The sequence below is a fragment of the Furipterus horrens genome, unplaced genomic scaffold (genome assembly GCF_987537825.1).
Source record: "Furipterus horrens unplaced genomic scaffold, mFurHor1.1.pri manual_scaffold_6, whole genome shotgun sequence".
Classification (NCBI taxonomy): domain Eukaryota; kingdom Metazoa; phylum Chordata; class Mammalia; order Chiroptera; family Furipteridae; genus Furipterus; species Furipterus horrens.
Genome location: NW_028327176.1, coordinates 181,364,686 through 181,508,864, shown reverse-complemented (window position 1 = coordinate 181,508,864; position 144,179 = coordinate 181,364,686). Strand labels below are relative to the sequence as shown.

General features: G+C 41.1%; 5 protein-coding genes and 1 long non-coding RNA gene across 6 annotated transcripts; all 6 read right to left on the bottom strand.

The window, feature by feature from the left end:
• Positions 1-2,121: 2,121 nt before the first annotated feature.
• LOC150007934 (nesprin-1-like) lies at positions 2,122-25,015 on the bottom strand. The gene is made up of 15 exons (XM_090280848.1): positions 24,862-25,015; positions 23,876-24,135; positions 22,151-22,316; positions 21,651-21,806; positions 20,242-20,394; positions 19,606-19,788; positions 18,207-18,344; positions 14,562-14,747; positions 14,242-14,364; positions 13,834-14,016; positions 12,650-12,793; positions 8,272-8,457; positions 7,084-7,224; positions 6,160-6,516; positions 2,122-2,262 (listed from the first exon to the last, which is right to left on the bottom strand). The coding sequence occupies exons 1-15, from the start codon at positions 24,964-24,966 to the stop codon at positions 2,122-2,124; spliced, it is 2,622 nt and encodes an 873-aa protein (XP_090136974.1). The 5' UTR covers positions 24,967-25,015.
• Positions 25,016-36,660: 11,645 nt separating this feature from the next.
• On the bottom strand, positions 36,661-37,596 carry LOC150007933 (uncharacterized). Its single transcript, XR_016511860.1, has 3 exons — positions 37,534-37,596; positions 37,139-37,316; positions 36,661-36,712 (listed from the first exon to the last, which is right to left on the bottom strand). It is a non-coding gene; the product is annotated as an uncharacterized LOC150007933 (long non-coding RNA).
• A 4,070-nt stretch (positions 37,597-41,666) lies between these two features.
• On the bottom strand, positions 41,667-48,834 carry LOC150007932 (nesprin-1-like). The gene is made up of 5 exons (XM_090280847.1): positions 48,700-48,834; positions 48,416-48,547; positions 48,054-48,209; positions 47,710-47,919; positions 41,667-41,924 (listed from the first exon to the last, which is right to left on the bottom strand). Exons 1-5 carry the CDS (start codon positions 48,832-48,834, stop codon positions 41,667-41,669), a joined length of 891 nt encoding a protein of 296 aa, XP_090136973.1.
• Positions 48,835-57,534: 8,700 nt separating this feature from the next.
• On the bottom strand, positions 57,535-94,406 carry LOC150007931 (nesprin-1-like). The gene is made up of 12 exons (XM_090280846.1): positions 94,224-94,406; positions 93,904-94,026; positions 93,496-93,678; positions 92,314-92,457; positions 87,953-88,138; positions 86,770-86,910; positions 79,205-79,372; positions 78,832-78,993; positions 70,858-71,052; positions 69,133-69,306; positions 66,193-66,384; positions 57,535-57,723 (listed from the first exon to the last, which is right to left on the bottom strand). Exons 1-12 carry the CDS (start codon positions 94,404-94,406, stop codon positions 57,535-57,537), a joined length of 2,040 nt encoding a protein of 679 aa, XP_090136972.1.
• Positions 94,407-97,833: 3,427 nt separating this feature from the next.
• Positions 97,834-130,695, bottom strand: LOC150007930 (nesprin-1-like). Its single transcript, XM_090280845.1, is given in 20 exon segments — positions 97,834-98,004; positions 99,266-99,448; positions 99,902-100,054; positions 101,313-101,468; positions 101,813-101,978; positions 103,538-103,798; positions 104,521-104,738; positions 111,003-111,147; positions 111,356-111,531; positions 112,097-112,252; positions 112,592-112,735; positions 116,169-116,351; positions 116,778-116,955; positions 117,173-117,309; positions 121,188-121,544; positions 124,809-124,973; positions 126,124-126,433; positions 129,166-129,338; positions 130,187-130,478; positions 130,586-130,695. Coding segments are annotated over 20 exon segments (3,834 nt in total).
• Positions 130,696-131,229: 534 nt separating this feature from the next.
• LOC150007929 (general transcription and DNA repair factor IIH helicase/translocase subunit XPB-like) lies at positions 131,230-143,931 on the bottom strand. Its single transcript, XM_090280844.1, has 7 exons — positions 143,807-143,931; positions 143,341-143,476; positions 143,021-143,185; positions 142,369-142,573; positions 140,869-141,183; positions 135,316-135,500; positions 131,230-131,304 (listed from the first exon to the last, which is right to left on the bottom strand). The coding sequence occupies exons 1-7, from the start codon at positions 143,929-143,931 to the stop codon at positions 131,230-131,232; spliced, it is 1,206 nt and encodes a 401-aa protein (XP_090136970.1).
• Positions 143,932-144,179: the final 248 nt, after the last annotated feature.

Sequence of the window (144,179 nt, the reverse complement as noted above, 5' to 3'; positions counted from 1 at the left end):
GCCTGAAACATAATAGGCAATATTATGTATGTTTAACTTAGAAGGAAGGAAGGAAGGAAGGAAGGAAGGAAGGAAGGAAGGAAGGAAGGAAGGAAGGAAGGGAGGGAGGGACGGAGGGACGGAGGGAGGGAGGGAGGGAGGGAGGGAGGGAGACATGGAAAGTACGAAGGCAGGCTATTCCTGACCTATCCATTTACTCAACTTCTGGACATCTCTTGAACTAGAAAATCTTGCTGTCAATACTAGATGTACTACCCTCAGTAGCAAATGCTTCAGAGCTCAGACCGCATTGCGTTAACAATCTGTGCGGAGTTAAGGATAAATTTCTAGGCACCCCACAATGATTATCACTCCCTATTAAATGGAGGGTGCCTATCATGAGAGAATCGCCACCACCACAAAGGAGAACTGCAGGGTCCTGGGTTAGGAAAGAACTGAGGAAATACACACTTTCTCTTTCTAGTATTGATTCTCTATTGTTATTTTTTCCCACGGTCATTATCAAATCAAGTATCTGTTTTGCCAAGAAGTGTTGTTTTAAAAGGAAAAAATATTCTCCATGTCTCTAAATTTTCCTGCAAGAGAAGAGCTGATACACGAAACAGATAGTTTCACAAGAAAAAAAAATTGCATTGTGGCAGTAATTATGTTATGATTAAAATAAATTCAACTTATGTTGTCTCTAGATAAAATGAAATTGTATAAACGTTGTCTGTCTGTATACTCAGTTCCTAAAATCTACTGCTCGATATTTGCATTATTTATTCTCATCCATAGCATTTTGTAGCCTCACAGAGATATTTCTGTTCATTCTCCTAGAAAGATTTCTAAAATTAAGGGATTTCAAGTGAAAGATTAAGTGATATGCTTAAAATGAAAACCAGTTGCTCCTTATCGTCTACGATAATAGTCCCTACTATGCAAGCTACTTAATTCCTCAGCGAGCTTCTCACTTCGAACATTGAGCTGTTTCTGGGCATTATCTGGTTATTTATCTATATTCAGAGAGGGATGACCAAAATCGTTGATAAGGGTACGTGGATCTATTGGCACTGTGGTTTAACTAATAACACCACCAACAAACAACGCAGAACGTGCCCACGTGGTTGTTTATACTATACCTCTAGGGCAGATTCCTTCTGGTGAAGATTTGAATGAAAATTTTTCCAATCTTCTTTTGCATTTGCCATTTTGGCCTGGATACCATTGGCTTTCTCTTTGGTCAAGAGAGTACTCAGAAGTTCCCCTTCCGATAGCATCACGTTTAGTTTGTATTGTCCATTTTCACTTTCCGAGGAAAACTCCTGTAAGGAAGAACGTAAGACTAGGCATCATAAGGCACTCTCTGCTTTAAAATACACTGGTTTTCCTACTTCTGTCTCAATAAAACCAGAGAGAAGGAATTAACTTTGTATTGTATATATCAGGTGACTCAGACTCTTACTGTATGTGATAAAAATTAAAGGAGAAACTGCTTAGAGCGCTCAGATACCGGGCCTGTCACACAGGAAGAGCTTTTATTATTTCCTAAATCCCTATTAGTGTATGTAAAATGTATTTATACACATGGACTAGTTTCTCTTCATGTATACAATCAATTGTTTCAAGCAGGGATTTCTTTGAAATTTGGGTTTCTTAAGCAACATTTTAACATGCTTCTAAAATGATCTAGAGGCCCCTCTTTAATTCATTTAGGCTCCATCCACAGAATTAATTAATAACACTCTTACCTGTATTTTCTGAAGACTTGTTGAAACTTCACCAATATTTTGAGGTATATCAAAACATTTGGCGGTAGTGATTTTTGCATTAACCAGCCACTGTTGGAAATCCTTGACGGCTCTTCGAAATCTTTGCTGTAAAATCTGTTCTTTATTCTGACAGCCCTTGGATGCTTGCAAACAAAGACTGAATCCAGGATTGGAAGCATTTAATGAGAGGGAGGAAATGATAAAGGAGATTAAAATGTTTGCTAGAATCAACAATTCTTAGAGTATGCATTCATGTCATTTAGTAATGTATTTAATGATTAATATTAATATTTAAATCACACCTTAGCATATACAAACCTCTAGCTTCTTATTTGTATGAAAAGATTTTCCATACCAATAAGGTTCATGCTCACCAATTATATTCTTTAATCAAGGCAGAAGCTTTTCCACTGTATGTACTCAGGTCTCTGGAAAATCGACAGAGTTCTTTCAGCTGAGACTTGAGATCCTCTGTCTTGGGCTCTGCTTTTTGCAGAGCATCCAGTATCTCCTATTCAGAAATAACAAGACAGAGGGGTAAGCATTTGAATTACACAATTTTCACAGCTTCATACTATAGATGCATAAATCATATTTTAAATTATTAGTGATGGAAGACCCAACACAGATTCGGTAAGGAAATGAGGCCTATTTTCAGGATTCCTCCATGGCAAGTAATACCACACAACTAATTTGTATCTTTTTCTAGCCACGGATAGGCACTCTAGCACAAAATGTTGTCAAAAGTCAAATGATCAAGTGGTCAAATAACTTAAAGTAGGATGAGAAAAAGAAGAGAAAGTAGCCTAAATTGTTTAAGACCAGTCTGACTAGACCTTTAGAAGATATGTATATTGTTTAAAAGGAAAGAGAAATCATTTCGAAGCAAAGCAACACTTTTTTTGCTACATATATTGTAGCAATTGATTTTAAAATCAATTTAAGAGCATATAAAGTTAACTTTCACATTAAAAAATTCTTATAATCCACAGGTTTGATTGAAGCAGTAATTCATCTATTTCATAGTTTCATTCATATAGTCACCAAATATTCGCTAAATGCCTGCCATGTGCCAACCATTTTGCTGAATTCTGGGACACGCCCCCAACATGAGTAAAGGTATGAAGCACGTGAATAATCACAGTTCTTTGAATAGCTAATCCAAAATAAAGTCTTGGGACTTGACAAGTACACCTCTGAAATTAAGGCCATGGTCCACAGTTACACAAAGGATTGTCACACAAGGAACAAATGACACGCTGGGTGTCAAATACTCACACCACTTCTGGCACATGGATTAGTGCCTTATGAGTAAAATTAGCAAGTAAACGACTCTCATAAATTTAAATGGGAGTGTGTGGATAATGTTATTACCAAGGTGAATAATACTAATAATAATAATAATTAAAGAGGAGGGGCAAGAAGACGAGTAACTACTCAGAGAGCTGTTGCCGTTACTATTTTGATTCTCAGAGATATTTATCATGAGATGGCCTAGATTTGTAGGAAAACCACGCCTCTCAACAAACCAGGTCTGTGTTTCACTCCTCATCCCAGTAAACGGCGCCACTATCTTCCACCTGATCGAAATCAGAATGCTAGGCATCACCTTGGCCTCACCTGTTTCCCTTCTCTCTCCATGCAAGAGCTAAGGAGGTCTGGACTGCCCTGAGTCTTAGAGAGCTCTTTTAGCCAGCTGCCTTTGCACCTTGACTCTCACAACCTCCATTTACTCCTTGGTCATTTCTTTCCAGAATGGCACAATAGCCTCTTCATTTGAATCCTGTTCTCTAATTTTCTGTCCTGAGTCTTCTTGTTCCTGAGTAATTTTGTACCCTGGTGCCATTCCTCATCTCACAGATCTGGTCAGTGTGTAACTATCCCTCAAGGCTCAGCTCACAGAACATCTCCCCTAAGGACGCCCTGCCCTCTTTCTCACCTCCTAGGACCCATTGAAGCCACACAGCCACCTCTGGGCTCTCATTGCTGTTGTGCTCCCACTGGTTTTGAACCTGTTGGCCGTTCCACCTTGACCGTGGCTCTGAGAGGGGGGACAGTGTTTTCTTAGCTTTAAACTTCTTTATTTAGCTGAGTGCCAGGCTAAAGGCATCTCAAATATTTTCATTTACAAAATTCACAAATAATACTGAGAAAGTTTCTCTCTGAAACGCCAACTGTTAAACTAGTAATTACTATTTTACATCATACTGTATATTTTATTTAAGGAAGAGCATTATAAGAACCAAAGAAATTTCCCAAAGAAGTAAATGAAAAACCCCAGAGATTCAAATGAGTCTCTTATCCATTAGGTGCTATCAAAAGTGAAAAGTTTTGACCAAAAGTTTACACTATTTTTTTTTAATTCATCATAAATTAAAGCATATTATTAGACTCTTCATCATATAAATATCAAGTTATATACGTCAGTTTCAGTTAAGTCCTGGAATGTATTTTTCTCCCTTAGAGGCTATGCAGGTTAAGAAAACTGCTAAAAGTGCAACATGAATTGCCCATGGATATTGAGAAATGAGTTTTGCAAACAAGAAATTTTTGTGACATGATTTATATAGTTTATAGGTAATAATCCATTTTTATTTTTTAAAAGGGTTCTTGAGTATCGGCATTTAAGTGCAGAAGAGAAAGTAAATGCCTGCAAAGGCTCATTATTATTAATTATGATTGCTAACAATGACAAGCCCTTCCTACCAGCAAAACAAGCCACACTAAGCAAATTCATTATTTTGTAAAACTTTCTTACGCATTCATTGTAATGGGAGTATTAGCTCCATTTTTTTAAAAATTAAAAAATTATTCTCAGCTTTATTGAGATATGATTGACATATAACATTGTATAAGGTGTAAAACTAATGGCTTTAGTACATTTATATATTGCAAATGATTACCACCATAGCATCATTAGCTAGCACCTTTATCCCATCACATAATTATAATTTCCTTCTTATTATCCCCATTTTTAGATAAAATGACATTATTCAAATAAGAAAATTTGAGTATTTAGAGATAATGTAGTATTGTCATCAAAAGCATGAGCTCCGGAGCCAAATCTGGAACTAGGTCTAAGCAGGGGCTGTGATCTTTGAATTGTTCGTACTGTTAAAAGCCTATATTTACTTTTGCATTATGTTTCTGTAGGCCTCACCTATTATCTTCACAAATAGTATCAGTATTTAAAAATAATGATAGCTAAGTATAGTAATAGAATGCTAATATAATTTAAACACCGCCCAATCTTTTAAAAGCATCACCCATATTAATAGTAGCAAAAGGAAGAGAAACAAAATAGAAGTAAAACATAACAGATTTTTTGATATCAGAGTGAAGAGTACTGACCACGTGAAATAACTACCAACTTTCTTGTCCCTGTTTTACGGAACAAACAGCCTTCTACACCTTATTCTGTCTGGTACTTAAGCCTAAAGGACAAGAAGGGCATCAGAAAAATATATATATATAACCTAGAAACATTATAAATAAATAGCATAAAAAGATGATTATAAAGTTTTCCTTTGTGGTGTGCGATATTTGTTTCAAATACTTGATGGAAAACAAGACAACGTTGGAAATACTACATGAGTTTTTTACTGGCTGGAGCTATTTTGAAATGGTTATAACATAAATAGACAAAGAAGTTTACTAAAACTTCCTTTTAAGGGTATCCATGATACAGAGCATTATTAAACAGCAAATATCGAAAAAAAGTCTTTCCAAATAGTATTTAACAGGGAAGAGAGAAAGAGGACCTCAAGCTTCTACCCATTCTTCACTCTCCCTTTTATGCTTCCCTTTCTCTCGCTCTGAAAGAGCTGCCATTAGTTAAAAAAAAAAAAAAAAAAAAATGTCCGGAAAGCAACCCATGAGCGTGACATAGGAGTTCTGAGAACGGGTTGATTCAAGCGCAGCTGTCAAAACTACACAGAAAAGCTAATCGGGGTGAAAAGTGTTAGTTGTGTTTTAGGAGATTATCGAATGTTTCTTTCAAAGCTGTACATTCAATCATTTAATTGTCAGAAATCATTCACTGGCAGGAGGACCGTTATGAGTCTCCGTGTGTGTACGCCTCCAGCCACAGGCCGTGTTTCAGACTGAATGGCGGAACGCAGTATTACAAACTCTTACACCATAAGAATGGAAGTAGAACGTTTCCACGAACAATAACTGTTCTCTATGGCACCTAATAGCTTCTCTCCTCTCTGTTTATTTTTGCAATACTTTGACTTATGAGAAAAGGAAACAGATCAGATTTGCAAATTTAATTAGAAACACTTATTCCTTTCAAGTCTGGCTGTTGTGTGGTTTTCGTTAGCAAGGATTTTTCTTTTGTAGCAACAATGAGAACCAAACCCAATTTTTAGCACAGCCACCAAGAGAAAACAGGAAGCTGACTTACTCGTCCTTTCTTCCAGCACTCCACTATCTCCTTGTCTGTGTTCTTGCTTTCCAGGGCAGCTAACTGCTGAGCCCACGATGTCAGGAGGGCGCTGAACTGCTCCAGGGCCTGCTCCAGGTCGGCCACTTGGCCCGAGAACTCCTGCTCCGACAGGGCCATCTGGCTGACCAGGCTCTCGAGGCTGGTCCGTGCGTGTAGCACACTGTCTTCCCACTGCTTCCAGTCGGCGCGCAGGGCCTGCATCTCCGAGTCCATGAGCTCACACCCTCCGGCCGTTGTATTCTGTTTCACTGCAGGAGCCAGTGTCTCCACTCTGCTGAGGCGGCTGGCCCCGGTCTCTCTGGAATCCATCAGCTCCTGGGATGGAATGTCACCATGGTAACCGAGGAGGCTGAGTCACAGCAAGTTTCCAAATATGTACAGAGGGGGACCCTGTCCTGCTGGGAAGTTTTAGCAAGTGTGCCACAGCGAACCAGAATCAATCCGCCCACCCACCCCTAAGTTATAATAGCAGAGAACTCTCATCCTGAGCTCCAAGGCTTGTGGCGAAAATAAACTGGAAATCCCAAACATCCTGAAACAGAACGAAACAGGCCCCCTGAAATCTGGCATTGTTTGAGTATGCGAAACTGTTTTGGCAGTGACTTAAATAGTTGTTCCTATAAATACGAAGATCCATACTTCTCCCTAAATCAACGGTTTTCAACCTTTTTTAAATCTCACGGCACACATAAACTAATTACTAAAATTCTGTGGCACACCAAAAGATATATTTCTAGAAAATATATTTCTATATTTTCTTCCTCTCTTTCTCCCTTTCTCCCCCTCTCTCTATAAATAAAGTAGATAAATCTAAAAAAAGAAAGAATGGCATCCTGCAACCATCCAGAGAGCCTAGCTTGGGGAATGCCAAGTGCGTGATACCTGGTTAACAGAAGCATCTGTATTAGCCACAGGTGAAGGGGAACGACAGGCAGGTGGAGAGGAAATCTCACTGTTGGTTCCTTCTTCCCCAGACTCTTCAGTGGCAGGTGACAGCAAAGTGTGACAGCGACCTGCAGTCATCTGTCACATAAAAGATAGCCCAGAGGACATAAAAATCAGTTAGCAAGGTAACAAAAGACCTGGTCAAGCCTAAGTCAGAACAGAGATAATTGTATGACAAAGGTTAGAATTACTGAGACCCATATTTACATTCAAATTTTGTGTCAGTATTTAAAAATTTGGTTCAAGTAAAGATGATGCTAGGAACCATTTATAAAACAAACAGGGATATCATATCATATGAAAAGTTTTGTTGTTGATTAAATATTCATCTAATTTATTTTCCTTTTCTTGATTGTATCCTTATAAATAACTTTAAAAAACAACAAATTGTACAAAGGTGGGGAGGGATTATGAAATAAAGCTTGAACTTTTAAAATACATCTCAAATTACAAATATGCTAGGGAGATAAGTGTATCCTAAGTGCTCTGTCACCCAAAGAGCCCAAGTATGGTTATGCACAATCCATGGACCAGCACGTTTGTGTGAAAAATACACAGCACTGGAAAACACCAAGTAATCAAAATAATTAATGCTGGGATGCAAAGCGATGGGGAAAGAACGTCGATAGAAATTAATGGAACTTCTTTATTATAATCCAAAACTGAACTTTGGATTTTCTATTTTCTCAATTTCTAGTAATAGCCTTCTCTTATATTTTCATAAACACTTATACAACTAAATACACACAATATATGTAGCACGATTCTCTCATCCCCCAGAAAACTAGAAAACTGTGCAGAGGATTTCATTTATTTTTTGATACTAAGAACCGCTCAGTATTCTTGCTAAATTATAAACAAATGCAAGGCTGGTCTTTGACATTATTAAGTAATTCAGTAGTCTCAAGCAAAGAGCTTTATTTCCACTGTCATTGTTTACAGTGTCAAATATTGGCTTCGGCCCAAACGTAGCAGAGAGTTAAGGAGACTGTTTCTCGGTTCTAATCTGCAACACCTACGGCTGATTTCTAAAATAAGCCAGAGAGGGAACCTGGAGACAGGAGCAGGGTCCAGGCAGAGGGGAGTGCTCCGCGCCCTGCGAAACTCGCCCTGACCCTTACTTACCATGACCACAGAGGGGTGGGCAGAGCTGGCCGGGAGGAGCTCCCCGTCCAAGTCCTCCGACAGCCCCTCCACCTCGGTCACCGTCAGCAGCATGGTGGCGTTCCTGGCTTTCATTGTCAGCATCTTGCACTTGGAGTTCAGCGAGGTGATCTGCTCCTGGTAGCCCTTGATTTTCTGAGCCAGCTCCTGAGGAAACATTTTCCCACCCCCCTGCGTGTCAGAGCGGCATCAGAAGGGAACACAGCGAGCAGCGCTCATCTTCCTCCGGGGCCGGCCAATGAAATCACAGAGCTGGGCCGGGCGGCTGCGGCGGGGCCCGGCAGGGAGGCAGGGAGGCGGGGAGGGAGGCAGGATGTGGACGGCGCCGAGCAGCGAGCCTGCCTGCAGCCGGGGCCAGACCTCCGCGCGGCTCGGCGGGCAGGGCGGGCGCGCTCGGGCCGGGCAGCCGGGGGTGCTGCGCGCGGAACCAGGACCTTATGTAACCTGGAGAACCTGGGACTTACTTAAAAATGTCTAAAGAATCTGCCACTGCCAGATGGTCCATGCCATGGAAATGAGGCCATGCGATGACTACAACTACAGAAAAATGCAGCGCTCAGCTCTTATCACACTGAATATCTCCAATAGCGGAGTCGGTTAGTTGTTCAGACAGGATCGCTACGTGGACTGCTTGTCATGGCCGTGTCCCTGGGAGCTGTTTTTGTAGATAAGCTAAATATTGCACGTGAAACCCTCATTTTTTTTTAATGCAGGTAACTCCCAAAATAAAATTGTGCCCATTAATCAAAATTTTCCTTACATTCTCCACCGTGCCGCAAACGCTTCTGATGCTTCAAACTAGAGCTTTGAACTTGTTCCGTTTAAACTGAATGGTTTTTAAATACATTTCGTGTTGGAAAAAAAATTGTTTTGAGAGATAGAAGTTTTAAAACATTTACCAAGAGCTTATTGAAAATGTATTCTGGACAGCACATAGCTCTTTAAAGTTCTAAAATATTAAAATTTTGAAGTAATAAATTAAAATAGTAATTCTAAAATATGAAATGTATACTTTCTTACTTAATAGATGCAGACATCTTATTAAAAATGAAGATATATATTCTAAAACCTTATCCTTAAAAGTACAACACCGTTACTTTTTCCTATTCCATTTACTTGGCTCCTTGGCCTAAAAAGTTGTCATTTAGTGTTTGTACGGAACACATTTTGTGACAAAGACATTAAATGTCAACGTCTTTAAAAATACGAGTGTGTGTATGCTCATATTTTTAAAAGTACTGACATTCAAACTAGAGCTTTGAAGTTCAGAAACAAACAAAATGACATATATGTGTATATGTCTGTGTATATGTATACATGTATGTGTCTGTATACACATGTACACACACACACACACACACACCCCATTTTGTTATTGTTGCCAGTTTGTTGCTCCCCTTCCAATCAAAACTGACTGAGTAGAAGAGAAAACAGTCCAGAAGAATTCAGTCAGCAGCCTGTTTTCTTGACTTCCAGAATATGTTTACAGGGACTTTTAAAGCGAGGATTTAAAAAATAGAAATAATCACTTCTTTGCCTATTAGGGCTCCTAGATATTTAACTAAACCTAACAGGGTTTTAAAAATAGTGATTAAGTAGCTATTCACTGTACCTCGTCTCCTGCCTGACACACGGCTACCCTATTAATACTTAGTTAACACGCACATATAGGGAGACATCTGCCAGCTCACTGAACTCCTTGCAGCCTCTGTTTCACAGGACAAATCACTGAGCACTCTTACAATGGTTTGCCCCACGCGGGCAGGCTGGAGGAATCTTCGTGAAGAACAACCAGCCTTCATCCTCCCACCCCTCACGTCCACATGGATGTTCACCCGCCCTTCTCCCGACGCCACTGACAGCGACCACCCCCTGCCGGAATAGTAGCTCTCAGCTTCATTGTGTGTGAAACTCATCCGGGCTGTTTGCTAAAACTGCAATTCTGGTCTCCAGCTCAAAGGATTTTGATTTACTAGGCTTAGGAGAATCTGCATTATATGGCTGTGCTGTGTGAGTGACGCCCTTGGAGAAACAGCTCTCTAGAACTTTCTTCTGTAAGAATAAACCTGCCTATCTCCTGTTAACTTTGTGGGTTGGTGGTCAAGTCTGCCATATTAAAACGGAGCACTAACGGGTTAACGTGTTCCCCATTCTCGGAAAGCATAGTTATGTTTAATTTTATTGGGCATTTCTGAAAAATGATTATAAAAGATGAGCATAAAAGTGGGGATTTCAGGTACCGCAGCTGCTCCGAGGAAAACTGCCCGCGGGCTGTCACCTGCACCCAGGAGCAAGCCTTCTACGTCAGGTGGAAGGCAAGAGGTCTGGGTACTTCTAAGATTTGAAAGGGGCAGGATAATTTTCTCGGATTAAATGCAACATGTGAAAAATACAGGGGGAAAAATGGGAATGCCTTAAAAATGAATCAATTATCAATTATTTTTGCGAGTTAAAGTTCCCCATAAGGAAATTAGACTCCCATCAAGATTGAAATGCTCTTAAAAGCAGATTGAAAATACAGGAAAAAGCAGTCTTTCAAATTTTTATGTTATCGTAGACCAGGCTTTCTCCACTCAGCACTTTCCTCCCTGTGTGTGTTTAATACGTACAATGAGCCTCACCCAGGGCTACGTCATGACTGATACTAAGATGTATTCTAAAGCCCGTGGCAAAACTAACAAAAGTCTACACTGATGTTTAGAACTTGGCGGAGAATGTGACAAAATGAACAGATCACGGAATAGGAGCCAGAAAAACAGTCTACAGCTCACTGTGCTGAGTGCTGGCTCTGCGACCTTGGGCAAGTCATTTATTTTCCAGGACCATCGTTCTTTTCTTTTGTGCAATGAGGTAGCCCAAAGAGTTTCCGCTGCAGTGAAAAACTAATCTGGAGTCAAAGACACTAGGTTAGGATCTGGCTCCTTTGAGTTACTGGATTTGGGAGTTCAGGATGTCATCTAAAAAATCAGTTTCTCTTTTCTTATCAGTAAAATGGAGATGATAAAAAAAAATCTTTACCTCACAGGGTTGTTATAAAAGATAATGTTAAAATCCTTGTAAGTTGTTTTAAAAAACAGAAAACTGTGGTAATAATAATTATTATTATTCCAGAGTAGATTTTTTTAAAAACATTTTCTGTGCTGTAATAGAAAAGTTGTTACAACAAAATTCTGGATCTTAGAAAATGGGATTAAAAATAGTTTCAAAATAAATTTATAATATATAGTCTAATGTATGAGTTATATAAACAGCAGTTTCAAATATTTGCATAGCATATTCATTTAACCAATAGCATAAGAAAAACAAATAGTTAACATAGATATATCTACTATATAGGAGTAAATGTAGGTAGGATATTTATTTACATTAATTTATAAATCATATATAAATGTAAGCAACTTATGTATTGGATGTGTTGAAAAATTGAAGAATTGCATTTGGAGAGGGAGGTGTTGAGATTTTCCATCCATAAAATGCAACAAATAAATCTGCTGAGACCCTCACTATGATACTTGGTTTGGAAAAATAGTTTGTTACTCTTATGACAACAAACTAGAGCATTTGGAAGGATAAACTAAATGTCCACTCTTGGCACAGAGAAATAAGACACCTCCCCACGCCCTTGTCACTTACCAAAATTCATGTTGCTATGAGCCAGCCCCCAAGGGAAAGTGTAACTGTGACCCATATAAGAATTGACAAGCCAGGAAAGGAAATTCACCGCCAAGTGTCAATGGGCTCAAACAATCAATGTCTATGATCTTTGAGACCAGGTCTGCACAAGGGGTGTTCAAGTGCTATAGTCATAATGATGCCAAAGGGGTAAGGAAAGGGCCACTTTGGAAAATGGGAAGATGCTAAATCTGGAAGTCAATGAAATAAAAAAATGTGGACCATTCTCTAATTTTGGTGAAAGGAGCTGAAATGGCCAATGTTTTAAAGCACATGATTTTTTTTCAAAAACATGAAATGTCTCTTCTTTTTAAAGAGGATGGTTAAAACAGCAAGACTTTGAGCACTGATGTTTCACGCAGGTTTTAAATATAGGGCTCAGCCTGTGTTTTGGTGCATTAACTGTGAGAATTCAGGGGCAGGAAACAGTCTCCGGCCCCGGTTGAGATATGCCATGAACAACATATAACCATGTTTTAGAACCAAGGGGAAGATTCATGCCACTGGGTCTTGGAAAGTATCAGAAAAAAACAGCCCTCAAAATGCAAAGACAGCCAAAGAGGCTACCTGAGAGCTAAATGCATTATGTTCCAGACAGGGAGAAACTTTCTCTTTCATTCACTAGAAACCAATCACGAATTCTAATCAAGCCAGCATCCTGCCTCACCTCGTGTCGAGAAATCTGGGCTTGCAGCTCCTGGATGTTACTGGTGGCCACAGGCTTATCCTCAATCTCTCGGTGAGCTCCTTCTATGAGCTGCTGGAGGTGCTGCATTTCTTGTTCATACTGTTCATACTGCATTACAGCCTCCTTTGGGGGGAAGAAAAAAGATCCCATAATTATCTTTCTGTATCAATAACTATGTTAAGTAATTCTGTGTTGCTCCCTGACAAACTACTGTGTTAACTCCTATTTACCTGTGCGTCTAAGAAATAAAGAAATGATGGGTAAAATTCCTAGGTCATTCAAATCCTCAGCTTTACTCAGATATTTCAAAACCTTTCCCCTAAATCATTTACCAGGATTGTTCATGAATTCATAGTTAAGTGGCTAGATACTCTGTCTTCCCCTTATTCATATAGTCCTGAAGATGGCAATGTCAAGGTCAAAACACGGGAAGAAGCAGTATGAAAAACACATGATTATTTCATTTTTCCACAAGAAATACTGATTATATATATAAGGGCCTTGGTAAGTCCAGAGTAGAGGATTTAAAAAATTAATTAAACATCACTTCTATCCCCAGGAATTTAGTGTCTAACAAAGTACAAGCTACCAGTAATATAAGGAGTAGGATAATTGCCCAAAAAGGCCATTAGCAATTTAATGAGAGGATACATATGCAATTGTTGGATAAAAATGATAAAATCTGAGTTGAAATGACATATGAGGTAAATAGTGTCATATCTTCAGAGCCAATGATTTTTCTCTTATTAAAGAAACTAAGTTATACTTGGGTGTACTTCCCAGACACAAAAATGCATTTAGTGCATCAATAAACTGAAACACGAAAAAAAAAAAATCTGTAATATATGCTACCAGTAAAGTCATATTACAAGGTTCTAGATGATGCTTAGATGAATAATGAGATAAAAATAAAACTGAATATAAAATTAACTTATATAAGTTGTTCTTATAAAAAAAAAATCACTAAAAGAGAGTTTTCACCAACGGATATCTTCTATAGAACTTTTCTCGAGGCTTTTGTGAGCGATCCAAATGGCAGCATTTCCTCTCCCGAGTTTACATAACCACAGCAGTCCGCCCCTTTTGCCAGCTGGGCCCGCGCTAGGACAAGGCACCAGTGGCCTATGGGATGCCCCTGCGCTGGGGCAGGGCCACGCACTTGCCTGCAGGACGTTGCACTGCTGGATGGCCACGTGCTGCAGCCGGCTGGCCTCCTCCTGCAGCTGGAGCGCCGCGCGGCACAGCGGCAGGCTGGCCACGACGTCCTCGGGGATCCGGAGCGCGCTCTGGCTGCTCTGCACGGCGCGGACCTTGGGTTTCAGCGACTCCACCTCGCACAGCAGGTGCTGGAAGTGCGAGGACATCGGTCAGCGTTTTATACGGAAGCGCTCCTTTCACGAGCAAGAGACACTTAAACTAGAGCGAGGTCCCAGACCATACACATCTTCCAAGAAACGTTACAAAAAAGCATGTCTATGCCGTTGAAACTATAACTGAGTGTAGACATCATTTTTCCTAACTTGCCTCTTTTAAAGATCTAGCAGCAGGTCCCCTGAGTCATTTTTGCTTACCTGCCGGTGAGAGAGTTGCTCCTTGAGACTAAGACGCCCAACTTCTGGAGAAGTCAGGGTTGTCTGGGCTTGCTCCAAAGCCACTTGTAAGTTTTTTAGCTCTGTTTCAAATTTTTTCATATCCTGCAGAGGAAAACAATATGAATGTCAATATTTAAGCACCTGAAGTCCACACTCACAGGTGAAAGATAACAAGACAGTCTAGAAGGCACATCGGAGATGAGCACTAGATCTCCACTATAAAGCCACCATTGTTCTTCTAATGACGGGCTTTTAAACTTAAACTTACTACTATTATTACTATTATTTTTTATTTTTACCTTGGCAGCATCTTGGAGATTCTGCAAACGCATCTTGATCACCTGCCGCAATTCCTCAGTCTTCCGTCCCAGTTCTGCCACTTGGTGACACATGTTTTCTATATAGTACACACTAGAAAGGCACTGTAACTTCTCAGTCATTGCTTCCAGATCGCTGTGAATTTCTTCAGATTCTTCTAGCATGGTCTACAGTGAATTATTAATATTCGTGACATTGACAGGTAGGCAGAGAAGTACAGGTACTTAACATGGTGTGATGTAGAGACCGTCAGACTAGGAAGGGAGTCACATCCCACGTGCACTGCGTAGGTAGGTTCTGTGTGCCCTCTCGTGGTTGAACCTTCACACCCCTGTGCCCACTCCCCATCTCCTGTTACCCCCATTTCACAGAAAAAGACATCAAAGTTATAAAGTGGTGGACCATAAGGCTCAGGCTCTGTCCGCCACCCAGGCTGATCCCTGCTGAGCGTCCGGATATGCTATTCCAGCTGGGGCAATGCTCCGCACATCGGGTAGCGTCCCCAGTCGCTGGGCCTCCAATCTTTGCTCATACATATTTAAACTAGAGAGATGCAGTTCAGCTCTCATATTTAATGCCTAAGATCTAAGTGTAGCTCACTCTAAGAAATGAAAATAAGACAAGAGCATTGCAAACAAACAAAACAGCTTTTATCACTTGCTGGAAGTGAGAGAAGGGCGTAGACACAACTTAGGATACCAAAAGGAATAAAACACCCCCTCGTCACTGAGCATAGCACCAGCTGCTGGGACTGATGCGAACAGAAATGGGTTGATAACCGTGTACTGTGCACTGCCTGAGGAGCGTGAAAAGAAGAAAGGGTTGGGGAAGACAGAGATGAGATGAAGTTTCAGCAAGACTGGAGAAGGCTTCCCAGAAGAGTCACAGCTGAGCTGAGCCAGAAGGAAGCTTGCGTTTTGACGGACGGGGGAGAAGAAGAAAGGTATTTTATGCTGACGGAGCAGCACAAGCAAAGGCACAGGGGTGAGTGCACACATAACGGGCAGGTGAGTGATGTAGAACGAGGACAAACAGGAGGTAGGACATTATTCTTTAAAAATATATTTTTTAATTTTTAAAAAATAGAACACCTTTTTTTCCTCACAATAAACATTCTATGTAAATAAAATATTCCATAATCGCATCCTGGGGCGAAAACTAAGTAAGCTATACCTGCTGTTATGTGTGGGTATATTTTTAGGTAACTGAAATCATAATGTACCTACAATTGTCCATCTTTCTTTTTCCCCTGACATTGGAAACACGCATTTTCCCTCTGTGCACTGTTTGGAGAAGCCCAGGCAGCTGTAAGGACTCCCTGAAACAGTGTGTGCAAGCTGAGCGCTCTCCTGAGCGTCGGTGTGAGGTAACCACCAACACCTGATCTGCCCACCTGCCCTCCACCCGCCCAACTGCCCCCCAACAAAATTCCTGGGAATCATTGCTGGCCCCTCCCTTTCTGCCACCCCCATCCACAGTCTCCAAGTCCGGAATTCCGGCTCTGTGATAGCCCTTGCTTTTGTCTTCTCTCGGCCTCCAACGAAAGGCCTTGTCATTTGCTTCTGGACTACTACCCCTCCGTTTTATGGTGTCTTCCCTTCATTAATCTGTTTTCCACAGCCATCCTTCTTAAAATACAAGTCTGTGCTTGTCGTTTGCCTACAGAATATCTGTCACAGGCTTCAGAGTGAGTTTAGGATAAAGTCCAAGTGCTTAACAGGCTTTCACGATCCGTCTCTTCTTGGCTCTCTATTCTGACCTCTGATACTTCTCTCCTCCAGCCCTCTTCCCTGGACGGCACCTTCCAGTGCCTCCAACAGAGCACCTCTCACTCCTCCCACTACAGAGTGGCATGGCAGTCTTCCAGGACTCAGCCCAGAATCTCCTTGTCCTGAGAAGGCTTCCTTAGCCTTCTTCTCAAACGCGCTGGGCCGTCTGGGTGGAGCACCCTCCTTGGGTTCCTTCAGCGCCTTGGTCCCTGCATGCCTGCATTGGTCGCACTGTGTCTAATTGTCTGGGTCTCTCTCTCTATCTCCATCCTCCCATTAATTACCAACTGCCTGGGGGCAGGGACAAAAAATATTATTTGTATTCCAAATGCCTACCAAAATTCCTAGCTTTGGAAAATACTTAACAAATGTTTGTGGAACAGATAAACGAGTACAGGAATTATTTTAAAAGAAAAGCCCTCAAGGCTGCTTTGAAGATTGCATTCTATTCCATTATATCCAAAAATGCACTCAGAAAAATGAGTTGACAGTTAAATTTCCTTTAAAATTCCATTCTAGTCATTAATACTACATAAAATATTTTCTGCATTTGGATCACAGAGTGGGAACATTTTGATGATCATGATCTATTTTGCCAAATGATTGTCAGAGAGATTTCACCATGTTCCTAGGAGTGTTTGAGAGCATTTAACTTCCTTTAATATGAACTTTAAAGAGTAGTGTTCACTTGATAGTTAAAATATTCTCTCTTAAGTTTGCATTTCTAGATTTCTAATGATGCTGAATATTTTCTTCATTGTTTACAACTAGTTCTAACTTAAGTCTTGTCTGTTGATATGTAAGCATGTCCTTAAGTAGAAGGTTGGAGTTGTAGAAAGAAGATTTCTTGAGAAGGGTGTGTGAGATTGATTAGAGAGGAAAGATTGTGGTACAGGGAAACCAATTAGAGGCCTGTTAAAGAATGACAAGGAGAAAATGAGGCTTTGATCTAGGACTTTGTCAACTGGAATGAAAAAGGGGATGGATTTAAAAGACCAGAATAAAAGACAGAGAAAATCTAAAGTACTTGAGAATATCCATGTAACTTAAAAAGCATTCTGTATTTTATTGCAAGATAACTGGGCTATTAGATACCTATACCTAATTCAAGCCTAAGTTATAAAAGGATGAAATAATTCCCTGGATGACATGACCCAGAGAAAACATCAGAGGAAATGAAGTCATGAGACCACCTTGAGATGTGGACTCATGGCTGGTTCCCAGCTGCTCCCTCCTTCCTGTGGAAGGGCAGGTGACTGAGGCCAGGCAGAGGGCTGAGAAGGAGGAGGCGTGAGAGTTCAACACCCATGTGCCAGATAATGTGCTTACTGTCTGTCTGCACAGGAGTTACACCATTTGGTCCTCGTGGTAATTCTGCAATATAAATCAGTTACATCTCCATCTTATTGATGAGAAGACCGGTTTCAGCGAGGGAAAGGAGTTTCCTTTGAATCGCACTCCCCTACATGGCAGAGCTTGGTTTCCCATCAGTCTGACGCTAGCTCACATAATATTTTTATACATCACTTTATCTCTTCAGTGGGAAGAATTTTCCACCATATCCCTGTATATAACTGTTTCAAAGAAGCTGCAAAAAAGGGACTATTTTTGGTCTTGGGAAAGGAAAGTCAAGGGGAGATAGAGGATATGCATTTCTTTGTATAGTTTTACAAAATTTCATGCATAGCTACTTTCTTGCAAACCACTGGACAAGCCATAGGGCTACCTGAGCTTCCTTTTTTTTTTATTGGGCACCTACAATAATTTAACATCATGGCCCTCTAAGTTCTCTGTCTGTCTAGCCAGTTAAATTAAGTGGCTCTCTTACTCTTTGAAAACCCTTTTTCCCAAAGTTACCTGATGGGCAATATATTGTTCCCGAAGTTGCCTTGCAGAATTCCACACAATCTTTCCATGGACCAAGACTTTAGCTTTGTCAATCCACTTCAAAATTAATTCAAGCATTTCATTGTATTCTTCTAAATGTGATGTTGCCTAAAAAATCAATGAACATTTAGATAACAAATGTAACCTCTGCTTTTTGAGCTAGAAATCAATCTTCTGTTTCTCTTTGGATACAACGGTCCTGGGGGTTGATCATTATATAATATCTGAGATATTTAAAGTGTCAATGTAAGAAATGTTCAAATCTGCAGAGAATTTTTACTAGTTTATTTGAGCCCAACTGATGACATATGCCAAGGAGGAAGATCTCAACTGTTGCAGAGAATAACAGTTTTGCATCTTCTTTTAAAAATTAAGGAGGGGACCTAAGGATGACTGGAGAAAGCAAGGTGGGGATTGGATTACAGCATAGTTAACAAGATTAACAAGATTATATGCTCTCTTGAGGGCGGTTATGCTTATTTCAAAGGCGTGTTACCCTAGATGCACAAGAACAACAAACAGGGCTGGTTTACAACCTTTCACTAAAGAAGTTATAGGTCTGGGCTGTGACTACCTACCATGACCTGCACAGTTAGGAATTCGTGATCAGCACCCTTGAGGTAACTTTTAAAAGAACCCCCCTTTTTAATCTACAAAAAGTATGTCCTTGTTGAAAATATTTCAGGAGCTTCCCAGTGACTTTAGGATAAAGTCCAAGTTCTTAATATGCTTGAATAATCTTTCTTAAAAAAAAAAACTCTATTCTCATCTTTTATTCATCTACCTAGCTCCCCTGTATGCCTCCCTCTTCCCAGACTCCACCCTCACTGAGTAAGGAGGTGACAGGTGGGGATTATGACATGCTGGGTTTCAATATTGTAATTCGTTGGTTGCCAAATCCTGGTTAACTTATCTCTGGTTAGACTCAATTAGCAAAAGTCCAGTCTATACTGAACAATCATGATGGATGTGTAACCTGAACGTATTAAGTAAATAATAGCTATTATATAATATCTATAAATCAACACACTTATGTTACTTTAAGACACTTGAATTCACACAAACTGCTTTGTAAAACATGTGAATGAATGAGTAGTCATTTTACAAAATACTTCCCTGGTTTACAAAATCTTCACATCAAAATTACATTTACATGACCGCCTTTGTCAATGAATTTATAATACGGTTTGATATAAAATAAAGGCAGGTTTATGTCTAATTCTTAAAAATACAAGTGTGGTATGAAATAAGCTACTCTTAAATTACTCTCATCATTGTCAGTATCACCTTTTTATTTATTTTTGAAAGAGGAAAACGGAACATAGAATTTCTGCCCTGGGGAATTTTGAACACTGGCCAGAACACATACCTGACTGAGCTTGGAGAGCCGATTCTCCGCCTGCCTTACGGTCTGCTGGTGAAGTTCAGTCATTTTTCCTATCTTCTTGGCCAGGGGCTTACCCAGCTGGCCATTCTGCTCCGAGAACTTCTGCACGGCTTCATCCAGCTCCATTAACTTTAAATTACAGGCATCTAATTTCTCTCCCAGCACCTAGATGGTTGTCAAAATGAAAGAACATGAGACTACAGGAAATGAATTTCTCCAGATTTTGCAAGATCAGAAGGATGGTATTTTACATGTTTTCATAGAAGCCAAATGCGATAAAGAATAATCCTACCTACCATGATCAGGTCATTTCTATTTCTTCAGTTGGAAAGGCAGCGCAGGAGGTTTTGCAAAGCTGCTGTTTACTTCCTATGAGGCTGAGAGACCTAACATTTTCCTTCTGCCCCACCCAAAAGGATTAGTCACTCAACTCACCAGCAGAGTGAGAACAGATTTAGCTCCTGAGAACATCCTTTATTTTGAAATGCACATTCTTGTATTCCTAACTCATCACTTAGTTCCCTGACATTATCCCTGCTTACCCACACATGCACGGACGTATATTGGGGATTGGATTTATTCAGTAGCCCCCATGTGTCCCCACTTCTCTTTCCTTACCTTTTGCTCAGCTGTAGCTTGAACTAAATTATCTGTCTTTGCTCTCAGCGTCGTTAGAATAGTTGTGAGATCTTTGGTTATCTTCTGAATTTGCCGGCTGAATTCCTGGCTCATGGCCTTGCTCTGTCCAACTTGCTTCACTTTGTCCTGGATCTACAGAATCAGTGAGAACACCAACACCAATTGTGGTTAAAATTGGGTAACAGATACGAAGAACCCCAACATAGAGGTGCTGAGGAGAGATTTCAGGTGGTCAGTGCTGCTTTGGTATTGATGAGCTTTGTCAAACCGGCCACATGCAATTATTGTGCAAACACTCACGGTTTTCCATGCAGCCTTACTCCCACGTCTTTATGCATTCACTGCACGTCTCTCTGCTGTTTCAGCAAAGGAACAAGCAATGCACGTACAGGGATGCGCTCGTCAAATGTTTACAGACCATCCATAGATGGCGGTGCCGATAGCTGAGTTTGAATCTCCATTTATTAACATTGTGACCTTGAGCCCAAGGACTCTCCTAAGCTTTTTTCTTCATAATATGCAAAACCCCACCAGATAATTGGAACACACAGATTTGTTTCCAAGCACCTTTTCATAAGTAGCTGTTAATGATCTGGTAACTCCTTTTCTAGCTTTGCAATTACACCCTTACAGTATGACAAAAAAGCATTCAGCACATCCAATGGTAGGAAGGTGAAAAGGAGCAGTTAACATTTACATGTCTCTAATGGCTTTGCCTTGATTTGATAACAAACTTTCATAATTTTGTTTATAACAAGATGACCAAGCAAAGATGGTTAAAAAAAAAAATCTCTTTTTATATAAATGAAAGGCTAGAATATATCTGGCAGAGTGCCTGGTAGCCTCGGAGCACTAAATAAATATTTGTTGAACACATTATATATATCTTATTTTTTGTTGTTTCTTTAAGTCTTTTTTTAGGGGGGGTGAGGGGGAGATAAGGAAAAGCAGATAAGTTAATTTTTTAAAAGTTTTATTTATTTTCAGAGAAAGGCAAAAAGAGGAAGAAAGAGAGGGAGAGAGACATCAACTGGTCGCCTCTCACACACTCTCAGCTGGGGACCTGGCCCACAACCCAGGCATGTGCTCTGATAGGGAATCAAACCAGCACCTGTATGGTTCACAGGCCAGCGCTCAATCTACTGAGCCACACCACCCAGGGCAAGTTATGTTTATTTATATGACATTATTGTTCATATCTGTGATCATCTGATGTGTTTTCTTTTTTTGCTTATGAATAAGACCTCTAATTTAGTATTATTGTTTTATGATGTTTTTTTACATCCCTGTTTCCATGAAGATATGACTGTGGAAATCGAGAACTCTCGTACAAGAGTATTAAGCCTATAAAAGGATGTAAAGTCACTCTTTCTTGGTCACGGGTTTACCTGGTCATGGATAGTTCCGAGGTCCAATGCCACTTCAGCTAACTGAAGAGAGAGTTCAGAAGGTAATATAGCAGAGAGACCCAGATACTTATTCTTCTGCTCCTCAGCCACTTTCTCAATGTTCTGTCGATGAGTGGTGGCTTCCTTTAGGAGAATCTGAAGAAAAGATCAAAACAAGAAATTTCTGGGAGCCTAATGAAATTTTCATGGGTACAGAGCAAGACTATAGAGTGTCCATCAATACATGATTAAGTGTGAAATTAGAGAAACACCTTGAGGAAAACCAAACTTCTCTTTAGCCTCTGAATAAGAAACATGTCCATTTTATATAGAACAAACAACAATTCCATGAAATAATACTAAAAGCCTTTTATGTAACACATTTCTGAAAATTTTAAATTCATTCAATATTTCATTGATTGTAAGTAAATGTACCTGATTAAAATCAGGGTGATTTTTTTTTTAAAGGGTGGGCATAGGGAATGAGGAGAGTTTTGTACCTGAAGTTCTTCAAGTTGAGCATCTATTTCTATTGTTGGATTCCCCAAATATTCCTTTGTTTCCTGAACCCAAGATTTCACAGAATTGATTTGAGTCTCCACCATTTCTCGGTCCTTCAGCTCCTGCTTCACCACCTTCCCATGATTCCTGACTGTCTCCTGCATGCTTCAGAAACATTAGAGGAAGAAAGGAGACGTGAACTGGAAATGAAAGGAACCCCCTAATACAGAGCATCATATTATCAAAAAAATTAGACATTTTTTAAAAAGTGAAATCGCCTATCTTTTTTGCAAGGAAATACACTTCTTCCACACTGTCAGATAATTGTAAGTAAGACTTAAGTTTAGTTCAGTGGTTCTCAACCTTCCTAATGCCGCGACCCTTAAATACAGTTTCTCATGTTGTGATGACTCCCAACCATTACTAAAGCACAGTGATTAATCATGAAAACAATACGTAATTATATATATGTTTTCTGATGGTCTTAGGCGACCCCTGTGAAAGGGTCATTTGACCCCCAAAGGGGTGGTGACCCACAGGTTGAGAACTGCTGGTTTAGTTCAAGTATAGCAGAAGAATATACATCACACAAATGAACGATTTATCCCCGGAAAACGGAGAGTTGACACATTCTCATGCCAGTACATTGTAATTAATTTTCCTATGTAGAGTAAACTGGGCATCGCTTGTTTATTTCCTCTCTGAGAATCTCCTCATGTGGCGCAGGGCCATCAGCCTTTAGAAGTAACGTGCAAAGTGTTACCGGAATATTTGTGGCTGTTAGAGACCAGTCTCGGAAGGAAGTCACGCTTTGGAAGTTTTACCGTTAATAATGTTCAACACCCAAACTATAAGTCTTTCCTTGAGTGGACATACATTTGGTTACAAAGTTTAAATAGATGGAGTTCAGTTATCCGGAACTCATCTATAACTAGAGAGGCAGATATAGGCTACACATGAATAGTATTAGTTAATATAGCAGTTAAATTATCTGCTGACATTTCTTCTTCTCTGGCCCAATGCGTGAACCAGGCGGGTTGGATATCATTGCGTTTAACTTCCTCTATCTTCTAAGTTCTAAATGGCTTATTTACCTGGACTTTGGTATCATCCTTGCTCCAGTCTCTCTGTTACCCGATTTAACTAATGAATCATTGAGCTTGTTCAAAACTAGGTTCTAAGTAGCTCTCAATTGTTGAGCTTTCAATCTGTGTCTCTCATGAATTGCTGTGTCGCCTAACAGGTCCCTGAAAGTGACATGTTTACTTCCAAGGTTTCTTCCATGCTTTTCCTGTTTGCAAAACTCTCCTCCCCTCACTGCCTCGGCCGGCCTGCTCTGTCTTCAGCTGAAACACCCTTCTGCAGGGGAAGCCCTCTTTGGCTGCCCTCCTAGGGTAGCTGCCTCTGCTTTGGGTTCCTGTCCCACCCTTTCAGGCTTTACCCAGACAGCTTTGGTAGTTGCCCATCTCTGCTGCATGACAGTCAACAGCATGAAGGTACACACTGACTCTCTTCATCCCTGTATTTCTAAATACTACTGGATATGTGTCTGTCCAATAAATAATGAAAGAGCAAAGAAAAATGAAAAGCAGAAAGCAGGGATGACAGAAACAGATCCCTCCGTTGCAAGGTGGCACGATGGAGCACCCGCAGACTGTAAAGCACACTTATCCCTTTGGGTCCTGGCCAAGGTCAGCAACAGAGCGTGAGGGGTAGATAATTACTTCAGGCACTGATCTTGCATGGTTGTGATTTCCTGCGTGGTGGGGGGCTCTTCCGCAGGGGACGGGGCGGCCCCATCCGGGAGCAAGCTCAGCGCTTGCTGCCTTAGCATGCCCAAGGCTGACTGCTGCTGCTCCAGCTCCAGGCTGAATGTGTCGTGGTGTTCCAGAAGAGTTAAGAGCTCCGCTTTGGAGGCCTTCTCTGCTGCACTTCCTGGTAATTTATCTTGCAGCTGATTAATCATTTCAGTGGCTTTTTTAACCTGATGAAAAATGTATATAATATAAAGCTCAAAAATAAACTGAAAAAGAAAAGGGGGGCAATTTCAAGAAATACCACATCTGACACTAATGCATCAACGTTTGTTAAAGATGATGGTGTAAACCTGAAATTTCAGGAAAGTAACAGCTGAACAAGCTCCTTAACATCAAAAGAAAGGCCATCTTTACAATTCTGGGCTTAAAGCTTTAAGCTCATAATAATATCAGGACAAGCAGAGACAGCATAACATAGAAAAGAACTTTTTAAAACTAAAAGACAAATGTTAAGTTACCACAAATGTGTTTCTTTGATTTATAAAGAAAGATGTGGCGTAAAGCACTGAATACCGCTTAAAAGACGAAAGAAATTAATATAACACTTGGGAAATGAGATAAATTCCTGCTCATTTCCATGGCTAAGAAAAAGTATTTGGTAATTTTTCAGGGCCAAGAAATAAAGTTTCATTAAGAATCTAGTAAATGGAGGAAAGTGTTCTTCTTTCAAAATCTAATTTCTTGGTTTTCTTATTAATATAATTAGATCCTGACTTGGAACTAAACTGCACATTGCATATTCTATGTTGCTTCATAATTTGGTTTTCATGTCATTAAAATAGAGATTTGAGAAAAGCGTTTTATTTTCCTAAAGCCAATTTCAAAAAAAAGAGCAAAATACAGGACCACCAGGGAGAAAACAATAATTCGAGCCCATCAATAAAGGAAATTACCTTATTGTTAAAATTCTTCCACTCATCCACGGCATCTTCCAGAACCTTCTCCTGGTCCTGGGCCACGGCGCGGAGCCGCGCCCAGCGCTGCCAGACCGTCGTCATGGACCTGCCTATGGTGGCTTTGCTTGAGTCATTCCCAGTGGTTTCCAGGTGTGAAGCTTTACCACCCAGGACCCCAATTTTCTCATGGAAAGAGTTAACCACTGCCACTAAAGCCTGAGGTGGGGGCGGAGAAGAGGTGTGGGGGGAAGAGATTTCTTTTCAAAAGTTCTGTGGATTTGGATAAAGCCCAAAGTTACCTGCAAAAGGAATTGTTGCAACATACATTGCCTCCTCCAATCCCCCCCTATAACTTACTTTTACATTGAATTCTTTTTTTTAATAATTTATTTATTTGTTTGTTTATTTATTTTATTTTTAGAGAGAGGGGAAAGGAGAAAGAGAGGGAGAGAAACATCACTGTGTGGTTGCCTCTCACTCGTGTCCCCAACTGGGGACCTGACGTGCAACCTAGTCATGTGCCCTGACTGGGAATCGAACCAGCGACACTTGGCTCGCAGGCCGATGCTCAATCCACTGAGCCACAGCAGCCAGGGCTTACATTGAATTCTTAATTGATTTAGGTTTGGATTGTTTTAAAGAGGTAAGGTAAATATTTATTTATTAAAAACAAAAGTTTGAGATGAAATTCTTCCATTTCAAAAAAACACAGCAAAAATGTAAGTCAACTGAATTTAGTATTTAAAGATGTTATATTCTACATTGTAGTGCTGTGATCAGCATTGTAATGCTGATGGACAAGTGAGGCTCCCATAATGTTCTAGATAGCCTTTTATTCTGAAACAGAATGTAGTGGTAATATTATTTCTTTGCCTTTGTTTCTCTTTCTTCTTATGACTGAAAAAAAATTACTAGTACTTTTCTCTTTATTACATAGAAAGCAATAAACACAGATGAGGAATCCATTGAATGGTTCAGTTAAGATTGTTTATTTGGCAAGTGTTTTCTGAGTGTCTGCTGCTTGTCAGAGACTGTACTAGACAGTGAAATGGCAACAAATCTTTGTCTTCATGGAGCTTAACATTAGCGGAAGAAACTTACACCACCCTTCCAAAAAATTATGTTAACTGATGTCACTTGGTGGTGAGTCCTGTGAAGAAAAATAAAGAGAATAAATGGTTATTTTATAGAGAAGTCTCTGAGAGTAGGTAATATTTGAGCAGAGACCTGAATGAAGTGAGCCCTGTTTTAAGACTGTGTATTTACTAAAATTAGGAAGAAAATTATGTGTAATCATTGTATGCTTCTCTATGTGCATTTGGCACAGGGTAGCAAAGAACACTTGGATTTATAATCATCTTGGCAGTTTTCATTTGGGAATGAAGCATCTTAGTACCAGTAAAAGAAGGTCTAGGAGGCAAATGCAGTGTTCTTTTCTGACAGGTGAAACCTATACATGACTTACTTCTTGTTCTAGGATGTACACTGGTAGTTCATGCAGTTCACTGTCATGTACAGGAGACAGAGCTGAGTGTAGCAACTAGTATGTTCCTTTCACTCTTTAAAAAGTACGAGATTGTTTCTATAATATCACTTACTAGCCACCATGTAAAAGAAAGGTATAGGCTTTTAATAGGAAGGCAAAGATGATTAGTAATAATACCACAGATTTTGGCTACCAGATTGTCTTAAAATATATCACTCAGTGTGACTTAATATTACTACTACTGGCAGAACAAATATAATGTCTCTTTAAAATTAGAAATTTGAACGCAGATAAAAGATTTAAATGGAAAACAGACAAATGTAGTAGGAGATAGTGGTTATGTCTGCGGGAGAAGCATGAGTGTGTGGCGCACTGGGCTTCATTGATGTTGGTAAATGATCCTCCTCAGGCAGCATGGGTAGGTATGTTGTGTTCTCTTTAAGTTCTTTACATATATATTACCCTACACATAATATTAACATACTCTTACATATATTATACTTTGCATATATATTAACATACTTCTTATACATGGAAAATACTCCTTATTTAATGATAAAATGTACCAAGAAAAAATCATGGGACAATTTTCCCCCAACTTATTTTCAAAATTCCCAAACCTACAAAAAAGTTGAAAGAAAATACAGGTAACTAATGCCCGTATACCCTTCATCTAGTCATCAGTTAACATTTTACCATATTTACTTTGTGTGTTCAGAGAAGGAAAACTCTGACTCCAAAAAACCTCCGCTGCCTTGCGGCATACCTCTTCAGGGGAAAGGCTAAGGGAGTAAACCCCGACAGAAAATCCGGAGCCGGAGTCCCTAAGGCGGTTTGACGTTGTAGTCAACACCGGCAACTCCTGCGGCGCACCTGAAGCCAAGCTGTATTGACTCCGTCTTTCCCTTGGACCCTTCAGCTGCGAAGAGAGGGGGGGGTCTGCTGCATGGGCAACAGCAGACCCTCCATATCACCCTGCCCAGGCTCTGTAGCTTCGGCGTCATCGCACTTGATTCAACACGGGAGGAGACAGATACCATGTCACTCCCGAGTCGGACTGCACAACCATTTTCGGCGGTGCAGATAGACTCTTAAGAAGCTACACCATCGTCTCTCGAGACGGACGGCTGCCGACGACGGTTAAGCTAGAAGCTAAAAGCAAAATGCCATGTCATGGAAAGATAAATACTATTTCTCTAACTGAACTGCTTCTGCCTTGGGGGTGGGGTCAGACGGGAACTAAATTATGACCCAGGGGAGGGGAGAGGTGGAGGCTCTCATTACACCTGAGAAGCTCTGTTCCAGGAAACAGGAATCCATAATAGTCCAAACATTTCCTTTTTTATTGAATTTATTGAGGTGACATTGGTTAATAAAATGACATAGGTTTCAGGTGTACAATTCTGTAACACATCATCTGTATATTTTACTCGCCACCCAAAATCAAGTCTCCTCTTATCACCATTTACCCCGCTTTATCCTCTCCGACCTTCTCCCAACCTTCCTTTCCCTCTGCTAATCACCATACTCTTGTCTGTGTCGGAACTGGTTTTCTTTTCTGCTTAATCCCTTCACCTTTTTCACCCAGCCTCCCTCCCCCATCCCCTCTGACAGCTGTCAGTCTATTCTCTGTATCTAAAAGACTTTTTATTTTGTTTTCTGTGCTCATTTGAGTCCACATATAAGTAAACTCATGTGGTATTTGTCTTCCTCTGACTGACTTATTTCACTTAGCATGATACCCTCCAGGTCCATTCATGCTGTCACAAAAGGTAAGATTTCTTCCTTTTTTACAGCTGAGTAGTATTCCATTGTATAAGTGTACCACAACTTTTCTATCCACTCCTCTACTGATGGGAGCTTGGGCTGCTACCAAATCTTGGCTATTGTTCTGGATTTCTTCTGATACACTCCCCAAAGTAGGAACACTGGGTCATAAGGCAGTTCCATGTTTAATTTTTTGAGAAAATTCCATACTATTTTCCACAGTGGCTGCACCAGTCTGCATTCTCACCAACAGTGCCAAAGGGTTCCCTTTTCTCTGTATCTTTGCCGACACTTGCTCTTTGTGGATTTATTGACGATAGCCATTCTGACCGGTGTGAGGTGGTATTTCATTATAGTTTTAATTTGCATTTCTCTGATGATGAGTGAGTGACCTTAAACATCTTTTCATATGTTTATTGGACACCTGTATGTTCTGTTTGGAGAAGTATCTATTCAGGTCCTTTGCCCATTTTTTAATTGGATTGCTTGATTGTGTGTGTGTGTGTGTGTGTTGAGTTCTTTGAGTTCTTTATATATTTTGGTTATTAACCCCTCATCAGATGTATTATTGGCAAATATGTTCTTTTATTCAGTGGGTTGGTTGGCTTTGATTTTGTTTTCTTTGTTGTGCAAAAACTTTTTAGCTCGATGTAGTTTCATTTTTAAACTTTTTCTTTTGTTTCCTTTCCCCGGAGAGATATATTGGGGAAAAATATTGCTATGAGGAATACCTGAGATTTTAATGTCTATGTTTCCTTCTAAGAGTTGTATGGTTTCTAGTCTTACATTTAAATCTTTAATCCAGTTTGAGTTTATTCTTGTGTGTAGTGAATACACAGAGGCAAACACAGAAAGGCAGACAAAATGGGAAGACAAAGAAACATGCTCCAAGTGAAAGAATGAGAGAGATTTCCAGAAAAATAATTAAATAAAATGGAAGCAACCAAGATAGCAGAGGCAGAGTTCAAAACAATAGTTCTAGGGATGTTCAAGGACCGTCGTGGAAGAGTGGATGATCTCAGTGAGAATTCAAGCAAAGAGGTAGTAAGCATTAAAAGGACACAGAAACCAAAAAAAGAAGCAGTCAGAAATAAAGAATACCATCTCTGAAATGAAGAATACACTAGAAGGAGTCAACAGGATGCAGAATGAAGCAGAGGATCACATCAGCAATTTAGAGGACAAGAGAAGAGGAACCACCCAATCAGAGCAACAAAAAGAAAAAAGATTTTTTTTTTTTAAATGAAGAAAGTCTAAGGGACCTCAAGACAACATCAAACATAACAACATCGCATCATAGGGTTACCAGAAGGAGAAGAGAGAGCAAGGGATTGAGAACCTGTTTGAAGAAACAATGGCTAAAAACTTCCCTAATCTGGTATACTTACTTTTTATTAAAAGGTCAATTCTTATCCATTTTAGACTTACTTTTATAACATTAGGGATTCCATTTTAGTACAATTCATTACACCCTTTAAAGTATAACTCAAAATTGATACTTATTCTTTTTATCAATTTCTATATGAATGCATAAAAATACTAAATTAGAATAGAACTTGGGTTTCAATGTGACTAGATACTTCCGTGAGCCCAAGAGAGCCCTTACCTACACCCGCGTCCCCCCCTTTTTTGAGATGCCCTATACCTAAGATTTGTTACAATTTAGTCGGGCTGGTTGGTTGGTTTCCGCCATTTTGGACCAGTCACGTGACTGCCCACTTCTCACGTGGCCGGGCCGTGTGCACGGGTTGCGGCTGGACGGCCACGGCTGGTACTGGTTTCCGGTGACAGTTGTGCAAACACGGGCCCTGCGCGTACGACGGGGGGGTTTCACTCGGCGGGGATGCCGGCGCGTGACCAGGTTGCCCCGACTCCCTGAGCTCACACGGGGGTGGGCGTGGGGGTCCTTTTGCCACCCGCTTCGTCAAGGAATGGTGGTGAAACCTGAGTTTGAATTTCACTGTCTGTTGAAAGAAATGGCACGTGAACCCTGTCACTCGGGCGTAAGTTAGAAAAGGACACCGACTAGAGAAGCCCTTCCGCGGTGGCTACGTGATCGCGCAGTTTGTAAGGGCCGGGGGCTTTCAGAAAAGGGGGGCCTCTCTGCACTCCCCTGGGGAGCGCCCTGCCTTGTGGATGCGGCCTCATCACAGAAGAAAGCTCATCCTGAGAATTGCAGCTGGGGGTGTTTTCAGTGGAGAGAATACTAACCTAACACGTTGATTCCTTCTTGTGTTAGAATTCTCACCGTTTAAAGGGACTGTTATTTCAGTTATTTCAGTTATTTCAGTTCTGAAATAACAGATTTTCCTTTTAGAAGCACTTCAGATTGACGTGTTCTAGTAGTATGCATAGACCCTGGCTGGTTTGGCTCAGTGGATTGAGCGTCGGCCTGCGAGCTAAGTGTCGCTGGTTCGATCTTCCAGTCAGGGCACATCAGAGAAGGAAAACTCTGACTCCAAAAAACCTCCGCTGCCTTGCGGCATACCTCTTCAGGGGAAAGGCTAAGGGAGTAAACCCCGACAGAAAATCCGGAGCCGGAGTCCCTAAGGCGGTTTGACGTTGTAGTCAACACCGGCAACTCCTGCGGCGTACCTGAAGCCAAGCTGTATTGACTCCGTCTTTCCCTTGGACCCTTCAGCTGCGAAGAGAGGGGGGGGTCTGCTGCATGGGCAACAGCAGACCCTCCATATCACCCTGCCCAGGCTCTGTAGCTTCAGCTTCACTGGAGAGGACACTCCAGCGTCATCGCAAGATGTCGATTCAACACGGGAGGAGACAGATACCGTGTCACTCCCGAGTCGGACTGCACAGCCATTCTCGGCGGTGCAGATAGACTCTTAAGAAGCTACACCATCGTCTCTCGAGACGGACGGGTGCCGACGACGAGTGCTGTGATATATGAGGGAGACGCAGCTACTAATTTTTAAATTGTATTTAAATGTATGTACTGAATGTACTGAAATACTGAAATTCACTGTGTCACACTTTAGCAGAAGCAATTGCTCTGAATGTCTTTTTAAACCCAGCTCTGCGTTTCCAACTGAAATCCTAAAAATGTGACAGCATTTAACTTAAAACTGTTATGAAGCAGGCGTAACGGATCCTTTTCATACTCAAGGAACGTAGGTGGAAATGATGTATTGACCTGCCTCTGCAACTATGGCATTACAGAGACCCACAACAAAGACAATGAAAACACATTGAAAACAGCAATAAAACTAACCTTGTTTTCTGACACTTTTTCTTCTGCTTCATGGCTGGAAGACGTCTTCAGTAAAGAAAATTCAGACAATTTCTTTTCCGCATCATTCATCAATTCGATAACCTCTTCCCTTGCTTTCTGGTAATCCTGCCACTGAGCTGCACATCTTGAAAAAAGTCCAACAAAAGTCAATAAGCAACATCAAACCACACATTTCTATGCAGAGCTCTGATGTCAAAATGTCTAGTGGTACTGAAGAGAGAAGAATGCATTTTCATGCAGATGTACACCATTAGTATATTCCTGCTTCCTGTGGGAAAATTCACTCTAAATCACATTATATTTTACTAGAATATGGGAAGCAATTCTACTACCTCTGCAAGAGATCTAATTGGGCGTGTGAGTCCTGGATTATCCTCTGGCTCTTCTCTTCCAGGGAAGCCATTTTCTGTGCGAGGTCCTCTTTTCCAGTTGGCCCCATACCATCTCTGTCACACCAGCTGAATGCTCTAAACGAGACCAAGTGGGATCCCACTGACTTTGTTATAAGCTGTTAGAAAAGAAATTGATCAGTTAAACAAATCATTGTCAGTCTGGAGCTCTGCTCTGTGGACTGAACTGAAAATCTTAATCAACACATCCTTGACCCCTATGGAATGACTATAAGGAATTTAGACAAATTTAGAAAAATGATCCCAAGCTCGTTTGACTCAGTTCATTAAAATTTAAACTGCTTTGAATTCATGTTTTTCCAAAGTAATTTAATCTGAGCTCCCTTAGGCCCCAAACTGAATTTTGCCTCCTGCTTATGCATTGAGTTTTCAAAACAAAAGCTCCAGAGAACGTGCCAATTCAGTATAAAAGGGAATGTTTTGTGCAATAACAGAGATGGGAAGTCCCTTCAGTCTTTAAACCCTCCCTCGCTCTGTCTGGACAACCGCAGGGAGGTGACGCAGCATGAATAATAGACTCAGATTGCAGGGCTGGGAACAGACTCACAAGCCAGCCTTATTCCAGGCCTGGGCCTGTCGGGCTGACACCCAGCCCCGCCCCACGGGGACTCCAGATCGGGGACAGCGGCACCACACTCACACACAGCACATGGCGGGCGTTACCTTTGTTAGATTGCTTAGCGCTAGATACTGAGCAGACAGCTGCGACACTCTGTGCAGAAAGCTCCTGCTGGCAGCTTGTCCTTCCCACAGCTGCTGAGCTTTCTCTTTTAGCCTGTGGAGCTGAGGCTGGTAGCAGCTTATTTCCTCAAGGACAGACTGAAAAGCACAAGCAAGTCACTATTAAGAAGCTGGGGAAAAGCACATCACCGACGAAGCTGTGGCCTGAAGAACGTGGCAGTCACACCTGCGCGTCACAGATGTGCCCTGAGGCTTTCTTATTTCCAAGCTACACACAGTACAGTACGGCCTATAGGACAAAAACAAATCGACCTCAAAGGGAAGCCAGAAAACATAAAATCTGACAGAAATAGGGGGAGGGTACACTCTATCTCATGACAGCATCATCTAATTCCAGGGCGCTCGGCAGCACCCAGACACACAGCGTACACAGGACGGGGATCAAGACATGGCCAGGCAGGCCCAGGGGCGCGTCACCTGCAGCTTCTGCTGTTCTCTCCTCTTTGCCGGCAGGTCATGCAGGCGGGTGCCACTCTCACGCACCACTTTCTCCGTTTTGCTCAGCCAGTCCTGGATAGGCTCAGCACACACTTCGAAGTCCTCCATTTGGATCTTCAGATTCTACAAGTGTCAGATAATATTAGGCGCACACACGAAACATTTCATAGCAAGTGTGAAGTCTTTCACGTGGCATTCAGTCTGCCCTGTAGACCCCCTCCCCTTCTCCTCGCCCTGTTCCCAATACCTGGGACATCCTGTCCTCCACCTTGGCAGCTGCATAACTTTTGAACACCCTTTAAGAACTTTTTATAGACCCACTTATTAAATAATATATTTTATTTTCAGAGAGAGCAGAAGGAAAGGAAAAAGAGAAGGAGAGAAACATTGATTGGTTGCCTCTCACACGTCCCCAACTGGGGACCTGGTCCACGACCCAGGCATGTGCCCTGACTGGAAATCAAACTGGCGACCTTTTCATTCACAGGCTGGCATTCAATCCACTGAGCCACACCAGCCAGGGCTGGACCTACTTTTTAAAAACAAAACTGTTCCCTAATTATCCAGTCCACTTCAGTCTTGGCTCCCACTTCTGTCACATTTGTTGTTTACCGTCACGCCCGCCACAGTCACCTCTGAGGGAGATGGGTAACTATGGGGATACTTTGGAAAATTAAAAGTACTTTAGGAATGTAAGATACCAAGAAAACTCCGGGAGTATTCTACTCAAGTTTAAGCTTCATGAGGGCAGGAGTTTTGTTCTGTTTCATTCTCTGCTATATCCTAGAACAGTCCTTAGCCAACGGAAGGTGCTCAAAAGATATCTGTTGAATAACTAAATCAATTAATAAATTCAAGGCATTTCTATCTCCTTGCTACTGGAGACGCATGGGGTCACCAAAGGGCAAACTAAGGACCATGATCGGGAATTTAATTCTGCAGAACCAAGGAGCAGAGCACAGGGGGTGTAGTCAGAAATACAATACAAAAACATTGGGTTCTTAGTCTAAGGAGGGAAGCCTCAGGGTCGGAGTGAGGGGCCTGGGAAACAGGAAGAAAGACAGCGTGATGCTAAGTCAGGCAACCCACTGTGTCCCTCATATCCTTCCTGTAATAAGCGTGTATAGGCCTCCCATTAAGTGTTCATTCTGCATGTTTTTCTAATTATTTCTCCCATGACTTCACGGACCACCCACAAACGCCTACGTTTATAGAATGTATTCATACAACACGTTAAGTCAGAATGCCTGGCTTTGAACCTTGTCTCTGTCACTTCCTAGCTGTGAGAACTTGACAGATTATTTAACCACCGTTTGCCTTAATTCCCTCTTCTTCTACAGAATGGAAATAAGAGGGTTCCCACCTCAGGGGGTGGCTATGAGGATTAAATGTGTTAATATATACTAAGTGCTTGCAACAGGGAACTGTTCACTATCGCTATTATCACAGCTCTACCCGCTCTTCTGAGCTCTGCACTCATCTGAACTGCTACATTCCTGGCCATTACTGCATGCATGTCTTGCAAACACATCATATTTAACATATATTAATTTGAATTAACTTTTGCTGTCCTCTCAGCTATATTCATGTCTCGATCAATGACATCACCATTTGTGCCATCTTCCAAACTACAAACAAAGGCCTCAAACGTAACTTTGTTTTCCTGGGCTCTTTATCAAATTAGTTACCAAATTCTGTTGTGTTTTGCCTCAGAGAGAAGTCTTCATCTATTATTGTTTCCTTAATTCGGGCCTTCATTTCTGTCATCTGGACCATTATGAAAGCTACTTATTGTTCCCCATTGTGGTCTACCATGTGGCCAGAGAGTTGGCACGTTTATCTCCAGCTAAAAGACCTATAAGTTCCTCACTTAACCTTTCACAACTAGGATTTGAGAGAGAATTAAGCCCTCATCTCCTAACGCATCCTTTATATGCAATGAGTTAACCTCTCCCTTATGTGTCTAGAACGATATGGGTTATGTCCCATCCTTGGGAAAACTGAGAAAATAAATGCTGTTCTAGGGTTCAGATAAGGGACCTTGGCCATGAGTCAAGGTCAATTTGCTCAGAATATATGACAGTTCACTCTTTGGCCCTAATCTCCACCGCCGGTCTTATCTTTGTTACTCTTCCCCCCAAACTCTCTGTGGATGTCAAACTTCTCAAAGTCCCCTCCGAGGTGGCACTCATAACTCCCTGGGCCTGCACATCCAAGGCCTTCTACTTGAAACGCACATCAGCCTCCACAAATTAAAAGAATGTTTAGCCTTCGAGGTTCAGTTAAAATGTCACCTCTCTGAAAATCTTTCTGGCTTTGAGCGACTATCATATGCTGAACACTCTTGTATTATATTGTAATCATCTCTTTATATACTTTTATTTTCCTCTAGAAAGTGAGTTCTCTGAAAAGAGGAGAAAAATAATAAACCTCTTGTATTCCTGACATAGTGCCTGAAACATAATAGGCAATATTATGTATGTTTAACTTAGAAGGAAGGAAGGAAGGAAGGAAGGAAGGAAGGAAGGAAGGAAGGAAGGAAGGAAGGAAGGGAGGGAGGGAGGGAGGGAGGGAGGGAGGGAGGGAGGGAGGGAGGGAGGGAGGGAGACATGGAAAGTACTAAGGCAGGCTATTCCTGACCTATCCATTTACTCAACTTCTGGACATCTCTTGAACTAGAAAATCTTGCTGTCAATACTAGATGTACTACCCTCAGTAGCAAATGCTTCAGAGCTCAGACCGCATTGCGTTAACAATCTGTGCAGAGTTAAGGATAAATTTCTAGGCACCCCACAATGATTATCACTCCCTATTAAATGGAGGGTGCCTATCATGAGAGAATCGCCACCACCACAAAGGAGAACTGCAGGGTCCTGGGTTAGGAAAGAACTGAGGAAATACACACTTTCTCTTTCTAGTATTGATTCTCTATTGTTATTTTTTCCCACGGTCATTATCAAATCAAGTATCTGTTTTGCCAAGAAGTGTTGTTTTAAAAGGAAAAAATATTCTCCGTGTCTCTAAATTTTCCTGCAAGAGAAGAGCTGATACACGAAACAGATAGTTTCACAAGAAAAAAAAATTGCATTGTGGCAGTAATTATGTTATGATTAAAATAAATTCAACTTATGTTGTCTCTAGATAAAATGAAATTGTATAAACGTTGTCTGTCTGTATACTCAGTTCCTAAAATCTACTGCTCGATATTTGCATTATTTATTCTCATCCATAGCATTTTGTAGCCTCACAGAGATATTTCTGTTCATTCTCCTAGAAAGATTTCTAAAATTAAGGGATTTCAAGTGAAAGATTAAGTGATATGCTTAAAATGAAAACCAGTTGCTCCTTATCGTCTACGATAATAGTCCCTACTATGCAAGCTACTTAATTCCTCAGCGAGCTTCTCACTTCGAACATTGAGCTGTTTCTGGGCATTATCTGGTTATTTATCTATATTCAGAGAGGGATGACCAAAATCGTTGATAAGGGTACGTGGATCTATTGGCACTGTGGTTTAACTAATAACACCACCAACAAACAACGCAGAACGTGCCCACGTGGTTGTTTATACTATACCTCTAGGGCAGATTCCTTCTGGTGAAGATTTGAATGAAAATTTTTCCAATCTTCTTTTGCATTTGCCATTTTGGCCTGGATACCATTGGCTTTCTCTTTGGTCAAGAGAGTACTCAGAAGTTCCCCTTCCGATAGCATCACGTTTAGTTTGTATTGTCCATTTTCACTTTCCGAGGAAAACTCCTGTAAGGAAGAACGTAAGACTAGGCATCATAAGGCACTCTCTGCTTTAAAATACACTGGTTTTCCTACTTCTGTCTCAATAAAACCAGAGAGAAGGAATTAACTTTGTATTGTATATATCAGGTGACTCAGACTCTTACTGTATGTGATAAAAATTAAAGGAGAAACTGCTTAGAGCGCTCAGATACCGGGCCTGTCACACAGGAAGAGCTTTTATTATTTCCTAAATCCCTATTAGTGTATGTAAAATGTATTTATACACATGGACTAGTTTCTCTTCATGTATACAATCAATTGTTTCAAGCAGGGATTTCTTTGAAATTTGGGTTTCTTAAGCAACATTTTAACATGCTTCTAAAATGATCTAGAGGCCCCTCTTTAATTCATTTAGGCTCCATCCACAGAATTAATTAATAACACTCTTACCTGTATTTTCTGAAGACTTGTTGAAACTTCACCAATATTTTGAGGTATATCAAAACATTTGGCGGTAGTGATTTTTGCATTAACCAGCCACTGTTGGAAATCCTTGACGGCTCTTCGAAATCTTTGCTGTAAAATCTGTTCTTTATTCTGACAGCCCTTGGATGCTTGCAAACAAAGACTGAATCCAGGATTGGAAGCATTTAATGAGAGGGAGGAAATGATAAAGGAGATTAAAATGTTTGCTAGAATCAACAATTCTTAGAGTATGCATTCATGTCATTTAGTAATGTATTTAATGATTAATATTAATATTTAAATCACACCTTAGCATATACAAACCTCTAGCTTCTTATTTGTATGAAAAGATTTTCCATACCAATAAGGTTCATGCTCACCAATTATATTCTTTAATCAAGGCAGAAACTTTTCCACTGTATGTACTCAGGTCTCTGGAAAATCGACAGAGTTCTTTCAGCTGAGACTTGAGATCCTCTGTCTTGGGCTCTGCTTTTTGCAGAGCATCCAGTATCTCCTATTCAGAAATAACAAGACAGAGGGGTAAGCATTTGAATTACACAATTTTCACAGCTTCATACTATAGATGCATAAATCATATTTTAAATTATTAGTGATGGAAGACCCAACACAGATTCGGTAAGGAAATGAGGCCTATTTTCAGGATTCCTCCATGGCAAGTAATACCACACAACTAATTTGTATCTTTTTCTAGCCACGGATAGGCACTCTAGCACAAAATGTTGTCAAAAGTCAAATGATCAAGTGGTCAAATAACTTAAAGTAGGATGAGAAAAAGAAGAGAAAGTAGCCTAAATTGTTTAAGACCAGTCTGACTAGACCTTTAGAAGATATGTATATTGTTTAAAAGGAAAGAGAAATCATTTCGAAGCAAAGCAACACTTTTTTTGCTACATATATTGTAGCAATTGATTTTAAAATCAATTTAAGAGCATATAAAGTTAACTTTCACATTAAAAAATTCTTATAATCCACAGGTTTGATTGAAGCAGTAATTCATCTATTTCATAGTTTCATTCATATAGTCACCAAATATTCGCTAAATGCCTGCCATGTGCCAACCATTTTGCTGAATTCTGGGACACGCCCCCAACATGAGTAAAGGTATGAAGCACGTGAATAATCACAGTTCTTTGAATAGCTAATCCAAAATAAAGTCTTGGGACTTGACAAGTACACCTCTGAAATTAAGGCCATGGTCCACAGTTACACAAAGGATTGTCACACAAGGAACAAATGACACGCTGGGTGTCAAATACTCACACCACTTCTGGCACATGGATTAGTGCCTTATGAGTAAAATTAGCAAGTAAACGACTCTCATAAATTTAAATGGGAGTGTGTGGATAATGTTATTACCAAGGTGAATAATACTAATAATAATAATAATTAAAGAGGAGGGGCAAGAAGACGAGTAACTACTCAGAGAGCTGTTGCCGTTACTATTTTGATTCTCAGAGATATTTATCATGAGATGGCCTAGATTTGTAGGAAAACCACGCCTCTCAACAAACCAGGTCTGTGTTTCACTCCTCATCCCAGTAAACGGCGCCACTATCTTCCACCTGATCGAAATCAGAATGCTAGGCATCACCTTGGCCTCACCTGTTTCCCTTCTCTCTCCATGCAAGAGCTAAGGAGGTCTGGACTGCCCTGAGTCTTAGAGAGCTCTTTTAGCCAGCTGCCTTTGCACCTTGACTCTCACAACCTCCATTTACTCCTTGGTCATTTCTTTCCAGAATGGCACAATAGCCTCTTCATTTGAATCCTGTTCTCTAATTTTCTGTCCTGAGTCTTCTTGTTCCTGAGTAATTTTGTACCCTGGTGCCATTCCTCATCTCACAGATCTGGTCAGTGTGTAACTATCCCTCAAGGCTCAGCTCACAGAACATCTCCCCTAAGGACGCCCTGCCCTCTTTCTCACCTCCTAGGACCCATTGAAGCCACACAGCCACCTCTGGGCTCTCATTGCTGTTGTGCTCCCACTGGTTTTGAACCTGTTGGCCGTTCCACCTTGACCGTGGCTCTGAGAGGGGGGACAGTGTTTTCTTAGCTTTAAACTTCTTTATTTAGCTGAGTGCCAGGCTAAAGGCATCTCAAATATTTTCATTTACAAAATTCACAAATAATACTGAGAAAGTTTCTCTCTGAAACGCCAACTGTTAAACTAGTAATTACTATTTTACATCATACTGTATATTTTATTTAAGGAAGAGCATTATAAGAACCAAAGAAATTTCCCAAAGAAGTAAATGAAAAACCCCAGAGATTCAAATGAGTCTCTTATCCATTAGGTGCTATCAAAAGTGAAAAGTTTTGACCAAAAGTTTACACTATTTTTTTTTAATTCATCATAAATTAAAGCATATTATTAGACTCTTCATCATATAAATATCAAGTTATATACGTCAGTTTCAGTTAAGTCCTGGAATGTATTTTTCTCCCTTAGAGGCTATGCAGGTTAAGAAAACTGCTAAAAGTGCAACATGAATTGCCCATGGATATTGAGAAATGAGTTTTGCAAACAAGAAATTTTTGTGACATGATTTATATAGTTTATAGGTAATAATCCATTTTTATTTTTTAAAAGGGTTCTTGAGTATCGGCATTTAAGTGCAGAAGAGAAAGTAAATGCCTGCAAAGGCTCATTATTATTAATTATGATTGCTAACAATGACAAGCCCTTCCTACCAGCAAAACAAGCCACACTAAGCAAATTCATTATTTTGTAAAACTTTCTTACGCATTCATTGTAATGGGAGTATTAGCTCCATTTTTTTAAAAATTAAAAAATTATTCTCAGCTTTATTGAGATATGATTGACATATAACATTGTATAAGGTGTAAAACTAATGGCTTTAGTACATTTATATATTGCAAATGATTACCACCATAGCATCATTAGCTAGCACCTTTATCCCATCACATAATTATAATTTCCTTCTTATTATCCCCATTTTTAGATAAAATGACATTATTCAAATAAGAAAATTTGAGTATTTAGAGATAATGTAGTATTGTCATCAAAAGCATGAGCTCCGGAGCCAAATCTGGAACTAGGTCTAAGCAGGGGCTGTGATCTTTGAATTGTTCGTACTGTTAAAAGCCTATATTTACTTTTGCATTATGTTTCTGTAGGCCTCACCTATTATCTTCACAAATAGTATCAGTATTTAAAAATAATGATAGCTAAGTATAGTAATAGAATGCTAATATAATTTAAACACCGCCCAATCTTTTAAAAGCATCACCCATATTAATAGTAGCAAAAGGAAGAGAAACAAAATAGAAGTAAAACATAACAGATTTTTTGATATCAGACTGAATAGTACTGACCACGTGAAATAACTACCAACTTTCTTGTCCCTGTTTTACGGAACAAACAGCCTTCTACACCTTATTCTGTCTGGTACTTAAGCCTAAAGGACAAGAAGGGCATCAGAAAAATATATATATATAACCTAGAAACATTATAAATAAATAGCATAAAAAGATGATTATAAAGTTTTCCTTTGTGGTGTGCGATATTTGTTTCAAATACTTGATGGAAAACAAGACAACGTTGGAAATACTACATGAGTTTTTTACTGGCTGGAGCTATTTTGAAATGGTTATAACATAAATAGACAAAGAAGTTTACTAAAACTTCCTTTTAAGGGTATCCATGATACAGAGCATTATTAAACAGCAAATATCGAAAAAAAGTCTTTCCAAATAGTATTTAACAGGGAAGAGAGAAAGAGGACCTCAAGCTTCTACCCATTCTTCACTCTCCCTTTTATGCTTCCCTTTCTCTCGCTCTGAAAGAGCTGCCATTAGTTAAAAAAAAAAAAAAAAAAAAATGTCCGGAAAGCAACCCATGAGCGTGACATAGGAGTTCTGAGAACGGGTTGATTCAAGCGCAGCTGTCAAAACTACACAGAAAAGCTAATCGGGGTGAAAAGTGTTAGTTGTGTTTTAGGAGATTATCGAATGTTTCTTTCAAAGCTGTACATTCAATCATTTAATTGTCAGAAATCATTCACTGGCAGGAGGACCGTTATGAGTCTCCGTGTGTGTACGCCTCCAGCCACAGGCCGTGTTTCAGACTGAATGGCGGAACGCAGTATTACAAACTCTTACACCATAAGAATGGAAGTAGAACGTTTCCACGAACAATAACTGTTCTCTATGGCACCTAATAGCTTCTCTCCTCTCTGTTTATTTTTGCAATACTTTGACTTATGAGAAAAGGAAACAGATCAGATTTGCAAATTTAATTAGAAACACTTATTCCTTTCAAGTCTGGCTGTTGTGTGGTTTTCGTTAGCAAGGATTTTTCTTTTGTAGCAACAATGAGAACCAAACCCAATTTTTAGCACAGCCACCAAGAGAAAACAGGAAGCTGACTTACTCGTCCTTTCTTCCAGCACTCCACTATCTCCTTGTCTGTGTTCTTGCCTTCCAGGGCAGCTAACTGCTGAGCCCACGATGTCAGGAGGGCGCTGAACTGCTACAGGGCCTGCTCCAGGTCGGCCACTTGGCCCGAGAACTCCTGCTCCGACAGGGCCATCTGGCTGACCAGGCTCTCGAGGCTGGTCCGTGCGTGTAGCACACTGTCTTCCCACTGCTTCCAGTCGGCGCGCAGGGCCTGCATCTCCGAGTCCATGAGCTCACACCCTCCGGCCGTTGTATTCTGTTTCACTGCAGGAGCCAGTGTCTCCACTCTGCTGAGGCGGCTGGCCCCGGTCTCTCTGGAATCCATCAGCTCCTGGGATGGAATGTCACCATGGTAACCGAGGAGGCTGAGTCACAGCAAGTTTCCAAATATGTACAGAGGGGGACCCTGTCCTGCTGGGAAGTTTTAGCAAGTGTGCCACAGCGAACCAGAATCAATCCGCCCACCCACCCCTAAGTTATAATAGCAGAGAATTCTCATCCTGAGCTCCAAGGCTTGTGGCGAAAATAAACTGGAAATCCCAAACATCCTGAAACAGAACGAAACAGGCCCCCTGAAATCTGGCATTGTTTGAGTATGCGAAACTGTTTTGGCAGTGACTTAAATAGTTGTTCCTATAAATACGAAGATCCATACTTCTCCCTAAATCAACGGTTTTCAACCTTTTTTAAATCTCACGGCACACATAAACTAATTACTAAAATTCTGTGGCACACCAAAAGATATATTTCTAGCTGATCTGACAAGAAAATACATATAATTTTGATTCATTCACACCAGATGGCTAATGTTGGGTTGGTTGTTGTCATTTTTTTAATTTGGCGATCTATGGGGGAAGAGGTCAGTGCCCCTGACTAAATAGTCAAGTGTTGCATGTTTAAAAAATTCTTGCGACATACGCACTGAAAATCGCTGCTCTCAATTGACGGGCAAGGGAACAAGGATTGCGGCAGGGCTGTGCTTTGCCCGGGGCCTCTATCCTATTTTCTGTCTAATATTAGATTTAAGTACTTACAGTTTGCTTTTATGAGCAGTTTACAATTTGGAATTCAGACAATATCAATTCTCAGCAGTAAGTTCCTCAATATACTCTCTCATGCATCATTCCAGTTTTCCTTGGCATTAAAATGGGGCATTTCAATATCTGCAATCACTAACTCCACTCATCCAGATTTTTTAAAAAAATTTAAATGATCATTTTAAAGTGTTTTGAAATGGCTTTCCCATGTATTCCCTTGTCTCGTATTTAAAGTCTTTAAAATATTATATGAACATACCCACGTATGCACACACACAGACCCTCACACAGACACGTTTGGCTTTGAAGTCACCTGTTCTCAGCGGTCACTCCCTGGGGTGGACGGTGATGACACCGAAGGACATAGGAGGTACTTAATGATTTCCTCCAGGGTTTCTCTTCACCCCCACACCAGCCTACATTCTGGCCTGACCTGAACTTACGAGAGGTTCGCTTTCCCCTTCCCAAATTCCAATTTTTTTCTATTAGCAATGTCTCCTACATTCCCTATTTTTTTTTTTTGAAGTATTTTATAAAAAAAAATTCTTTTTAAGCATTTGGCAGCCCAAGAAGCAACCTGGTAAAGGAATTGTCTTAATCTTCTTATATCAGCCTCTCAAACCTCTCTGCCATCTCTGATTCTACCCTACCATTCACTCCCAAAGCCACGTAATCGGTCTGTCCCCTCCCCTGGCTGTCGAAATACCTCTCAGTGGCTGCCAAATAGCCTAACTGCCAAGTCCAGAGGGCACTTTTGAGCCTCCTCTTAACAACTGCTTCTTGCTGCTTCTGTGATAGGGACCCCCTTCTCCACCAGGGGCTTTGATGGCACCACATCTTCCTGGTCCTCCTCTTACTATTTCTCTTTTTCTCTCTCTCCTTCACAAATGCTCTTCTGTGGCCCCTTAACTACAGATAGTTTGCCTTATGCATAGGTGTTGGTGTCACTCGCTCTGGTGGTTTCTGCTACAGATTATATGCTGACCATTCCAGTTCTCTGTCATTGATCCAGTCTCCTGACCTGAGAATCAGGCTTGAACGCTCACCTGTCTCCTAGACATCAGCACTCCATCTGTCCACCACTGGACTCCTCATTTCTCCCTCTGTACGCAACCCGTCTCCTCTGCCTGTTCTTGCCTTTCTCAGATGTACACAGCTTTCATGACTCTAGGTAATGTCTTGATCATCACTCTTGACTTTATGTGCATTACCACTCCGTTCAGAGCCGATTAAATCACCCATTTACCAAATTCATTGGATTTTCTCATTGAGGCATTCTATGTGTCCAGTGTGATGCAAAATGCTTGGTGTGCATGATCTAATTTAGTCCTCAAAACTACTTTATGAGGCCGGATACTATAGTTATTCTTATTTTACCAGTTAAGACCTTGAGGCTTGTGACACCACGTGACTTGCCCAAAGACACAGGGTAACAATCTGTAGAAGCAGGATACTGCCCTGGGTTTTTGACTCCAGGGCCTGAACTCTAAATGTATAGTGAGCTGTCATTACACTTACTGTACTATTTCACAAACATCAGTTTGCACATCATCATTCCCTACTACACTGGGAGTGCCCTGAGGGGTTCACAACACTGGCTGAACAGTGGATGGATGGATGAACACATTAAGGTATTACTGAGAAATTTGTCAAAGAACTACTTTAAAGGAGTGGTGTGTGCGGTAATTTTTTTAAAGCATCATACAGGAGAATCAGAAAGAGACATATGATCCTAAGAGGCAACAACTGTCATGAATCAAAACCCAAACCAATCTGCATGCCTCCTTGCAGACTAAATAGGAAAATGTAATAACAGGACTGGAAAAGTGGTGGCAGAAACAAGGGTTTTGCTTATGAGATACAGTAATGTTTGTATTACCCAACTGTGTGCAGGGTGAGACCACACGGGCCATTGGAGCCAGGACACAGCTACGTGTTTGCATGCATAGGAAAAGATGTTTTCTGTTCATCTGAGCAGATGCAGAAGAAATGAGCTGTTTATTATCTACTTATATTTAGGCTATTGGTTAAGTTAAATTAAATGAGTAACATGTAAATAACATAACATGGGTTAGAAATAAAGATGTGTGTATATTTCCTGTATATCATCTTTACATTTTAAGTGCATATTTTCTAGCTTAATTATATTCTACTCAAGGCAATGGGAAACAGAGTTCACATTTTTAAAAGCCACAGTACCAGAAGAGACTAGTCAAGACGACTCTGGGGTGCTGATAACCATATGGATGTTGACAGTTTCTTAAGAATGAAAACGTAAAGGCTTTAACCATTTCTTATTACTACACTGTCAAAGGGCAAGATAATTAAGGTACCTATATATTACACACATTAACAGACATTACAATTTTTTCTTATAGTCATTGGAATTACTTGCGAAGCCTAAAGAGGCAGGATTCCAGCTGTTTGCAAAAACAGGGCCACAGAAAGTTTCAAGTTTTAAAATCATTTGTGCTGCTTCCCTTATATAATAAATTATTCAATTTTTGTTTTTTTAAATAACTTAAATACTAACTCTAAAAATGCCCAGGGAATTTATTTGGGGCCACGTCTATGGGTACACGTTCTTTAAATACAGAAGAGCGGATGAATAACGGTATTCCTTGTAGGCATACACCTCTATCGCACACCCATGCACTCTCCCAGGCTGTCTGCTGGGCAAAGGGTATTGCGAGTGGTCTGGCAAAAGCTACTGCTCAGCTGTTAAGTGGAAAACGAAGGCACGCCACTGTGATAACTACTGAGCGCCGACAGCATACCATGCGCTCGGTGGGAAGTAAAACAAAATGGTTTGTGACATGATCTTTAATGACATTAACATGGGAACTCTTTCCATTAAATTGGAACAGAAACATTTTAGATATCAGTTTTTATTCACGAGCTGGCCACCAACAAGTAGAAACTTGTTGGCAAAAGGAAAACAGAGAACAAGACTTAATTAAAGAGAATTTCATGTTGAAGTGATCTCCTCTCGGTCCTCCGCACACAATTAGTTCCCGGGTATTCATGGCTTGGTTCACATTTTACTCTCACCAAATTTACCAATAAAAAGTTTAATGCACCAAAGACACTAGCATAGTAATGGCAATTTGAAAAGGGAAATATGCCCCTGGGTGATAAACACATTTGTACTTTTACTGACCTCATTCAAACTGATAGACTAGAATGCTGTTAAAGTTCAGTGCATTATTTTATGCAAGATAAATCTGAGAGTAATGAAACAAGTTTCCATAAATTGCACAACCATTTTGCTGGTTTTAGGCATACTGTGTATACATGTCTACATGTACATTTTGCATGAAAACAAAATACCTAAGTAATCAACCCCAACTTTTCTTGACTCGAAGTGAAATGCTCCTTCCTTTCTATGTGGTACACAACGTAACATGCGCAAATGCTACAGGTCATTCCTCTGGCCACAGGCTTGCATACTCAAATTGTCTACAATGACTGTTTGCCTGGTATATTAATTCTACCCTGTACCGTTGTCCAGGCCATAGTACCATGAGCAATTCAGTCTTGCCCATTGGTCAACGGCTATCTGCCACTCTTCTCTGTCAGCCAATGCCCCCCTCAAGTCAAAGTTCCTGAAATTCCTCAGCTGTCCCCTTTTTAATCATTCCCCATATCCAAACCATCAACAAGTGCTCTCTGAATGATTCTGCCTTCAAAAATATGTCTTGAATAATAGGTCTGCTATTCCTATCTCCCCTTCTATCAGCTAAGCAATACAAAATATAAAAATATTCTTTCAGTTATATCCTGGCTTTAGTTCTTGATGGTGAAATAACTTTGGAGAAGTAATTTAAACTTTCCATAGGTTTCATAGCCTAACCTGTTATAATAAACATTATTATTAATATCAATAACAAAACTCCCTGAGTAGTATGTTTCAGACACTGTTCAAAATATTTTACACATTTTAACCTCACAAAACCCTATGAGGCAATTAATATGGATGTGACTTAATAGTTGTGGACACTGAACAACAGCTGAGGTGATAGAGCAGTAGGTGACAAAGTCAGAATTTGGACCCAGGAGGGATGGCTTTGGAGACTGTTATTAATTTTTGCTCTTTTGACTTTGTAAAATGAATATTAGAACAATGTCTGGCTAATAGGGATGTTGTGAAGAGTAAAGACAATAGTAAATGTGAAAATATTTTGTGAATAAAATAGTGATACACAAATATTTGTGATACTTTTATTGTGTAGTTTTAAGAATGTTAAACCACTGAAAGGCAGCGATAATTTGTCCCTCTAGATATGTATCTAGAAAATTCCTTGTTTCTTGGCTAATGCTACATTTAACATTTTACAATATTTTTTGCATTTGGAAATAAAAATTTTTACATTAAACTCTTGGACCTAACCACGGGTATCCATTTTATTAAACTTCTATACTTGTTAAAAATAAAATTCAGTTAAAACTTAAATATTCCCAAAGGATACTATCTTTTTTTTTAAATTAGGAATGAAAATCAACACTAAAAATTTACCAGAAAACTTTTGCATTTGCCTTTATAGTCACAGGAAAAGGTTCATAAACACACAATTACTCAGTTGGCAACAGAACCCCAGTCTGGATCTAAAAGGCAGTCAGTCCTAGGAGTGAGGATTGGGAAGTAATGTAATATATTTTAACACAGGTGGAACTGATTAGGCCATAGTCAATCTCAATAGGCCTGGATATTGGAGTCCAGGGTTCATTGTTTATTATAGCCCTTCCTGCATGTTTCTTTGGTTATATGTTTTAAATTCCACTATTAACAACTGGAAATTACAATTATAATGTGCCAAAAATATGACTTTTATTGGTTGAGATTAAAGCCCCATTCAACTCTTAGATTTGTTGGCTGGCTTTCTCAACCTCCATTTCTGGGAGTATAAAACTCTTAGTTTTCCAATGAGTTCAGTCCCATAGTTTTTCTGTAATGATCTTGACCTGCATGTACATTTGAAAAAAAATAATAAGTCCAGGTATATCATACCTCGGTAAGACATCCTGTTTGTGACTGAATATGGCTGGAGAATGGACAAACATTTCTTGATAATGTCTTACCTGGAAATTAAGTATTTGCTGAAGTCTTTCCTTCATCTGATGACACCGTTGATTTACTACTGAGTCTAACAAGGATAACCTCCCCAAAAGGCAGCCCAAAGTGTCTTCAATAACATCACGGTTATCACCATTCTCTGGAAATGCTTGGGAAAACAAGTTCTTGTTCTTATCCATTTCTTCAGACATTTCCTTAATATCTTTGGCAAGCGCCTGGGGTTGATCAAAGAGAAGGCCATTGCAATGTTTAAATCCAGGAGTCCATATACAAATCAAGTCCTTACCTCACAGAAAGCAAATGCTTTATAATGTCCCATACACTCACAGACACACGCTGCCCAACGTACCTCTTGGTTAAAGAGGCACGTTTCCGTTTCTTCTGGTACAAGGGCTGTGGCAACAAACAGACGTTGCTCAACATCATCCAACCACGTAGAAGTAGCTGAAACTCCATCATATAACTTCTGTTCCAAGTGAACATTCGGCCTCTTTGCCCCTCTACCCTGGAAAAAAAGGGGGGAGAGGGGGGAGAATGAATTATTACAGTGTTTTGAGAAATCAAGAAAAAACACCAGGATGAGACTTGGAAGTCTAGCGGCCCTGCCTTTCAGGGCTATTCGCTAGGGCTGGGTCACCACAGTTCACGCCCAGGCGTGGAAGAACTTCATGAAGACCAAGGTCTATGAGCAAAGGAAGAGTGCAGCCCTACCTGGGAGGACACCTCCTCAAACGCCTGGTTCAACCCATCCAGCAAAGACGTCACCGCAGACTTGTCTTGGGTCTGCCCGTCCCCTTGGTACAGTGGCACTCCAGACAGGAGCCGATTTGGCTTTCTGTAAAGCTGCAGACAAACAGGGGCAGCTTAGTGGGGAGCCGATGCACTAAGCCCAGGTTTCTCATCTCAAATGGTACACATCAAGGCACAGGCTGGAAAATGGTGCTTGCTTCTGAAAAGCTGTCCCAGAGAAACAGGACCTCTACAACACGCCACACCCACTGAACATGGTGACCAGATTCAGCAGCAGCAATGTTTCTGCGGATGGTCTCTACAAAGAAAGTGGTGGCAGAAATGCCTGAAATCTTATAGCCTTCCTCTCGATGTGTTTTCTGGGCTTCAGCCCTACACATGGTGAAATAGTCCATTCTAAGTACTGGGTCTAGACTGACCCTTTTGCCATTATGATTCGCTTACCTCCTCTAAACTCTTTTAGGCATGTAGACTGTCTCCCCAGCGAGGACCACAACATAGCCAAGCACTCAAACTTGTTAATGTCGTTCCCGGTGTCAAACTAAGTTTTCTATACTTTTTAGGAACAGCTCATTGCCCCCTTCCCTTTCAGGCTGATAACTCAGTCTCCTCTCACATGGCAGTCTTATCCCTGCCCCCCCCCCCGCCCCCCCCGGAGCTGAAATGCCCACCCCACCCAGCATCGCTTTAAAATCCATCAGCTTAAATCCCACACCTGTAGTGCATGTGCTATAAGGGCTGGCCACTACTTTTTCTCCCCCCACTTCTGCTTTCTTTTCAATTCCCGCTTACAGAGCTTGCCGTGGCTGCCTGATTTTTGAGAAATGTATAAAATATTTCCTTGGTTTGGTTACAAGTTCCTAAGAACAGGAGCCATGTAGGGTGTTCTGCATGGAGACACTAAATATACTGGATGTGCACAGAGAAAAAAATGCTCTGGGAGATAGATGCCTTTTGACCTAGTGAACTTTAGGTCAAAAAAAAAAAAAAAGGAAAAGAAAAGAAAAAGTGCCTGTTTTTACCCTTAAGGGCAGTAAGCATATCCCGTGTACCAAACTGTCAGAACAGTGATCCCTCCCTTATCGCGGGTATTACGTTCTAGACCCCCCCCCCCGCGATAGGTGAGAATCCGCAGAGTAGGAACCTTACATTTATTTTAGTATTTATATGTATTTTAAGGCTTTATAAACCCTTCCCACACACTTACAAACTGTTTCCACTCCCTTATTAACCTTTTCCACACTTTTATAAACACTACTTATGTTCTTAAACATATTCTACACCCTTAAACCTACGTAAGTTTAGCAACATACATATACAGTACGGCAAAACCCCACGATATAGTGAAAAATCCGCGATAATTAAATATAATATTTTTAAAAATCCCACAATACAGCGAGGCCATGATAAGTGAACTGTGATAGAGAGAGGGACTCCTGTATGCTGGTATGAAGAAGGAGGGACTGGGAATTGGAGAGACCTGTGCCCACCCCCAGCTCTGCCTCTTCTTAGTCACAGGACCCTGAGAAATTGTCTAATCTCTTCAAGTCTTAGTTTGCAGACGAACAAAATAGAGATAATGACAACCTCCTCACAGCACTGTTAGAAATGTTAGCGCCTGGAACACGGATATGTTCACTGAACGATCACTCTCTTCCCTCCTGGAAACTCTCACAGCCCAACTGCTCCTTCCCTCCCTCCTCTCATCTCTTCCCACCGACGCTTAGGATGCACTTTGGGCAGGCGGCCAGTGATTCCTGAAAGAAAGCGCTCAACTGCAAAAACGTCCTAAAACGACATTCAGTGCTTCCGTTTCTCATTCCCCAGGGAAGAGAGATATGAACGTGCCCCTGAACTGTAACAGTCCAGGTGTCATGTGCGGGTGTCGGTGACAGCAGAACAGGGTTTCCCAGGAAGGTCCCAGGGAGGATGCCGGGGCACAGGCGTGGCAATGGCCGACCGCAGGAAAGAGTAGCTCTCCAGGCCAAGAACAGGTAAGGGGTCCAGGAGAGCAGCAGTCATGGAGGAATCACGCAGGTGCTTAAAGGTGAACGGACTGTAGGTGGAATCGAAGGCTTGGGCACTGAATGAGTGAATAGCATAAGAGGTTACTAGAAGTAGCCTGGGTTTACCTGACTTAGGATAGTCAGAAAGACTGCAGTCCCTGATTTAGGGCTGTGAATGTCCCTTACAGTCAAAGGAATGGGGAACTGTTTAATTTTTTTTTAAACTTTTTTAATTAATTAATTTTTTTGTTTGTTTATTTATTTTTAGACAGAGGGGAAAGGAGAAAGAGAGGGAGAGAAACATCATTGTGTGGTGCCCCCAACTGGGGACCTGACGTGCAACCTAGTCATGTGCCCTGACTGGGAATCGAATCAGCGATACTTGGTTCGCAGGGTGACACTCAATCCACTGAGCCACAGCAGCCAGGGACTGGAATGGGGAACTGTTACAACATGATGATGAGCCAGCAGGCAGGTCCCTAAGATCTGCATCAGAAATCAAGAATTCAGGCTATGAATCTGAGGAATGTTTGAATAGGGGTATGAGGAAGGAAGAATTCAAACCCAGGGGGGAGGTCCGTACAAAAGGTATAAGGCACAGAGTATGATTCTGGGACAACTGCCTCTGGGAATGGAGGGTTTTACATCCTCAAGGCCATAGCTGAGACCATTCCTATGGACAGTGTGGGGGGAAAAAGGATTTGTGGCCAGAGAAGGGCAGTGAGAAAGAGTGCATTTGTAAACTGAGACAGAAATGAATGCTCTGGAGAGACCCAGGCATGGTTCCCAACAGATAGGGTAACCTCCAGACCTTGAGAGCACCTGCTTTCAGGGAACCCTGGCAAATTGCATCTGCTCTTTGGTGCCCGTTCGGTCAGCTCCTGCCTTTCCCTGCCTCCGCAGTGGCGCCTCCCTTATGACTGACTTGACACCTCTCACTTTGGGGATCAGCCTCTCCCAGCGTCTAAGCGAGTCTTGGCCAGAGCAACGAGAACAGCAGCTTCCTACGATCCAAGGTCAAGGCCTAGAATTTATTCTGTTGACACCATGGTTACGGAAGGACCCAGAGGAGCACTACTAGCCCAGGACCCAGGACCGCTTTCCACCTTCAAAACCTGCCAGGACACAGCTGTGGTCGGCATCACAAGCTTGCCCCGGCTTGAGCCTCACTCGCCAGCTCTCCGAGGTGTCAGTTCCTCTGACTGTGTCTTGGGCTCAGAGAGAACTAACAGCTATTTACCAGGAACCTTCTGTTGCTATATTTAGTTCCACTGAATTTGGCTTGTTTAGGTAGAATTAAGTCCAGCATCACACAGCACCTACCCATCTTGCAAACCAGCCTGAATTTGGGTTATAGGAACAATTCTAGCTGACCACTGGCTTCCCCTTCCTTTTAGAAGCACCCAGGTCCCAGGAGTGTCTCATCAAGATTTTGTGCAACTATTAAATACTAGAAATAGCAATGAAAAATAAGATGACTTCCCAAATGAGGTCCAGATTTTTGGAATTTCTTTTGTTCTAGATGTATATATCCTTGGTTTACACCCATAATTTTCAAAGTGGTGAAAACAAGAAGGAACAGTTAAAATTCAACGGTGTACGCTAAAGAGTAAGCAGATATTAATTATCTCAGAGGGAACTAGTATCTAGAAATCAAAATTTCACATATACATACATAATTATTAGGAGAAACAATTAAAGAAAAGGGAGAAAGAATAATTTGTTTTACATCTTCTTTTGGGATCGATAATGAAAATATAGATGATCGCACAGTTCCATTGTCGTGGCAAAGCTGTATAATAGTTAATATATAAAAGTTATAATAGTTAATATATAAAAGTGAAACGTCTGATACCACTTGCTCTTGTTCCTGTTCCAAAGCATCCTGGAGGAGCTTCTGCTTGGTACTAAATTCTTGATGTAGACTTTCCCATTTCATCCTCATCTGGTCTTCAGCAGGTGACTTGTCCCCTTCCATCCCCAACTCCGGGGATGACACATCAGGTTTTTCACTATTAGAAGAAGAAACAATCTAAGTTTCCAGGGCGTGCACAAAGGTGATCAGTTTTAGATAAGATACTGTGTGTCCTAGACGTGGCCTCTCAAATGAGAACTAAATTATTTTAGTCATTCGATGACCCTTTAAATAAATAAATTCAAATAAAAAATTTGAGACTAACCATAAAACAAATATATTATAATGGAACCATGATCACAACAGTAATTTAAAAATACATGGAAAATAGCTCAGTATCAAAGATAAAAATAATTGTATCTTCTGGGATCAGAAGGTATGTGGAATTGTATCCTTTGACAAACAGACCACATTATTATTTCAAAACCATAAAAATGTGACTTAGTCTTTGAGAGTTTTTACCAAGTCCAAAGACCAGGTTTCAGGACATGGCAGGAAGGCACCTGCATCTCATCCTTAAAGATGAGCACAGAGCGCATCTGAGAATCACTGTGGCTTTTAGGGTGACACAGAGATGAGTGCTTAAATCCCTGCTTCTTACGCTGTACGCCTGAAAATAATATAATATTGAATGTCAACTGTAATAAAAAAAAAGGACTAAAAATAAATAAGTAAACCTCTGCTCTAGCATATTAGATTTGCAACTTTGAGTAATTTGTTTCACTTCTCTGAGTCACAGTTTTATCTTTAAAATAAAGATATCATCTATCATGCAGAATTATGGGAAATAAAGTAAGAGAACGCATAATGCCCATAATCTTATCTGGCAAAGAACAGCCACTCAATAAATGGGGCCCAATGATAATGACAATGGCAATGGTAAGAATTTGGGGACGCAAGTTTCAATCGATCCTAATTTATCTGGTGTTTTGAAGTCCTCACTAAAACCATAACATCTGAAAGGAGGCTAAAAGGCATGTAGACACTAGTTATTATTCTGACAAAAACTTTTTGCTCAAGTGGAAAAAAATGACAAGTTCATTGGCAGGATGGTACTCAACACGATCCCAAAGCCAATTCTTCTCAGAGTAGTAATTGACGAAACAGTTTCTTTAGGTAAGCTTGAGAGAGTTAAGCCTTAAAGATATTTATAAGCCTATGAGAGAGGAATTCTATTTCTAGCATATAACTTACAGAATCTATTCCACCTGTTCAGTTAGAAACATTAATAAAGTTTAAGTTCAACAATACCAGTAACAACAAAGAAAAGGCAACAATGTAAATGCCCATCAATTAGAAAATGGGTGAATAAATTATGTTCCCAGAATAAAAAACTGTTAAGCAATTGAAGTGAAAGAACTTGATCTATGTGTATCAACCTGGGTTGATCTAAAAAAGTAATATTGAGTGAAAAATGTCAAAATAAGATTGACTTCTTCCAAGTTTGTTGTTATATTAGTCTCTGAACTTTTCTGTGTATTTTTAGTAAATCTTCTTAAATAACAAATGAGTTTTAAAGTGAGTATTAAATTAAATTTTTTATTATGTTATCTTTTGTGATGGTGGACTGTAGTTTACCACTTTTTAATTTATGTATGCTGGCATAATAATTTAGTTTAAAACCAGGAGATATTTAATATCTATGTTCTTATATTAAATCACTGACACATATAAAATATCATCAGCAAATCAGTTTTACATTAGAACATAGCCTTTTATTTCTCATGGAAAATATTCTTCTTTCTCTTTGGTATTTGTATCAATTAATTTCCAGTTGAATTTCCTTCGCAATCATGGAAGGAACCCTCCCACCAACTACTGTATACATGGCACACATGGCATAGTACTTATTCTTTATGTATCACATTGGAACCCATGAAGCAAGTCATGCTCCTCCCACGGGGGTTTCCTCACATAAACCAGTTCACAACTGATAGTCTTAGAAAATCAGCTCATAAGTGAAAGAACGAATATAAAGCTCTTCTTTTAACCTAGCAATGTGGTATATATGCCCAATGGCTTAAAAAGCATAGCTGAACTATAATCAACGAGATTTAAAGGTGACTTTTCTAAAACATTTATATAAAAATTAAGTAATTTATAAGCAGTCTTGAAAGTGAATCTTGTATAGGAAGTCAGCACTGCACAGCTACTTTCTCTTTAAAATACTTTTTTATATTTGGAAGAGCGATTTATAGTTGCTTGCCCTTCCAAAGCGAAAGGCCAAGGAAACAAACAAAAAATCATGGCACGGTCCCCACTGTTCTTTCTGTGACTGCCTGTATAGCGAGGAGGCGATGTGTGCGTAACCGCTCGGTAAAAATAGTTTGGCAAAAATATTCATAAAACCGTGGGAGATGAATAAACATCTTAGAAGAATTGGAAAAAGAATATAAAATGCAAAGCGAAAGCAAGTTTGGACCTAAGAGTCAGTGTTGGAAGAAACAGTGTTTTTCATTTTGTATTTGTACAGACACACATATTTATGGCCTTCTCGGCATTTTTAAGCATGATGCCCAGTAGGGTATTTTAAAACCCTTTTATATTTTAACACCATTTTTAGCTATAGGGTTATTTTAAAGTAATTCTGACTACAGATGCCATAAGATTAGTCATTCCTATTTTTAATTGATATTTATTAACTGTATTATATTTTTGTTTCTTTGCTTTGTTTTTCTTTTTTAAAAATTTTCTTATTTTCTGTACATTTTGTCATGTCTACTGTAATTGCATTTTATTTTTGTTTCTATTATTTTGCCCTTGAAATTCTTAAATACAAGTGGATTTATAGCTGTATGTGCAACATAGTTTATTCTCATATTATTATTTATTAATTACTGCATTATTTTCCAGATGAACAACTGTAAACCTTCTTTTGCCCTATGCATATAGTTATATACATATATATGCACATGATCATATACATATATATGCACATGATCAACACTGATGCTATATGTCAACATTATGTCAGCACTAATTAAATTGGAAAAAAAAAAAGAACGAAAAGAAAAAGTTTTTAAATCATCCCTCCCCAGTTAGTTTTGATAATCTACATACTGGTAGGGCCCTTACCTACACATCTACTAGACATTCAACTTATATCCCATTTTACTATCACATATTTTCTGGTAGTTATAACTTTTTTACGTTTATATGTGCATAAAACTTTTCTTAAGCTTTTCTATTCTAGTGGGAATTTCTGCCTTTTTAAAATTTGATTATAAATAATATTTCAAAAATTATCTTCATCATATGTATTTCCTCCTTTAGGTTATTTCCTCCAAATACATGTTCGGAAATGAGAAAATTGAAGTCAAGGTAGCTAAAGCTCCTTATTGTATTGTGGTGGCCAGAGGACCCTATAGTACTGTCACAGCCCTTAGCAATACGTGAACACAGGTTTTACTAAAACTTCTTTTCAGTGCTTTGGATGTTAGAAAATGGTTTCCTATACGTCCTTTTAGCTGACATGCAAAACTTTCACGGCCCTTCTGGGGTGAAGGCAGCCCCTTATTTTTCTGATTCCACAGATGAGCAAACCGGGGTGCAGAGCTGAGCTACTTTTTCATTGTGACGGCTGCTGAACGAGAATAAAACCCAGACCTGACTCGAAATACGGGGATTCCTTCCTCCTCTTCCTTCCAACCTTTAAACCCAAATACTCAACTTGAAAAATGTCCAACTTTCTTAATATTTCTTTTAACCCTTTACTCTTCTGCAGGGAAGACTGTCAGTCTCCACTCTACCACAGGACTCAAAGCTCAATGACTTTGCATGTAGATATGATAAAAACAGGTCTTCAAGAAAAATCAAGATATTCAGTAGGCACATACATTTAATTTTCAGAATGATGTTGAGGGAAGATAAGTTCTTATAGGGAATATACTTTGCAGTTAGATATTCAGATAGAAACATCACAGATATATTTTCATAATGTATTCGTTATTGGATTTTTAAACAATAAACTCATAAGTATCTTCTCTGGACAGATATGGTGAGCAAACTGGAAAGCAGGCAAGTAAGTCAGCCAACACCATCGCTGGCTGTACTCATGCTGCACAACAAAATATTCAAAATGCAAGTGAGTGATAATATCATAAAGAGAAAACAAAATGATTAATTTTTTGTTTAAAACAAAAGTTTGATCGAGATGTTCACGTCTCTTTAGATGTCAGGAAAACAGGGCCCAGAAGAGGAGGAGGAATGTGTCTAAACGTACCCAGCCCCGCCAGAGGCCCCTGCAGCCGAGTGTTGGGTCAGAATCTCCTCTCCACGGCTGGCCACTGACCGGAGGAGGCTCTTCTGCTCTGCTAATTCCGGCTCCAGCTCCTGCTCAAGGAAGACAACAAACAGACGCGTCTTTGTTATTTCGTGAGCATCACCGATAATCAGTTTCTGTGTCTATAAAATCCTCAGAGGACGCTTCTAGTAAGTTTCCCATTTGCATTCTGCATAGAAAGTGTGCTTCAGGTAAAGGCTCAAGCATCTTTCCAAAGTATTCTACAGCTTTTGTGGCTTTGATAAAAGATATCTGAAAAATCTTGGGGGGGGGGGAGAAGTCCATGGGAAACATAAATTTTGCTGGGCAATGGCGCCCTCAAGTGGTAAAAAATGCATTTTCATTTTTCACATGTAATATGGCCTTGCAGAGGATACGGATCCTTGAGAGCTTTTTCATATTTTACGATAAATGTCTTTGCTTTTCGAAAAAATAAAAATTTTAATATTCCCCATACATAAAGTTAAGGTATCAGTGAGAACTCATTCATCAAAGCTCTCTCTCTATCTCTTTTTTTTTCCACGAGGCAATAATTTGCAATCTTATTTTGTGATGGTACCTACTTGGGAGTAAAAATAAATTGAATTTCTTTAAAGAACATGGAACTCAGACTTTCAGCAATTCTCAGAGGCCTTCCTGAGGTTTTCCTTACATAAAATAGTCTAAAATTGGGGCAAGTCTGAAAATAGAGTAGGTACTCTTGATAAGGTGGATTTTCATTGTTACACTGTTTGTAAAGCTTTTCTTAAAGAATAATAGACTCTCAAACGATCAGGCATTCCAGTGGTCACAAATAAGTATGCTGAGACACTTAGCCATATCTGTCTGCAAAGACAACAAAGGCACATCTGTATTTAGTACACAAGTGACATTTCCCTCAAGGGTTTGCTTGGCAGACCTGCAGGCCGGAGAAAGGTAGGAAGTGCTTTACTTTTTGTTGCTGGAGACTGCTCTGTCGCTGGTGGGCCCACGTGGAGCGAGCCTGGGCCAGCCATTCCTGGACTCCGGGCCTCTGGGTGGCAGTTAGGTCCCCGTGGCTCTCCTCCTTCTCTGGTGTTGTTCCCTGCTTTTCACGAGGAAGAAATCAAGAGTCACATGACCCACAGGAATACCCCAACCAAAGCAAAGTTACGACTATTTTAGTGTGGTTGGTTTAATATCAAAGTGGTTCCATTTGGATGTGAAACCGTGTTTTTTTAAAAATGGTAACACAAAACCCATAGAATTTATGGCATTTACAGGAGGGAGAATAATAAATGGATGATTATACTCAGACATATTTGAGGGGAAACTGCCTATTTAGAGGCTGGGCCTTTCAGCTGACTGATGTGGTTGCCAAATATTATTCTAGAATGCTTTCCACGAGAACATGGTAACTCTAGATCTCGATTTCTCTACTAACACCACCAGGACCAGACTCCACTGCCATCTGCTGCCCCTGCTGGCTTCGATAAAGGGAAAAAAACAAAGGTAATTATTATCTGTCAGGGATTTATCGTTTCTGCTTGATTATTTGGATGGAATTTGAAAGGCCCTGGAATACTGCATATCAGATGGAATTAGTTCTGGGAGAGAGAGTTTCTACTCACATAGGTGTGTATGTCAAAGGATAAAGTACACAGTTTGAATATAGTTTATTCACTAAGTATTTATGAAGTACCCACAGTGTGTCAGTTACTGTTCTAGGTACTGGGGCTAACTGGCAGAGAAGGAGCCGGACAGGAGCCCTGCTGGGGAGACAGACAATAAACAAACCAGGTAAGTGAAGGGGAAGGGTTTCTGGGGCCGCTCAGAGAAGGCATGGTCAGAGGGGACGATGGCACTGAGCACTGAATAATGTCAAAGACCCAGGCAGAGGGCGCACCAGGCCTTGGTAGCAACAGCTGGAGCGAAAACCTGGGGAGAAAGCAAGCTGGACTCACAGCAGTAGCAGGGAAGGACCAAGTGCGTAGCTGGAGCACTGGGGGAGGGGGAAGGGTGGAGAGAAAGGGGAAGGGGGTAGGGGACAGAGACGAGGCACATTTGGCAGGTTATTCTGATGAAGCAGTGGTCCTGCTGTCTAGGTCTGGAGCTGCCGCTCCTGTCCTTTGCTTCTCTGCCAAATCTGATTACAGGATGCGACCCAGCCTCTCCAGCTCATCCAGCTCATCCAGATATTCCTCTTATTTTCAGAAGTTTACACTAACTATTGTAAATGGAAATTTTAAAAAAAAGGTTCTATGGAAAGTAACCTCACAGGGTGTTCTGATCAAAAATTCCTAAATGGGCCATTCAGGGTGGGAAGTCATGCCCCAGGCGTATCTCTAACTTAAGCAAAGCCTCTGCCATTGTTTCTGAGCATTTAGGATAACACACCTTTGAAATAACCCACACCACCCTTCAGAGAGCACATAATCTTGGTAACTAGCCTGTAACCCAATCCCCTTGTGTTTTCCCACCTCCTTCTAATCTTTCTTACATTTGCTCCTTAATTTCAAAGGCATAAGAGAAACTGCCAATAGGTTATTCTCCAGAGCATCTGAGATCTTGCTCCCTGACATATGGTTCAAATAAACTCTTAGGAAAACTCTCTGAAGGTTTGGATGTTTCTTATATAGACACTATTACAGGAAAATAGGTGGGATCTGCTTATCCTTCTATTCATTAAAATCCCAGAATCAAATTGTAAAGCATCTGAGATAATGTTGAGATAATAAACTTTTCAAGGTTGGCATCAGTGCTTGAAGCAAAATGAACTGAAGAAAATGGTGAATGTTATACATAATCCTCTCCCAGATTCTGAGCCACCTTAACTCACAGGGACATTCTTCCCTTTAAGATAATCCAGCTTCCCAGCAAGAGAACACAGTGTAGATGGAACAATGTGGGTGCCACTGGTCTAAAATATGCTATTTGTATTTCTCAAGACCTTCATAATCGGCGATTAGTGACATCCAGTTCAGAATATTCCCCACTCCTCCAGGAAAGCCCCTCACAGAAAAACAGTGATTTTCCTGAAGGTAGAAGGTGTGGGGTGGGTATGCTCTTCCAGTAATGATGCCCATAAGTTTCTACATGAAACAGATTCTCTTCATCTAAGAATGTACCACCTACCCAGAATAATCTCTGAGAGACCCTGGACCTTCTGGCAAGGACGGTCCTACAGGTCAACAAGGACCTGTAGAGAATGATCCCAAAGAAGTCAGTGTATGAGGTTGAAAGCTGTCACCAATCAGAGCTGCTCTGGCTAATGCAACGGCAGTCATTCATGGCCATGACCTGCTGACTCTCTTGTGTGGGACCCAGTCACTCACTCCCTGCTTTGCTCTTGAAAAAGTTTGTTTTCGGAGCTGCAGACCCGTGGGGTAACTTCTCAGTTCACCAACTCACCCTTCTACACAGCTAACTACTGTCTGATTGAGAACCTTTATTTCAAATTTCTCACACCGAATTTGTGCTTAGGAAAAGGACAATCGCCATGTCAGGCCTTCAGGACAGCTTGACCACTTTACAGGCACATAGGCACGTTCAGATTCAGAGAAAAGCTTGTAGTCTCGAAAGGCAAGTCATCATTGGCTCACTGAATTCACAGCTTTAGAGAAAAGGGATTAGGCAATGTCAGAAGCAAATGTCTAGTATGTATTTTCTAGGTGGTTAGGTTGGTTTTTCAGTTAGTGAATTTTTCTCTGTCTGATTTAGTCATTTTGAATCATAACACTTAGACCACAAAAAGCAAAAAAAAAAAAAAAAAAAAAAAAATTAAGAATCCAGCTCACATTTCACTCCCTTTCCCTTTGGGATGAGAAGACACTAACAGGAGGAATAAAATATAAAATAATGATAATTACTTTCTCTGAGGTTTGGTAACAGCTTTCTCTCCTAACGAAGGTTCAGAAGTAAAGTGACTTCTGTCCCCAGAATCCTCCTTGGGTGGAGCTACCTAAGCTGTTTATTTTAGAAATACTAGAACAGTGACCTCTTTTGCCAGGGACATTCCTTGGAGATTAATGAGGACTGAAGAATGCTAAACATTAAATAAAACATTCCTTTATAAAGCATTTCATTATATATCTATAGGGCTGTCTGCTCCCTGGATGGACAATAATGTGTGAAATGACCTGAACTTCTTGCAAAGAAAAGGTAACTTGTAATTTGAGAGAAATTATTACACGCCAGTAGGTCTGTCTCTTCACAGAGAAGGAACCTACGGGAGAGGGGGAGCTAAAGGGGTTGGTTATGCATGGAGGTGAACAGAAGTCCAGCTAGTTTAGGAGAATGCCTGATCAGATACGATCACCTTAGAGACCAGCCGCTGTGAGAAAGGATGTGCTTACGGCCCCACTCAAGTTAGGAAGCATTCCCAGCCCTCCCGCCTCCCATCTCCTGCAGCTGAAGGGCACAACCTCACTAACGTCTGCATTCAATGGAAGATTCCCCCCCAACAACCATGAGTTAATTTCAGACCAACACTGCATTTTCTGCACGAAGGGAAGGGATCCCTTTCACGGCAATAACATACACAGCACTCTTAGTCCTACCCTTGGAAAACTAACCTCTTCAAAAAGGTAGAATTATTGTTATTTTTTAAATCAAAATTTTACATGCTGGAGACTCATTAGGGGAAAGACAGTGAAATGTATAACTTTTTTTGAAATGAAAAACGACTAATTTCAACGCGGTCAAACACGACCGCCTTTCCCCGTGGTTACAGTTTATACAACAATATCCTCAGGAAAGCTTAGACTTGCCGGCAGAATCAGGACTTGACTCAATCTGAAGGATCTCCTTGGCTTCGGGCGGCACCTGCCAGGTGTGAGCAGCGCAGGTGGGTGTCAGCACACCCAGCCCAGCCCCGGCTAGACTCAAGTCTGTCTCAAGTGCAGCCTGCAAGCACCCCAGGAGCCCTTGCCTCACAAAGAATGTGGTCTGCAGACTGTTAGCTGCTCTTAGGCATTATTACACTCACTGTGATTTGAGCACTTACTGCAATCGTTACTTGCATTAAAGTTCTCAGGATTTTTAAAAGTTCAATACAAGTATTATCCCCATGTCACAGAAGAGAAAACTGACCTGTAAGGAAGGGAAGTTCAGGAATCCTGCCCCGAGTCACTGGGGAACCCCAGCGCACAGCAGGCCCCACGTGATGGCCCGAGAAGCAGGTCTGGCTTCTGGATATGCTTAATTTGGCACACAGACTGTTTTTAAATTTTAGAATTAAGTGTTTTAGAATTGGAAGATTTTAGATATAAATGTAAATGGCTTTCCGCTGGACGATCTAGCGATGCTGACTACACAACTACACATTCCCGAATAACAACAGCTGGAGGTAGCAGCTGCTTCTCTGACTTGAGACCAGCTTGCCAAGGTTCTGCCTGAACCTGCTTCACTTTTTAAATCCCTTTCCCAGGCCCTGAGGCCTTGAGATGTGTGCCCCAGCCCTTTAACCCCTCCCTGTATGTGCCTGTGTGTCAGTCAGGCCGTCCCCCTCTCTCCCCCCCAATTCCTTCCTGCCTCCCATGGGAGGGCGCAACTGGACCTTTATAAGTAAGAGCTCTCCCCAAAATAAAACCATTGCTTCTAATACTTTTCTACTGATTAGGTTTGATGTTTCAGATCATATAATCATGCAATTAGCCAAGAACTGAAAACATGTGGTTTAGTCTGAAAAAATCATTACCCTGAGAAAATAGAAGCCATCACAGCGCACGTGCATTGATTGGCACCACGGTCCTTGTGCCCCGTCCCCCGCTGGCATCTGCACTCCTGACACTGGAGTTCTAGGACCACCCTCTCCCATTTGGTCCCATCTTCTCCCTCCCACACATGACTGTTCTCACAGTCTCTCTCCCTTTGCAATGTTGCCTCTGCTGCGTGATGTCCATCTCCATGGAAACAAGTCACTAGGTGAGAGAGAGGGAGAGGGGAAAGGAGAGGGAGAGAGGGAGAGAGAGAGCCGGAGCAGGCAAGACAGAACAAGACAGAACAAGACAGACGTGGGTCTGAGGCTATGCTGACGGGGCCGTTTCCCCAGCACAGGGTGGACCTGCTGGGGTTGGGATCAGAAAAAGTGACAGTGCCCGGGGCCTGGTGGTCACCCTGAAGCCCAGTCTCAGGAGTCCAGTTCTGCTCAGATTTCTGGCCCGGCTCTTCCCCACGGGATGAAAGACACGCTGGCACACTTGTTCTTTGAGGTGTGTGTGCATGTGTGGGCTTCTTCCCGCCTTGGTGTGCACTTTGGCTTGTGTTCTTCTTCTGACCTTCAAATGAAACAGATTTCCCTTGACTCCCTTTGCACAGCTCACTCCACGCCTTGTTCTCCTTTATAGAGAAACTCCTGAGTTACCTGCGCTTTGCCATGCCGGTGCCTCTCCTCCCATGGTCACTGTCATCTCAAGTGCCTCTGCCTCTGCTCCTCCTCCAAAGTTGCCGAGGTTGCAAGAGAGGTTGTTGAGGTCACAGGCGCCCGGCATGTTGCTAAACCCAGTGGTCACATCTCAATCCTCATCTTACTTCACATATTTTCAAGTGGTTTCCAGGAACCAAACTCCCAGTCTTTCTCTACACCAAGGGTCCCCAGCCCCTGGCCGCGGACCAGCACCGGCCCAGGGCCTCTTACAAAACTGCCGCACAGCAGGAGGGGAGCGGCGGGCGAGGGCTTGAAGCTCTGCTCACATTACTGCCTGAGCACGTCCTTCTTCCCCGACCCAACCCCATCTATGAAAAAATGTGCTTCCACAAAACTGGTCCCTGGTGCCAAAAACGTTGGGGACTGCTGCTCTACATCACTGGTTTCTCTTTTTCACTCTTTGTTTTTGTGGGCTCCTCCACATCTTCCAAACTCTTACCACTGGGATGTCCCAGGGCTTAGTCTGAGGACCTTGGCCATCTTTATCTCTTCTTACTCCCTTGGTGAGCTCATCAAACGTCATGCCTTTAAGGACCATCTAGAGCAGTGGTTCTCAACCTTCCTAATGCCGCGACCCTTTAATACAGTTCCTCATGTTGTGGGGACCCCCAAACCGTAAAATTATTTTCGTTGCTACTTCATAACTGTAATTTTGCTACTGTTATGAATCATAATGTAAATATCTGATATGCAGGATGTGTTTTCATTGTTACAAATTGAACATAATTAAAGCATAGTCGTCGGCAGCCGTCCGTCTCGAGAGACGATGGTGTAGCTTCTTAAGAGTCTATCTGCACCGCCGAGAATGACTGTGCAGTCCGACTCGGGAGTGACACGGTATCTGTCTCCTCCTGTGTTGAATCGACATCTTGCGATGACGCTGGAGTGTCCTCTCCAGTGAAGCTGAAGCTACAGAGCCTGGGCAGGGTGATATGGAGGGTCTGCTGTTGCCCATGCAGCAGACCCCCCCTCTCTTCGCAGCTGAAGGGCCCAAGGGAAAGACGGAGTCAATACAGCTTGGCTTCAGGTGCACCGCAGGAGTTGCCGGTGTTGACTACAAGGTCAAACCGCCTTAGGGACTCCGGCTCCGGATTTTCTGTCGGGGTTTACTCCCTTAGCCTTTCCCCTGAAGAGGTATGCCGCAAGGCAGCAGAGGTTTTTTGGAATCAGAGTTTTCCTTCTCTGATTAAAGCATAGTGATTAATCACAAAAACAATATGTAATTATATATGTGTTTTCCGATGGTCTTAGGTGACCCCTGTGAAAGGGTCATTCGACCCCCAAAGCGGTCGCGACCCAAAGGTTGAGAACCGCTGATCAAGAGGCTTATGACTCCGGTCTAGGTCTTCGCTCTGAATTCCCGCCAGTACTTGAAATGTAATAGGCTTCTCACACAGAACCTGTCCAGAATTAAACTACTGACCTTACTACTCTTTGTCCCTGCAAGCCTCTTCCTCAGATAGATTTCATCTTCTCAATTATCCAGAATCTGAGAAGTTCTCATCATCTCTACCTCTATGACGATGCCTCCGCACTGTGTCTCAGCTTCTGCCCTGGCCCCGTTACAGGGGTTAAAATCTGATCTCGTCATTTCTGGGTTCCCACATACTCCAAGTGGCTTCTCATTTCCCCCGGGAAAAGCCAAAATCCACAGAATGTCTACAGTGAGGCCTCTGCACTCCGGGCCCCCCGTTACCTGTCTGGTCGCCTTTGCTTGCCCACTCCATGCCAGTCACACTGGCTTCTGTGAACACAAGTACAAAGGGGAGCCTTTGCTTCTGCTTTCCCCTTTGCCTGGAACTCTTTTCCAAGTCCACGTGGTTCACTCCTGCAACCTGAGGGAGGCTTTTTTGGCCACCCTGTTTAACTGCAATTCTGCCTTGTTCCACCTTTCCTTATCTCTCTGCCTTAGGGTATTTCACCTGTAGGTCTTATCATCTTCTAACTTAGTAGTAATAACATCTTTCCGTTTCATTTATTATCTGTTCCCCCAAACCGTAATCTTTTGAAGACAGAATATAAAGACTTAGATATAAACACTGATATATAGAAACAGGTAGACAGTTGTCTTTGATGCCCCATTCTGTCATATAGAATACGAGCTGGCACATAGTAGATTCTCAATAAATATTGGCTTAATCTGTGTACAGGATACTACTCGTGAAATCTAATTTGTAGAGATTTGTAAAACAAAATAAAAATACTGAACAATAACAGTATGAAAGTTGCATGAGGGAAAAATTTGAGTGAAAGGTTCTTACATTGATCCGGAGAGAGATTAAGGTAGAAACTTAGAATTTATTCGAGGTGTGTGGTAAAAAGTAGAGGGTAAAAAACAAAACAAAACAAAGAAAAGCACTCTACCACTTAAAACAAAGGTTAAAGAGGAGAAAAATAATAAAAAGAGCTTTTGCACCGTGGGCCCCCTGTTACCTTACAAAAAGTAAGGTGATAAAAGTTCAAACATATCAGTAATTACAATAAATGTAACTGGACTAAATCTATCTTTCAAAAGTCAGAGATCTTATGATAGGTAAAATCTTTCAAACCAGCAAAATATAACTAGATGTTCTTTAAAAGAATCAAATCTAAAACAATAGAACACAGAAAAGGTGAAACCAAAGGGAAGTTAAAAGATATACTAGGCAAATAATATCCCTCAAAAGCTGTGGTAATATAGAACAAAATCACTCTAATGGAACGTGAAGGTCACTACATGATAGTAAAAAGGTTCAGTTCACCTGGAATATGTGACCACTCTTAAGTCGTGGGTCCTAAAATAAAAATCTGTCTAAAAAGTAGCATGTAGGAGAAATAAAAGAAAAAAAATGTAAACATGTTATAGATAGCTTAATTTATGAACTACGTTTAAATACTTTTTTAAATTGTGTATTTGACAGATTTCAGTATTTATTTTTAATTCTTTTCCTACACTGCAACCTGCAGGCCCATGAATTTAAACAGGCCTTACAACACCTATTTAAAAATGGATGCCAGAGTTGGTGTAAAGCAGGCATGTGCATAAGTACAAATCGTTCCCCACCTCGTCCTTTCTACGGGCGGGCGGGCTCCAAAAAGGCACGCCAGCCACGAACACGCCTTCCCCTGCCCAGGCAGCCCCGCCTGGCTGTCAGCCGCTGGGGCCCTCACCTGGATGTGCAGCTGCTTGTCATGCAGGGCCCTCTGTAGTTCCAGGAGGCTCCCCTTGAGGGTTCTCAGCTTCATGGCCAGCTGCTCCGCCTCGTCCTTTGTGTGGGCCTTGCCCTCCAGCAGCAGGTTTTCGTTGTGGGCTGAGAGCTCCGACAAGGCCGCCACCTTCTGCTCTATCTCCCTCAGCATGTTCTAGGAGGACAGAAATAAGGGTGACATTCACACGCCCTGCCCGCCTCTGCAAAGCCCGCTTCTCACAGGGAAGCACAACACTTCCTTTCGTCTTGCATCAGAAGAATGTCTTTTCATGTTTTCTTTTTTAGTCTTTCTACAGCCTTCAAGAGTAGTATAAAAACTTTTTTAAATGTCTTGAGCTTCTTGATTTTTCTTTTAAGATTAGATGTTATGTAATAAAAAATATATTGGAAAAACACATGGCAAGCCCATTTGATATCATCAACAGACGAGGAGAAAAGGCCAGGTCTTAGCGCTATCCCATTATTACAATTATGTTATTATTTTACTGTTAGACTGTGATGCTTATGGCTCCTAATAGTAAACAGTTCACAACTTTAAAAAGATTCTCTTTTAAAACATTGCTTCTTTGGGTCAATTTTGTTTTCCAGATTGCTATTCTTGTTTCTTGAGTTTTAAACTTATGTTTATTTCTTTCATGATGTATTTTTAACCTTATATTTCTGAAGGTTTTCTTCTGAAATGGAGGCTAATTCCAGAGAAGCAGCAAAATAGTCTCTCTTCTTCCAAGTTAAGATTTAAAACAAAACCAAAACAAACAAAAAAAATTAAGCAAAACTAATAGCACATATTTTATTTCCTACAGAAATTGTTCTATTTTTATATTCCTCAACTCTAAACTCTTTGAAAAGCACTTTCTAATTTATCCAGTAATTTTCAACCAAGTAATTTATTAATAAGAAAATATATTTTATTTCCTTGTACAAAATCAGAATTACTGCCATGAGCTTTTAAGAATATAGGTTTGACCCAAAATCTAGAACGAAATGAAAGAGTGAATTTTTTAATGAAATGGGGTTTAGAGGATGCTATCTCTGAGGATTATTTTTGAGAAATTAATATAATTCTGTGCCAGAATGACTTTTTCATTAGGCACAGATGGCAAAGTGCTGAGGGTCCATAATACTTTGGGGGGGGGCCCAAGAAAACAGTGTAATTGTAATTTCCTTTAAAATCTGAAGAAAAAAATTAGCCTTGGTCGGTGTAGCTCAGTGGATTGAGCACAGGCTTGCAAACTGAAAGGTTGCCAGTTCAATTCCTGGTCAGGGCACATGCCCGGTTGGGGGCGTGGGAGAGGTAACTGATCGATGTTTCTCTCTCACATCAATCTTTCTCTCCCTCTCTTTCTCCCTCCCCTCTCTCTAGAAATAAATAAATAATATCTTTAAAAAATAAGAAATAAAATCCAAAGAAAAGGATGAATCTACCTTGGATTATATTAGTCTTTGTACCAAAGCAGTTGTAAAACACAAATATAATTTTTTGTATTTTTTATAGAAGAAGGCACCCATGGAAGCAACATGCTTAGAGCCCCAAACATCATAATTTGGCCCTAATTCTGTGTAATAGCCACAGTTATAATTAAACAACTGGTTCAAATATTAGATTTGAGTTGACCAAAGAACTGTTTTTATATTTGTTTGATTCCATTTGCTCCTAGCTTCTAAAAATATTGCCAAGAGACCATCTTAGTACTTTGTAAAAGTCCTGAAATACATTATTTAAATTATGGACTTATGTATAATGATAAAAATAGAGGTATCCAAAGGGGAGAAGTGGGAGTACTGATAACATATTTTGAAATGCTAGCGCATGTGGTAGTTTCAAGTGCTAAAAGGAAATGCTAAAAATAGGTGTTTCTTTTCAGAAGGAAACTTTAGAAAATATGATCTAAAGACTATAAAACACACACTGGCCTGTGGCTTTCTACTGTCTAGGATCGACACAGAGAATAATAATGCCTTGAATACACATGGATAAGTTGCCCAAGGAATTTAAAAATTCAAACTGTAAGGATCAATGTTACAATAAATCTCAAATCATAAAAGAAATGACCAAAATGGATTACTACACATTAAGAAAAAAGATAATGGTCATTAATTAATGGTTTTTGTGTATTTCCTCTGATCCTAAATGGGATATATATGAAATCACGCTTACTGATATTTAACCCTGCAGATTAGGTAGGATTTTCTAGAGCCTTGTTGGTTAAATGAAAGAGCTTTTAGGACATGCATCACCCATGTATGAAGAATAATATGTTCATAATCTTTGAAATTCAATGATTGGCACATGGAGATCATTATAGATATTCTCTACACTTATACATGTGTTTGAAATTTTTCAAAACAAAGAAAAATAATAATATAACAATAAAACCTTTTTGTCATTATCCCTTATGTTAATTCCAAGAGACCACACATCACAGAAAGGAAATTCTCTGCTCCAAACAGACAACCCTTCTGTGTTCAGTCTACCTGCCTATAACTGACAGTTTTTCCAAGTTTTCCAAAAAATGTATCCGAATTAGAACCAAAATTTCAACAAAGCACCTAGGAACATCTCCTGCTGTGTATAGCCTCACTCTTATTCACTGACACGAATTCTCCTTATTGGCTTTGTATTTCTTATTTGCTCCACATATAGTCTTTCTAAAAATTTCCTTTAGGTAGTTGAAGATTTTCTAAAGATTAGGAACTACTGGTAAAATTTTTCAAAAGGCAAAGTTCAAGTGTGACTTTCATTTATGCTTTTATAAGATATTGCTTTTCTACTCTCTAAATATGTAAAGTATACAGGTTGTGAAAAATCATATGTCCATATTAAGCCTTTTTACCGTTACTTTTTCACATCGAAAAACGTGCTTTGTGGGGCCGACATATTTCTTTGAGATGATTTCTGTACCTGGCAGTCCACCAGCTGGGCCTCCATGTCCATGGGCTCCTGGGAGGCGCTCAGGGCAACATCCAGAGTGGCCTTCGTGCTTAAGAGCCAGTCGTCCAGCTTGTCGACTTCAGAGCGGTACCTCTGCAGGGCCTGCTCCTGTCTCTGTTCCTCCAGCTGATCATTTAACTTCTCCTAATGAATGAAGCAGAATGTCATACGGATCACCCTGAGGTAAAATCAGGAGGATTCAAAACAACAGAGCAATGGTTCTCAGCCCTGGCCGCACATCACAACGAACTGTGAAACTGCAAAAAGAAAGCTATTCTTGAGCCACATACCAGAGAAATAAATCAGAGGTTCTGGACGTGAGTCTCAAGATTTATATTTTTAAAAGGCCTCTCTGATGAGTCTAATGTGCACCTAGAGTTTAAATATTCCTAAATAATACACCTGCGGATCAGGCAGATAACGCGAATGATGAAAATTGACCAAGGATTAGAACAAAGCAATGGCATAAGATGGTTGGTAAATGGAAATAGGTACATGGTTTAATGGCTGGGGAGACTGTAGGGAGTGGTGAGGACTGTGACAAACTGAAGAACACTTGGTCCACCTAAAAAGGCAGCATCATGCAGTTGCAGGCAGTTGATTCCCTACAAGAAGAGGTGGCCCAGTATTACTAGTTTCTTGATTAAAAGCAGAAATTAATTTTGTTTTGGTTAGACTTCTGTTTTTTTTAAATGATGGGAAAAGATTCATATTTATTTATTTATTTTTTAATGTTTTTTATTGATTATATTGTTACAACAGTTCCAATTTTCTCCCCCTTGTTCCCCTCCACCCAAAAGATTCATATTTAAAAAAATCAAAACAAATCACTTTATTTTGAAACTCCACAAATGTTTCATAGAGTGACTGGGGACAATATTAATAAATTAAAAAGTTAATTCTTAAGAAAAGGTACTCTAAATACCTTACTGTAAAAATTATTTTATTAATAATTTATTATTATTTTAAATTAAATTTTAAAATAGTTTAAAATAAAGTTTAAATAGAGCAGACACATTGATTTTAAATTTCTTCCAAATAAGAAATATACAAATATATGATCTGACTAATCTTATAATAGGTAAAACTAGAAAGAGCCTACACACCCAACAATAGGACCATGGTTAATTTAATAATAGTATAGTCTGCAGCTAAATAAAATAGTAAGTTCATGTAATAAGATGTGTATTGAGAACTAATAATGTCCCAGAGGTATGAGGAGACAGACACTCTAAAGGTCTTTATAGAGTCTCGGTCTAATATTATATATGTTTAGGGCCAGCAATTACAAGAGGAAAAATAATAAATTGTCATGAATCATCATGCTTAAATTGGCTAACAGTGACTAAAGATTTATTCTTCACAGCATTAGTGAAGTGTTCTTACTTAAACATAGCAAACCATTCTGTAAGCCTTCTGCAAGGATTCTTCACAAGGCCCATGTCTCCCCAGTATTCGCTTTCTACATTCTTGATTTTTCTGCTGAAACGAGGCAGGGTTAGGGGGGTGAAGAGATGTATTCACAGCAACACACTGACTCAGGGCTCTGTTCACAAGACCCTCTCTGAGACACCAACCCAGCTTCCATTGAGTGAGGAACAATAAAACCACAGGACACTTAAGTTACCCAGACACAGACACTTGTTAACACAGCTCCAAGAGACAGACGTGAGGGCCTTCAGAGTTACTTGTTACCTCCAAAAGCTGTCGTTTCCCCGATGCTTTCATCTTGATGGTGGACATTCGCTCGGCTAGGACGGTAAGTGTGGACTGTAAGGCCAGCTGTTCCGCGGGGTCACGCTCTGGGGACCGGGACACCAGCTCGCCTGCGAGAGACGCCTGCAGCTCACTGATTTCATCTTGGAGCATGAGAATCTCATCCATCAGGGCCTGCAGGGAAGGCTGGGGTCACACTCATGTACGCATTTTGGGGGGACTGAGAAATCCTGTCATGGACTGAGTCTCACATCAGTTGAGATTAGTGGATATATTTCACAGTTAGTCATTTAACCAACAAAGAGGGGGCTACTAAGCCAAGTCTCAAAGTGAAAATACCAGACTAAATGTCAGAACATTTCTGATTTCAAAAGCGTTCCTGTCACTAATTTAAATCAATTTGAATAATTTAATAAATCTTTCTAGTTTCTAGTAGGCTCATCTATAATCTGAAAGAGGTATGCCCAATTACTGTTTGCATTCACAAGTCTATGTTGAAAATAAAACTCATCATTTTCTTCCTCAACATGAATTCTTCCACTCCAAGTTTCCCGAAGCCTGAGACAGCCACGCATTTTAATCCCCAACTCACCTTATACAAGAAAGGAGAAATCTGTCACCTGGTCCTGTGTCATGACCCTCTCCTCATTTTTCTCCTTTGTTTCCCAACTCTAAAATTTCCAGTATCACAGGACTCATTTCCAGCCCCCTTTTCTCTCTTCACAGCTCCTCCCAGGTGAAGTCCATTCCCAAGGCTTTAAATGGTTTCTAAGGCTGAAAGCTTCCAAAGGCACCTCCCTAACCCAGACATCTGTCCTCAGTGCCAGGCTTGTTTATTCAACACACACATGTCATGGGCGGTTCCATGCTATAGTGTGTCAAGACTGCTTCCTCTCCAGTCTTCCCCACCCCGGCAGAAGGTACCACCCTTCTTGGCATGGCTCTGCCTCCAGACGTAGGAGTCATTACTCACACTTTCTCAGTTCCCCGGCTAAGTCCCATCCCACACCAAATGCAGCTGCTTTTATCTCCCAACTACACCTTGTGTATCTGTGCACCTGCTCGGCCCCCACCTGAAGTCACAGCCAACTCTCCCACCTGAATTGCTCTCACAGTCTATCGCTGGAGCTCCCTGCTCACATTACTGCCTCTCCAGTCTGCTCTTCGTGAAGTCATTAGTGTGAGCTTTAAAAGGGTAAATCAGATCCTCTTACTCCCCTCCTTTAAAATACTCAGTGGCTTCTTGCGTGTAAGATAAAGTCCAAGCTCCTTCCCTTCCTTGGACAGTCTCACCCACCCAGCCCCCCCACCCCCGACCCTGCCTCTGTCCCTACACTCCCTTCTAGCTCATCCATTCCTGCCTTCCGGAATAGTTACTCCGGGACCCCAAGCAATTTATGTGCAGTAGCAAGGATCCTGTTTTCCTGATTCACATCTCTCAGTTATACACGCTTTTATTTTCCATTTTCCATGATTTAGGACTCGCTCTGTAGCTGTAGGCTTGGCAGGAAAAGTTCTTATTTGGGATTTAAATGGTGGGACAGGAACACAGGCCTTACTGCAGAGGGGGCTTTGGAGCTGCCGATCCTGCTCCTCTGCAGGACTGCCGGCTTCACTGTAGGCACAGTGCCTCCTCATCGCAGGCTCTCAATAACTATTTTTTTTTTAAACAACAACAAATAAACCTTCTCTTTCCCTAATAACATGTCATCATGTTAAACTAGTTTTTTATATAAACAGTTATATCCACATTATTAAACACGCTTAGGAAGTACAGACTTCATATGCAGCTCTATGAATTCTTACAAATCACGCATACCCACTTATGCTTCTACCACCCGATCAAGAAACAAGAATGTCCCCAGGACTCTACAAGCCCTGGGACCTTCTTCCTGTCACCACCTACCCCCTTCCCAAAGATCACCAAGGTGCTGGCTTGTAAGCGTCATGGACTAATTTTGTCTGGTTTTGAGCTCTGTGAAAATGGAATCTCACCTGATGTGCTGTTTTGTGTCTGGCTTCTTTCACTACATCATGACTGTGAAAGTGTCTCATGTTGTTGTATGGAGCAAGGGCTGATCACTGTCATCATGGTAACATGTGCCACAGTCACCTGGTTTGTGGCTCTTTTCCACTTAAGACTTTCTAGTGGGTGTATAGTCGTAATCACGTTGTACTTTTAACCTGCATTTCCCTGATGAGTAATGAGCACTTTTTCTTGTGCTTACTGGCCACCTGAATATCCTCTTTGATGACTACCTCTTAAAAACCCTTTGCTCATTTTCTATTGGAGTCCTTCCTTTTCTTGTTGATGTGTGGGGATGTTTGTGTACACTGGATAAGAGTGCCTGTTGCCCTGGCTGGTGTGGCTCAGTTGGTTAGAGCATCACCCCCATGAGCCAAGGTTGTGGGTCTGATCTCCCATCAGGGCACATACAAGAATCAACCAATGAATGCATCAATAAGTGGAACAACAAGTCAATCTCTGCCTCTCTCTCTTTCACTGTCTCTCTAAAATCAATAAATACATTTTTTTTTTTCTGGAGGGAAATGGTAATGGAAAAAAATACAGTAGTCCCTCTCTATATCGCAGTTCACTTATCATGGCCTCACTGTATTGCAGGATTTTTAAAAATATTATATTTAATTATTTATCGTGGATTTTTCGCTGTATCGCTGGATTTTGCGGTATTGTATACGTATGTTGTTAAAGTTGCGTAGGTTTAAACGTGTAGAATATGTTTAAGAACATAAGTAGTGTTTATAGAAGTGTGGAAGCCCTCGCTGCTGTGGCTCCGTGGATTGAGCATTGGCCTGCGAACCAAGTGTCGCTGGTTCGATTCCCAGTCAGGGCACATGACTAGGTTGCACAACAGGTCCCCAGTTGGGGGCATGTGAGAGGCAACCACACAGTGATGTTTCTCTCCCTCTCTTTCTCCTTTCCCCTCTCTCTGAAAAAATAAAATAAAATAAAATAAACAAACAAATTATTAAAAAAAAAAAAGAAGTGTGGAAAAAGTTAATAAGGGAGTGGGAATGGTTAATAAGGGACCGGGAACAGTTTATAAGTGTCTGGGAAGGGTTTATAAAGCCTTAAAATATATATAAATACTAAAATAAATGTAAGGTTCCTACTTCATGGATTTTCACCTATTGTGCGGGGGGCGGGGGCGGGGCGGGTGTCTAGAATGTAATACCTGCAATAAGTGAGGGAATACTGTACAATAAAGATTAAACTTAAAAACAAAGTGTCTGTGTTTCTTTTGGTTCTATGTACTGCAAACGTCTGTTTCCATTCTATGATGTGGGTGTCCCTTGATGGGAAAAGACTTGCTTGATGGTGCCTTTGCATAAACAGAGGTTCTGAATTTTATTGCAGCCCGATACACGTCAGTATTTTCTTCCACTGAAGAAGTTAAGGCTTTTGGTGTCTTATTTAAGAGATCTTTGCCTACCTCCAAATCATGAATACATTCTCACATGTTATCTTCTAGAATAATGTCTTTCAGAGTGTGGTCCAAGAAATGGTATTAGAGTCCAAAATGTTTGTCACCAGTTCATGGCGAGTTAAAGATACCGTGGGTAAGTGTCAGGAAACTTTTATAACAACTTAATGTTGACATAATATCCAAGCAGTATTTTATTTCATTTTACTAACATACTGGTCTGTGATGAGTTAGAAAGTTTAAAATAATTTTAAATTATTCACTACAGATAGTCTGAGAAGAACTGTTTTAAAACTTTTTCTTTTACCTTCACATTTAGATCTACAATCTACTTGAACTTAATCTTTGTGTCCAATGTAGGTAGGGGTCAAAATATTTTTATATGGATATGGATATTACCCTGCATTAGTTACTTAGAAATTATATATTTTTTATTCAGTATTTTGCAGTATAATTTTCAACATAAGCCAAGTGTCTCTGTAGATGTGAATGTGCTTCTGCTTCTAATTCTGTCCATTGATCTATGTGTCTGTCTGTGCCAATACCACACTTTCATAATCACTATAGCTTTATAAGTCTCACTCTCTCACAGGACACATCCTTCAACTTTCTTAAAGGTTGCCTTGGCTCTTCTCAACCCTTTCAAATGTCAATATATATCTTTTCATGCATTTGTGATATATTTTAGAATTACTTTTCAATGGTATGAAAGAACTTACTGGGATATTTTAATGGGATTGTAATGAATTACGGACTGATCTTACTTATTATACTCAAAATGCTTTCGTCCAGTACATTATTTTCTACTACTTTATAATAATTGCTTGGTGCTTGATTGCCGAAAGTACGAAATAATGCATATTTTTTGGTCTGTTTAAAGGCTGCTCCATAACTAGACTGACCCATTGTCTTTTTCTTCATTGATCTGTCGTACAAGCAAGAAGAGCCCCTGACTGCTTCACACCATGTTCACTCTCATTCACGCCTTTACTCACACATATGTTTATAGTGGCTACTACCTGGCGCTCCTGTTGCCATTCACAATTTAAAAAATCCGTATCTCCCAAAAGACCTGTAAGAGCTTCCTTTTATCTACTTCCCACCACTGTATCTCACAACCACATTTTTTTTTTATATATTGGCAATTCATTTGTCCCCAAAAGCAGACTTTTAATCATTTATTAGTGAGAAAGTTCATCTATTTTAGCTGTGCACATAGTAGGTGCTCAACAGATCTAACCGAATGAATTCTAATGCTTGATAGAGAAAACATGTATGTGAGTCATGAAAAAAAAAAGTCCCCTCATTTAATCTGAGTGGATTTGACCAATCAACTGTGCAATGAAGTCACCAGCTTCCGTTTCCTGCTCACAGGGTTCTAAAGCAGCTCTCTGAGTGTTCGGAAGTACGCAGTGGGAGAATCAGGAAATGAAAGATTCTAGAACTATGAATTTCATCCTGTTAGAGTCAAGCCTCGCTATGCATGCTTCTGTTTACTCTCAAGAGAGAGTGCATGTTTTTGGAAGACAGCTCTAGTTTTTGACTGCAAGACCCAGCAGTCACGCTTACTGGAGTGAAGTTTTCTCTTCGGGCGATGAAAACAAATTTGAAACCAGAGAGAGGGGGCAGTTATGTGACACTGTGAAAGTACTAAATGCCACAGAGTCATATGCTTTAAAATGGTTAATTTTATGTGATATGAATTTCACTTCACTTAAAAAAAACATAGGCCCAGCAGTCCTGTACGCCTTGACCCACAGCTCTGTCTCAGCTGGTGGCCAGCTGTTCGCCTACAACATCTGACTCAAAAAGAAGGAGAGGAAGACAAAAATGCAAGTCTGTGGTTCTCCGACTTGTGGTTAGAAGGGAGGCGTGTCCACGACACTTTCGTGGTTTCGAGAGCTACCTTGCGCTTCTCTAAAATGACTCACTGCCGAGAGAACATGGGGCTTGTGTTTGGTTCAACACCAAAGGCAAACATGAAGTTCACTGTGACTTTCGGAACTATTTACATCAGCATAGTTCATTTCAAACGTTAAGTTGTTGTAGATATGAAAACAAAACAAAAAGAACCCTAGAGCTCGGTCTACTTTCCCGCACTGAGCTTAGCGTGCCGACGACAACACATGCCTACGAAGCATTAGCTGCCCGGGACAATGGAGACGCCATCACGGAGGGCTTAACGCTCACAACAGCAGCCACGGGACAGCTTATGAACCACACGCGTGTCTCAGAATTAAATCTCTCAGACCATTTGGAGAGGATAGCAGGAAAGTCACAGTGTTCCACCCAAACTCGGTACATTTAGATAAGGGTTTAAAGTGTAGGGATTCAGTTAGCTCTTAGAAGAAACATGAATACTTTCAAGAGAGTGTTGGGAAAAAAAATCATAAGTGTAGTGTTTTTATTAATTTTTAGGAAATATAAAAAGCATACTGGACTTTCTTACCCATGTTCAGTTGGAATTTAGAAACAGTAATTCTACCGTGGAGCCTGGAATTTTTAAGTACCATTCCAGAAGCTAAAAACCAGTTTAGACATTGTGATCCCATTAGCTTCTCATGTCGGCAGCTCTGTCCCAGAATTTGTAGAGCTTTGGTGCTGATAGCAAAAGTATGTCAGATGGAAAATGCCAATTTTGTGACTACATGAGAAATTACACATTATTAATTTTTATTTCTATTTTTAATTAGGAACTCTAGAATGTCATCAGACAAATCACAGGGAAAATCACCAGGATCCTGTTTTCAGAGTTCCTAAATCTTGTGGGACCCAGTGAAAGCTTTTGGGGAGCTGCTGTCAGTCACCTGGGCTACAAGAATGACAGGCCTTGAACAAAGGCAGAGAGGACCAGAAAGCAGAGAGCTGAACTATGTCAATCCTCACCAGAAACACAGGCTTCTGCTAACCTAAGCCAATGACACTCAAATTCCCTCGGCTCCAGCCTCTGGATAATGTATGCCAAAGTCCTTCTGGAGGTTGAAAGGGAGCTGCGAGGGAATGGGGAGAAGTTTCCTGGCCCCTCCGGGGACAGGTGGGCATGCCTGATGGGGGGTGGAGGGCAGCATGATAGACAATACACCCCAGAGAATACAGTCTCCATGGAAACCCCCTTCTGAGGACAATGAGGTGGGCTTGACAGTTAGAAAACGGGGTATCACTTAAAGAGGACCGTGGTGCTCAGAGGAACACTGCATTGGAATAGTCACCAGCATCCCTGACTGTCCTCATGGTGGGTTTGGTCTGGGTAATGAAGGTTAATTTTAATGTGAGATAGTCATAACACCTTCCCCCAAACCAGACTGACTATGGGTGACTTTGGAAGAGCAACGTGACCCGCAGAAGGTAGTTTTACCAAAATAAGGCCTCAAATGGCTGATAGGGACTCTGATCTCTACCTTACAAAGTTACAAAAGTGTCAAAAACCTGAAATCATATTTCTAACTATGCTGTCTTTAGATAAAACATTTTTTATTTTTATATTATATGGCAAGGTCCTATTTTGTAAAAGCATGCGATTTTATCTTAGATTAACACACATGAACATACAATATATTTCAAGGTTATCCTGGGTTCTAAACCTATGTAACTGTAACTTGGGGGAAAGAGAAAGAGTTTCACTCTTAAAGCTGACAACCTTCCCAGTACTTGATACACATATCACATCATGCTTTTATAGCTCTTAATTTGCATCTAAAAATACCTTCCTTTTCTTCTGCTTTTTATAGGGTTGTCACATGCTTCTGAGTTCTGGCCGGGACAGGCAGCATTTCCCCATATCACGGTGACTGAACATTTAGGTGAATGCATACCTCCACAGCCCTGCGCCTCAGTTATACCTGACTGTGCATTAAAAGTACACCTAACAATAAGCTAAAGCATTAATCAGGTTTTAATATACATGCGTTCTTATCATGCATCTTCAATTGATGAATTTTTAACAACGGCTTTCTGAGTGAGGTTGATGTCACTGTCTCTGTTTCTCACATAAAGCATTGTTTTGCCTAGTTTACATCACCTTTTAAAAAGGGAGTCAAGTCAGGGACAATCACAAGATTATAATTAGAACCCCTTATTCTTCAACTGTTTCTCTGCCCATTGACATCTGAGTTACCGCTGGACACATACTGGCTAAATTGCTTAAAATAATACCCAGAGAAGGTAGATGAAGGTATGCATTATTCTTATAAGTTTTCAACAAAATAAAAATAAAGTGGCCACTAAAAGGAGATACACATTGCATTATAAAAGTAAAAAAGCAACATGGAGGCCTGTGATTTTAATTAGATTCAAGGTCTCAATTTCCTTTTTTCCCTCTTAGATCCCTCCCTGAAGCAGGAGTGGAAACTACCACTCTTTGGAATCTTGTTTACTCTGTAAGAACTGGTAGAGTAGAAAAAAAAAAAAAAAGTCAGTCTGCTCTCCCAAACACAAGTCTGGTTGGTGACCCGTCACAAGAGTGCACCTACTTAATCATGCAGGAAACTGAAGTCATTGCTATTTTTACCTGATGTTCGGCCATCTGGCTTTCTGGACTCCTGCCCGGCTCTGGATTCTCACTGAGCTTCATCTCGACAGCCTCCATTTTTGTGGAGATGGACTGCAGGGAGTCCTGGTACTTCTGCTGGCGTTCCAAAGCTTCGTAAAGTGTGCGCTGCTTTTCACTGATCTAAAGAAGAAGAGGGGTGTTACCAAACATCCCCAGCCCCTTATCATCTACATTAGGACACTTCTTTCCTCACCACTTTACCTCTGTGGCCTAACAGAGGGTATTCAACTGTGCACAGGATGTGTAAGCTCTAGGCATGTATTGCATAAGACACCTGCTAAGGCAACCGCTGTCTGGTGGGCCCAAGCAATTCCATGGTTCAGTGGCTCACCACGTTCTTTAAAGTTTCCCAAGAACGCTGAAGATCATCCAGCTTGGCAGTCGCAAATGGCTCCAGTCCTGGTTCGTGGAACTCCTGCGCTGGCAACATGCTGGGGTGAATCCTTGCGGCATCTGTCTGCAACCTCTCAGGAGACAGGGCTTGGTAATAAGCAATATCCTATGGGTGAAAAGCACAGCACCGGAGTCAAGGGGAAGACGGAGTTCAGGTTCACATGCTATCTGTGTTATCTGTCATGTGGAGGACAGGAGTAGGATTCCCATCTGTCCCAGGGGCTCCAAACTGTTAACGGGAGTATACTCTTGTGTCAAGAAGAATATAAAAATCATATCAAAGCCCATTCTAGTTGCTTTAGAATTTCATTTTATATTTTAAAAAATCAACAGACCAATAAAAGGTGCCAAAACTCCTTCTTAATTTGTATTTGGTAAAATGAAAATATAAAGGATCAAAGTTGTACACATATTTAAAGACTGATTTACTGCAATAGCAAAAAAAACAAACAAACAAACAAACAAAAAAAACCCCTAAGTGGTCTTCTCTAAACATTCCCTAAAATGTTGTTTAATAAATTAAGTGTTGAATAATTTTTTAAAATGCTTGCTTTAAATGAAATTAAATCTCTAATAAGTAATTTTTCAGGTATAGCCAGGTCCTCAATATTTGAGAGCTCAGTATTCATAGAAATTAATTTAAATGTTTTAATATCAAATAAGAGAAAAATATTGGGGAAGTTAAAACTACTCTAAGAAACAAATAATGAAAAAAGTTTTCCTCTAATCAATTCCTGGAAAGTACACAAAAAATTAATCAAAGTGAATTATGAAAAAAATAGGCTTTTGAATTATTTTTATTTCTTGGGTTATAAGTAATATTACATATTTTATTAGTATTGATGATGGAATCTATATCAAGACATAAAATTCATGTGTTTCCAATTGTTTCTATAATTATTTATTTATATACTAATAGAAATTGAATTGGTGAGTAATGTTTACATTCTGGAAATTGCTATTCTAAAGTTCACTATTGAAGAAAATCATGTTAATTTAAAATATCTGAGCCTTGTAGATAATAATGTCTTGGTAAAAAGTAGTGACAAAGGTCCCAGCCACCTGAGAAACCAAGGTTGTGGCAGGAAGGGGCCTGCTGGTTGGGGGTCTGGCTAAGGGCAGAAGCAGGGTCACGGCGTGGGATGCACTCAGACGGGAGCCTGACACCTGAGAAGTAAGGACACCTGAGATCCCAGCTGACATTCTCTTCCTACACAGCATATAATTGGAGCAAGTCGCTCACATATCATGCACTGGTTCCCTCCTCTGCACAACACTGGGTGTCTCTGAGGATTCGATGAAGTCACATGTGAAGGGCCACGAGACCTCCTAACTATGCTGTTGCTCTTGCTGCGGCTCCAGATAAGTCCCAAACACCTACTGATGACACAGGAACCTAGAGACGGACTCCTCTCCGTTCCTGACCCCTTGACCATCCTGGGTAGATTACTTGGGTATCTGTGGTCCTTTAATAAGCTCATATCCATTTACCTTCGTGCACCTCCAGCTCACTTCAGTCCTCCACAGCCCTGATAGCCTGTCATCACCGAATGGGTTCACCCCACATGGATTAGTTACATCGAAAGTTACTTAACCCTTTCTGTTGCCAACACCTTTGTTTCCTGTGTCCCTTTGACCTCCGCTTTATCCCCTGGGAAAAGCCCAGCCAGGACTTAACCTAACTTTACTTTCCAGAGCGCTCGGACAAACACATACACGTACACACAGACCCGCAACGGAAGCTTTCCAAGTCCTGAAGTTCTTCAATTTCCAAAAGCCTGTCTGCATTCACTCCCCTTTATCTGTCTTATGCTTGCTAGCTTCCTTGCTTTTTCAAGAGTCTGTGTCTATTAATATCTCTCCCTCTCTGCTGGCTTTCTCCTCAGCCTGGAGTCAAATCTTTCCCCTAGGAAACACCTACAAACACTCGTTCTTCCAGAACTATTTTCTTGCAGGATATCATCTATTAAAAATTTTCACAGATCACATGGTGATGGATCATCACACATGACTATACCAACACACGCATGCGTGATCACCATTTCTTCCTTTCCTCCATTTCACTTCATAATCCATCTTCTAAAAATGGTAGTTGACACTTGACGCATTCACTTTTTCTCCCTCAATCTACTTCCAAATTCATAATTGAGCGTCGGCCCCGATGACTCTATGGAAATTGTTCTTGCATCATCATCATTGATTCTTCTCTACGGAATAAAATGACTATTTTTTCAAACTTTCTCTTGCTTGACCTCTCAGGAGCCATCCTCTTGGGAAACACATTCATTTCACCTCTGTCTTCTCCACTCCGCCATCCCGCTTTTTTTTATCATTTGTAGTTTTTCTCCATGCGGTCTTCAACATGGGTATATTTATAAGCTCCCTACTCACATAGAACCCCTGGCTGGTTTGGCTCAGTGGATTGAGCGTCGGCCTGCGAGCTAAGTGTCGCTGGTTCGATCTTCCAGTCAGGGCACATCAGAGAAGGAAAACTCTGACTCCAAAAAACCTCCGCTGCCTTGCGGCATACCTCTTCAGGGGAAAGGCTAAGGGAGTAAACCCCGACAGAAAATCCGGGGCTGGAGTCCCTAAGGCGGTTTGACCTTGTAGTCAACACCGGCAACTCCTGCGGCGCACCTGAAGCCAAGCTGTATTGACTCCGTCTTTCCCTTGGATCCTTCAGCTGCAAAGAGAGGGGGGGTCTGCTGCATGGGCAACAGCAGACCCTCCATATCACCCTGCCCAGGCTCTGTAGCTTCAGCTTCACTGGAGAGGACACTCCAGCGTCATCGCAAGATGTCGATTCAACATGGGAGGAGACAGATACCGTGTCACTCCCGAGTCGGACTGCACAGCCATTCTCGGCGGTGCAGATAGACTCTTAAGAAGCTACACCATCGCCTCTCGAGACGGACGGCTGCCGACGACTCACATAGATAGTTGTGCATGTATATTCCATAGTCTCTTCCAACTCAACATTTAAAAAACAATCCAGAATGAGAAACCAACTTAGGACAAAATGAGAAAGTATTATCCATCTTTCACTTAAGCTATAAACGTGGGATTTATTCTCTATTCTTCTCTCCCTCGCTACCCTGTTTGTCAGGATGAAGCTGTATGGATGCACATAAACTCTTGCACATCACTGTTCAAATTCTCATTACAGCACCAACTTCTTCCTTTTTTTTAAAACTAAATTTGAATATTTTTTTAAATTTATTATTTTATTTATTCATTTATTATATTTTAGAGAAGGGAAGGGAGGGAGAAAGAGACGGAGAGAAACATCAATGTATGGTTGCCTCTCGCATGCCCCTAGCTGGAGACCTGGCTGGAGACCTGGCCCGCAACCCAGGCATGTGCCATGACTGGGAATCGAACCAGCGACCATTTGGTTCACAGGCCGCTGCTCAATCCACTGAGCCACACCAGCCAGGGCAGGACCAACTTCTTGATTCCCAGGTTGCAAATGGGCAGCCCACAGACTGCCTCTGGCCTGTATATGTGTTGCTTGGCTTATATAGTATTTTAAATTGTTTTAATTTCTTTACTGAGAAAAGGAGGATTTCATAAGAATCAAAATTTGTGACTTCTCTTGCAAATCAGAAGATAGAAAAGACTGGACTCTGTGTCCACGTGACTACAGGAATTGTAACAGAGAAGAGGCCGCCTCCTTTATGTGGGGGGCTGTTGTACAGGTGGCCCCGGTCCCCCTGCTGTTTCTCTTGGTTACATCACAGGTCTGGGCCTGGCATCAGACTGCAACTTCTGTCCCTAACCAGCTTCCCTGGCTCTGATTTTGTGCATCTCCATTCCACTGTCTATATTCCTCCAGGATGATCCGTTCTGAAACTGAATTCTCTGTACCTAGCTCCTACTCAAATTTCCTCAGTGTTGTTAAACTATTAGGTTCTGGGTCAAGTTCAAATTCTTTTGTGTGGCATCCAAGGTCCTTCAGGATGTGTTTCCTGCATCCCTCCCAGCTTCGTTTCTCTCCTTGCTTCTCCAAACCTGTGGCCTTGGGCCATTTTCCTTCCTGACACCACCCCTTCCTCATGTGGTTCCTTCTGCCTGAAAAATTCACCTCACCCTAGGACACTCCAGTCACCTAACCTGCAAGCTAACGGGCGCCATCCTTGATCAACATTGAAGTCCAGCCTCATTTTGCTGCTTCCTCTATGTGCCCCCTAAACACTGTTCCCTGTCATCATAGATGTGTCCCACGCTATTGTAAAATTGCGTGCCTGCCTCTCACAGACAATGAGCTCCATAAAGGAGAAATGCCTTTCGTCTTTGACCCTGAAGAAATAACAGCCAGACATACACATACATAATGAATGACACAAGAGTACTTCTTCAAATCTATGATTTTATATATATTTATACACTACTATTACTGTCTACAAGGGGAAGGTTGCTATAAATGTTGTAAACATTTTAAGTTAAGTGTTCTATTATAAATAAAGAAGGCCTTTCAAAGAGCTAGAATAAAATAAATTTGATACCAAAACATCTTTTCCCTGACTCTTGGTGTGTAATTTCAAGGGTGTGCGTGTATGGTTCAAGCCTGTTAGATGGGAATGACAATTCCTTTTCTTTTTAAAAAAAAAAAAGGATTTGAAAATATATCATCTTTTGTAGATGAATAACTTGGATCTGTTTGGGGACTACACAGAATCAGTAACAAAAATCTATCAGTCCTTTAACTTCTAGATAAAGGCAACATTTGTCATAGCGAGGAATCACACTTAGCAATATATATGTTGTTGCTTGTGTGCCTAAGTTATGAGACTTGTGATCCAGTAGATCCCTAAAAAAAAAAAATTTGGTACGTTTAACAACCAACATCACATTTAAATTTTTTTCACAATTCTGGGAATGAAGTAGCATTGCTTCCCATTACAAATGAGGGGACGGAGGGACTTCCCAACCAGGTTCAGCTTAGAGGAGGAAGAGCTGGAACCCGCTCTGAGCTTTAACTTGCAGCCCTGTGCACTGCGGCCCTTTCAAACCTCAGCTCTTCCCAGGAGCTGACGTCTTGGCTGGCTTCTAAAGGGATCCAGAAGCCTGCAGCCAATTCTGGGGCTGCTTCATTATTTCTATCCTCAAGCAAGCAGAACTGTTACGACATGACAGCTAACAGCTATTGTCAGAGACAGCACACACAGAAAGGGGGCGATCAGTCAGTTTTATAAGAGAGACCCACTTACAGAAGCAGCGAGCTTTTTCCCAAAACCTTTTTTTAACAGCTGCGATTTTATAAGGCAGTTATATTTGGCTGCCCCTTGAGACAGCTGTGCACATTCTGTACAGTGTTTTGAGTCTGAAAACTGGAACTTTTTGTGGATCCTGAATGTTATCCTCGGTGTCCAGACACAATTTTGTAAATCCGGTGCATCACTGACCATGTTGCATTCCTTTCTCTTCTCTGACTTAGATGACAGGAGGCCGTAAATGATGGGGTTGATTTGAGCAACACCAAGCATAAGACTCTTGCTTTTTAACAGCGTCCTCCTAGTAGAGCTGCCTAACATAAACTAAACTAACAATGCCTAAAGGAATTTGTAGTATCACATATGAGTATGCTAACAATGTGATTTATTTGATGGTTTCCTGGGGCAGGGCAGGGGTGACAAATGAGATTCAAATAAAGCATAGTCTCCCTCATAATTTGGGGATTTGACTGAACTTGACAGGTAAAGTAATCATTAAAAAAATGTCTGCACATTTTATCACTGACATGGTGCTTTCAAATTCATCGAGAGACACCTTTCATGTAGCGTTGAGACATAATTTTAGAAAAAGGGGTATTCTTCCTACTGTATTAATGTCAAAGTCAGTGTTCATTGTTCAATTTGGAAATTTTAAGAAAATTAACCATGCATTTTTTATTTTCTATTCAATAAACAGCTGACTACAGCTGTATCTCTCTGATCCTAATAATACCCATGACCACAGGGAAGAACACACTCAGGCAATGAGTAATATATATTTTAAAATCAGAATTTGGAGAACAGTTTCTCGAATCCTCCAGAGCACTCTGAACGTCTCCTTTTCTGTTGTTTTTTAATTTCCTCTCATCACTTTTGTTATTATTTGTCCTGTGGCCGTCTCTTCCTCTAGATTACAAGGGCCTTGAGGTCAGGGAACACAGCTGTCTTCTCCTTTGTTGGATCTCTGGGAACCTGCATAAGACTTTATGCCAAACATGCACTAGGAATGTATGAGACGAATGGATGAATTGATCACTGCACTAGAGCCATATAGACTCTTACTAAGAGAACTCTTTTATCTAAAGGTTTCATCAATTTTATTCTTTCTGGGAGAAGAAGGGATTTCTTTGTCACAGAAAGCCTATTTTGAAATGCTTCTGCTGTAAACTAAGAAAAAATATGATAAATTTGTAGTACAGTTTATAGAACCTTTCTTTGCTCTTGAACGTTTCCACCTTGATAATAAGCTCATCCTCTTTGAATTTTACAAAATTTCACAGTAACATAGTTAAAAACAATTTTTAGTTGTTTTGGCTGAATGAAAAGACAGTATTACTCACCATGCATTAAATTTTTTTGACTATTGTATGCCTTTTTTGTTTCTACCTAATATTTTCCATGAAAAGTTTTTGGCATATTTAATTTGGTATAATCTATTTTAATATGATATATACTAAAAGGCATCTCATAACAAGGTATTACTCCTATTTTATAAAAATTAAAACAGAAGATTATTGAAAGATAAGTGAGAAAATTCAAATCTACTTAGGCATTCCAATATATAGCCTCGCAGCCAGCCTTTAAATCGGATGACCGTTAGTACATAAAGAAAAAGTATGATGTGATGAATAGAAGTTTTCTGTCTTCAAGATCTGAGCTGGTAAGTGTCAAAACTTTGTTCAATGCATGTTAAAACCGCAATAGAATCATGGTATTTTGCAAGGGTGATATAAATGCTTCATTTTCTATTAGGATGCAGTACTCCATTACAGATGGCTGTCAGACATTGAAGCCATAATGCTTTAAAACAGAGCCTTCTCCAGCTATGATTTCTGTGACCTAGTTTTTGCTCATCTCATTGCCAGGTTCCCTGGAGAGGAGATGATGTGTAAAGCCAGTAGTGGTCTCACATGACAATCACAGCTTGTACCACTGTGACACCTAACAGTGTGTTCCTCAAAATCTAGGATTCATACCCACATTCTAATAACAGTGGCGTCCTGCCCTGGCAGGTGGGGCTCAGTGGACTGAGCACCGGCCTGCAAACCAAAAGGTCATGGGTCCAATTCCCAGTCAGGGCACATGCCTGGGTTGTGGGCCAGGTCCCCAGCTGGGGGCATGTGAGAGGCAACTGATTGACGTCTCTCTTGAACATCAGCGTTTTTCTTCCTCTCTTTCTCCCTTTCTCCCCCTCTCTCTATAAATAAAGTAGATAAATCTAAAAAAAGAAAGAATGGCATCCTGCAACCATCCAGAGAGCCTAGCTTGGGGAATGCCAAGTGCGTGATACCTGGTTAACAGAAGCATCTGTATTAGCCACAGGTGAAGGGGAACGACAGGCAGGTGGAGAGGAAATCTCACTGTTGGTTCCTTCTTCCCCAGACTCTTCAGTGACAGGTGACAGCAAAGTGTGACAGCGACCTGCAGTCATCTGTCACATAAAAGATAGCCCAGAGGACATAAAAATCAGTTAGCAAGGTAACAAAAGACCTGGTCAAGCCTAAGTCAGAACAGAGATAATTGTATGACAAAGGTTAGAATTACTGAGACCCATATTTACATTCAAATTTTGTGTCAGTATTTAAAAATTTGGTTCAAGTAAAGATGATGCTAGGAACCATTTATAAAACAAACAGGGATATCATATGAAAAGTTTTGTTGTTGATTAAATATTCATCTAATTTATTTTCCTTTTCTTGATTGTATCCTTATAAATAACTTTAAAAAACAACAAATTGTACAAAGGTGGGGAGGGATTATGAAATAAAGCTTGGACTTTTAAAATACATCTCAAATTACAAATATGCTAGGGAGATAAGTGTATCCTAAGTGCTCTGTCACCCAAAGAGCCCAAGTATGGTTATGCACAATCCATGGACCAGCACGTTTGTGTGAAAAATACACAGCACTGGAAAACACCAAGTAATCAAAATAATTAATGCTGGGATGCAAAGCGATGGGGAAAGAACGTCGATAGAAATTAATGGAACTTCTTTATTATAATCCAAAACTGAACTTTGGATTTTCTATTTTCTCAATTTCTAGTAATAGCCTTCTCTTATATTTCCATAAACACTTATACAACTAAATACACACAATATATGTAGCACGATTCTCTCATCCCCCAGAAAACTAGAAAACTGTGCAGAGGATTTCATTTATTTTTTGATACTAAGAACCGCTCAGTATTCTTGCTAAATTATAAACAAATGCAAGGCTGGTCTTTGACATTATTAAGTAATTCAGTAGTCTCAAGCAAAGAGCTTTATTTCCACTGTCATTGTTTACAGTGTCAAATATTGGCTTCGGCCCAAACGTAGCAGAGAGTTAAGGAGACTGTTTCTCGGTTCTAATCTGCAACACCTACGGCTGATTTCTAAAATAAGCCAGAGAGGGAACCTGGAGACAGGAGCAGGGTCCAGGCAGAGGGGAGCGCTCCGCGCCCTGCGAAACCCGCCCTGACCCTTACTTACCATGACCACAGAGGGGTGGGCAGAGCTGGCCGGGAGGAGCTCCCCGTCCAAGTCCTCCGACAGCCCCTCCACCTCGGTCACCGTCAGCAGCATGGTGGCGTTCCTGGCTTTCATTGTCAGCATCTTGCACTTGGAGTTCAGCGAGGTGATCTGCTCCTGGTAGCCCTTGATTTTCTGAGCCAGCTCCTGAGGAAACATTTTCCCACCCCCCTGCGTGTCAGAGCGGCATCAGAAGGGAACACAGCGAGCAGCGCTCATCTTCCTCCGGGGCCGGCCAATGAAATCACAGAGCTGGGCCGGGCGGCTGCGGCGGGGCCCGGCAGGGAGGCAGGGAGGCGGGGAGGGAGGCAGGATGTGGACGGCGCCGAGCAGCGAGCCTGCCTGCAGCCGGGGCCAGACCTCCGCGCGGCTCGGCGGGCAGGGCGGGCGCACTCGGGCCGGGCAGCCGGGGGTGCTGCGCGCGGAACCAGGACCTTATGTAACCTGGAGAACCTGGGACTTACTTAAAAATGTCTAAAGAATCTGCCACTGCCAGATGGTCCATGCCATGGAAATGAGGCCATGCGATGACTACAACTACAGAAAAATGCAGCGCTCAGCTCTTATCACACTGAATATCTCCAATAGCGGAGTCGGTTAGTTGTTCAGACAGGATCGCTACGTGGACTGCTTGTCATGGCCGTGTCCCTGGGAGCTGTTTTTGTAGATAAGCTAAATATTGCACGTGAAACCCTCATTTTTTTTTAATGCAGGTAACTCCCAAAATAAAATTGTGCCCATTAATCAAAATTTTCCTTACATTCTCCACCGTGCCGCAAACGCTTCTGATGCTTCAAACTAGAGCTTTGAACTTGTTCCGTTTAAACTGAATGGCTTTTAAATACATTTCGTGTTGGAAAAAAAATTGTTTTGAGAGATAGAAGTTTTAAAACATTTACCAAGAGCTTATTGAAAATGTATTCTGGACAGCACATAGCTCTTAAAAGTTCTAAAATATTAAAATTTTGAAGTCATAAATTAAAATAGTAATTCTAAAATATGAAATGTATACTTTCTTACTTAATAGATGCAGACATCTTATTAAAAATGAAGATATATATTCTAAAACCTTATCCTTAAAAGTACAACACCGTTACTTTTTCCTATTCCATTTACTTGGCTCCTTGGCCTAAAAAGTTGTCATTTAGTATTTGTACGGAACACATTTTGTGACAAAGACATTAAATGTCAACGTCTTTAAAAATACGAGTGTGTGTATGCTCATATTTTTAAAAGTACTGACATTCAAACTAGAGCTTTGAAGTTCAGAAACAAAATGACATATATGTGTGTATGTCTGTGTGTATGTATACATGTATGTGTCTGTATACACATGTACACACACACACACACCCCATTTTGTTATTGTTGCCAGTTTGTTGCTCCCCTTCCAATCAAAACTGACTGGGTAGAAGAGAAAACAGTCCAGAAGAATTCAGTCAGCAGCCTGTTTTCTTGACTTCCAGAATATGTTTACAGGGACTTTTAAAGCGAGGATTTAAAAAATAGAAATAATCACTTCTTTGCCTATTAGGGCTCCTAGATACTTAACTAAACCTAACAGGGTTTTAAAAATAGTGATTAAGTAGCTATTCACTGTACCTCGTCTCCTGCCTGACACACGGCTACCCTATTAATACTTAGTTAACACGCACATATAGGGAGACATCTGCCAGCTCACTGAACTCCTTGCAGCCTCTGTTTCACAGGACAAATCACTGAGCACTCTTACAATGGTTTGCCCCACGCGGGCAGGCTGGAGGAATCTTCGTGAAGAACAACCAGCCTTCATCCTCCCACCCCTCACGTCCACATGGATGTTCACCCGCCCTTCTCCCGACGCCACTGACAGCGACCACCCCCTGCCGAATAGTAGCTCTCAGCTTCATTGTGTGTGAAACTCATCCGGGCTGTTTGCTAAAACTGCAATTCTGGTCTCCAGCTCAAAGGATTTTGATTTACTAGGCTTAGGAGAATCTGCATTATATGGCTGTGCTGTGTGAGTGACGCCCTTGGAGAAACAGCTCTCTAGAACTTTCTTCTGTAAGAATAAACCTGCCTATCTCCTGTTAACTTTGTGGGTTGGTGGTCAAGTCTGCCATATTAAAACGGAGCACTAACGGGTTAACGTGTTCCCCATTCTCGGAAAGCATAGTTATGTTTAATTTTATTGGGCATTTCTGAAAAATGATTATAAAAGATGAGCATAAAAGTGGGGATTTCAGGTACCGCAGCTGCTCCGAGGAAAACTGCCCGCGGGCTGTCACCTGCACCCAGGAGCAAGCCTTCTACGTCAGGTGGAAGGCAAGAGGTCTGGGTACTTCTAAGATTTGAAAGGGGCAGGATAATTTTCTCGGATTAAATGCAACATGTGAAAAATACAGGGGGAAAAATGGGAATGCCTTAAAAATGAATCAATTATCAATTATTTTTGCGAGTTAAAGTTCCCCATAAGGAAATTAGACTCCCATCAAGATTGAAATGCTCTTAAAAGCAGATTGAAAATACAGGAAAAAGCAGTCTTTCAAATTTTTATGTTATCGTAGACCAGGCTTTCTCCACTCAGCACTTTCCTCCCTGTGTGTGTTTAACACGTACAATGAGCCTCACCCAGGGCTACGTCGTGACTGATACTAAGATGTATTCTAAAGCACGTGGCAAAACTAACAAAAGTCTACACTGATGTTTAGAACTTGGCGGAGAATGTGACAAAATGAACAGATCATGGAACAGGAGCCAGAAAAACAGTCTACAGCTCACTGTGCTGAGTGCTGGCTCTGCGACCTTGGGCAAGTCATTTATTTTCCAGGACCATCATTCTTTTCTTTTGTGCAATGAGGTAGCCCAAAGAGTTTCCGCTGCAGTGAAAAACTAATCTGGAGTCAAAGACACTAGGTTAGGATCTGGCTTCTTTGAGTTACTGGATTTGGGAGTTCAGGATGTCATCTAAAAAATCAGTTTCTCTTTTCTTATCAGTAAAATGGAGATGATAAAAAAAAATCTTTACCTCACAGGGTTGTTATAAAAGATAATGTTAAAATCCTTGTAAACTGTTTTAAAAAACAGAAAACTGTGGTAATAATAATAATTATTATTCCAGAGTAGATTTTTTAAAAACATTTTCTGTGCTGTAATAGAAAAGTTGTTACAACAAAATTCTGGATCTTAGAAAATGGGATTAAAAATAGTTTCAAAATAAATTTATAATAGTCTAATGTATGAATTATATAAACAGAAGTTTCAAATATTTGCATAGCATTTTCATTTAACCAATAGCATAAGAAAAACAAATAGTTAACATAGATATATCTACTATATAGGAGTAAATGTAGGTAGGATATTTATTTACATTAATTTATAAATCATATATAAATGTAAGCAACTTATGTATTGGATGTGTTGAAAAATTGAAGAATTGCATTTGGAGAGGGAGGTGTTGAGATTTTCCATCCATAAAATGCAACAAATAAATCTGCTGAGACCCTCACTATGATACTTGGTTTGGAAAAATAGTTTGTTACTCTTATGACAACAAACTAGAGCATTTGGAAGGATAAACTAAATGTCCACTCTTGGCACAGAGAAATAAGACACCTCCCCACGCCCTTGTCACTTACCAAAATTCATGATGCTATGAGCCAGCCCCCAAGGGAAAGTGTAACTGTGACCCATATAAGAATTGACAAGCCAGGAAAGGAAATTCACCACCAAGTGTCAATGGGCTCAAATATTCAATGTCTATGATCTTTGAGACCAGGTCTGCACAAGGGGTGTTCAAGTGCTACAGTCATAATGATGCCAAAGGGGTAAGGAAAGGGCCACTTTGGAAAATGGGAAGATGTTAAATCTGGAAGTCAATGAAATAAAAAAATGTGGACCATTCTCTAATTTTGGTGAAAGGAGCTGAAATGGCCAATGTTTTAAAGCACATGATTTTTTTCAAAAACATGAAATGTCTCTTCTTTTTAAAGAGGATGGTTAAAACAGCAAGACTTTGAGCACTGATGTTTCACGCAGGTTTTAAATATAGGGCTCAGCCTGTGTTTTGGTGCATTAACTGTGAGAATTCAGGTGCAGGGAACAGTCTCCGGCCCCGGTTGAGATATGCCATGAACAACATATAACCATGTTTTAGAACCAAGGGGAAGATTCATGCCACTGGGTCTTGAAAAGTATCAGAAAAAAACAGCCCTCAAAATGCAAAGACAGCCAAAGAGGCTACCTGAGAGCTAAATGCATTATGTTCCAGACAGGGAGAAACTTTCTCTTTCATTCACTAGAAACCAATCACGAATTCTAATCAAGCCAGCATCCTGCCTCACCTCGTGTCGAGAAATCTGGGCTTGCAGCTCCTGGATGTTACTGGTGGCCACAGGCTTATCCTCAATCTCTCGGTGAGCTCCTTCTATGAGCTGCTGGAGGTGCTGCATTTCTTGTTCATACTGTTCATACTGCATTACAGCCTCCTTTGGGGGGAAGAAAAGAGATCCCATAATTATCTTTCTGTATCAATAACTATGTTAAGTAATTCTGTGTTGCTCCCTGACAAACTACTGTGTTAACTCCTATTTACCTGTGCGTCTAAGAAATAAAGAAATGATGGGTAAAATTCCTAGGTCATTCAAATCCTCAGCTTTACTCAGATATTTCAAAGCCTTTCCCCTAAATCATTTACCAGGATTGTTCATGAATTCATAGTTAAGTGGCTAGATACTCTGTCTTCCCCTTATTCATATAGTCCTGAAGATGGCAATGCCAAGGTCAAAACACGGGAAGAAGCAGTATGAAAAACATGATTATTTCATTTTTCCACAAGAAATACTGATTATATATATAAGGGCCTTGGTAAGTCCAGAGTAGAGGATTTAAAAAATTAATTAAACATCACTTCTATCCCCAGGAATTTAGTGTTTAACAAAGTACAAGCTACCAGTAATATAAGGAGTAGGATAATTGCCCAAAAAGGCCATTAGCAATTTAATGAGAGGATACATATGCAATTGTTGGATAAAAATGATAAAATCTGAGTTGAAATGACATATGAGGTAAATAGTGTCATATCTTCAGAGCCAATGATTTTTCTCTTATTAAAGAAACTAAGTTATACTTGGGTGTACTTCCCAGACACAAAAATGCATTTAGTGCATCAATAAACTGAAATACGAAAAAAAAAAAAATCTGTAATATATGCTACCAGTAAAGTCATATTACAAGGTTCTAGATGATGCTTAGATGAATAATGAGATAAAAATAAAACTGAATATAAAATTAACTTATATAAGTTGTTCTTATAAAAAAAAATCACTAAAAGAGAGTTTTCACCAACGGATATCTTCTATAGAACTTTTCTCGAGGCTTTTGTGAGCGATCCAAATGGCAGCATTTCCTCTCCCGAGTTTACATAACCACAGCAGTCCGCCCCTTTTGCCAGCTGGGCCCGCGCTAGGACAAGGCACCAGTGGCCTATGGGATGCCCCTGCGCTGGGGCAGGGCCACGCACTTGCCTGCAGGACGTTGCACTGCTGGATGGCCACGTGCTGCAGCCGGCTGGCCTCCTCCTGCAGCTGGAGCGCCGCGCGGCACAGCGGCAGGCTGGCCACGACGTCCTCGGGGATCCGGAGCGCGCTCTGGCTGCTCTGCACGGCGCGGACCTTGGGTTTCAGCGACTCCACCTCGCACAGCAGGTGCTGGAAGTGCGAGGACATCGGTCAGCGTTTTATACGGAAGCGCTCCTTTCACGAGCAAGAGACACTTAAACTAGAGCGAGGTCCCAGACCATACACATCTTCCAAGAAACGTTACAAAAAAGCATGTCTACGCCGTTGAAACTATAACTGAGTGTAGACATCATTTTTCCTAACTTGCCTCTTTTAAAGATCTAGCAGCAGGTCCCCTGAGTCATTTTTGCTTACCTGCCGGTGAGAGAGTTGCTCCTTGAGACTAAGACGCCCAACTTCTGGAGAAGTCAGGGTTGTCTGGGCTTGCTCCAAAGCCACTTGTAAGTTTTTTAGCTCTGTTTCAAATTTTTTCATATCCTGCAGAGGAAAACAATATGAATGTCAATATTTAAGCACCTGAAGTCCACACTCACAGGTGAAGGATAACAAGACAGTCTAGAAGGCACATCGGAGATGAGCACTAGATCTCCACTATAAAGCCACCGTTGTTCTTCTAATGACGGGCTTTTGAACTTAAACTTACTACTATTATTACTATTATTTTTTATTTTTACCTTGGCAACATCTTGGAGATTCTGCAAACGCATCTTGATCACCTGCCGCAATTCCTCAGTCTTCCGTCCCAGTTCTGCCACTTGGTGACACATGTTTTCTATATAGTACACACTAGAAAGGCACTGTAACTTCTCAGTCATTGCTTCCAGATCGCTGTGAATTTCTTCAGATTCTTCTAGCATGGTCTACAGTGAATTATTAATATTCATGACATTGACAGGTAGGCAGAGAAGTACAGGTACTTAACATGGTGTGATGCAGAGACCATCAGACTAGGAAGGGAGTCACATCCCACGTGCACTGCGTAGGTAGGTTCTGTGTGCCCTCTCGTGGTTGAACCTTCACACCCCTGTGCCCACTCCCCATCTCCTGTTACCCCCATTTCACAGAAAAAGACATCAAAGTTATAAAGTGGTGGACCATAAGGCTCAGGTTCTGCCCACCACCCAGGTTGATCCCTGCTGAGCGTCCGGATATGCTATTCCAGCTGGGGCAATGCTCCGCACATCCGGTAGCTTCCCCAGTCGCTGGGCCTCCAACCTTTGCTCATACATATTTAAACTAGAGAGATGCAGTTCAGCTCTCATATTTAATACCTAAGATCTAAGTGTAGCTCACTCTAAGAAATGAAAATAAGACAAGAGCATTGCAAACAAACAAAACAGCTTTTATCACTTGCTGGAAGTGAGAGAAGGGCGTAGACACAACTTAGGATACCAAAAGGAATAAAACACCCCCTCGTCACTGAGCATAGCACCAGCTGCTGGGACTGATGCGAACAGAAATGGGTTGATAACCGTGTACTGTGCACTGCCTGAGGAGCGTGAAAAGAAGAAAGGGTTGGGGAAGACAGAGATGAGATGAAGTTTCAGCAAGACTGGAGAAGGCTTCCCGGAAGAGTCACAGCTGAGCTGAGCCAGAAGGAAGCTTACGTTTTGACGGATGGGGGAGAAGAAGAAAGGTATTTTATGCTGACGGAGCAGCACAAGCAAAGGCACAGGGGTGAGTGCACACATAACGGGCAGGTGAGTGATGTAGAACGAGGACAAACAGGAGGTAGGACATTATTCTTTAAAAATATATTTTTTAATTTTTAAAAAATAGAACACCTTTTTTTCCTCACAATAAACATTCTATGTAAATAAAATATTCCATAATCGCATCCTGGGGCGAAAACTAAGTAAGCTATACCTGCTGTTATGTGTGGGTATATTTTTAGGTAACTGAAATCATAATGTACCTACAATTGTCCATCTTTCTTTTTCCCCTGACATTGGAAACACGCATTTTCCCTCTGTGCACTGTGTTTGGAGAAGCCCAGGCAGCTGTAAGGACTCCCTGAAACTGTGTGCAAGCTGAGCGCTCTCCTGAGCGTCGGTGTGAGGTAACCACCAACACCTGATCTGCCCACCTGCTCTCCACCCGCCCAACTGCCCCCCAACAAAATTCCTGGGAATCATTGCTGGCCCCTCCCTTTCTGCCACCCCCATCCACAGTCTCCAAGTCCAGAATTCCGGCTCTGTGATAACCCTTGCTTTTGTCTTCTCTCGGCCTCCAACGAAAGGCCTTGTCATTTGCTTCTGGACTACTACCCCTCCCTTTTATGGTGTCTTCCCTTCATTAATCTGTTTTCCACAGCCATCCTTCTTAAAATACAAGTCTGTGCTTGTCGTTTGCCTACAGAATATCTGTCACAGGCTTCAGAGTGAGTTTAGGATAAAGTCCAAGTGCTTAACAGGCTTTCACGATTCGTCTCTTCTTGGCTCTCTATTCTGACCTCTGATACTTCTCTCCTCCAGCCCTCCTCCCTGGACGGCACCTTCCAGTGCCTCCAACAGAGCACCTCTCACTCCTCCCACTACAGAGTGGCATGGCAGTCTTCCAGGACTCAGCCCAGAATCTCCTTGTCCTGAGAAGGCTTCCTTAGCCTTCTTCTCAAACGCGCTGGGCCGTCTGGGTGGAGCACCCTCCTTGGGTTCCTTCAGCGCCTTGGTCCCTGCATGCCTGCATTGGTCGCACTGTGTCTAATTGTCTGGGTCTCTCTCTCTATCTCCATCCTCCCATTAATTACCAACTGCCTGGGGGCAGGGACAAAAAATATCATTTGTATTCCAAATGCCTACCAAAATTCCTAGCTTTGGAAAATACTTAACAAATGTTTGTGGAACAGATAAACGAGTACAGGAATTATTTTAAAAGAAAAGCCCTCAAGGCTGCTTTGAAGATTGCATTCTATTCCATTATATCCAAAAATGCACTCAGAAAAATGAGTTGACAGTTAAATTTCCTTTAAAATTCCATTCTAGTCATTAATACTACATAAAATATTTTCTGCATTTGGATCACAGAGTGGGAACATTTTGATGATCATGATCCATTTTGCCAAATGATTCTCAGAGAGATTTCACCATGTTCCTAGGAGTGTTTGAGAGCATTTAACTTCCTTTAATATGAACTTTAAAGAGTAGTGTTCACTTGATAGTTAAAATATTCTCTCTTAAGTTTGCATTTCTAGATTTCTAATGATGCTGAATATTTTCTTCACTGTTTACAACTAGTTCTAACTTAAGTCTTGTCTGTTGATATGTAAGCATATCCTTAAGTAGAAGGTTGGAGTTGTAGAAAGATTTCTTGAGAAGGGTGTGTGAGATTGATTAGAGAGGAAAGATTGTGGTACAGGGAAACCAATTAGAGGCCTGTTAAAGAATGACAAGGAGAAAATGAGGCTTTGATCTAGGACTTTGTCAACTGGAATGAAAAAGGGGATGGATTTAAAAGACCAGAATAAAAGACAGAGAAAATCTAAAGTACTTGAGAATATCCATGTAACTTAAAAAGCATTCTGTATTTTATTGCAAGATAACTGGGCTATTAGATACCTATACCTAATTCAAGCCTAAGTTATAAAAGGATGAAATAATTCCCTGGATGACATGACCCAGAGAAAACATCAGAGGAAATGAAGTCATGTGGCCACCTTGAGATGTGGACTCATGGCTGGTTCCCAGCTGCTCCCTCCTTCCTGTGGAAGGGCAGGCGACTGAGGCCAGGCAGAGGGCTGAGAAGGAGGAGGCGTGAGAGTTCAACACCCATGTGCCAGATAATGTGCTTACTGTCTGTCTGCACAGGAGTTACACCATCTGGTCCTCGTGGTAATTCTGCAATATAAATCAGTTACATCTCCATCTTATTGATGAGAAGACCGGTTTCAGCGAGGGAAAGGAGTTTCCTTTGAATCGCACTCCCCTACATGGCAGAGCTTGGTTTCCCATCAGTCTGACGCTAGCTCACATAATATTTTTATACATCACTTTATCTCTTCAGTGGGAAGAATTTTCCACCATATCCCTGTATATAACTGTTTCAAAGAAGCTGCAAAAAAGGGACTATTTTTGGTCTTGGGAAAGGAAAGTCAAGGGGAGATAGAGGATATGCATTTCTTTGTATAGTTTTACAAAATTTCATGCATAGCTACTTTCTTGCAAACCACTGGACAAGCCATAGGGCTACTTGAGCTTCCTTTTTTTTTTTATTGGGCACCTACAATAATTTAACATCATGGCCCTCTAAGTTCTCTGTCTGTCTAGCCAGTTAAATTAAGTGGCTCTCTTACTCTTTGAAAACCATTTTTCCCAAAGTTACCTGATGGGCAATATATTGTTCCCGAAGTTGCCTTGCAGAATTCCACACAATCTTTCCATGGACCAAGACTTTAGCTTTGTCAATCCACTTCAAAATTAATTCAAGCATTTCATTGTATTCTTCTAAATGTGATGTTGCCTAAAAAATCAATGAACATTTAGATAACAAATGTAACCTCTGCTTTTTGAGCTAGAAATCAATCTTCTGTTTCTCTTTGGATACAACGGTCCTGGGGGTTGATCATTATATAATATCTGAGATATTTAAAGTGTCAATGTAAGAAATGTTCAAATCTGCAGAGAATTTTTACTAGTTTATTTGAGCCCAACTGATGACATATGCCAAGGAGGAAGATCTCAACTGTTGCAGAGAATAACAGTTTTGCATCTTCTTTTAAAAATTAAGGAGGGGACCTAAGGATGACTGGAGAAAGCAAGGTGGGGATTGGATTACAGCATAGTTAACAAGATTAACAAGATTATATGCTCTCTTGAGGGCGGTTATGCTTATTTCAAAGGCGTGTTACCCTAGATGCACAAGAACAACAAACAGGGCTGGTTTACAACCTTTCACTAAAGAAGTTATAGGTCTGGGCTGTGACTACCTACCATGACCTGCACAGTTAGGAATTCGTGATCAGCACCCTTGAGGTAACTTTTAAAAGAACCCCCCTTTTTAATCTACAAAAAGTATGTCCTTGTTGAAAATATTTCAGGAGCTTCCCAGTGACTTTAGGATAAAGTCCAAGTTCTTAATATGCTTGAATAATCTTTCTTAAAAAAAAAAACTCTATTCTCATCTTTTATTCATCTACCTAGCTCCCCTGTATGCCTCCCTCTTCCCAGACTCCACCCTCACTGAGTAAGGAGGTGACAGGTGGGGATTATGACATGCTGGGTTTCAATATTGTAATTTGTTGGTTGCCAAATCCTGGTTAACTTATCTCTGGTTAGACTCAATTAGCAAAAGTCCAGTCTATACTGAACAATCATGATGGATGTGTAACCTGAACGTATTAAGTAAATAATAGCTATTATATAATATCTATAAATCAACACACTTATGTTACTTTAAGACACTTGAATTCACACAAACTGCTTTGTAAAACATGTGAATGAATGAGTAGTCATTTTACAAAATACTTCCCTGGTTTACAAAATCTTCACATCAAAATTACATTTACATGACCGCCTTTGTCAATGAATTTATAATACGGTTTGATATAAAATAAAGGCAGGTTTATGTCTAATTCTTAAAAATACAAGTGTGGTATGAAATAAGCTACTCTTAAATTACTCTCATCATTGTCAGTATCACCTTTTTATTTATTTTTGAAAGAGGAAAACGGAACATAGAATTTCTGCCCTGGGGAATTTTGAACACTGGCCAGAACACATACCTGACTGAGCTTGGAGAGCCGATTCTCCGCCTGCCTTACGGTCTGCTGGTGAAGTTCAGTCATTTTTCCTATCTTCTTGGCCAGGGGCTTACCCAGCTGGCCATTCTGCTCCGAGAACTTCTGCACGGCTTCATCCAGCTCCATTAACTTTAAATTACAGGCATCTAATTTCTCTCCCAGCACCTAGATGGTTGTCAAAATGAAAGAACATGAGACTACAGGAAATGAATTTCTCCAGATTTTGCAAGATCAGAAGGATGGTATTTTACATGTTTTCATAGAAGTCAAATGCGATAAAGAATAATCCTACCTACCATGATCAGGTCATTTCTATTTCTTCAGTTGGAAAGGCAGCGCAGGAGGTTTTGCAAAGCTGCTGTTTACTTCCTATGAGGCTGAGAGACCTAACATTTTCCTTCCGCCCCACCCAAAAGGATTAGTCACTCAACTCACCAGCAGAGTGAGAACAGATTTAGCTCCTGAGAACATCCTTTATTTTGAAATGCACATTCTTGTATTCCTAACTCATCACTTAGTTCCCTGACATTATCCCTGCTTACCCACACATGCACGGACGTATATTGGGGATTGGATTTATTCAGTAGTCCCCATGTGTCCCCACTTCTCTTTCCTTACCTTTTGCTCAGCTGTAGCTTGAACTAAATTATCTGTCTTTGCTCTCAGCGTCGTTAGAATAGTTGTGAGATCTTTGGTTATCTTCTGAATTTGCCGGCTGAATTCCTGGCTCATGGCCTTGCTCTGTCCAACTTGCTTCACTTTGTCCTGGATCTACAGAATCAGTGAGAACACCAACACCAATTGTGGTTAAAATTGGGTAACAGATACGAAGAACCCCAACATAGAGGTGCTGAGGAGAGATTTCAGGTGGTCAGTGCTGCTTTGGTATTGATGAGCTTTGTCAAACCGGCCACATGCAATTATTGTGCAAACACTCACGGTTTTCCATGCAGCCTTACTCCCACGTCTTTATGCATTCACTGCACGTCTCTCTGCTGTTTCAGCAAAGGAACAAGCAATGCACGTACAGGGATGCGCTCATCAAATGTTTACAGACCATCCATAGATGGCGGTGCCGATAGCTGAGTTTGAATCTCCATTTATTAACATTGTGACCTTGAGCCCAAGGACTCTCCTAAGCCTTTTTCTTCATAATATGCAAAACCCCACCAGATAATTGGAACACACAGATTTGTTTCCAAGCACCTTTTCATAAGTAGCTGTTAATGATCTGGTAACTCCTTTTCTAGCTTTGCAATTACACCCTTACAGTATGACAAAAAAGCATTCAGCACATCCAATGGTAGGAAGGTGAAAAGGAGCAGTTAACATTTACATGTCTCTAATGGCTTTGCCTTGATTTGATAACAAACTTTCATAATTTTGTTTATAACAAGATGACCAAGCAAAGATGGTTAAAAAAAAAAAAATCTCTTTTTATATAAATGAAAGGCTAGAATATATCTGGCAGAGTGCCTGGTAGCCTCGGAGCACTAAATAAATATTTGTTGAACACATTATATATATCTTATTTTTTGTTGTTTCTTTAAGTCTTTTTTTAGGGGGGGTGAGGGGGAGATAAGGAAAAGCAGATAAGTTAATTTTTTAAAAGTTTTATTTATTTTCAGAGAAAGGCAAAAAGAGGAAGAAAGAGAGGGAGAGAGACATCAACTGGTCGCCTCTCACACACTCTCAGCTGGGGACCTGGCCCACAACCCAGGCATGTGCTCTGATAGGGAATCAAACCAGCACCTGTATGGTTCACAGGCCAGCGCTCAATCTACTGAGCCACACCACCCAGGGCAAGTTATGTTTATTTATATGACATTATTGTTCATATCTGTGATCATCTGATGTGTTTTCTTTTTTTGCTTATGAATAAGACCTCTAATTTAGTATTATTGTTTTATGATGTTTTTTTACATCCCTGTTTCCATGAAGATATGACTGTGGAAATCGAGAACTCTCGTACAAGAGTATTAAGCCTATAAAAGGATGTAAAGTCACTCTTTCTTGGTCACGGGTTTACCTGGTCATGGATAGTTCCGAGGTCCAATGCCACTTCAGCTAACTGAAGAGAGAGTTCAGAAGGTAATATAGCAGAGAGACCCAGATACTTATTCTTCTGCTCCTCAGCCACTTTCTCAATGTTCTGTCGATGAGTGGTGGCTTCCTTTAGGAGAATCTGAAGAAAAGATCAAAACAAGAAATTTCTGGGAGCCTAATGAAATTTTCATGGGTACAGAGCAAGACTATAGAGTGTCCATCAATACATGATTAAGTGTGAAATTAGAGAAACACCTTGAGGAAAACCAAACTTCTCTTTAGCCTCTGAATAAGAAACATGTCCATTTTATATAGAACAAACAACAATTCCATGAAATAATACTAAAAGCCTTTTATGTAACACATTTCTGAAAATTTTAAATTCATTCAATATTTCATTGATTGTAAGTAAATGTACCTGATTAAAATCAGGGTGATTTTTTTTTTAAAGGGTGGGCATAGGGAATGAGGAGAGTTTTGTACCTGAAGTTCTTCAAGTTGAGCATCTATTTCTATTGTTGGATTCCCCAAATATTCCTTTGTTTCCTGAACCCAAGATTTCACAGAATTGATTTGAGTCTCCACCATTTCTCGGTCCTTCAGCTCCTGCTTCACCACCTTCCCATGATTCCTGACTGTCTCCTGCATGCTTCAGAAACATTAGAGGAAGAAAGGAGACGTGAACTGGAAATGAAAGGAACCCCCTAATACAGAGCATCATATTATCAAAAAAATTAGACATTTTTTAAAAAGTGAAATCGCCTATCTTTTTTGCAAGGAAATACACTTCTTCCACACTGTCAGATAATTGTAAGTAAGACTTAAGTTTAGTTCAGTGGTTCTCAACCTTCCTAATGCCGCGACCCTTAAATACAGTTTCTCATGTTGTGATGACTCCCAACCATTACTAAAGCACAGTGATTAATCATGAAAACAATACGTAATTATATATATGTTTTCTGATGGTCTTAGGCGACCCCTGTGAAAGGGTCATTTGACCCCCAAAGGGGTGGTGACCCACAGGTTGAGAACTGCTGGTTTAGTTCAAGTATAGCAGAAGAATATACATCACACAAATGAACGATTTATCCCCGGAAAACGGAGAGTTGACACATTCCCATGCCAGTACATCGTAATTAATTTTCCTATGTAGAGTAAACTGGGCATCGCTTGTTTATTTCCTCTCTGAGACTCTCCTCATGTGGCGCAGGGCCATCAGCCTTTAGAAGTAACGTGCAAAGTGTTACCGGAATATTTGTGGCTGTTAGAGACCAGTCTCGGAAGGAAGTCACGCTTTGGAAGTTTTACCGTTAATAATGTTCAACACCCAAACTATAAGTCTTTCCTTGAGTGGACATACATTTGGTTACAAAGTTTAAATAGATGGAGTTCAGTTATCCGGAACTCATCTATAACTAGAGAGGCAGATATAGGCTACACATGAATAGTATTAGTTAATATAGCAGTTAAATTATCTGCTGACATTTCTTCTTCTCTGGCCCAATGCGTGAACCAGGCGGGTTGGATATCATTGCGTTTAACTTCCTCTATCTTCTAAGTTCTAAATGGCTTATTTACCTGGACTTTGGTATCATCCTTGCTCCAGTCTCTCTGTTACCCGATTTAACTAATGAATCATTGAGCTTGTTCAAAACTAGGTTCTAAGTAGCTCTCAATTGTTGAGCTTTCAATCTGTGTCTCTCATGAATTGCTGTGTCGCCTAACAGGTCCCTGAAAGTGACATGTTTACTTCCAAGGTTTCTTCCATGCTTTTCCTGTTTGCAAAACTCTCCTCCCCTCACTGCCTCGGCCGGCCTGCTCTGTCTTCAGCTGAAACACCCTTCTGCAGGGGAAGCCCTCTTTGGCTGCCCTCCTAGGGTAGCTGCCTCTGCTTTGGGTTCCTGTCCCACCCTTTCAGGCTTTACCCAGACAGCTTTGGTAGTTGCCCATCTCTGCTGCATGACAGTCAACAGCATGAAGGTACACACTGACTCTCTTCATCCCTGTATTTCTAAATACTACTGGATATGTGTCTGTCCAATAAATAATGAAAGAGCAAAGAAAAATGAAAAGCAGAAAGCAGGGATGACAGAAACAGATCCCTCCGTTGCAAGGTGGCACGATGGAGCACCCGCAGACTGTAAAGCACACTTATCCCTTTGGGTCCTGGCCAAGGTCAGCAACAGAGCATGAGGGGTAGATAATTACTTCAGGCACTGATCTTGCATGGTTGTGATTTCCTGCGTGGTGGGGGGCTCTTCCGCAGGGGACGGGGCGGCCCCATCCGGGAGCAAGCTCAGCGCTTGCTGCCTTAGCATGCCCAAGGCTGACTGCTGCTGCTCCAGCTCCAGGCTGAATGTGTCGTGGTGTTCCAGAAGAGTTAAGAGCTCCGCTTTGGAGGCCTTCTCTGCTGCACTTCCTGGTAATTTATCTTGCAGCTGATTAAATCATTTCAGTGGCTTTTTTAACCTGATGAAAAATGTATATAATATAAAGCTCAAAAATAAACTGAAAAAGAAAAGGGGGGCAATTTCAAGAAATACCACATCTGACACTAATGCATCAACGTTTGTTAAAGATGATGGTGTAAACCTGAAATTTCAGGAAGTAACAGCTGAACAAGCTCCTTAACATCAAAAGAAAGGCCATCTTTACAATTCTGGGCTTAAAGCTTTAAGCTCATAATAATATCAGGACAAGCAGAGACAGCATAACATAGAAAAGAACTTTTTAAAACTAAAAGACAAATGTTAAGTTACCACAAATGTGTTTCTTTGATTTATAAAGAAAGATGTGGCGTAAAGCACTGAATACCGCTTAAAAGACGAAAGAAATTAATATAACACTTGGGAAATGAGATAAATTCCTGCTCATTTCCATGGCTAAGAAAAAGTATTTGGTAATTTTTCAGGGCCAAGAAATAAAGTTTCATTAAGAATCTAGTAAATGGAGGAAAGTGTTCTTTCAAAATCTAATTTCTTGGTTTTCTTATTAATATAATTAGATCCTGACTTGGAACTAAACTGCACATTGCATATTCTATGTTGCTTCATAATTTGGTTTTCATGTCATTAAAATAGAGATTTGAGAAAAGCGTTTTATTTTCCTAAAGCCAATTTCAAAAAAAAGAGCAAAATACACGACCACCAGGGAGAAAACAATAATTCGAGCCCATCAATAAAGGAAATTACCTTATTGTAAAATTCTTCCACTCATCCACGGCATCTTCCAGAACCTTCTCCTGGTCCTGGGCCACGGCGCGGAGCCGCGCCCAGCGCTGCCAGACCGTCGTCATGGACCTGCCTATGGTGGCTTTGCTTGAGTCATTCCCAGTGGTTTCCAGGTGTGAAGCTTTACCACCCAGGACCCCAATTTTCTCATGGAAAGAGTTAACCACTGCCACTAAAGCCTGAGGTGGGGGCGGAGAAGAGGTGTGGGGGGAAGAGATTTCTTTTCAAAAGTTCTGTGGATTTGGATAAAGCCCAAAGTTACCTGCAAAAGGAATTGTTGCAACATACATTGCCTCCTCCAATCCCCCCCTTTAACTTACTTTTACATTGAATTCTTTTTTTTAATAATTTATTTATTTGTTTGTTTATTTATTTTATTTTTAGAGAGAGGGGAAAGGAGAAAGAGAGGGAGAGAAACATCACTGTGTGGTTGCCTCTCACTCGTGTCCCCAACTGGGGACCTGACGTGCAACCTAGTCATGTGCCCTGACTGGGAATCGAACCAGCGACACTTGGCTCGCAGGCCGATGCTCAATCCACTGAGCCACAGCAGCCAGGGCTTACATTGAATTCTTAATTGATTTAGGTTTGGATTGTTTTAAAGAGGTAAGGTAAATATTTATTTATTAAAAACAAAAGTTTGAGATGAAATTCTTCCATTTCAAAAAAACACAGCAAAAATGTAAGTCAACTGAATTTAGTATTTAAAGATGTTATATTCTACATTGTAGTGCTGTGATCAGCATTGTAATGCTGATGGACAAGTGAGGCTCCCATAATGTTCTAGATAGCCTTTTATTCTGAAACAGAATGTAGTGGTAATATTATTTCTTTGCCTTTGTTTCTCTTTCTTCTTATGACTGAAAAAAAATTACTAGTACTTTTCTCTTTATTACATAGAAAGCAATAAACACAGATGAGGAATCCATTGAATGGTTCAGTTAAGATTGTTTATTTGGCAAGTGTTTTCTGAGTGTCTGCTGCTTGTCAGAGACTGTACTAGACAGTGAAATGGCAACAAATCTTTGTCTTCATGGAGCTTAACATTAGCGGAAGAAACTTACACCACCCTTCCAAAAAATTATGTTAACTGATGTCACTTGGTGGTGAGTCCTGTGAAGAAAAATAAAGAGAATAAATGGTTATTTTATAGAGAAGTCTCTGAGAGTAGGTAATATTTGAGCAGAGACCTGAATGAAGTGAGCCCTGTTTTAAGATTGTGTATTTACTAAAATTAGGAAGAAAATTATGTGTAATCATTGTATGCTTCTCTATGTGCATTTGGCACAGGGTAGCAAAGAACACTTGGATTTATAATCATCTTGGCAGTTTTCATTTGGGAATGAAGCATCTTAGTACCAGTAAAAGAAGGTCTAGGAGGCAAATGCAGTGTTCTTTTCTGACAGGTGAAACCTATACATGACTTACTTCTTGTTCTAGGATGTACACTGGTAGTTCATGCAGTTCACTGTCATGTACAGGAGACAGAGCTGAGTGTAGCAACTAGTATGTTCCTTTCACTCTTTAAAAAGTACGAGATTGTTTCTATAATATCACTTACTAGCCACCATGTAAAAGAAAGGTATAGGCTTTTAATAGGAAGGCAAAGATGATTAGTAATAATACCACAGATTTTGGCTACCAGATTGTCTTAAAATATATCACTCAGTGTGACTTAATATTACTACTACTGGCAGAACAAATATAATGTCTCTTTAAAATTAGAAATTTGAACGCAGATAAAAGATTTAAATGGAAAACAGACAAATGTAGTAGGAGATAGTGGTTATGTCTGCGGGAGAAGCATGAGTGTGTGGCGCACTGGGCTTCATTGATGTTGGTAAATGATCCTCCTCAGGCAGCATGGGTAGGTATGTTGTGTTCTCTTTAAGTTCTTTACATATATATTACCCTACACATAATATTAACATACTCTTACATATATTATACTTTGCATATATATTAACATACTTCTTATACATGGAAAATACTCCTTATTTAATGATAAAATGTACCAAGAAAAAATCATGGGACAATTTTCCCCCAACTTATTTTCAAAATTCCCAAACCTACAAAAAAGTTGAAAGAAAATACAGGTAACTAATGCCCGTATACCCTTCATCTAGTCATCAGTTAACATTTTACCATATTTACTTTGTGTGTTCAGAGAAGGAAAACTCTGACTCCAAAAAACCTCCGCTGCCTTGCAGCATACCTCTTCAGGGGAAAGGCTAAGGGAGTAAACCCCGACAGAAAATCCGGAGCCGGAGTCCCTAAGGCGGTTTGACGTTGTAGTCAACACCGGCAACTCCTGCGGCGCACCTGAAGCCAAGCTGTATTGACTCCGTCTTTCCCTTGGACCCTTCAGCTGCGAAGAGAGGGGGGGGGTCTGCTGCATGGGCAACAGCAGACCCTCCATATCACCCTGCCCAGGCTCTGTAGCTTCGGCGTCATCGCACTTGATTCAACACGGGAGGAGACAGATACCATGTCACTCCCGAGTCGGACTGCACAACCATTTTCGGCGGTGCAGATAGACTCTTAAGAAGCTACACCATCGTCTCTCGAGACGGACGGCTGCCGACGACGGTTAAGCTAGAAGCTAATAGCAAAATGCCATGTCATGGAAAGATAAATACTATCTCTCTAACTGAACTGCTTCTGCCTTGGGGGTGGGGTCAGACGGGAACTAAATTATGACCCAGGGGAGGGGAGAGGTGGAGGCTCTCATTACACCTAAGAAGCTCTGTTCCAGGAAACAGGAATCCAGAATAGTCCAAACATTTCCTTTTTTATTGAATTTATTGAGGTGACATTGGTTAATAAAATGACATAGGTTTCAGGTGTACAATTCTGTAACACATCATCTGTATATTTTACTCGCCACCCAAAATCAAGTCTCCTCCTATCACCATTTACCCCGCTTTATCCTCTCCGACCTTCTCCCAACCTTCCTTTCCCTCTGCTAATCACCATACTCTTGTCTGTGTCGGAACTGGTTTTCTTTTCTGCTTAATCCCTTCACCTTTTTCACCCAGCCTCCCTCCCCCATCCCCTCTGACAGCTGTCAGTCTATTCTCTGTATCTAAAAGACTTTTTATTTTGTTTTCTGTGCTCATTTGAGTCCACATATAAGTAAACTCATGTGGTATTTGTCTTCCTCTGACTGACTTATTTCACTTAGCATGATACCCTCCAGGTCCATTCATGCTGTCACAAAAGGTAAGATTTCTTCCTTTTTTACAGCTGAGTAGTATTCCATTGTATAAGTGTACCACAACTTTTCTATCCACTCCTCTACTGATGGGAGCTTGGGCTGCTACCAAATCTTGGCTATTGTTCTGGATTTCTTCTGATACACTCCCCAAAGTAGAAACACTGGGTCATAAGGCAGTTCCATGTTTAATTTTTTGAGAAAATTCCATACTATTTTCCACAGTGGCTGCACCAGTCTGCATTCTCACCAACAGTGCCAAAGGGTTCCCTTTTCTCTGTATCTTTGCCAACACTTGCTCTTTGTGGATTTATTGACGATAGCCATTCTGACCGGTGTGAGGTGGTATTTCATTATAGTTTTAATTTGCATTTCTCTGATGATGAGTGAGTGACCTTAAACATCTTTTCATATGTTTATTGGACACCTGTATGTTCTGTTTGGAGAAGTATCTATTCAGGTCCTTTGCCCATTTTTTAACTGGATTGCTTGATTGTGTGTGTGTGTGTGTGTGTTGAGTTCTTTGAGTTCTTTATATATTTTGGTTATTAACCCCTCATCAGATGTATTATTGGCAAATATGTTCTTTTATTCAGTGGGTTGGTTGGCTTTGATTTTGTTTTCTTTGTTGTGCAAAAACTTTTTAGCTCGATGTAGTTCCATTTTTAAACTTTTTCTTTTGTTTCCTTTCCCCGGAGAGATATATTGGGGAAAAATATTGCTATGAGGAATACCTGAGATTTTAATGTCTATGTTTCCTTCTAAGAGTTGTATGGTTTCTAGTCTTACATTTAAATCTTTAATCCAGTTTGAGTTTATTCTTGTGTGTAGTGAATACACAGAGGCAAACACAGAAAGGCAGACAAAATGGGAAGACAAAGAAACATGCTCCAAGTGAAAGAATGAGAGAGATTTCCAGAAAAATAATTAAATAAAATGGAAGCAACCAAGATAGCAGAGGCAGAGTTCAAAACAATAGTTCTAGGGATGTTCAAGGACCGTCGTGGAAGAGTGGATGATCTCAGTGAGAATTCAAGCAAAGAGGTAGTAAGCATTAAAACGACACAGAAACCAAAAAAAGAAGCAGTCAGAAATAAAGAATACCATCTCTGAAATGAAGAATACACTAGAAGGAGTCAACAGGATGCAGAATGAAGCAGAGGATCACATCAGCAATTTAGAGGACAAGAGAAGAGGAACCACCCAATCAGAGCAACAAAAAGAAAAAAGATTTTTTTTTTTTAAATGAAGAAAGTCTAAGGGACCTCAAGACAACATCAAACATAACAACATCGCATCATAGGGTTACCAGAAGGAGAAGAGAGAGCAAGGGATTGAGAACCTGTTTGAAGAAACAATGGCTAAAAACTTCCCTAATCTGGTATACTTACTTTTTATTAAAAGGTCAATTCTTATCCATTTTAGACTTACTTTTATAACATTAGGGATTCCATTTTAGTACAATTCATTACACCCTTTAAAGTATAACTCAAAATTGATACTTATTCTTTTTATCAATTTCTATATGAATGCATAAAAATACTAAATTAGAATAGAACTTGGGTTTCAATGTGACTAGATACTTCCGTGAGCCCAAGAGAGCCCTTACCTACACCCGCGTCCCCCCCTTTTTTGAGATGCCCTATACCTAAGATTTGTTACAATTTAGTCGGGCTGGTTGGTTGGTTTCCGCCATTTTGGACCAGTCACGTGACTGCCCACTTCTCACGTGGCCGGGCCGTGTGCACGGGTTGCGGCTGGACGGCCACGGCTGGTACTGGTTTCCGGTGACAGTTGTGCAAACACGGGCCCTGCGCGTACGACGGGGGGGTTTCACTCGGCGGGGATGCCGGCGCGTGACCAGGTTGCCCCGACTCCCTGAGCTCACACGGGGGTGGGCGTGGGGGTCCTTTTGCCACCCGCTTCGTCAAGGAATGGTGGTGAAACCTGAGTTTGAATTTCACTGTCTGTTGAAAGAAATGGCACATGAACCCTGTCAGTCGGGCGTAAGTTAGAAAAGGACACCGACTAGAGAAGCCCTTCCGCGGTGGCTACGTGATCGCGCAGTTTGTAAGGGCCGGGGGCTTTCAGAAAAGGGGGGCCTCTCTGCACTCCCCTGGGGAGCGCCCTGCCTTGTGGATGCGGCCTCATCACAGAAGAAAGCTCATCCTGAGAATTGCAGCTGGGGGTGTTTTCAGTGGAGAGAATACTAACCTAACACGTTGATTCCTTCTTGTGTTAGAATTCTCACCGTTTAAAGGGACTGTTATTTCAGTTATTTCAGTTATTTCAGTTCTGAAATAACAGATTTTCCTTTTAGAAGCACTTCAGATTGACGTGTTCTAGTAGTATGCATAGACCCTGGCTGGTTTGGCTCAGTGGATTGAGCGTCGGCCTGCGAGCTAAGTGTCGCTGGTTCGATCTTCCAGTCAGGGCACATCAGAGAAGGAAAACTCTGACTCCAAAAAACCTCCGCTGCCTTGCGGCATACCTCTTCAGGGGAAAGGCTAAGGGAGTAAACCCCGACAGAAAATCCGGAGCCGGAGTCCCTAAGGCGGTTTGACGTTGTAGTCAACACCGGCAACTCCTGCGGCGTACCTGAAGCCAAGCTGTATTGACTCCGTCTTTCCCTTGGACCCTTCAGCTGCGAAGAGGGGGGGGGGTCTGCTGCATGGGCAACAGCAGACCCTCCATATCACCCTGCCCAGGCTCTGTAGCTTCAGCTTCACTGGAGAGGACACTCCAGCGTCATCGCAAGATGTCGATTCAACACGGGAGGAGACAGATACCGTGTCACTCCCGAGTCGGACTGCGCAGCCATTCTCGGCGGTGCAGATAGACTCTTAAGAAGCTACACCATCGTCTCTCGAGACGGACGGCTGCCGACGACGAGTGCTGTGATATATGAGGGAGACGCAGCTACTAATTTTTAAATTGTATTTAAGTGTATGTACTGAATGTACTGAAATACTGAAATTCACTGTGTCACACTTTAGCAGAAGCAATTGCTCTGAATGTCTTTTTAAACCCAGCTCTGCGTTTCCAACTGAAATCCTAAAAATGTGACAGCATTTAACTTAAAACTGTTATGAAGCAGGCGTAACGGATCCTTTTCATACTCAAGGAACGTAGGTGGAAATGATGTATTGACCTGCCTCTGCAACTATGGCATTACAGAGACCCACAACAAAGACAATGAAAACACATTGAAAACAGCAATAAAACTAACCTTGTTTTCTGACACTTTTTCTTCTGCTTCATGGCTGGAAGACGTCTTCAGTAAAGAAAATTCAGACAATTTCTTTTCCGCATCATTCATCAATTCGATAACCTCTTCCCTTGCTTTCTGGTAATCCTGCCACTGAGCTGCACATCTTGAAAAAAGTCCAACAAAAGTCAATAAGCAACATCAAACCACACATTTCTATGCAGAGCTCTGATGTCAAAATGTCTAGTGGTACTGAAGAGAGAAGAATGCATTTTCATGCAGATGTACACCATTAGTATATTCCTGCTTCCTGTGGGAAAATTCACTCTAAATCACATTATATTTTACTAGAATATGGGAAGCAATTCTACTACCTCTGCAAGAGATCTAATTGGGCGTGTGAGTCCTGGATTATCCTCTGGCTATTCTCTTCCAGGGAAGCCATTTTCTGTGCGAGGTCCTCTTTTCCAGTTGGCCCCATACCATCTCTGTCACACCAGCTGAATGCTCTAAACGAGACCAAGTGGGATCCCACTGACTTTGTTATAAGCTGTTAGAAAAGAAATTGATCAGTTAAACAAATCATTGTCAGTCTGGAGCTCTGCTCTGTGGACTGAACTGAAAATCTTAATCAACACATCCTTGACCCCTATGGAATGACTATAAGGAATTTAGACAAATTTAGAAAAATGATCCCAAGCTCGTTTGACTCAGTTCATTAAAATTTAAACTGCTTTGAATTCATGTTTTTCCAAAGTAATTTAATCTGAGCTCCCTTAGGCCCCAAACTGAATTTTGCCTCCTGCTTATGCATTGAGTTTTCAAAACAAAAGCTCCAGAGAACGTGCCAATTCAGTATAAAAGGGAATGTTTTGTGCAATAACAGAGATGGGAAGTCCCTTCAGTCTTTAAACCCTCCCTCGCTCTGTCTGGACAACCGCAGGGAGGTGACGCAGCATGAATAATAGACTCAGATTGCAGGGCTGGGAACAGACTCACAAGCCAGCCTTATTCCAGGCCTGGGCCTGTCGGGCTGACACCCAGCCCCGCCCCACGGGGACTCCAGATCGGGGACAGCGGCACCACACTCACACACAGCACATGGCGGGCGTTACCTTTGTTAGATTGCTTAGCGCTAGATACTGAGCAGACAGCTGCGACACTCTGTGCAGAAAGCTCCTGCTGGCAGCTTGTCCTTCCCACAGCTGCTGAGCTTTCTCTTTTAGCCTGTGGAGCTGAGGCTGGTAGCAGCTTATTTCCTCAAGGACAGACTGAAAAGCACAAGCAAGTCACTATTAAGAAGCTGGGGAAAAGCACATCACCGACGAAGCTGTGGCCTGAAGAACGTGGCAGTCACACCTGCGCGTCACAGATGTGCCCTGAGGCTTTCTTATTTCCAAGCTACACACAGTACAGTACGGCCTATAGGACAAAAACAAATCGACCTCAAAGGGAAGCCAGAAAACACAAAATCTGACAGAAATAGGGGGAGGGTACACTCTATCTCATGACAGCATCATCTAATTCCAGGGCGCTCGGCAGCACCCAGACACACAGCGTACACAGGACGGGGATCAAGACATGGCCAGGCAGGCCCAGGGGCGCGTCACCTGCAGCTTCTGCTGTTCTCTCCTCTTTGCCGGCAGGTCATGCAGGCGGGTGCCACTCTCACGCACCACTTTCTCCGTTTTGCTCAGCCAGTCCTGGATAGGCTCAGCACACACTTCGAAGTCCTCCATTTGGATCTTCAGATTCTACAAGTGTCAGATAATATTAGGCGCACACACGAAACGTTTCATAGCAAGTGTGAAGTCTTTCACGTGGCATTCAGTCTGCCCTGTAGACCCCCTCCCCTTCTCCTCGCCCTGTTCCCAATACCTGGGACATCCTGTCCTCCACCTTGGCAGCTGCATAACTTTTGAACACCCTTTAAGAACTTTTTATAGACCCACTTATTAAATAATATATTTTATTTTCAGAGAGAGCAGAAGGAAAGGAAAAAGAGAAGGAGAGAAACATTGATTGGTTGCCTCTCACACGTCCCCAACTGGGGACCTGGTCCACGACCCAGGCATGTGCCCTGACTGGAAATCAAACTGGCGACCTTTTCATTCACAGGCTGGCATTCAATCCACTGAGCCACACCAGCCAGGGCTGGACCTACTTTTTAAAAACAAAACTGTTCCCTAATTATCCAGTCCACTTCAGTCTTGGCTCCCACTTCTGTCACATTTGTTGTTTACCGTCACGCCCGCCACAGTCACCTCTGAGGGAGATGGGTAACTATGGGGATACTTTGGAAAATTAAAAGTACTTTAGGAATGTAAGATACCAAGAAAACTCCGGGAGTATTCTACTCAAGTTTAAGCTTCATGAGGGCAGGAGTTTTGTTCTGTTTCATTCTCTGCTATATCCTAGAACAGTCCTTAGCCAACGGAAGGTGCTCAAAAGATATCTGTTGAATAACTAAATCAATTAATAAATTCAAGGCATTTCTATCTCCTTGCTACTGGAGACGCATGGGGTCACCAAAGGGCAAACTAAGGACCATGATCGGGAATTTAATTCTGCAGAACCAAGGAGCAGAGCACAGGGGGTGTAGTCAGAAATACAATACAAAAACATTGGGTTCTTAGTCTAAGGAGGGAAGCCTCAGGGTCGGAGTGAGGGGCCTGGGAAACAGGAAGAAAGACAGCGTGATGCTAAGTCAGGCAACCCACTGTGTCCCTCATATCCTTCCTGTAATAAGCGTGTATAGGCCTCCCATTAAGTGTTCATTCTGCATGTTTTTCTAATTATTTCTCCCATGACTTCACGGACCACCCACAAACGCCTACGTTTATAGAATGTATTCATACAACACGTTAAGTCAGAATGCCTGGCTTTGAACCTTGTCTCTGTCACTTCCTAGCTGTGAGAACTTGACAGATTATTTAACCACCGTTTGCCTTAATTCCCTCTTCTTCTACAGAATGGAAATAAGAGGGTTCCCACCTCAGGGGGTGGCTATGAGGATTAAATGTGTTAATATATACTAAGTGCTTGCAACAGGGAACTGTTCACTATCGCTATTATCACAGCTCTACCCGCTCTTCTGAGCTCTGCACTCATCTGAACTGCTACATTCCTGGCCATTACTGCATGCATGTCTTGCAAACACATCATATTTAACATATATTAATTTGAATTAACTTTTGCTGTCCTCTCAGCTATATTCATGTCTCGATCAATGACATCACCATTTGTGCCATCTTCCAAACTACAAACAAAGGCCTCAAACGTAACTTTGTTTTCCTGGGCTCTTTATCAAATTAGTTACCAAATTCTGTTGTGTTTTGCCTCAGAGAGAAGTCTTCATCTATTATTGTTTCCTTAATTCGGGCCTTCATTTCTGTCATCTGGACCATTATGAAAGCTACTTATTGTTCCCCATTGTGGTCTACCATGTGGCCAGAGAGTTGGCACATTTATCTCCAGCTAAAAGACCTGTAAGTTCCTCACTTAACCTTTCACAACTAGGATTTGAGAGAGAATTAAGCCCTCATCTCCTAACGCATCCTTTATATGCAATGAGTTAACCTCTCCCTTATGTGTCTAGAACGATATGGGTTATGTCCCATCCTTGGGAAAACTGAGAAAATAAATGCTGTTCTAGGGTTCAGATAAGGGACCTTGGCCATGAGTCAAGGTCAATTTGCTCAGAATATATGACAGTTCACTCTTTGGCCCTAATCTCCACCGCCGGTCTTATCTTTGTTACTCTTCCCCCCAAACTCTCCGTGGATGTCAAACTTCTCAAAGTCCCCTCCGAGGTGGCACTCATAACTCCCTGGGCCTGCACATCCAAGGCCTTCTACTTGAAACGCACATCAGCCTCCACAAATTAAAAGAATGTTTAGCCTTCGAGGTTCAGTTAAAATGTCACCTCTCTGAAAATCTTTCTGGCTTTGAGCGACTATCATATGCTGAACACTCTTGTATTATATTGTAATCATCTCTTTATATACTTTTATTTTCCTCTAGAAAGTGAGTTCTCTGAAAAGAGGAGAAAAATAATAAACCTCTTGTATTCCTGACATAGTGCCTGAAACATAATAGGCAATATTATGTATGTTTAACTTAGAAGGAAGGAAGGAAGGAAGGAAGGAAGGAAGGAAGGAAGGGAGGGAGGGAGGGAGGGAGGGAGGGACGGAGGGAGGGAGGGAGGGAGGGAGGGAGACATGGAAAGTACGAAGGCAGGCTATTCCTGACCTATCCATTTACTCAACTTCTGGACATCTCTTGAACTAGAAAATCTTGCTGTCAATACTAGATGTACTACCCTCAGTAGCAAATGCTTCAGAGCTCAGACCGCATTGCGTTAACAATCTGTGCAGAGTTAAGGATAAATTTCTAGGCACCCCACAATGATTATCACTCCCTATTAAATGGAGGGTGCCTATCATGAGAGAATCGCCACCACCACAAAGGAGAACTGCAGGGTCCTGGGTTAGGAAAGAACTGAGGAAATACACACTTTCTCTTTCTAGTATTGATTCTCTATTGTTATTTTTTCCCACGGTCATTATCAAATCAAGTATCTGTTTTGCCAAGAAGTGTTGTTTTAAAAGGAAAAAATATTCTCCGTGTCTCTAAATTTTCCTGCAAGAGAAGAGCTGATACACGAAACAGATAGTTTCACAAGAAAAAAAAATTGCATTGTGGCAGTAATTATGTTATGATTAAAATAAATTCAACTTATGTTGTCTCTAGATAAAATGAAATTGTATAAACGTTGTCTGTCTGTATACTCAGTTCCTAAAATCTACTGCTCGATATTTGCATTATTTATTCTCATCCATAGCATTTTGTAGCCTCACAGAGATATTTCTGTTCATTCTCCTAGAAAGATTTCTAAAATTAAGGGATTTCAAGTGAAAGATTAAGTGATATGCTTAAAATGAAAACCAGTTGCTCCTTATCGTCTACGATAATAGTCCCTACTATGCAAGCTACTTAATTCCTCAGCGAGCTTCTCACTTCGAACATTGAGCTGTTTCTGGGCATTATCTGGTTATTTATCTATATTCAGAGAGGGATGACCAAAATCGTTGATAAGGGTACGTGGATCTATTGGCACTGTGGTTTAACTAATAACACCACCAACAAACAACGCAGAACGTACCCACGTGGTTGTTTATACTATACCTCTAGGGCAGATTCCTTCTGGTGAAGATTTGAATGAAAATTTTTCCAATCTTCTTTTGCATTTGCCATTTTGGCCTGGATACCATTGGCTTTCTCTTTGGTCAAGAGAGTACTCAGAAGTTCCCCTTCCGATAGCATCACGTTTAGTTTGTATTGTCCATTTTCACTTTCCAAGGAAAACTCCTGTAAGGAAGAACGTAAGACTAGGCATCATAAGGCACTCTCTGCTTTAAAATACACTGGTTTTCCTACTTCTGTCTCAATAAAACCAGAGAGAAGGAATTAACTTTGTATTGTATATATCAGGTGACTCAGACTCTTACTGTATGTGATAAAAATTAAAGGAGAAACTGCTTAGAGCGCTCAGATACCGGGCCTGTCACACAGGAAGAGCTTTTATTATTTCCTAAATCCCTATTAGTGTATGTAAAATGTATTTATACACATGGACTAGTTTCTCTTCATGTATACAATCAATTGTTTCAAGCAGGGATTTCTTTGAAATTTGGGTTTCTTAAGCAACATTTTAACATGCTTCTAAAATGATCTAGAGGCCCCTCTTTAATTCATTTAGGCTCCATCCACAGAATTAATTAATAACACTCTTACCTGTATTTTCTGAAGACTTGTTGAAACTTCACCAATATTTTGAGGTATATCAAAACATTTGGCGGTAGTGATTTTTGCATTAACCAGCCACTGTTGGAAATCCTTGACGGCTCTTCGAAATCTTTGCTGTAAAATCTGTTCTTTATTCTGACAGCCCTTGGATGCTTGCAAACAAAGACTGAATCCAGGATTGGAAGCATTTAATGAGAGGGAGGAAATGATAAAGGAGATTAAAATGTTTGCTAGAATCAACAATTCTTAGAGTATGCATTCATGTCATTTAGTAATGTATTTAATGATTAATATTAATATTTAAATCACACCTTAGCATATACAAACCTCTAGCTTCTTATTTGTATGAAAAGATTTTCCATACCAATAAGGTTCATGCTCACCAATTATATTCTTTAATCAAGGCAGAAACTTTTCCACAGTATGTACTCAGGTCTCTGGAAAATCGACAGAGTTCTTTCAGCTGAGACTTGAGATCCTCTGTCTCGGGCTCTGCTTTTTGCAGAGCATCCAGTATCTCCTATTCAGAAATAACAAGACAGAGGGGTAAGCATTTGAATTACACAATTTTCACAGCTTCATACTATAGATGCATAAATCATATTTTAAATTATTAGTGATGGAAGACCCAACACAGATTCGGTAAGGAAATGAGGCCTATTTTCAGGATTCCTCCATGGCAAGTAATACCACACAACTAATTTGTATCTTTTTCTAGCCACGGATAGGCACTCTAGCACAAAATGTTGTCAAAAGTCAAATGATCAAGTGGTCAAATAACTTAAAGTAGGATGAGAAAAAGAAGAGAAAGTAGCCTAAATTGTTTAAGACCAGTCTGACTAGACCTTTAGAAGATATGTATATTGTTTAAAAGGAAAGAGAAATCATTTCGAAGCAAAGCAACACTTTTTTTGCTACATATATTGTAGCAATTGATTTTAAAATCAATTTAAGAGCATATAAAGTTAACTTTCACATTAAAAAATTCTTATAATCCACAGGTTTGATTGAAGCAGTAATTCATCTATTTCATAGTTTCATTCATATAGTCACCAAATATTCGCTAAATGCCTGCCATGTGCCAACCATTTTGCTGAATTCTGGGACACGCCCCCAACATGAGTAAAGGTATGAAGCACGTGAATAATCACAGTTCTTTGAATAGCTAATCCAAAATAAAGTCTTGGGACTTGACAAGTACACCTCTGAAATTAAGGCCATGGTCCACAGTTACACAAAGGATTGTCACACAAGGAGCAAATGACACGCTGGGTGTCAAATACTCACACCACTTCTGGCACATGGATTAGTGCCTTATGAGTAAAATTAGCAAGTAAACGACTCTCATAAATTTAAATGGGAGTGTGTGGATAATGTTATTACCAAGGTGAATAATACTAATAATAATAATAATTAAAGAGGAGGGGCAAGAAGACGAGTAACTACTCAGAGAGCTGTTGCCGTTACTATTTTGATTCTCAGAGATATTTATCATGAGATGGCCTAGATTTGTAGGAAAACCACGCCTCTCAACAAACCAGGTCTGTGTTTCACTCCTCATCCCAGTAAACGGCGCCACTATCTTCCACCTGATCGAAATCAGAATGCTAGGTATCACCTTGGCCTCACCTGTTTCCCTTCTCTCTCCATGCAAGAGCTAAGGAGGTCTGGACTGCCCTGAGTCTTAGAGAGCTCTTTTAGCCAGCTGCCTTTGCACCTTGACTCTCACAGCCTCCATTTACTCCTTGGTCATTTCTTTCCAGAATGGCACAATAGCCTCTTCATTTGAATCCTGTTCTCTAATTTTCTGTCCTGAGTCTTCTTGTTCCTGAGTAATTTTGTACCCTGGTGCCATTCCTCATCTCACAGATCTGGTCAGTGTGTAACTATCCCTCAAGGCTCAGCTCACAGAACATCTCCCCTAAGGACGCCCTGCCCTCTTTCTCACCTCCTAGGACCCATTGAAGCCACACAGCCACCTCTGGGCTCTCATTGCTGTTGTGCTCCCACTGGTTTTGAACCTGTTGGCCGTTCCACCTTGACCGTGGCTCTGAGAGGGGGGACAGTGTTCTCTTAGCTTTAAACTTCTTTATTTAGCTGAGTGCCAGGCTAAAGGCATCTCAAATATTTTCATTTACAAAATTCACAAATAATACTGAGAAAGTTTCTCTCTGAAACGCCAACTGTTAAACTAGTAATTACTATTTTACATCATACTGTATATTTTATTTAAGGAAGAGCATTATAAGAACCAAAGAAATTTCCCAAAGAAGTAAATGAAAAACCCCAGAGATTCAAATGAGTCTCTTATCCATTAAGTGCTATCAAAAGTGAAAAGTTTTGACCAAAAGTTTACACTATTTTTTTTTAATTCATCATAAATTAAAGCATATTATTAGACTCTTCATCATATAAATATCAAGTTATATATGTCAGTTTCAGTTAAGTCCTGGAATGTATTTTTCTCCCTTAGAGAAAACTGCTAAAAGTGCAACATGAATTGCCCATGGATATTGAGAAATGAGTTTTGCAAACAAGAAATTTTTGTGACATGATTTATATAGTTTATAGGTAATAATCCATTTTTATTTTTTAAAAGGGTTCTTGAGTATCGGCATTTAAGTGCAGAAGAGAAAGTAAATGCCTGCAAAGGCTCATTATTATTAATTATGATTGCTAACAATGACAAGCCCTTCCTACCAGCAAAACAAGCCACACTAAGCAAATTCATTATTTTGTAAAACTTTCTTACGCATTCATTGTAATGGGAGTATTAGCTCCATTTTTTTAAAAATTAAAAAATTATTCTCAGCTTTATTGAGATATGATTGACATATAACATTGTATAAGGTGTAAAACTAATGGCTTTAGTACATTTATATATTGCAAATGATTACCACCATAGCATCATTAGCTAGCACCTTTATCCCATCACATAATTATAATTTCCTTCTTATTATCCCCATTTTTAGATAAAATGACATTATTCAAATAAGAAAATTTGAGTATTTAGAGATAATGTAGTATTGTCATCAAAAGCATGAGCTCCGGAGCCAAATCTGGAACTAGGTCTAAGCAGGGGCTGTGATCTTTGAATTGTTCGTACTGTTAAAAGCCTATATTTACTTTTGCATTACGTTTTTGTAGGCCTCACCTATTATCTTCACAAATAGTATCAGTATTTAAAAATAATGATAGCTAAGTATAGTAATAGAATGCTAATATAATTTAAACACCGCCCAATCTTTTAAAAGCATCACCCATATTAATAGTAGCAAAAGGAAGAGAAACAAAATAGAAGTAAAACATAACAGATTTTTTGATATCAGACTGAATAGTACTGACCACGTGAAATAACTACCAACTTTCTTGTCCCTGTTTTACGGAACAAACAGCCTTCTACACCTTATTCTGTCTGGTACTTAAGCCTAAAGGACAAGAAGGGCATCAGAAAAATATATATATATATAACCTAGAAACATTATAAATAAATAGCATAAAAAGATGATTATAAAGTTCTCCTTTGTGGTGTGCGATATTTGTTTCAAATACTTGACGGAAAACAAGACAACGTTGGAAATACTACATGAGTTTTTTACTGGCTGGAGCTATTTTGAAATGGTTATAACATAAATAGACAAAGAAGTTTACTAAAACTTCCTTTTAAGGGTATCCATGATACAGAGCATTATTAAACAGCAAATATCGAAAAAAAGTCTTTCCAAATAGTATTTAACAGGGAAGAGAGAAAGAGGACCTCAAGCTTCTACCCATTCTTCACTCTCCCTTTTATGCTTCCCTTTCTCTCGCTCTGAAAGAGCTGCCATTAGTTAAAAAAAAAAAAAAATGTCCGGAAAGCAACCCATGAGCGTGACATAGGAGTTCTGAGAACGGGTTGATTCAAGCGCAGCTGTCAAAACTACACAGAAGAGCTAATCGGGGTGAAAAGTGTTAGTTGTGTTTTAGGAGATTATCAAATGTTTCTTTCAAAGCTGTACATTCAATCATTTAATTGTCAGAAATCATTCACTGGCAGGAGGACCGTTATGAGTCTCCGTGTGTGTACGCCTCCAGCCACAGGCCGTGTTTCAGACTGAATGGCGGAACGCAGTATTACAAACTCTTACACCATAAGAATGGAAGTAGAACGTTTCCACGAACAATAACTGTTCTCTATGGCACCTAATAGCTTCTCTCCTCTCTGTTTATTTTTGCAATACTTTGACTTATGAGAAAAGGAAACAGATCAGATTTGCAAATTTAATTAGAAACACTTATTCCTTTCAAGTCTGGCTGTTGTGTGGTTTTCGTTAGCAAGGATTTTTCTTTTGTAGCAACAATGAGAACCAGACCCAATTTTTAGCACAGCCACCAAGAGAAAACAAGAAGCTGACTTACTCGTCCTTTCTTCCAGCACTCCACTATCTCCTTGTCTGTGTTCTTGCCTTCCAGGGCAGCTAACTGCTGAGCCCACGATGTCAGGAGGGCGCTGAACTGCTCCAGGGCCTGCTCCAGGTCGGCCACTTGGCCCGAGAACTCCTGCTCCGACAGGGCCATCTGGCTGACCAGGCTCTCGAGGCTGGTCCGTGCGTGTAGCACACTGTCTTCCCACTGCTTCCAGTCCGCGCGCAGGGCCTGCATCTCCGAGTCCATGAGCTCACACCCTCCGGCCGTTGTATTCTGTTTCACTGCAGGAGCCAGTGTCTCCACTCTGCTGAGGCGGCTGGCCCCGGTCTCTCTGGAATCCATCAGCTCCTGGGATGGAATGTCACCATGGTAACCGAGGAGGCTGAGTCACAGCAAGTTTCCAAATATGTACAGAGGGGGACCCTGTCCTGCTGGGAAGTTTTAGCAAGTGTGCCACAGCGAACCAGAATCAATCCGCCCGCCCACCCCTAAGTTATAATAGCAGAGAATTCTCATCCTGAGCTCCAAGGCTTGTGGCGAAAATAAACTGGAAATCCCAAACATCCTGAAACAGAACGAAACAGGCCCCCTGAAATCTGGCATTGTTTGAGTATGCGAAACTGTTTTGGCAGTGACTTAAATAGTTGTTCCTATAAATACGAAGATCCATACTTCTCCCTAAATCAACGGTTTTCAACCTTTTTTTAATCTCACGGCACACATAAACTAATTACTAAAATTCTGTGGCACACCAAAAGATATATTTCTAGCTGATCTGACAAGAAAATACATATAATTTTGATTCATTCACACCAGATGGCTAATGTTGGGTTGGTTGTTGTCATTTTTTTAATTTGGCGATCTATGGGGGAAGAGGTCAGTGCCCCTGACTAAATAGTCAGGTGTTGCATGTTTAAAAAATTCTTGCGACATACGCACTGAAAATCGCTGCTCTCAATTGACGGGCAAGGGAACAAGGGCTGCGGCAGGGCTGTGCTTTGCCCGGGGCCTCTATCCTATTTTCTGTCTAATATTAGATTTAAGTACTTACAGTTTGCTTTTATGAGCGGTTTACAATTTGGAATTCAGACAATATCAATTCTCAGCAGTAAGTTCCTCAATATACTCTCTCATGCATCATTCCAGTTTTCCTTGGCATTAAAATGGGGCATTTCAATATCTGCAATCACTAACTCCACTCATCCAGATTTTTTAAAAAAATTTAAATGATCATTTTAAAGTGTTTTGAAATGGCTTTCCCATGTATTCCCTTGTCTCGTATTTAAAGTCTTTAAAAATATTATACGAACATACCCACGTATGCACACACACAGACCCTCACACAGACACGTTTGGCTTTGAAAGTCACCTGTTCTCAGCGGTCACTCCCTGGGGTGGACGGTGATGACACCGAAGGACATAGGAGGTACTTAATGATTTCCTCCAGGGTTTCTCTTCACCCCCACACCAGCCTACATTCTGGCCTGACCTGAACTTACGAGAGGTTCGCTTTCCCCTTCCCAAATTCCAATTTTTTTCTATTAGCAATGTCTCCTACATTCCCCATTTTTTTTTTTTTTGAAGTATTTTATAAAAAAAAAATTCTTTTTAAGCATTTGGCAGCCCAAGAAGCAACCTGGTAAAGGAATTGTCTTAATCTTCTTATATCAGCCTCTCAAACCTCTCTGCCATCTCTGATTCCACCCTATACCATTCACTCCCAAAGCCACGTAATCGGTCTGTCCCCTCCCCTGGCTGTCGAAATACCTCTCAGTGGCTGCCAAATAGCCTAACTGCCAAGTCCAGAGGGCACTTTTGAGCCTCCTCTTAACAACTGCTTCTTGCTGCTTCTGTGATAGGGACCCCCTTCTCCACCAGGGGCTTTGATGGCACCACATCTTCCTGGTCCTCCTCTTACTATTTCTCTTTTTCTCTCTCTCCTTCACAAATGCTATTCTGTGGCCCCTTAACTACAGATAGTTTGCCTTATGCATAGGTGTTGGTGTCACTCGCTCTGGTGGTTTCTGCTACAGATTATATGCTGACCATTCCAGTTCTCTGTCATTGATCCAGTCTCCTGACCTGAGAATCAGGCTTGAACGCTCACCTGTCTCCTAGACATCAGCACTCCATCTGTCCACCACTGGACTCCTCATTTCTCCCTCTGTACGCAACCCGTCTCCTCTGCCTGTTCTTGCCTTTCTCAGATGTACATAGCTTTCATGACTCTCGGTAATGTCTTGATCATCACTCTTGACTTTATGTGCATTACCACTCCGTTCAGAGCCGATTAAATCACCCATTTACCAAATTCATTGGATTTTCTCATTGAGGCATTCTATGTGTCCAGTGTGATGCAAAATGCTTGGTGTGCATGATCTAATTTAGTCCTCAAAACTACTTTATGAGGCCGGATACTATAGTTATTCTTATTTTACCAGTTAAGACCTTGAGGCTTGTGACACCACGTGACTTGCCCAAAGACACAGGGTAACAATCTGTAGAAGCAGGATACTGCCCTGGGTTTTTGACTCCAGGGCCTGAACTCTAAATGTATAGTGAGCTGTCATTACACTTACTGTACTATTTCACAAACATCAGTTTGCACATCATCATTCCCTACTACACTGGGAGTGCCCTGAGGGGTTCACAACACTGGCTGAACAGTGGATGGATGGATGAACACATTAAGGTATTACTGAGAAATTTGTCAAAGAACTACTTTAAAGGATCACATAGATAATGAAACTTAGAATGTGCCTTTATGTTATTTCATTTAAAATCTGCACAATCACTGTAAGATTTAAATAAGATAAGCCCTTAGAAGTAAATCTTCAAAATGTAATTATTACTGTTATTACTGTTATCATCATCTATTGCTTTCATGATGTTTGGATCTAATGTCCAGAGATTAGAGTACAATCTGAGTCTTAAATTCCTGACCAGTTACACTACTGATACCCAACATTTCCTCATCTAACTAATGATTAAGGATTTCATCATTGCTTAATTTTTAGATTAAAACCTATTACTTTCCACACAAAGGAAATTATTGCAATGTAATATTCAAACCACTAGAAATAATTAAAAGTTACTAAGATCTCTAGTTCTCTGAATTATTTGATTTTTTTTTTTTTTTTTTGCTTTCAGTTGCCCTGATGGGTGATAATATTAATATCCCTTTTAGTGCTGACTTCCATTATGCTGTTGTAGTGTCAGCTAGGAAAGCAGAATAAAACATCTAGAATGACATTTCCAAGTCATTTTACAAAAACCTTTCTCTAAGTTACTATGTATAAACTTTTCTTCTTCTGTTCTGGAAAATAATATCCAGTTTTTTCAGTGCTCCAGGCTGGCATATATTTTGTATCTCTTATACCACAGCAATAAGCACATTTGCATGAAGAAGCATTCACAGACAGAGTTTCATTTTGCTCAAGTGTAGAGTGTTTTGAATTCCTTTCTTTTCTCTTATTTATGTTTAAAATTCATGGGGTGCAAGATAATAAACACCAACAACAGTAAGGAAACATTTTAAATAACAGAATCTAATCTATAGAATACAGCAAGAACCAGTGAAACAGTGGTTATAACATCTGTCCGTTTTCTGACCTTAATTTTAGACAGCTTTTTCTGGGTGGCTGATGAATCTCCAGACATATCTGACCACCGGTGAAGTTCTTCCTTGGCCGAATGGAGCCAGTCTGTGAATTCCTGCACAGCATCTAAGTACATAAGATGGTCCTTCACAACCTCTTCCACTCTCCTCATTTTCTCCTAGAAAACAAACAGGCTACGTTAGCAGTAGTCACTATTGAGAATATGAAATCATATGAGGCAACCGTCTGATATTGGTCTTCTAATGATCTCGGAAGACTTCATTCTTGCTCTTGAATATTCTCTATGTTTAATATCTTAAAGTGAAAATATCAAACCTTAATTAGACTAAAAGACTTGGAGGACAAAACCATTTTCCTATAATTTTACTTTTTACTTAGCTTTGCATAAGAATCTATGCTTAATAGATGTTGACGAACATCCCTCATTAATCCTCTTATTAATAATTATTATAACTATTCTTATTATTTAAGAAATTATTTGTGTTGGATTTATATAAAATATTGAGCTCAGCATGTTAAATGCTTTTGCTCATTTCATCCTTACAACAGCTCTGTTATCACCATTTTACAGGAAAGGGGGCTTACAGAGTTTACAGAGGTCAAGTAATGTGCCCAAAGTCATGCATCCAAAAAGTGACAAAGTCAGAATTCAAATTTATGTCCTTTTGATTTTTATTTTAAACACTACCGAAATAAAAATGAAGAAAAGCAAATGCATGTTAATAATTGTTAATAATGCAGAGACGGTTCCCAAAAGAAAAACTAAAAAAAGTGGAAAAAAAATTCTCCCTTCCTTTCTTTAACATTGTCCCAAATATACAAAAGAAATTGTGACAGGGAGTAACGATTCAGATAGAAAATTGGAAAATATCTTCATATTACATGAAGGAGCCTATAGCTTTAAGAAAGGAAAAACATAGTTTTTGCTAAGATGAGAAACAAACACACTCTTTTGTACATGACTGAAATCTGGGAGGTAAATAGACTTGCATTTACTACAATAAATACAAGGAGCAGCAGAAGACAGAGAAGTTTTAAACACTGATATTTGAGGCTCAACAATTTTACCAGAAAATGGGTTGTCTGACATTCTCAGCAGAGAAAATCATAAAATTAAGAATAAAAAATAATCTCAAGAATGCAGAAAGGAAAAATTCATGGTCATCAAGAAGTGAGAAATTATCTTTATATAATATCTGTTTACTAAATATACCAATAGTTCCAGACAGCCAATTCCCTAATAATTCAACTGACAGGGTGTTCTTTACCTGAGCCTTGAAGTTTTTTCTTCACGAGAAAGTACTAACCTTGGCAACGGTCATTATATCATTAAACTGTGTTTTCAGTTCCTCTTGAGCTGTTTCCTTGAAAGACTCATCCTCTGTCTTCTGGTAGAGCTCCCTGGACTTGGCAGTGAGGCGGTGCAGGGCTGCGGCGTGATCTTCGCCTTCCGAGACGATGGACTGAAAGTGGTCCAGGAGGGAAAACTTCTCTTTCAGACCTGGCTGCGGTTTCAAGGGATGTTCCACTTTTTGATCCACTGATTCCATCCACTGCTCCAACTGGTTTTTCCACTCTAGATAGTCATTCCATTGGCTAATCACAGACTCTAAAGTGCTAGAATATTAAAATAAGTTATTTAGGCATTGCTACTAGAAACCAATTAGGAGGGAATTGCATCCATGCAAGCTGTCTTTCTTTCTTTTTGGTGCCAATTTTAAAGACTTTTATTTAGGACATTGCATCTTCTGCTTTACAATACAGCGCTTACGAAGAGCATTAGTTACTTGCCCTGGGCACATATTCTATATTCGAGCATCAAGAATGCTTAGTTATTTGCTATACAGCCGCTCAACTTTGAAAACTGCCATGGAATTTGCTACAAATTTGGGTCCTTCAATATTTTGTGGGGAACGATGCTAAATCTATGTTCAAGGCTGGCTTAATCAGCCTCTTCAATACTGCACGGTGTACTGTAAGTGGTGAAGACGCCGCTTTTAAGTGCAGGGAGAAACTGCTTCTCTGACCCACGGCACAGTTTCTTCAAACGGAAGTGAAGCTATGTCAAAATTTAAGCAAGATGTCGTCATTCAAGCAATTCCAAATGTAACTGTCCGAAATAAATAAGCAAATTTTTATGTGTTATGTTGTTAAAAATCAGCACTGGGGCATCCATTAGACTTTATTTAACATGATTCAACTCTTAAATTTTCTTGGGCTCAGTTTATCTTATTAAAATCAGATAGCAATTACTTATTGACCAGAATTTAAAATCTAGGGTACTCTTCCTGGCTAAATAGTATCATTAGATTGAGTTTCACTTAGGGATATATATTCACAATGTTTAATGTTGAATGTATGAAGCAATGAAGGCCAAATATATTTATGATATAAGAAATATAATAAACAATGTAATAGTCATCCAAATAGCACTCCAGGTAGTCAAGTAAAAGGCTCTCCAGGCTGGCCTTTTACAACTTGAAAGTATTCAGCCTTAAAACTATTCTAAATTCATTTTCCGTCCCTCCTCTCAGCCTCCTTTGCAAACAATCCTATAATCCTGGAATTACATCTGTGGGAAATGCACTTCTAGCACGTTCTCAAATTGTTTTTATTTATTTATTTTTGCATCAGTGGGAACCTTAACATACATGCCAAAGGTCTCATCTTTTCTTCAAAGAGTTTTCTAGAAACTCCAAATAAATCCCACCTCCCCACGCCCTGTATTCTCGTATGTTCACAGCGTCTACGTCGCCGTGGATAGTTGCAGAGTCTGTTTTGTTTTGTGGTGAATTTTAATCTTTTATTTATCTATTGATTTTGATCAGAGTGAGCACTCACTTCTTTGGTGGTCTAGCAGTGTATATAACCTTCAGAATATGGCTCCTGGAAGGCATTTTCATGTAATTCTGACAGACGGCCATTTGTCCAACAAGCCAGCCAGATTATCTGCGGACACTCTGACACAATATGAGTCAGACTTTTTCTGGAATGTACCCTAATCCCAGCCTCCCAGCACTTACAGGGTAATAAGTACTTTGTGCCATTATTTTAGCACAGCAGTTTGAACATTACGATTGCTCAATAGGTAGCTGTCAAGTTTAATTTCTTGCTGAAAGAGAGGAACGAAGGATTTGAATCTACTTTTTGTATTTAATCTTTTATTCCAATATCTGAAAAATATTCACCCATATTCCTGTTCCCTTTTATGGAGCTGGCCCATTGCCACACATTGGGAAGTCTGGTCCACAATATAGAAAATAGAACCATGGGATCTGATGTTTTTTCTTTGCTGACCATTTTGAGTTATTACTAAGATTAAAAATCTTGCCAACTTTCGAAGTCACTACCAATGCTCCATATTAAAGGGGAAAAGGAACCAAAACAAAACACAACCTCCCAAATTTTAGTTGAAATCATGGTTCATCTTTACATTACGACGGATAATTGCAGGGTTTGTTCTTTTTTGTTTTGTGATAAAATTTAATCTTTTATTCATCTATTTATTTTGATCATAGTGAGCACACACTTCTTTCGTGGTCTAATAGTATATATAACCTTTACAATATGACTCCTGGGAGGTATTTTCATATAATTCTGACAGACAGTCATTTGTCCAACAAGCGAGCCAGATTATCTGCAGATACCCTGGGAAGAGGGGGGAAGGGGAAAATCTTCCACTCCTAAATATGACTGCAACACCACCACTGAGGGCAACAGTCATATCTTGCCTATTTTCTCAGCAGCCCCTGTGAGTGCTTCTCAACAGGGACTCCCCCAGGGATCCTGGGTGGGCTGATGGTTGCTTGTGTGAGAATGTCTCATGCATTGAAGGACAATACCTCTCCTGGCCTCAGTCACAAAATGGCATGGATGCCCCATCCCTGTGAAAATCACCAACCCCCTCAGCCACATTTCTATGACCCCCATGTGGATAATATTACTATGGGTTGAGGAAAAGATGTATCCTGAAGCTCCACAGTTGCCAACAACTTAATTCCCCTTATGTTTCTTTAAAAAGTGAAAAACATATTAAAGTTATCCAAAACCACATATCCTTGCTTTAATGAATTGGAAGGGTGTATTTCACGGAGCCCATGTTGTGTGCAAAATTCCATGAGAGCTATTATGGGAGATGTAGATATTACGAACACACGCGCAAGCTAACAAATAAAGACCAGTGTCTGCCATTACAGAACGTGAAATCTAGGCAAAGACAGGCAAGCACACAACTAACTAAAATAGTACGCCTAGGCACTGTCCCACAGGACAGCCTCGGCACGGTCCCTCATTTTACTAAGCCACTAGGCTTGACGTAGGTAAATAAACCCTAGAAATGGGCTCCGTACCTCTGGGCACGGACGGATAAGCTCATGACGTCGGCCCACACATCGGTGAGGGTCTGCAGCTGAGTCTGAATCTCCTTCTGACCTTCTTTGTTGCTACTTTTCAAGGCCTGCTCCCCTTTGCCAATGGCCATATTCAATTTAACTTCCCCTTCGCCTTTCATCAGGAGAATATCCTATCAAAGAAGAGTGAATACATATCAGTAAAAATATTAAAGCTTTCTGATACTTTAAAAAGCAATTGTTTCCCAGGAGAATCGCGGTAGGTAATACCTCACCCACGTTAAAATGAAAACAGCAACGGCAAAGTCTAGACCCTACTGCAGTCGAATACTTGACTGAAATAGTACGGTGCATATCTGGGAGTCTGCGAATAAAGATTAACTCCAATTTAAATTCTTGGAAAACTCTGGGCTACTTGCCTAGGCATTATAACTTAACTGAAATTTAGTTTCAGAGTCACAAAGAAATTATTTTGAAAGTGAAAGCACGCTGGTCAATAACCTCACGATCCCTTACCTTCATCGCCTGGCTAACTCCTGCCTTCAAGGTCACGGTCACTGACTGCAGTCGGGGCAGGTGGCCTCCTTTGTCATTCCCACTCATGGCTGCTGGCTTCAGCCATGGTCCCTACGTGCCCGTTGTACTGCAACCAACAACCTACAGGCGGCCTCTCCCACTGACTTGAACTCCTAGAAAGCCCGCACTAATCGTTATCTTTACCTGCCCAGCACCTGCATAGGGCTTGGAGTAAAGTAGGTATTTATTTCGTAACGTTTGCCAGATATTTACTAAATAAAATTTAAATTCCTTTAATGCTATTAAAACAAAAATATTCCTCTCCTTCACAAAGAGGAAAAGTGATCCCCTCCAAATCCTTTCTACGGAGTGTCTCCATTTCGCCCACATAACCCTCATTGAGAGAGAGAGGCGCACAGAATGAATCGGACCCAACTCAAACATTTGTGAACCTGATCAAGCCAGACTTCAGGCACAGTGGCCGTCAGGCCGGCGCCGTAGGTACCTGTATTTGTAACAACCGCTTCTCCAAGGCGGCCTTGCCTCCGATGGTGCGGTCTGCCAGGGCCAGTCTGTCCTGCGCATCCTTCACCCAGGCCCACGTGCTCTGCAGCGCCTCCTCCAGGGCTTCGTGCTCCTGCAGCACCACCTGGAGGCTCCGGAGCTTCTCTTTGGTCATCCTGACCCAGTTCTGGTATCTGGTGAGGATCCGAGAGCACAGGCACCCTTCTTGCCCGGCCCCGTGGCCTTCCTCACCGAGACGCTGCCCTCTCTGGCAGAGCTTATCAAGAAACTCTCTAAAGAAAGCAGAAATAAAAAAATAAAAAAGAGCTCCGAGAGTCTGGAGTGCCGGGGGGTGACAGATGATTGTTGATATTGGATCGGTCACCAGACGAGAGCTCACAGCTGACATGCCTTTAAAAATGGAGAGCCTGGGGACGGCCCTGGCCCCCTGCTTCTCCTGCGGTTCCTGCAAACGGAGTTCATGCACATCAGGGACACGAGGCAGGCCATGCTGTGCCTAGATCCAAGCCCCGTGTATACAACTAGAAAGTCACTTCGGAAAGAGGCCCAGCCCCTCCCAGTCCTGGTTAAGGCTCTAATCATGACCAGCTTGCTGATATGCCCCCGGACACTGCTGTTTATACATACACGGAGGGGCCTCCTCTGCGAGCACCCTTCTGCTCTCCTCTGCTTCTCTTCTAGCCGCCCCTTTCAGAGCTCAGCACAGGCACCACGTCCCCAGGAAGCATCGTGGGGACTCTGGAGAGGGTGGGGCGGGCAGGGCTCCTCCTCTGGGTGCCTTTTGCCACCTCCTACACCCTGTCTGTCTCAATCCACAAGGCTTGGGCTTTCTAGACGCCCAGGTTATTAAAATCATCTCAGGTGCCCAGGACCCAACACAATCTTTGGCAGAGATAAAATGCAAAATCAAAGAATTCTTTCCAAAGGCCATTGTATGCGTGCTTATGGGTGTCACTCTTTGATCTCAGGTGCCTGGCTCATCTCAGTGTGGAGTTATGCTAATTAGCTCAAGGGAAAATGTAATCACATGCGGCTGGGTTGGGCTTCATCCTGCTGCACAAGTTCTGCATTCAGATCGGCACCTCTCTCAGGAGATTCCTGGAACACAGGGAGGGAGAATGTAGATGTCTGGACACCAACTAGCGTGAGTGTGGGACACAGGACACAGTCTGCCTCCTACACGGTCTCTCTCTCTCTCTCTTTTCTTTTCTGAGCAGCTACTATGTAAATAGCATCCCGTGGGCCTCTGTGAGATATATGTGATGTACACAATATTGTATCTGCTCTAAAACACACATTTTATTCTTGGAATCTGATAGGACAAGAAGGTGGCATAAGCAATGATGTGAGTTAAATGATAATTCAAGAGAACAGATACTATTAACAAGTGGTATTCCAAGAAGAATTGCTTAACGGATGATAAAAATTCAATGAGTCTCAAGTCTTGGGTACTTGTAAAAACTATAGAGGACCACTGTTACCCCCCCGCCCAAGATGTGTGTACTGGAAATATTATAATATAAAACAAAAACAGCAAGCAAGTGACAGAATTCAAGAGACACAGCTGGAGCCCCTGGGTGACCAGCCCCGGGATTGTCCAGAGAAGTAGCAAATTAGAAGGAACCTGGGAGCAAACACACTAAGGATTCAGCATCTGATTATGGAATATCCGAGAGTAACAGCTCAAGAAGAATGTGTAAAGTTATTTCAAAGGTTTGGAAGGAGGAGAGAAGTAGGTCTGGTCATGTTATATTGTATCTAGAGAATATCCAAGATTTTAAAAAGCAAAAAGTGAAGTGTAACTTTCAGAAAGTTATATAATTAGAATGGTGCTACTATTCTGTTAAGTCAGCAAATATTTTCTTGTCTCTTTTTTTTTTTTTTTTTTTTTTTTTTGGGACATTATACTAGACAGTGGGACTATACAGATAATAAAGGCTTGATAGTCCCTGGCCTTGAGGAGCTCACTGTAGGGGGTTGGGGTATGTAGAACCAACAAAAGTGTTTACCCCATGGTAAGGGTTCCCAAGGATGGGACCAGAGCATCGCAGGGAAATTTTACGATAGTCATAAAAGATGCACACCAACAATAGTTGTCAATATGAGTTCAAACTGTGCACTTGTTTTCATGTTTGTTCTTCAAGACTAGGAAGAGTCTGCATGTTTGACCAAAAAGAAGGCTCCGTGGAAACAGGGGATGAGTAAAATCTGAATTGGGCAATTTTTGCTCAATCAAGCCCTGTTGCTGATTTGTCTGATTAATCGGGCTGGGTGTTAACCTCTCCTGCTTCACTGATGAGTGTGTCTACTCTTTAAGAGGGTAGTTAAAAAGTTTGGGGTCAAACTGCTCTCCCCTGATGGAAAGGGTTCCACCGTCCAAAGGAAGAGCTCCAGTGAAGCAACTGAAAATGTCAGGAGTGAAGCCCGGATTTAGGGAGTAACGAACGTCCTGAAAGTCAGGCCAGGGAACTTGGCCCGGGAATAAAGCCAGAATCATTTGCTCAGTTGGAAGCAATGAAGAAACAAGTCCTGTGGTGGAGAAGAGGGACCTCCAAGACAGCCAGACTTAATGAGCACACCCCTTGTTTTACAAAGCATATTGTGAGGACTGAGTGGACTGGAAATGGCACTAGAGCCAAGTGCATAAAGAAAACATGGAAATTGGGATCCATAGCATTATTTTTGTCAGTGAAGAGTATCTTTTAATAATCTTATATCTTATATCTTTATAATAACCTCAGAGAAGAGAAAATATTATTATTATCACCCTCATCACAATGCTTAAAGGCTAATATCAAGAAAAATGGAACTGTCTTTTGATCCAGTGATCCCACCGCTGGGATTATACCTTAAAAATCTTGACTATGCACCCCAATTTAAAGAGCAGTGTTATTTACAAGAGCTAAGTGCTGGAAACAGCCTAAGTGCTCATCAGTAGATGAGTGGATCAAAAAACTGTGGTACATTTACACAATGGAGTACTACACAGCAGAAAGAAAGAAGGAACTCCTGCTCTTTGCAAAAACATGGATGGAAATGGAGAGTGTTATGCTAAGAGGAATAAACCCAGTGATGGAAGTCAAATGCCATATGATCTCACCTATAAGTGGAACGTAATGAACAAAACAAACAAATGAGAAAAATAGAACCAGAGACATGGAAATAAGGAACAGACTGACAGTGACCAGAGGGGCGGGGGGGGGGGGATAACAGGGAAAGAAGTGGAAGTGTCAAGTAGAGAGGACCCATGGATATGGACAACAGGGTGGGGATTGACTGTAGGAGCGGGGATGGGTGGGTCACGCAGGGGAGAGCAAGAGGGGAAAAATTGGGACAACTATATTCAAACAACAATAAAATAGTATATATTTTTAAAATACAGGAAATGAGTGTCATGTCCAATTTGTTGAGGGAAGAGAGGTGGAAAGACTACGCAGATCAGCTTTTACCTCTCTCCCTCCGCTCTCTCCAGAGGATCGGACTGCCATAGAAAACATTGCACAATCACTTCTACTCTAGACACTCAGGGATAGAAATAAACACAGCCACCAACTAACCAGTCCACCCACTAACAACCAAACCAAACAACCAGCCAACCAGACAAACACACAGCTGTGAGTTGAGAAAGGACTATTCCCTTTCTGCACCATACCTGGCAGCCAGTAGTTCGCCCAGAAACATTTCAAGTCTATGGACTTCATTTTTCTTCTCAGAAAGGTGCTGTTTACTCTCTCCTAAATTTTCTGAGCTTAACCTTTCATCCATTTCATGGATCCATAAGTTCAGTTTTCTGTGCTGATCCTCGAAGCTAAAGAAAAGAAACATTCTTATGTTCTCATGACAACAGATTCTAATAGCTGAGGTCACAATGTCTATGGCAGTTAAGATCTCATGAATTTTCAAGTAGAAGGAAACTCAACAATAAGCCCATTCAAATTATCGCTTATTTCAATAACAAAAAGGCAAATCATGAAAATTTATCTTGCGATCTAGGCAAAACTGAATCACTCTATCTGGCTGAATTGGTTACCTGGTAACCATAGGTCATAATTATCAGCAAGGTTACATTCCTGGGCAACGTGCACTTAACTTTTTGTGTGTTACTACGTATGTCCAGAATTGGGGCCAATGGGTAAGTGAGGCTGTGGAAGCCCTGTGAAAAAAAGTTAAAGTCTTCTCTGTGTCTTTCTCTTCTAAAAGATTTGAATATAGCACAAGAGCACAAGGATTTTAAACTCTGAAAACAGTTTAAGTTCTCTAAGAAACCTGGACAAGAGTCAGGCATATTACTCTACCACCAGAAAGGCATATTGATTACACTGACATTTTTTTTTTCCCTTGGTAAGAGGGGTTTTCCCCTACCTCTTTCTAATTTTACATTCACCCATGTTGAACATAGCTTCCTGATTGGAATCTTGATTCATATAAATTCAATAGGTGTTTTCTGCCATAAGCCCAACCCAGCAAAAGTAGACTTGGATAATATAAAACCTGGATGTCAAAGCTCTAATGTCTTGAGTTGGTCAAACAGACAAAAATAAAATAAAAAAAATTAAAAAATTCATGCATTCATGTCATTTACAGTTACTACTGAATATAATTTATTTTTTATATAGAAAATAAAGCCAAACGATACCATCATGGTTCAAGCAATCAGTTATTGTTCTGGCATGAATTTATAATTAAAGTCAAAGCTTCAAAATTTAAACTCACAATTTCAAAGGTTTGTTATTCACAATAGCTTTTTTTCTCTAAGTTACTGAAAATATATTCTGTAAAGGGGGTGGGGATCTGGATGATTGCCCACACAAGAACACGGAGTCACTCACTTCCAGAAAGGAGAAGCGTGGACTCTGGAGGACAGCCAGCCTAGATTAGCACCCTCACTTTACCATTCACTGTATGCTCCTAGATAATGATTTTGTTTCATATGTCTGTGAGGTGGCAGAGCACCACCTGCCTCACAGGGGACTGAGGGAACTGCATTAGGGAGCAGCACTTCTGCTCAGGTTGTGACCTGTGTATTTACCCATGAGAAAATGACATGGTCCATTTCCCCTGAACCATGAGCCTCTCCCTGAGAGACAGGGCAGAAAAGGGGACAGCTACCTCAGCACACTGGACTTTGGCGATATAGCCGTTGTTCTGCAGCTCCATCCAGTTGGCTTCATAAAGCTTGGGCCCGATCAGAAAATTTAAGTCAACAATTTTGTCATCTTCCCGGACGAGGGTTGCAGTCAAACCCAACTTGCAGTGGGCCTGCACAATGGTGAGCACCCGTCGAAACATCTTGGCTGGGGAAACAAGTAGCGATTCACACTGTCACTTAAAAAAAAATTTTTTTTAAATCCTCACCCAAGGATGTTTATTGATTTTAAAGAGAGAGGAAGGGGGAGAGAGGGAGAGAGGAAGAAAAGAGTGGAAGAGAGGGAGAAAGAAAGACATCAATCAGCTGCCTCACATATACACCCTGACCAGGGTATGTGCCCTGACCAGGATTCGAACTGGCAAGCTTTTGGTGCATAAGACAATGCTCAGCCAACTGAGCCACCCTGCCAGGGCCACACTGTCACTTTTTTAAATGCTCAAGTACCACATGCAGCCTTGAGACCTAACACTGGCCTGTGACACTATGTGGGCTAACCCCTGGGTTTCTGGATCACTGGAACCTGGTTCTAGACAAGGATGACCATGTGGAAACACTTAACACCACTGCCAGACCTCTTCAAAAGAAGGATAAAAAGAGAACAATAGGGAGATACAACTTTCAGCATTCTCCACACTACAGCTCAGCAGGAGCACCAACGGTAATTTGATATGGGGGATACAACACTTAGAATGCAACCATGCTCAGAATTATCCAAGGGATTTGTCACCCTGAAACTTGCACCAAGATGACCAGGAAGAGGGCTGGGCACCTGGGGATCAGAGGAACACAGGGAGCCAGATCTGCTCGGCTTCTCAACATCTTCCCAAAAAGCAAGGAGAAAACAGGGAAATGTGAACTCCAGGTACCCTGATCTGCCTTAAGAAACCCTTCTCCACACTCCTCCAATTAGCTGGTAAACCAGCAGCTTCCTGTTTTCCTTTTGTTTGAACATTGTAATTGTTTCTGATTTGTCGAATTAAATAAAATAAACACATAAAGGATATGAGCTTTTTCATTTTAAAAGACCCAATTTATGGGTTTCCATGGGCTCACCTTTGAAAAATTCTAATAGTTGACCCTAGAACAACAGGCTTAAACTCCATGGGTCCATAAGAGTCAATGTACTTTCAGTCTGAGGTGGGGAATCTGTATATGCAGAGAACCAACTTAAGTTACACACACAAGTTTTTGATGCAGGAGGACCGGCACCCCCAACCCCAAGTTGTTTAAGGGTCAACTTTATTCTGAAGGAAAGCTAAAATGTTTATCTTACAATTAAAGGTAAGGTTAATGATAACAATCTGAGGAATGAGAGGTCAGACTGTACCCAAAGCATAAACCAAAACCATAACAGTAAAATAACAGAGGGCTGTCTAACTCCAAGTAAACATCCAGGCCTAACATGGATCACACTTAGACTTGGAAAACAAACAAAAAAACAGGGTCAGTGTTACCTCCAAAAATGGGGCCAGCTCAAAAAAGCAGGCAGCCAAGGACCCCAGACAAGCTTCCCATCAGAAGGACAAGGTAGCCATAGCAATGTAGACATCAACCTAACATGGGCCCTGGGCAGCAGCAGCAGGGGTGGCCCAGGGATTATCAACTCCAGGGAAGTAAAGTTGGGCCCTGCCTGGGTACTGTAGCCAGAAACAAGCCCTCCCTGAGGCATCTGCTCACAAACCAGTCACATGGCTCTTACGTTCTCTAACAGCCATGACAGCTGTCACAGAAGAACTCACATTACAATAAAGTGTACAGCTTGATCAATTTTTATACAGGTACACACCTGCAGAACCACCCAGGTCATGATCTGAGTGATCACAGCACCCAGAAGTCTCTCTGCTGACCTGTCCTGTCGACACCAGCTCTCCCTCAAGGGCACGATGACTCTGGCTTCAGACATCACAGAGGGTGTCTGCCTCCTTTTTGACTGCACAGTATGTCATGGTTGTTATCTAACATGTATTTGTGTGATTCTTTGTCCCTCCTACATTGTCTCCAGTGCTAAGCACAGTGCCTGCTATTAAAGGACCTCAGTAAATACTTGTAAAAATAATGAAACTGGCACAGTGCCTCCAATGCAATAAATACTTAATATATACAAGCACTGTAATAAGAATTTCTTATTAATATAATGACCTAATAGGGCTCCTTTTGGAAGAGCTGTAAAAGAACATAGCAACCTTTATTTTTTGAGGTAACTCTCAAAGATTTGTCATTCTATTTAATCCAATGTAGTAAATATTTAAGTCAAGAAATTGACTCTGATTTGCTACAGTTCCCTTATTTAACATTTGCTCTCCACCCTGGTGAGCGCCTGAACTCAAAATCCTTTAGAGCTGTTTGGTTTCACTCTCCTACCGAACCAGAGTAAGTGATGCAGGAAACCACAGCAGAGAGGCACACGGCAAGCATGAACTGTATGAGGTACATGACTACAACCTCATCCCCAGATAACCAGGCCCAAGCCTGGCTGTTACCCTCTGGGACCTGGGATCCAGGTGGGAACATTGTCATACTAAATATATACTCAGGCAGAAAGCCTCTAGCCTTCCTAAGTTTCAAACGCAGATGATAGAGTTCTCTATATCATCAATTTCCAATCTAATTAAGTCAAATACCCACCTTCTTTCAAATTTCCTTTTTAGTTTAGTTTTAAAAACTGATTATTTTCAGGGGGTGGGTGGGTGAGTGAAATCAGTTCTATAGATTTTAATCCATGTATAGATTTGTGTAACCACCACCATAAGCAGGATACAGACCAATCCATCACCCCCAAAATCTCCCTTATGCCCTCCCTTTATAGTCATACCCTCCCCCACCCCATCCTGACGCTCACTGATTTGTCCCCATCACTGGAGTTTTTTTTTCAAGAAATGTGCTATCAAAAGCATCACACTATGTAACTTTTGAGACAGGCCCATTCACTTAGCACACTGCCTCTGAGATTCAGCCAGGTTGTCACGTGCAGCAATCGTGTGTCCCTTTTCACTACTGAGTAGTGTTCCAGGGGACAGATGCACCAGTGTGTCTCTCTAGTCACCCACTGATGAGCATGTCGGTTGTTGCTAGGTTTTAGAGATTATGACTAGAGCTGGAATAAACATTCACATACAGATTTTCGAGTGAACCTACATTTTCATTTCTCTAGGATGGCCGTCCAAAGGTGGGACTATAGAGTCATATGTTAACTTTCTAATAAGCTACTCAACTTGTCTAGAGTGACTGCACACTGTGCACTGCCTCATGCAGTGTGTGACAGCTGCAGCTGCTCTGTACTCTGTCAGTACTGAGTATTGCCAGTTTTATTTTAGCCAGTCTAAAAGGTGTACAGTGGTGTATCATCATGCTTTTAATCTGCATTTCCCTGAGAGATTATGATGGGGAACTTCTGTTCAAATGCTTACTGGCATCTCTATATTCTCTTTGGTGAAATGTCTATTCATGTTTTCTCCCTATTTTCTAATGTTTTTGCCATTGCCTGAATATCTTATAGGCAATCAAATTAAAATGTCTAAATCCTACCCCTGGTCACTTTCCAAATCTGCTCCCTCTATTGTCTTCCACATCTCAATTAATGTCCACTCTATCCTTCCAAGTGCTCAACCCAAAAACCTGACAGTCATCCTTGACTTCTCATTCTCTGAGCTCCTAGAACCAACCTGTCAGCTTAAACTTCACAACATATCCAGAATTAGATTACCTTTATTCTTTTTTTAAGCCTTACCCAATGATGTTTTACTGATCTGACAGAGAGAGAAGGGAGAGAAGGAAGGGGGTCGGGGGGAAGGAAGAGAGGAAGAGAGGGAGAGAGGGAGAGAGACAGGGAGGGTGGGAGGGAGGGAGGGGAGTGGGAAAGAGAAACATCAATGTAAGAAAGAAACATTGATAGGCTGCCTCCCATATGCACCAGACTGGAGATTGAACCCCCAACCTAGGTATGTGCCCTGACCAGGAATCAAACCTGCAACGTTTTGGTGTACAGGATGACACTCCAACCAACTAAGCAACCCAGCCAGGGTGTGATTACCTTTATTCTTACCAGATCAAGCCCCCTGTTGGGATCCCACAAACTAACCCATTTAGCTGCTTCTACCCTTGCTTCCTTCAGTCTTGTCAGCACAGCAGCCAGGGCAATACTTCTCTAGTATTAAGTCAGATCAGGTCACCTCTGCTCAAATCCTTCAAATGACTTCCCACCCACTCAAGAATATAACACTTACCGTGACCTATGAGACCCTACATATAAGATTTGCCCCCAGAAGCTACCCTGCCTGCCCCTCTCCAACCTCATCTTGACTGTTCTCTTTGTTGCCCTCTATAGTCACAGGGCCACCTTGCCGTTGTTGGGCCATGCCAAGTACTTTCCCATCTCAGGATTTGCACCCTGTTCCTTCTACCTGAGACCCCTAATTTCTATCTAGCTTGCTATGAGCATCTAGGTATCTTCAGACACCCAGAGGTGCCGGAGTAGCTCTCATACACAGAAAAGCAGATGCTAGAACCATTTGGACAATATTTTGAATACTCCATGTAAAAATGCCTCCTACCATTTCTTTAAGAGTATCTCTAACTGATACTTATAATTTTTTATCAGAAAAGGTTTGCCTGGTATACCATACAGCAATGAAAAGAATACACTATCAATACATGTTACACTATGGATGAACCATTATGCAAAGTGAAAGATGTCAGATACAAGAAAATACATATGATCCTATTAATATGATGTCTCCAGAAAAGGCAAGGTTGTAGAGATAGACAGCAATTCAGTGGTCATCTGGGGCTAAGGATGAAAACACTGACTGTAAATAAGTTCTAAAACTAGATCATGGTGATGGTTGCACAACTCCATAAATTTACTAAAAAGCTTGAATTATATAATTATAATGAGTGGACTTTATGGTATATAAATTATATTAATACAGCTGTTTTTAAAAACAAATTGCTTGCAATATTAGAAGTAGGGCTTCTGTAATATATTAATGATCAATACTTTAGCCTTCAAATAAAACAAACACTGCTGCAAGGATTTTCAATGTTCCTAGTCAATTTCACAGGACCATAAAAAATATGGGGTTGAAATGCAACAATAAGACTGAAAAAGAAAAAAAATTACTCTGGGTCAGTGATTAAGGAAGCTGTGAAAGTATATGCCATCCACCCCAACCCTCACCCCCACATGCTTCTGACTTATTCAATTACTTTCTTTAGTTGATTTTAGAGAGAGAAAGGAAGAGAGGAAGAGAGAGAGAGAGAGAGAGAGAGAGAGAGAGAGAGAAACAACAACTTATTGTTCCACTTATTGATGCATTCATTGGTTGATTCGTGTATGTGTCCTGACCAGGGATCAAACCCACAACCTTGGCATGATGCTCTAACCAACAAAACTACCAGGCCAGTCTTTCTAGCAAGATGGGTGTACTACATAGTAGCCCCTCTCTCAAAACAACAGCTGGAAATCAGTTTTTGTCCATGCAATGAATGAGCAGCTTAGCTCTCACTCTGCTTACCTGGTATGGTGTGTACCTCATCCAGGATCATGAGGCCCCACTCCTGAGTTCTGAGCCACTCCATGACTCGCTCAGCCTCCCAGGACCTTTTGGTGGTGTGGCCCAGCATGGAGTAGGTGCTAATGGCAACGGAGCAGCCTATGGGCTTGTCCTTTGCATCAGAGGTGAAGCGGCAGATCTGGCTGTCATCAATAGTAGACCACATTTTGAACTGGGCTTTCCATTGCTCCACAGACACAGCTGAGTTGCCTAGCACCAGACAGCGTTTTCTGACAGTGCATGCAGCTGTCACGCCTACCAGGGACTTCCCAGCACCTACAAGAAACCAAAGAATAATCCTACCCAAGGCCAGGCTAAAATGAAGGAGAGAGACAGACTCATCAGCACACAAATCTGGACAAATTATTTGTACCAATCTTCACAACGGACACTGTGAGGCAGTTACTGCTCTGGAACCTGTGTTTGTCTTTGTAAAAAGGAGCCATGCCCACTTTATACACAAATGTAAGAAATACAAGAGACAAGTGCCAGCCCCTACTGTAGCATCTTCTTTAAATGTTGAAATCTCAAAACAAACCAGAGATAAGAGACACTACATTTTGAACATGGTAAAACTAAGACTAAGGCATAACTTGCCCAAATCCATGGGAAAGGAGTGCTGCTGGGGTTGAGTGTGCCCAGCACACAGATGCACAAAGGAGGACTCGGCAAAAGACAGCTGTTATGACTACACAGCCAACTGGGCTGAGAAGTCATTAATGCAGTGTGTACACTGCTGGTAGAGACAGAGGAGAAATTTCAGAAGCATCCACATTTACTACCATCAACCCTGTGAAGATCAAAATTAAAAAACCAAGCTATTCCTTTAAACAGCAATTCTTCCTTTACCAGGAATATGGATCAAAATAACTCATGGAGCTCTAAAAAAAAGAACACCAACACCTAAAGGCCCATGAAACTCCCCTAGAGTTTCTGCCACTTTAAGTCCAGGACAGTGGAGTCTGTTGTTACTGTGGACAGTGAAGCTAGGCCAGGAGCTGCCACGACTTGGGATAAATGATATCAGACAGGAGCCAGGGCAGCTCCTGCCTTCATGGATGAACACACTCTAACCCACTATCCAGGAACAAGCCAGTGTCTGTGCTGGGGAGCTTCCACCTAAACAGGCGTCACAAGACTGATGGCAAAGAGCAAGGGCCCAACCCAGCATGCAAAATAACAGCCTCCCTGACACACTGCCCAAGATTTCACACATTGCTTAGGTGTTTACCATCTGTTTCCACCTCACCAAAATAAGCCTGAGATCAGAGTGTTCTCTCCACCATTATATCCCAGTGTGGAGGTCAGAGCCCTGCACACAGCAAGCCCTCAAATATTTGTCAAGTCCTGAATGGGAGTCATCTGACCATGGCTATTCCCTGGCCAGATGTGATTTAGAGAAAGGTACACAGGGAGAGTGTGAGGCAGCCTGGAGGTCTTCTTCATTTAAGTATCACTTACCACAAGGAAGAACAATGACCCCTGAACGAGCACGCCCATTCCCAAACATCTTCCGCAAGCTCTTCTCCTGATAAGGTCTAAGGACGGCTGTGGGTTTCAGGTCAATGTTGATATCAGGGTTAACTGAATCATTCCGAAAGTCATATTCTGCCAACAGAGGGTACTCTAGGTGGATGCAACGTTTCTGAAGCTCCTCAATCATTTCCTGGAGAGTGAGAACAAAGGAGGTTTTATAAACTTCCTAACTCCAAAGCATGCTCACCAACAGCACATATTCTAAGGGGCCTTGTGATCAAAAGGACAGCAGTTTCCCTAGGCTTTGGCAACTTCAGATCCTGCTTAATAAAGGCAACCCAAACTGAGGACACAGAAAAAATGAAATCCAACCAGCCACAAAAAATGCCCCTCTAGCGTCACTTCCCACACCTCCCTAAGAATTTGTAAAGGTTGACCCAGCCTGAGGAATGGAACACCCAGATCTAATTCCATTAGAAGGAATGATGCCATGGCCCACAGACACCAAAGAGGAGAAAGCGGTTTGGGAATGGATGAGCATTTCTCTCACACAGACTACAGAAAGAGTCCGTGCAGGGCTGGGCCAGCTTCTGACACAGGCTTAGAGAAGGAACCAGGAAGGAATCTGTTCAATAACCTGCTTGACTTCGAAAGATACTGTCTGTGTCTCTTCTTCTTCTTCCTCATCTTTGTCCATTTGCTCATAAAAGTCAAACAGGTCCGTTGGGATGTCAGATTTACCCTGTTGATCTGTCACCCGGGAAGTGGAGGGCCCACCACTGTCTTCAGCAGTCTTTGCAATCTGTAAGAGAAAGATAGGATTTGGATTTGAAAGCAATAACTTAAGTTGCAAGAGAACTTCATGGCCTCTAGGTTGCAAACACAGAAATAGAAGCACCTGAGAGAGCAGCAGCACCAACTGTTCCCACCCCCAGGGTGACCCAGAAGCTCACATACAGCAGATCTGCTTGTGAAAGTCTCCGTGATGAGCTCAGTCACCTCCCCCTCAGAGCTCCTCAGGCGGCACTCCCGAATCACTGGGTCCTGGAGAAGATGCTGGATAACATCGGGGTGGGAGCTTTCAACGAGGTACCTACAAAAGGAGATGCCTAACTGACCAGTACACCATATTCAGAAGGTCTCATTGCTCAATCAGATGTCTGAAAACAGTGGCCTCATGCTTCTCTCCACTTTCTCACCCTCCCACAACCCTTTGCCAAATCTGAGCTATAAACTACTGACTGTGGTGTAACATGAGAGTTGTGGGCAAAGCATACTTTGAAGACAAATAAGCCGGGACTTGAGCCTTACTTAGGGAAGTGGGTGTTGGTGCAGAGTGGATAGTCCACAAATGTTGGCTTCTTAACATCTGGAGTACAGAGACTGAAAGTGGCTTGGACAGGTCTGTCACAGAATCCCTTACCTATTGTGCTTCAGGACCAGCTTGACTTTTCCATAACTGACAGTACACAACTGTAAGGAGTGACAAATCAAACAGGCAAAATTATCAACATGTAGCTCACTCAGAACGCATTCACCACTGGGCATGTCCTACCACCTATCAACCAAGTACAGAGTTCAGGTTACGTAGGAAAACCCAATGTGCACTCAGGCTCAGAGTTTCCTAAATTAAGCTTTGTCTATTAGACTCCTCTTTTTGAGAGCAAAACCTTCCTATTGCCTGATGAATTTTGATGCACATCTCTTAATTAACAAAGCAGGGCTTAAAAATCTTTATTTTCCCTTTCCCTTTCTTCTCCATTGCCACAGGCCCCAATCTAATCCACAGACCCATC

What these genes read in the sequence shown, in the direction of transcription:
- LOC150007934 (XM_090280848.1), bottom strand. Translation starts at nt 24,966, where the DNA reads ATGACGACGGTCTGGCAGCGCTGGGCGCGGCTCCGCGCCGTGGCCCAG. An exon ending in ATGCAAGATCAGTGCCTGAA is followed by an intron (nt 22,317 to 23,875) that starts GTAATTATCTAC and finishes ATGTTTCTGAAG; the next exon opens with CATGCAGGAGACAGTCAGGA. An exon ending in AGCAACTCTCTCACCGGCAG is followed by an intron (nt 14,017 to 14,241) that starts GTAAGCAAAAAT and finishes TCGCACTTCCAG; the next exon opens with CACCTGCTGTGCGAGGTGGA.
- LOC150007932 (XM_090280847.1), bottom strand. Translation starts at nt 48,834, where the DNA reads ATGTGTAGGGCTGAAGCCCAGAAAACACATCGAGAGGAAGGCTATAAG. An exon ending in TTGAGGAGGTGTCCTCCCAG is followed by an intron (nt 48,210 to 48,415) that starts GTAGGGCTGCAC and finishes CTTTTTTTCCAG; the next exon opens with GGTAGAGGGGCAAAGAGGCC. An exon ending in AGCAAATACTTAATTTCCAG is followed by an intron (nt 41,925 to 47,709) that starts GTAAGACATTAT and finishes ATTCCATCCCAG; the next exon opens with GAGCTGATGGATTCCAGAGA.
- LOC150007931 (XM_090280846.1), bottom strand. Translation starts at nt 94,406, where the DNA reads ATGCTAGAAGAATCTGAAGAAATTCACAGCGATCTGGAAGCAATGACT. An exon ending in CAGATGCTTCTGTTAACCAG is followed by an intron (nt 79,373 to 86,769) that starts GTATCACGCACT and finishes TTTCACCCATAG; the next exon opens with GATATTGCTTATTACCAAGC. An exon ending in ACAAGCAGCTGCACATCCAG is followed by an intron (nt 57,724 to 66,192) that starts GTGAGGGCCCCA and finishes CCTCGTGAAAAG; the next exon opens with CAGGGAACAACACCAGAGAA.
- LOC150007929 (XM_090280844.1), bottom strand. Translation starts at nt 143,931, where the DNA reads ATGCCCAGTGGTGAATGCGTTCTGAGTGAGCTACATGTTGATAATTTT. An exon ending in CTTTCACAAGCAGATCTGCT is followed by an intron (nt 143,186 to 143,340) that starts GTATGTGAGCTT and finishes TTTCTCTTACAG; the next exon opens with ATTGCAAAGACTGCTGAAGA. An exon ending in GGTCATTGTTCTTCCTTGTG is followed by an intron (nt 141,184 to 142,368) that starts GTAAGTGATACT and finishes GGTTTCTTGTAG; the next exon opens with GTGCTGGGAAGTCCCTGGTA.